Source organism: Hemibagrus wyckioides, linkage group LG16, assembly GCF_019097595.1.
Source record: "Hemibagrus wyckioides isolate EC202008001 linkage group LG16, SWU_Hwy_1.0, whole genome shotgun sequence".
Classification (NCBI taxonomy): Eukaryota; Metazoa; Chordata; class Actinopteri; order Siluriformes; family Bagridae; genus Hemibagrus; species Hemibagrus wyckioides.
Genome location: NC_080725.1, coordinates 4,946,662 through 5,068,557, shown reverse-complemented (window position 1 = coordinate 5,068,557; position 121,896 = coordinate 4,946,662). Strand labels below are relative to the sequence as shown.

General features: G+C 40.2%; 1 protein-coding gene across 2 annotated transcripts; it reads right to left on the bottom strand.

Moving 5' to 3' along the window:
* Nucleotides 1–695: 695 nt before the first annotated feature.
* Nucleotides 696–63,204, bottom strand: alcama (activated leukocyte cell adhesion molecule a). 2 transcript variants are annotated; one of them, XM_058412681.1, is made up of 16 exons: nucleotides 62,946–63,203; nucleotides 18,838–18,944; nucleotides 18,328–18,547; nucleotides 17,753–17,817; nucleotides 15,932–16,019; nucleotides 15,617–15,790; nucleotides 14,575–14,699; nucleotides 12,612–12,744; nucleotides 11,078–11,190; nucleotides 10,683–10,809; nucleotides 10,264–10,385; nucleotides 6,692–6,821; nucleotides 4,944–4,973; nucleotides 4,556–4,658; nucleotides 2,589–2,711; nucleotides 696–2,319 (listed from the first exon to the last, which is right to left on the bottom strand). In XM_058412681.1, the coding sequence occupies exons 1-15, from the start codon at nucleotides 62,998–63,000 to the stop codon at nucleotides 2,621–2,623; spliced, it is 1,683 nt and encodes a 560-aa protein (XP_058268664.1). In that variant the 5' UTR covers nucleotides 63,001–63,203; the 3' UTR covers nucleotides 696–2,319; nucleotides 2,589–2,620. The 2 variants fall into 2 exon arrangements, with proteins under 2 accessions (XP_058268664.1, XP_058268665.1); XM_058412682.1 differs by lacking the exon at nucleotides 4,944–4,973 and having other exon boundaries at nucleotides 62,946–63,204.
* Nucleotides 63,205–121,896: the final 58,692 nt, after the last annotated feature.

Genomic DNA, 121,896 nt, shown 5'->3' with positions numbered 1-121,896 from the left:
CAGTGCCTGACCTCACTAAGGCTTGTGTGGCTGAATGAGCACAAAACTACACAGTCATCAAGCACATGAAGGTGTTATAGTCTAGTGTCCACAGACTTTGTGTGTGTGTGTGTGTAAAAACTCACACCAACACAGTTCTGAAACTACAAATATATTTCACAGCCATTAATTTGTTCTCGGCTTACATCCGATAATCGAAAGAGGAAAATTTAACGATGGCGTTCTGACTGTAGTACAGGAGCGTCGCAGATATTTTGACCTGGGGAGTGATTAGGCTCATATCTCCTTTGCTATGGCATGTATCTATCCAAGTCTGATATTTATCTTGTGAGAAAAAACACACATTTATCTAGCAAGGTTTTAGTGTAAGGCAGATCTCCTGCTGTTAATAAGTGACCAGTCCACCATCCAGGGTTTAATTGTTAACTTGACCTGGCTTGACTTTTTCTCCAAAACTGGCAGTGATGTTGAGTTTGTAGTATTAGCAAAGTATACATTTTAACATTTTATTCAGAGACATCTGAGGACCAGAGATAGATCAACTGCACACAGATATCTAGATGGCATCTTGTGTGTGTGTGTGGTGGTAAAACCAGGACTGGACATAACAGCTACACCAATTTCACTGTTATTGATCATTAAGTCTATAGGAAAGTGAATAATGGAAGGAAAAAAAAAGAAACTAAACCACTAGCTTCAAAATGTACACTTTATTTTCAACAAAAGTACAAAACCAAAAGTTGGTATTTACAAACACTTTTATGGCCTTCTTCTCAGTTACCCTCTTTGGTTTCACTGCTGCCCTGATGGTTTGAAATAAAACACGTGCATGAGACAAAAAAAATTCCCAAATACATCCGAAGACACAAAACTAAACTAAATCTTAACATGTCTCCAAAGTGGTACATTCTGAACATAAATAAGTGTATGTGGATAGGAGGAGGAAGAGGAAGTGTTTCTAACTAACTAATGCCCAGGCAAAAGTGCAGCTGACCTTATACACAACATAAATAGCCAAAAATAAGCTAAGACACAAAGACTGGACATATTTACAACCTCTTCAGACCACAGTTAACGGAACAAAGCCTTAGGCTATCACAGGCTAAAAACTACAGTGTGGGACTCTAAATCAGTCATATTTTAGACTAATAAAAATCAAAATCAAATAAAAACAGCATACAGAATGATCAAGTACTGATGTGTCTGAACGAAAGTGCACTACCTTATAGACGACCTACATAAGCTGAGCGAAATCAAGGCAGGAGAACCTTCTCTAAAGAAACTAAACTTCATTTCTTTATTTTTAAAAAAATAAATAGTAGGCATTAAGGCTTTGTGCAAGGCTGAGGAATATGGTGCGAGTGTCGGTCTGGGTGGATTTTATGCTACTCTGCAGCTTGAGCTGGGTAGCCAAGCGTGTGGTGATTGATGATGATGATCTAAAATATGAGTTACGACTTTGGACTTAGTGTCTATCCCATAAAATCAGCCTGTTTAATGTATTTTTACCAGAAATCTGGATGGACTCTGAATGGCCTTCTGTCGGATTTTCAGTAACTTACAGTAAGACCAATGGAAGGGTTCATAAGGACACGCCTTATCAAATTTATAACTGAAACCCACAAAGTTGCAACCTTACTACTAATATTCTTATAACCGCCAATGTGTTCTAAACTTCTCGTCTGGAACCAATGGGAATCGGGTGGCGACTACCTAAACTGATCCCGATCAAAGTGGGGGAAAAAACAGCACAATAAATCTAAAACAGAGAACGTGAGTGTAACAGCAGTGAAGTTTTCATCTCTCCATAATCCTGCAGGCTACCTTAATCCTGCGTTACTTAAACCTGAATTATACAGCAATCTCAGCACTGACCAAAGAGAATGTGCTCACCAGTGACATATTTACAAAGGCCTGAAAAGTGTACAGTAATTTTTTTTTTTCTACTAAAAAGAGAGGGATAAAGTAGGATAGCTGAACCCATCACACCAGCAACGCGCATGGAGAAAAAATTAGGAGAGCATTCACAAGGAACACAAGGAAATCAAATCAAACAGAACGAAAAAGACACAGTTTTCAGTGCATACTAATTTTTTTTTTTTTTTTTTTTTTTAACAACACAGGTCTTTTTAACTCTTGCATGGTGCTGGGGTTTTGCTTAGAGGAACTGTTTGTCTTGGGTTAGGGCGGCTAGAAATATTCCAGGCGATTCAGTGATGTGCACGTATACGCAGCCTGACAGCCTATCAGGAGTCTCAGATCAGATGATGGATATGTTGTTGTGTTGTACAGCACATTCAGTGTGACAAGGCCTCTCTTCTGTCACAGAGAAAAAGAGAAAAAGCAAAATTTAGATATACAACCTCCGTAAATAAATAACACTGAGTCGTGATTGCACGTCTCCATCATGTTAGCAACCCTCAGTGAATTCTACACATGTTGATTATTATATGATGCTCCTCTAGTCAGGGTTTTCTCTTCATGCAGTGCTTCATATAATCCTGTCCTCTATTTCCATTCAATTTTCATGTAGATGTTCAGGAAGCGTATGCACAAATAAAGCATTTGAGAGCAGATCAGCAGCTGACCGTCTCTGTGTCTCGGTCCTGTGTTGGTCACTCTATGGCTCTTGTCTGTGGTTGTTCTCCTCCAGCTTCTTGCTCTCCTCTGAGGTGCCCGTCTCCTTCTCGCCAGTCTTCCAGCTGCCTTGTCTGAGAAATACATCACTGTGTTAGACTTCTGACAGATTCCTACCTTCTCCTGTGATGCACACAACACCGAGGCGCCTGTTTACTTAATGAATCGGTGCGCCTAATAAAACCGAACCCTTAGCGTTAATATCGACTAATCACAGCAGAGGGGTTTGTTTAGAGCCGGCAAAATATTCCCGTTTAAAATGGCATTTTTTCATTACTGTAACTTGTCATGAAGCAGCATTAGAGCTGCAGCTGTTTTGAAATAAACTGAATTTGATTAAGCTGAGTATTCATGCTTCATTTCATCTATATGGAGTTACTGCGTGGGCTAAAAGGCTGATTTTCCCCCTCGCACATTATTCGTATTTGTCAGTGTAGTCTTGTGCAGTTTCTGTTTTTTGGGGGAAGAAATGAGTCTGAACTTCATTCATCTTCAGTTTAAAAACGATAAGGAAATTAGTTTTTCGCTGGTCATTACACAACCATTTGAGTGGCTAATCGAACTGCTGCGATGTCCTGAACGTGTTAGGGCCTTGAGGACTTGCAGACACTGAGCTCTTAAAGAAGGACTTGCAGGGTTCGGTACTGTTTTCTCACTATATAGCCACTGTAACACTTTCTCAGATGTCATGCATATCAATCATCATTCTGATAATCCACAAGACCCTCTGTGCACAGCGTGTGTGTGTCTATATGACACTCAGTAAACGTCAATCAGAATATAATGGGAGCCGCAGATTTTAAGACGCACTTGATTTAATCCTGACACTTGGTTGTAAAGTCCCATTACTCCAGTCTGAAATGATCTTACTACCTTTCAGCTAAAATGTGTCTTAAGCATTATATATGCAATTTTCCTCACTACTGCATCGAATCTGCCAGATTTATCGACTTCGAGTTGATCCCCCTCTGACCCCACAGACCGACTGCTTCGCTAAAAATACTAAGCAGGGAAAAGCTAGCACCCTGGTATTATTTCACCTGCACCTAGAGCATCAACCAATCTGGTAGTTCTCCTTAGCACATGGATGGAGAATGTTCTTAACTACAGAAGGGTTCTTCTATCCATCCGTTTTCTGTACTGGGAACCTGAAGCCTATTCCACACGACTCAGAGGAACACCCTGCGCAATCTCATACACACTATTGAGAAATGCCAATTTACATATAACACGTCTTTGGCCCCAAAGCACAGGGAGAACTCCACACGTAGAGGACAAAAGCGAGAAACGAACCCTGCAAGTGTGAGGCAATGTGCCAACCTCTAAGCCACTGTGCCCCGCTGTCTACTTTCATATCCTAGAATATTGGTATTAATACACAGAATAGGTCATTTATTAGAAAATGAAATTGCTCTTCACAGACCCACAAAACTTCAGATGAGGCCCAGGAAGAATTAAAGCTTCAAAAATGTGCAGAGTGTAAAACTTTCCTCATCAAATACAGTGTAGTATCTACTTATAAGTGTAATGCTGGGAACTGTGTGTGTGTGTGCGCTTAATGCTGCTAAATTAGTTTATCTTTACACCTTAATAGAAGACAGCAAAAATAATCCTAGATTTTGATTTTCACAGTCGCAATGTTAACAAGGAAGAAGAAGAAGTACAAAGTGCTCGTAATGAACATCCTTTCAGCGCACTCTTTGCCTTTACTTTTCTCCACCTGTACATTTCCACGATAATGAGCCATAATCACACTTATAATCAGTGTCACCCAGAAGGAGAGGCATTCCCTTTAGAGCCTGATTCCTCTTTTCTTTCTCACATCATTTCAAGAATCTAAGTCTACATCCTGATTTCCATAAAGCTGACAGTATCTACTGCTAAAATCAGCTATTCTGTATGAAATTGACTTGAATACCTGTTCCTCATGTACAGCCAGTAGATGATGCCCACTAGTGCGGCCGCCACGATGAGACCCACCACCACGCCGACAATCACCTTGGCCTTGTCATCGTCATCGTCTGCGGAGACAAACAGCGGCACGGGAAAACGGTCAACGACAGAAAACGTATGCTGTTGCAACAAGGCTCTCGAATAGCATTTTAATGGATAGTTAACAGATGAGAGGATTAAAAAAATAAAAAAAAAACGAAACAAAAATATCTCGATGCCGGGATGCTTGACACCCCTTCCAGATCAACTGAGCTCCAGACACAGAGAGAAGGTTTTTTCAGCACACTATATGTTTAGAAACAAAAAAAAAATCTATTCTACTGAAAGACCAACGAAGCAAATCGATCTCTTACCTTTTCTGGAATCTTTTCTCTCTTCATTTACTGAAATCAGATATGAAATCAAATTAACTTTAATGGCAACAAAGAGGTTCTGATTGAGCCCACCACCAAACTGTGGTTTTAGAAAACAAGCAAAAGCAAATTGAACTCATAATTTGAATTAATACGTCATTTCTACGGTTCAGCTTTTAGTAAGGAAGGAGGCTACTAGCATGCTGAGATGGCCTGAGAGGCGAAAGATCAGAAAATCAGATCAGAAGGAAGAGTCAAGCACCCCAGCCCCGGCTAACAGAACCAGAAATCCAGAAAAGAGAAACAGAGAAAAGAGAAGAATCAGGATGATGTAGTATATGATAACTACGTGTTAGGGAAAGAGAAAAGTCATGAGCACAAAAACACACACACACACACATTCACCTTTTCATAATACATCCATTCATCCACATTATGCGGCGTGATCATACATTTCTGCAATCCTGATCTCTTTCAGGTGACCACATGAGCTTGGCTCAGTGCTCAGACTCGAGCCTGCGGGCTAAACACGGCTCTTCGCCTCGTTTCGTTTAGCCTGCGCAAACTTGCAAGAAATCACGCCTGAATAATACTGTGGTAATCTACTCAACATTTTCCACACGGTCTCATAGCATCGTGATTGTCCCGCAGATACAGGGCAGTTCCAATCAAACATCTGAATGAGCGAAACTGTGGCATCGACTGACTGGTCTGAGTAGTTCAGAAACTGCTGACCGGGGATTTTCATACATAACACTGTCTAGAGCTTAGCCAGAATGGTGGGAACAAAAACATCCAGTAAGCAGAAGTTCTTCAGGTGGAAACACCTCGTTGAGGAGAGAGGTCAGAACAGAACAGCCACGCAGGATCAAACTGACAGGAAAGCTTGAATAACCCCTCTTTACATCTGTGCTGAGCAGAAAAACAACTCACAACCACTTCTGCGTGCCAAGAACAGGAATCTGAGACTGCAGTGGACACTGAAAGGTTTTCCATTTGGTTTTTTTTTTCCTTCCTAAACTGCTTTCATCCTTCTGCCACTTCATCTTCTGTAGCACTTAATTACATTTGCAGCAGTTTATCTCTTACAATTAATTTACACTTACATTCATCTCATAAAACTGAGCAATTGAGGCGGTCCTGGGATTCAAACTTCCGATCAGTAGTCCAACACCTTAACCTACACAGGGTCATGGGGAGCCTGGAGAGTATTCCAGTGAACTCTGGGGGCATCTTGGACAGGCTGCCAACACACAATCGCGCATACACTCACACGCTGTGGACAATTCAGAGATGCTAATCAGCCTTTTCATGTCTTTGACCTGGGGAGAAAACCGGAGAACCCACAGGAAACCCCCGAAGCACAGGGAGAATATGCAAACTCTGCACACAAGAATCAAACCCTCAACCCTGGAAGTGTGAGGCAAGCAATAATCCACCGTGCCTCTCTTTCTACTTTCATATCTTAGGTTATTGGTCTTCATAAAATAGACAATATATAAGGAAATGAAGATTATTGCCCTTCACAGACCCACAAAATTGCTGGAAAAATTAGAGCTTCAGTCTTTGTGAACTGAAATCTCTCCTCGTCAGCTTTGATATCAGTGAAGTACTGTGTGTGTGTGTTTTTGTGTTAGTGTGTGTGTGTGCATGTGTAAAGCACTGACAAACAGTGAGTAGAGCGAACAAAGGAGCTAGTATGTTAGTATGCACCCAGTCCCCAGGCTTTAAAAGGCTTCGGTACTTACAGGATAGCACTTCGATGTCCTTGCTGGCCGTGCCTAGACTGTTAGAGACTCGGCAGGTGACGGTCAGGTTGGCGCTGGGTGTCACGACGAGTTTGTAAGTTATTACTCCGTTGCTGTATTGGCTCTTGCTCTGTCAGGGAACAAACGCATACATTCTGTTCTTTTCTAATTTTTTAGAGCAGGAAATAAGTCAACAAGGTTAAGCAAGTCTGAGCTACGGTGTTGTCAGGATATAAAGGCACTTTTCAAATCACGGAACGTCCATGTAAGAAAATGAGTGTCGATGAGCGAGACTATAAATAAATACTTCCATTATTTTTCATTGTATTGCTCCAGTATTTAAAGGTTTTTTTCTCCCCTCATGTCTGTCTAACACCTTTACTATTAGAGCACAGTGTTGAATTTGTCTTAATATAATAATGTACCTCATGCACATCTTTTGTTAAACGTTAGTTTTGAGTCATGGAATTTTTATGCTCCTTTCTCGACATGTCGGTTCTTGTCTGTGGTTATTATCTCACATAGACTACAGAGAGAGATTACATTAAATAAAGAAAAGAAAAGAAAAGAAAAGAAAAAAAGCTGGAGGAGTTTTTATTGATGGCCACTAGAGGGGGATATAACATTGCTGTTATCCTCTAGGCTGTGTCTGCTGCACAGAGTGGATGGAAATCAAACACACACACACACACACACACACACACATACACATATATACCCAAGGACAGAGAGACACCAACCCAGTGTGACTGAACTTCTAAGAGCCGATAATCAGCCTGCAATTAAACTGCACGCAGCACCGTGCTCTCCAATTACCAACCCCCTCCAGCATCAGAGCCATTACAGACATTTACCAAAACCTAACAGATCACAGCCTCTCGCAGCTCTCCTGCAGTCACTGTGCTGCTTCACAGACATCCTCCCTGCTCTGCTTTTCGAGGGGTAAAACTCGCACCTCCGTATCATACAAGCTCCCACCTACTCAAGACTGTAGAGTATGAACGCTTCACCGCTTTGAGCAATATATCTGTATTCGGTTTCTGTGCAGGGTTGAAGTTATGCACATCGCTCACTCTGGCGTATGCCTGTAGAAAATGAACACTTATGACACAAACTCAGCGTGGAATACCATCAGTTGTGTGTTCTGTGCTGTACCTGCGGCTCGACGGGCTCAGCGTGAGAATAAGCTCGGATATATGCAGTAGTTTATAGAAGGGTAGAAAGTGCAAAGTGCTACTTTCAGTGCATGCCAGTCTGATTTAAATGGCCTCTTTGAGTTACTGTGCTTTCCTCTAAACATCTGTGTCCGTGTGTGTGAGCGCGAAAGACAGGGAGAGAATGTTAAACAGCGGCAGCTTGGCTTTGACTTTGTGTTGAATGTGATAATGAGTGACAGAATGACAGGTTAGCTGATGTTGAGCACTGCTTAAAGCTCTCTCTCTCTCTCACACACACACACACACACACACACACACACACACATACAGCTCTCCAGCATATTATGCAGCTCAGGTTCCTTTAGACATACACACACTAAAGTCTTAATGCCTCCTCTCCATCCTAACATCAACTTCCATTTGATATTTCTCGGCTCATTATACAGCTGCGAAATCATAATGAGGCAGAGCAGGAAAAAGGAACACATCCTGTTTTTAAAACATCGATTTTAATGAAGCATTTTAATGAAGCTGTTGACTCCCCCATTTCTACACTAACATAAACATAACTACACATTACATAGTGCTATAGTTCTCCTTTCCACGAAGTAGTGAGTTAATGTTTACTTCTGTGTTAAACATGTACTTTTACCTGTGGAAGGGAACAGAGAGAGCCTTTAGCTCGTAATGAAACAGCACCAGTGAACCTGTGCACCCTGATGCATTAACATTGCTGCGGTTCTTCTGTAACTACAGCCTGCACACCCTACATTAAAGCAGATGGCTACTTCACTTGACTGTTGTAGCAGGAGACGTTTGCTCAGTAGAACATTAAGCCATGTCTGGACAGTTCCCTTAACTGTCTGATCTAAGCTCCACTTGGTGTTTCTGTTTCTGTCTTCATTCTCCGAATGCCTAAAATCATACTGAAGGTTTGTATCATACAAAACTATTCTTTAAAATGAATTTTACATAATGTCCTTATTACAAAACTACGATCCTTAGTCAGATATGTAAATTTGGAGATTTGGCCTCATTTAGCAAGCAGGATACGGATTTATTCAAGATTATTCAACACAAGAAATATGCTGTTCGTGAAATTCCTGTAATTTCCCGCTCGTGGAGATCCTGTAATCTGTACGGATTGCTCAACATTCATACGTGGAATATGCTGCCGAGTTCAAACTGCTTATGTATTGATGCTTAGCATAGCCATTTATCCCGAGCAACTTTGAGAAATGCTAAAGCACTTACACTGTCGTCTCTGGCAATGTTAAAATAGCAGTATCAGACCTTATTTCTCCTCCATTTTCACCACTGTCACACCGTTTTCCCCTTCACCTGATTTAATCCACATCTAACTGGAACTTTTCTCCTTTTCTGCTACATGTCTCTAAATTTGATGTGTTTATATAGGCACAGGCATAGATCTGAGTCTAAATGACTCCTGCACGCGAGAAAACGCATTTCTTTTCCATTTGTCATTTCAAATCACTGAGCTTTGCTATTTATGGATGTCTCTGGACGTCCCTGAATGTAAATCAGCTGTACGCTAGTTAATTTACCGGCGTTTGGCATTCACATACACACGTGAGTACAAAGAAAAACAACTTCTGGAACACGGGTGGAAAGTTCTCGTTAGGTTTATGCGCACATTTGCACACAACTTTAATAAATGGGACCCTTTGTTAAGTACAGCTAACATTATTAGACTGACAGTCTGAACCCTCTGATCTCTAGTGCATTATTAACCCCTGGCAAATATAACATAAGCGAGGCATTTTTTTTTTTTTGTCAAAACATTTCAGAGCGTGCGCTGTGTGCTTCGGCAGCATGACCGGTGCCTCCTAAATATAGCACGGATAATGAAAGCACTTCTTTCTGTCATTTGGAAGTGCAACATGAACAGCTGTAATATGAGGATCAGGTTGATAATCACTATTGATTAGGATTTCATCAGGAAATTTCTGCCTGATTATGACTGACAGGAAAATAACTTCACTCTGAAAAAGGCTTTCTGATAATTATGAAGCCACTCTTGGGCACGTACAGGATGTTCTATCTTTCACTTTCACATTCATATTCTGATTGGTCTATTTGTGTTTACTTTTGCCTTTCCATAGTAACAACCTTCACAGGCACGCATGCGATGGACGCGCCACAAAAATGGATTTTAAAATCGTGAGTAATTGTTGCTATGGTAACGTGAAGAGACTGGATATTTGGAAGGAATCAAAAAAAGATACCTTTTTTTTTTTGGAAGGAGTCTGCAATGTTAGGGTTCTGAAACGCTCAGGTAGCTTTAGATCCTCTGACATGGGAAATCTTTAAGCTTTGCATGTTGACATTAGCTATAATGAATAGCGAGAGAGAGAGAGAGAGAGAGAGAGAGAGAGAGAGGGAGATGTGACTCACGAGGGTTCCATTGACACTCCAGGACACTTCAGGTACAGGCGAACCCTCAGCCACACAGATCAGCACCTTTGCTTTGCCATCTGTGCTCCTCTCTTTTTTCAGACTCTTAATCACTGGGATGCCTGCAGGACAGAGAGAGAGAGAGAGAGAGAGAGACAGAGAGATACAGGGAGAAAGACAAAGAGACGAGAGGGACAAAAAAAGCGACAGTGATAATTATGCAATCATCATCGTTATACAATCTTTAAATGGCCATTCCGTCTCAGCACCAAAAACATGGCTTTTATTTATAGGCTTTTTGTTTTTAGCTCTGTGAAATCAACATGTGTCTGTTAAGTAATTTGTGGTTGCTTTCTTAGATGTGAGGTGATGCCTCTGGTGTGACTGTGAAAGGGTGAAGTGCGATGATCGTCTCTTACCTTCCACCTCCAGTTTGAAGGAGTCGCTGCGTTTGAGTCCGGGTACAGATGCCTCGCACACGTAGAAACCGGCGTGACTGTATGTTAGAGAGCTGAAGTCGGGGAGTTTGTCCAGCTTGCCGTTGTCCTGCAGGACAGAAGTCTATTTAGATCTTTAGGTTGCAACGTGTGGCATGCTTTAGCAACACGCACACTTTTTCCTGGCCATTTCACCAAGTGATCACATGACTGCAGCATACACACACATTAATTCTGATTCAGTCCAGGATATCATCAGCTCTGCTTGATGTTTCTCAAGCAGCACTGTAAGCTTATAAACCCCAGGCTTTAACCTGAGTGACAGCAGCAGAGGGAATATGTGTGAACTGGTGAACTGAAGCATGGTGCGCTCTCACCTTAGTCCAGACCACTGCGGCTTCACTCGAGGAATTCTTGTCTATCTTCACCTCCAAGGACTCCCCGATCTTTTTCAGGATGTTTCCTGAGGGGATGACATTCAGGTCCAGATCTGAAATAGCGAGAGATATGATTAGAGGATTGTAATTGTAGTTAAAGGTATTATATTTAGGGGGCGGGGCTAGTTTTATCGCCGCCATTTTATAGCTCGTTTTATGATTTGTAGTTGTAGTTTTGCGATACACAGTTTGTAATGTATCGCTGAAATGATACGATTATTATAGGTCTAGGGTTTAAACCACTGAACACTTCTTTTTCATTTTTACACACTTTGTTTAATTGTCTGTTTAATTACTGTAATATTCACACACACACACACACGCGCGCACACACACACACACACACACACACATTATAAGGCAGACTTTGGCAATGTAAACGCACCATTACTTGCTCTAGCAATAAAGCACACTGAGGGTGAAACAGAGAGAGACAGAGAACAGATGCCTCACACTGTATCTTCTCACTGCAGGTGTGATTCTCATGCTTATCAATCCAGTAAATCTCACCTTCTCCAAGCACACACACACACACACACACACAGTCGCACTAGTAATTCTATCAATTCTGAGGTTTTTCCATGGACTTGGGTTACTGTAGCTAAATAATTCTATTCCCGCCATTCTACCTAACCTAACCTTGACCTCAGAAACAAAAAGTAAATCCTTTGGCTATTTTTTTTTTTTTTTTAAAAGCTGACCAGCTAAACGTAATCACAAGGCCAAAAGGGTCATGACAAGTGAAGCACAACACAACACAGCTGGATGAAAGCACAATCTGCCCTCTTCCACATACATGAGCTCACTGTCACTCGCGACTTGTTGAACAAATATTGCTGTGGACAGGGAGTGTGCAACCTCTTTCACCCAGACAGTCAAGTTTAACTCTCTTAGGCTCCCAGTTTATGGTAGGCTGTGACATTATCATGATTCAAACTCGCGATTTTTTGACGACCGAGCAAATCACTTTGCTCTGTTGCACCACATGGGAGACACACGAGGAGAAAGAAAGCTTCCACTGTTTGGGCTTCTTATGCTGATGCTCTGTTTAGACATGAAGCGCTCGGTGGAGCCAGCATGACATAGAAGCAGGTTGCCTCAGAAACATCACAACATTTATAAGAAAACACACACATACACACACACAGGTATGCTTCTTAGATAAAGTTAAGAGTGCATTGCATGTAAAAAAACCCCCATAAAAAACGTAGGCTCTAAGTGTGACACAAACTCTAATTAGTCTAACCGCTTAGTGTGTCCCAGATCTTCCAGCACGCTGGAGATAAATTAGATTAGTTTGTCTCTGACTTGTTAATTTATATCTGCTAAAGAGTAAAAAAAACAAAAAAACTTCAGAACTCTTCACTGCTTCAGGCTTTCCCTCAAAGGCCAATCTGCAGATATCAACGAGTCTCTGTGAGCGAGATGAAAAGAGATGGCAAGGAGGAGAAGAACTGAAGAAATCAGTGCTTACAGGTGACAGTGATGTTCGTCGAATCCTGCATGTTTTCGTTGTCAATCAGAGAGCACTTGTATTCTCCAGAGTCAGCTCGGTTTATGCCAGGCAGAGTGTAGACGTCTGAGTCGGATACCAGGACCTTCTTACCCTGCACACAGGAGATATTTTATTTATATAGCACTTTTAAAAACAGAGCAATTGCAGCAAAAAGGAAAGGAGAAGGAAAGGAGAGAGAAACAAGCTTTAAAATATCCCACTCCACAATGGGGGTTAATATGAGTCTCGTATATAAAGGTGGACGCTCATTATTTTAACACTTGGTAGAGTATTTCTGTTTTTATCTAACCTACTAGGGGTGATATATTCAGAGAAGAGTTCCAAAACAAAGAAGTAAATGATGATATCAATCCCATTTCTGTTCTCTGAGATGCCCCAAAGTGCTTGTTCATAAACATCTACAATTTGAGGTGTTATCTTCATCCACTAAAATTCTCTCTTATCCAACACACTGAAAGTCATGACTCATTTTATATCATGATTCACAAAATGTTCTGATGAGTCGATTTCCATTCCACCAGCAAAATGCAACACCAGTGTACTGGGAAAAACGGTTAAAAAAATAATGTTCATGTTCCTCTTACAATGTAGTAAGTAGTCAACTATTCAACATTATGAGCAGTGAGAGGTGAAGTGAATAAGACTGATGATCTCCTCATCATGGCACCTGTTAGTGGGTGGGATATATTAGGCAGCAAGGGAACATTTTGTCCTCAAAGTCGATGTGTTAGAAGCAGGAAAAATGGACAAGGGAAAGGACTTGAGCGAGTTTGATGAAGGGCCAAATTGTGATGGCTAGACCACTGGATCAGAGCATCTCCAAAACTGCAGCTCTTGTGGGGTGTTCCCGGGCTGCAGTGGTCAGTATCTATTAAAAGTGGTCATTGATGTATGTAGGGAGTGAAGGCTGGCCCGTGTGATCCGATCCAACAGACGAGCTACTGTTGCTCAAATTGCTGAAGAAGTTAATGCTGGTTCTGATAGAAAGGTGTCAGAATACACGGTGCATGATGGGTCAGGGCTGTTTTGACAGCAAAAGGGTGACCAACAGAATATTAGCAAGGTGGTCATAAAGTTATGCCTGACTGGTGTATAAACAGATAATAAATCAGAAATCCTGATTACTTGTTTGAATTATTATCTAGACCTATTATTTAAGCAAATCAATAAATACAGCAAATTCAGCAAAAACAGCTAAATCTTCCAGGCACACTTTTTTTTTTTCTTTTTTTTTACAGTTCCTGGTAAAAATGTAAATGAGCTACTATATGCACAGTATTATTAAGTTATTCAGGTTCCACACACTAGAGACTGACCTCTCCATGATCTGATATACAGCCCTGGAAAAAAATAAGAGACCACTGCAAAATAATCAGTTCCTTATGTTTTTTTTTCTTCCAGGTTCATGTATTGGTCAGATGAACAGTTTTGTTTCATTTTTTGTAAACTGCTGACAATATTTCTCCTAAATGCAAAATATAGCTATTGTTATTTAGAGTGTATATTTACAGGAAATGACAACACATCAAAATAACCCAAGATCACGCAGCATTTGCAGAGCTTTAATAACTCAAATAAAACAAAATGCAAATAATTTGTAAACAAATTGTGTTAATGCTTTGGCTAAATAACATTAAGAAATCAGTATTTGGTGGAATAGCCCCGATTTGCGTGTGTTTTGGCTCCATGCTCTCCACCCGTTTTTCACATTGCTGTTGGGGAACTTTATACCACTCTTTTTGCAAAAGCTCAGCTTTGCTTGATGGTTTGTGACCATCCATCTTCCTCTTGATGACATTCCAGAGGTTTTCAATAGGGTTCAAATCTGGAGATTGGGCATCTCTTATTTTTTTCCCCAGCGCTGTAAAGGGTGGACAGTAGGACCCAGAGGAGCAGGTCTCTGCAGGAAATGCGTTCTCACCTTAATGTGGAAGTTGAAGCTGGTTGGCGGAGGGTTTCCGTCTGCTTGGCATTTCAGCGTCACGTTATCGCCTTCCTTAATGGAGCCCGGCGACAGAACCTGCAGGTTCACCTTCTCAGTGGGGTCTGAAAGAAGGATAAACATAGAGACAGACAGAGCATGAAGGCGAGAGGAAAAAAAAAAGTGTAAGAGGAAAAGGAAAAGGTGCAGCATCAGCTTGACACATTCGGCATCTGGGAGCTTTCTGCGGCGCTCGTCTTGTCCCTGTGGTCTCATCTTTCCGTCTTCCTGTCAAAAGCAGCTTTAAATTTAGTGAAACCTGCAGAATTAGTGCTCATTAGTGGTAATTTAGTGATACTCGTCATTTTCTCTCTATTTTTATGTGTCTGTGTCACATATGTCTTAGCTGTTGCTGATTTCATGCTGCTTTGACTCAGACTACTAAACATGGTCAACTGAAACACAGTAACCTTCAACACTGAAGCAAGGGCGTAGGAAGTAGGCTAGAGAAATAAACAAACAATGCCATGAAACACCAGATTCCAGTCTTCAGGAAAGAGGTTGCTGGACTTTACAACTGCTTTTCCAATTTCACTTTTTGTTTGTCTCCTTAACTTGAAAATGTAGATCCTGTCGAGGATATTCTCTACATAACGTGATCTAACACTTACCTGAAGTGTCCTTCTGTAATTGTGAAATAAATAACAACTACTTTTAATATTATGTATGACTGGAATCCACACATATTCTCTTTTAAAACATAATGAACAGAATTCCTGCTCAGCACTAAAGTTTCAGGATAGGGATTTTGGGCTAAAGAAAAGGTTTTTTGGATAAAATAGTCAACCTTGTTGATACAGTCTGGACTAGAAAGAAATCAGACCCAGCCTCAATTCTTTATACCAGTATTAAACTATATAGTTTTCTGATCACTGGAAATGCTGTTGTGCTTCTTCCACAAAATAACCCACATCAGGCTATTTTAACAAGCAAAATGATGTGGATGTAAAAAAACAGGGAAATGTTCCAATTAACGACTTACAGTGGATGCTGAAGGTTTCGGGCATTGACATCTGGTCAGGACCGGTCACATGTTTCACGACGCAAGCAAACTTGGATGTGGCGTCCTGTTTCCCAGCTGTGTACTGCAACTGAGAAGTTGTGGTGGACAAACCGGTGACTGGGTCCTTCTTTACAGAGGCACTGATAATGATCACTGTTCACACACACACACACACACAAACAAAGAGTTGACCCACATACCACAAACCAACACTGTTAGACTACATCTTTACACGTATGTATTTCCTCATACACCAGTTTCCTTCTACAGAGAATGACTGAATATCACACTCACGCTTGTTGTCTGCCACTAGAGTCTTGTTATTCTTCACCCAGATGATGTCTGCTGGGGGGTTTGCACCGGCAGCTACACATTCTCCCAGCTGAAATACACACACACACACACACACACACACACACACACACACACAGAGTTTATTTATCTTTAAGGCGTAACCAGTTCACCAAGCCAAAACCTCTCCCCCGCATCTACATTTGCTAATCTTTGATCCAGGAAGTATTTTCTGTCTCTTTGTACCAGCTAGCCTGTATGACACAGATACTATATTAGGAGTTTCAGTTACACATTCATGACCGGTGACGTGTTCTAAATTAAACTGTAACCTGATATATAAATCATTTCAGCCGCCTCCTCTGCCAGGGAATCTCTGGGACTTTCTGCAGCTCGGCTATGTATATGTGGTGGCTTTAGGTGAGTTTTCCTGCAGAGAGCTGATCGTCATAGACTGGGAAATTTCCCTCAAGTGACATCATCTGAACATGTGACTGAGGTGACTGATTGATGAGCTAAACATATCAGGAAGGGTGTGTGTGTGTGTGTGAGTGTGTGAGTGTGTGTGCTTTCCCTCTCTCTCTTTCTCTCGGTTTCACTTTGTCATAACGGGTGTGCTACTAAACATGGGCTGCTTTAAAATCATTACAATAAAGAACAAAGAGCAGGGAAGGAGATATATCGCTCCTCCTCAGGTGTAAAAACTCCATTACAGGAGAAGCAGGAGCTGCTTTTAATAAAACCGAAAAGATGAGAGGGCTTCTTAGCTATTATCGCTCCTCTGCACCTACACATAGACTCTTAAGAAAAAAAAAAGAGGAAAAAATGGACTAAATGCTTGTTACAGACACAGTAGCCTAAAGCGGACATCTTGTGTACCTTGAGGTTCTTAACTGTAGCTGAAATTTATCAAGGAACATCTGGACTGTTGATGTATTTTAGGGGCACAAAAAATGCGATGCAGTCACCAGCGTGCAACAGATCAAGGCCGTGATCATTTAACACACACACACACACACACACACACACACAGACTGAGATCAGAGCGTGGCATGGTCCGACTCAGTGTCCTTCTCGCTCTATACCCTTCCTCCTTTCTTCTCTCCTCCTTGGTCCTGTGTTAAGCCTCAGATCAGACAGGTGAAATGTTTTTAACATGAACTGACCCAAGGTTGAGCTCTTGCTCTTTTTGTGCCTTTGTCCACAAAGTGACCGTGCTTTAAACATGACAGACCTCAGTAGGTGGCTATCAAAAAAAAAAAAAAGTCGTCCTTGTCCTCTACTGTCCTCTTTCACATGAATTCTCATATTTCCCTGAACTTCCAGCTCACCTTAGACCTGAGCACAAACAATATTACAGCCCCCCAGCTGAACCCAGCCCAGATACAGCCTGTATAGGGTACTAATCCCCTTTTACTGCCCTCATAAAGTAATGTCATATTTTCTCCCCATTGTGTGGTTCAGTGGATCCCAAAGCTGCCGTTTTGTGCTGTTGCTTTGCCTTTTTGGTTTTCCGTAGAGGAACATCACTACAGCAGTAATGTTTCTATTAAGGGGCTCTCTGTTGTGTGTGTGTGTGTGTGTGTCTGTATTTGTATGCTGATCCGTCTAGCAGATTTACCCTGAGCTGCCAGGCAGGAAGATGCCACGCGGGTGTATTTTAACTTTAGGCAGCTTGATGGAAAAGGGGGATCTGAAGAAACAACAACGATCGCTTGCCAAGATTTAATGCAGGCTTTAATGCAATTGTTTAGTTGAGTATGCTGGAGCTTCGGAGTGCCGGCTAATGCAGGCATGTAAAGGGCACCGTTTGAAAGCACTTACTGGCGTCAGTTTGCCGTCGTCCAGCTGACTCGCCTTGTTCCTGAATTCAGGTGCTGATGGTTTCTCTGAGAATTATGAAAGAGGAATTATTATTATGTACTGACAATGGCAATACACACTTACAAATATTATATAGTAACGTATCTATCTACGATGTCCATTTTATCAGGGTAAGCCTAGCCATTTAGGTCACTTTGCAGCTATATAATCACTAAACTATAGTGTATCTGCTGCTGTACACATTTTGTCAGCTCTTCCTTAACCTGTCCATCAGCGCTACAGGACCAGCAGTGACATGGTGTTGTTAAGTTGGTGAATCAGACTCAACACGTTCTCAGTCAGTGACTCTGAAATGTAGGGTTTTATCTCTTAAAACTGAAAAAACTAAAAATTTTGTCACACTGACTAAACTGCTTGTTATAATCCAGTCATACGCTCTACACATCGTATAGTGCTATTTCTAAAAAAAATAAAATAAAATAAATATATTGATTTTGTTTCTGCCAGTGGGGGATTTATTATTACAGTAATTATAATCATTATTTACGCATGTACGTTCAGAAAGCTGTACTCACTGTGCACTTCCACTTCGACTGGGTATTCGTTGAGATTATTCATAGAGACCACCATGCATGTGAAGACTCGCTGGTCATCAAGGACTGCGTTTTTGATTAGCAGGCTGGAGTCAGGCCCGATGCTAGCGCGGTCCTTATAACCGTCGGTGGCTGTGATTTTTGCTTCTTCCTTGTTCTCCTGTTTCACCAAGATATCTCCCGATGTGCCGTTCTCCTTCGACTAAAAACAATGGCATTAAAGCACATAAGAACTATTATCCATCAAACATCGAGCTCCTTAACTGCCCCTGTCCTGAACCGTCCATCATACGCTGTCTAACGGACTAAATGCGGGGAAAAAAAATTGGGGGGCTCTTTTGTGAGTGTGACAGTAAAGATAGTAGGTCTGTGTAAAGCACTTATTCATCCCTTCGCACTTCACCAATGTGGCTGGTTTTCCTGACACATGACAGCAGGACACCAGTGATCCAGAACTGACAAATTCAGACAAGAAGAGCAGCAGAGACTCACATGTTTCCATTTGGTGAACATCAGCTCAGCTGGCTTGTTGTCGCCGTTGTTGCAAGGCACCTTCAGGGTCTCGCCGTACATGCCGATGACCTTCTGTATGCTGCTTGCTGAAATGTGACACACACAAAAAAGAAGAAGATTTTCAAGCTACTTTATCTGTATTCACACAGAGACAGAAAGGTTTCTGGTAAACATTAGAATAAGAGATTCTGTTCTCGCTCTGATCGTAATTAGACCCCGCTCACAGTATGTTGAAGCTGTCATGCTACTCCTTGCTCCTCTATGACTGAAGAAAGACTCTAATTCCACCATCAAGTATACCCATGACACAACCATAATAGGCCTAATCTCAAGCTATAATGAGACTTAAAGGCAGAAAGTCAGAGTGGTGTCAGGACAAGCGTTTTCCTCTCTATCTGGCTCTCAGCAAGAGTCAAGAGCTACTCAGTGATTTCATGTACCAGGAAGCAGACTACACATCCATTCGCATGTCAGAAGGGGATGCCCTGGTGATATTCGGCAGCTTCGCAGAGCTGACAGTCACCATCATTGATCAGTGCTCTCAAACGGACGGGACATTCGTCTCGGCTAAGTAATAAAACAAAAAAACACCTTGTGCATCCTCAATCCAAACTTCTGCAGTCTGTCCTTTAGTTACAACAAGCTGCAGCACACCCTCACACACCCAATGCTGTAAACTCAGAGCACTGCAGAGGAAAGTTAAAAGCATCACCACACCACAAGCTCCCAAACTACAGGATCGTTTCTACAAAAAAACGTGTCAGTAAAGCAACATGGCATTCTGCACACATACTGCTCTCTCTGCTCCTCTTTGGCAGAAGGCACGAAGCTATTAGATCTCAGAGGATGAGATCCACGGAGTCACCTGGTTGCTCAATAAGCAGTAATTCACACCTACACTCTATATTGTTACACCAAACAGATTGCACTGTTAACCTTAAAATCACCTCGCCAAATTTGCACCTCTTTAATACCCACTTTAATCTGTCGCAATGAACACAAACACAGTGCACTAAAGTTTCATCTGCTGCTCCATTACATCGTCGCCATTTACTAATGAACTTTTTTTTTATCAAGCTCATGAGGAAACAACACAACACACGTTTGTCTTTTCAAAGATTCCTTTCAAATAATGAGATCTGCAATACTAGCATGTAACGGCTTTAGTTTCTTCACTTCAGGCTTCTGCTTACATTTTTCCAGCCCAGAAATGAGCTCAGCCACCAGATACAGAGCTGCCAAGACTGCTAACAAGAAAGTCCTAGCAGGCAGAGAAAAAAAAAAAAAAAATCCCAACTAAATTTCAAGCACAAAACCCTAGTGAATGCTATTTTTTCTTCAGATGTGCACTAAGCAACAGTAGGAAAACGGTGAGGCAAAAATAAGCAGCTACACCATTTTTTTCATACCGACCAAAGAGACTACGGGTTCACTTTTTTTGTTCATGGCTCACTAGACCAAACCTTGTGAATTCTTAAGTTCACTGAGATAAAATCCTTGAGAAATGAAAGTTACGGCAACCAGAAACCGTCTTTCATGTCCTGATTTTTTTCCGGTTTAATCAGTTCGGGCCGAAAAACCATAAAAGCAACACTGTCTGAATTGTAAACGCTGGTGTCTCTGCTCAGCTCTGTCCCTTTTCCCGGAAAGTCAAATCGTGTACAGTATAGCCAACAGAGGACCCTGGTTCAGTTACAGGTTAAGTGATGCTTTAAAATAGCTTTAAAATGGCTCTCAAATTATGAACTGTCACTTTTAACTGAGTCAAGGATACAGTGTAAATGTAATTCAGAAGACTGATGAGGAACCGATCATCAGAGCCTGGGCGAAAAGTCTGCAATTTCATTTGGAGATTTATGAAAATTGGTAGCGGCGTTTAATAGAAACTCTCCCGATAAAGCCGAACGCTCCGAGGTTGTCATGGCGATGAGCCTCGGCGTTGAGCGGTGCGGTCATTCTCGGAAGAATGAATGAACATTTCGGAGGGTTATACGGGCTTTGTGCTTCAGCCACTTCCATCAGCTCTCGGGTGTCACTCAGAGAAAGCCACACAAAAAAGCGTGACCAAAACAGGGTTCGCATTCTGGCCACAGCAGAGCACTTTAGCATGCGCAAAAAAACACAAACCCTCTTCTGGAGTGTTCTTCGCAGAGCCTGTCATTATGGAAATGATTTTAATGCTAGCCGAGAGGCTGCATTACAGACTGAGGATCCTGACAGAACAGAAACGCGACTAGCCGACACAGTTCTCCTGCGGGGTTCGGGATCAAGCCGAGGCTCGCGCTAAAATCGATACGAATCTGAGAGAACCTTGACAGCTGTAGCCTTAAAGTGAGTCGGCAACGGGTGAACTAAATTAGAGCATACAGCTGCCTTTCTTTCAGCACCGTAAACCTGACGATTCATGTGCGGTTCAATTATGAACTGAAGGAGCCTCGAGTCTGCTCAGACAGAAGCTTTGCCAAAAGATGAAATTAGAGTGTGAGATTAAAGCATAAGGTTTAATAATAAAGCCGACTAGCAGAACGGAGGCCGGAGCAGACGGAGGCAGGTGCAGACGGTGCTGTGTACACTCCGGGCCCACCTGTGTCTACAGAACACTGTTTAAACAACAGACCGCCTCTACAGGTAAAATCTCCTTCCTGCCAGCTCACACACTAACACACGCATCCCTCACAGATGTGTGTGTGTGTGCAGGAGGTGCCTTGGAAAGAGCTCAACAGACATTACGGAGGCTAGCTCTCTGGGGAAGTATTAGATGAAGGCACCTTTGTTTTTCCATTTTGCGAGGGACCGAATGCAAACACTCTTTTCAGCTGCTGATGTTTGGAGAGTGTGTCGAGGCGTGAAGAGCAAAACTGCAGCACTCATCAGCCCCTTTGTAATCTGCCCCGGAACTGCAGCATCAAAGTTGCCGTGGGCAGGAAGGACCCTCTAATGGGCCACAGCCTGTATTTTGATCACACATTTCCAAAACACGGCCAATGTTTACTCCACCGTTCTGTCTGCGAAGTGACGCCTTTTTGTGTGTTAAGCCACAAATCTACTTCATGAGATGTTCATATTAAAGGCTTGCTAAGAGAGATCGACACACAACACACAGAGACTCGTCTTACAACTGGAAAACTAGGAGTTTAATGATGTTTGTGTTTACACAGATAAAATATATATTCGAATTCTCAATTTGTTCCTTCTCGCTAATCTTAACTCTGTATATTTATCCGTCATCTTTCTTCTTCAAAATTCTTTTCAGCTGCAACACGTCTTACCTTACCTCTGACCTGATTATACTGTAATTATTGTTTATTGTTTTGTAGATTCAGTTCCTTGTTACATGGTAGTGTAACGATTTCCTCGAACCTCACAAGCAGCTTCAATATACACATGTTCTTTGCATACTGAGCGCATGATGAAGAATATGACTTTGACGTAGTCAATAATAAGGCAGTCTTACAATATCTAAGAAAAATGGCATCATCGTCATCATCATCATCAAACCCCAAAATAAATCTATGCAATCATCATTTGTCTGGAAACAAGTACCAAGGCCTTTAAGATAGATAGATGGATAGATAGATAGATAGATAGATAGATAGATAGATAGATAGATAGATAGATAGATAGATAGATAGATAGATAGATAGATAGATAGATAGATAGATAGATAGATAGATAGCTTTTTTTTTAGCTTTTAACATTCTACACAAAAGGCAGACAAAAAAAATGTCATCATTAGCAGGGGATGGATTGGATACAGTGAGGCTTAATGGAAGTGTGTATTAAAACACTACTGAGATGAAAGACCCCTTAACTGTGGAGAGTGAAAGAGTGTGTGTGAGAACTGTTCACACACCCACCGCGTGACTGATTGCAATCTCCTTTCAATTTAGGAACCGGGTGCTGACCTTTTTAAAACGCTTCGATTCTGTCGCGGGATGTGTGTGTGTGTGTGTGTGTGTGTGAGAGAGTGAGAGAGAGAGAGTGTGTACGAGTGTGCGTTTGTGCGCCTGTGGGAATGTGTGTGGGTGGGCATGTGTTTGCTCACACAGTGTCAGAGAAAGACTGGCTTATCACTCTTGCGACACACCTGAGCACACAGGGCACAATGACCTGACGGAGAATGCTTTTCCGTTCTCAGCCTCATTCCTTCACAGCTCAGAGATTAAACCTCAACACTGTGGACCGTCACCGAGTTCTCTCAACCAAACGCTGATAATCAAGCTCAACTCTGCAGATTGAAAAGGAAAATCTTTATTTTGCCCAGTAGATTGCGTGTAGACTAATGAATTCTGAAGATTGTGATGCTCAAGGTATTGTTCCTGATTTCTTCAGTAAAGGAAAGGCAGACGGAGCTCAGACTTGGCAGTCCTGCGGCGTTTTGTATGGAGCAGTGGGAGGGCTTTAGGCAGCGCTATTCCCTCACACAATACGCCTCCAATAACGCTAATGTTCTCCCATTAGCGCTGTTAGCGGGTCGTGCTGCACTCACAACAATCTGAAATATGTACAGCCTACGGACTGCGGACCAAAATCTACGACAAGGAAAAGACACATGCATTTCAGGGAGGGTTAAATTATGATCGCATTAGCGCTTAGGCACCATGTGCCAGCTTACGGCTATAGGATTCATTAAAAAACACTGGAATACGATTGCAGTCAATGTCTTTCTTTCTAAAGGGGACGGCTGGTGTCATAGACGATGAATGATGCTACTCTTCGAATGAAGTTATGGGAGCATCAGCACAGAACAAATGAGACCACTGGTACGGAAAGAAAATAGCAACACTATAGGCATACTACATTCCCAAAACAGTGTGGCACGAGGCCAGTGGATAGAATATAGAGACGGTGTGGTGTCAGCACTTGGGAAATCAACCCTGCTCCCAAGCCTGGGACTCATCAAGCAGAGACTGCCACTGCTTTATCAAATCCTGAATTAATAGCTGAAATTAAAATACGATGGGAACGATGGAGTTATATACTGATGAGGTTTTGTGTTACTGTTAATTGCCAGTCTTCATCAAACAAAGAACCTCATTGCAGGATTTCTACAGTTACAATCAGCAACGTTGCCAAGAAAGTTTTCATTCATTCATCTACACTAGCAGATGTCATTCATCTACACTAAGGTTAGGGCTTGTGGTAGATCCTGAGATCATCAGCAACGATGTGAGAATATACACTCCAGCTTAAATGTCTTTACAGCATCCATCACCTAGTGGGAATTGAGCAAAGTCAATCCACATACTGGCATGTTTTTGGGAAGAAAACCCATATGGTCACACATGGAAAAACAACATTCCAAGCAGTTTGGTGAAATAACCTGCACACTGTGTCGATTAATACCCTCTGATTTGAGAACGCTGAACTTCTACGAGGTTCGTTCCAAAAAGTGCACTACTTCTAATGAATATGATTTTCTTGCACTTTTACCATTACTTGGTATCAGTTGTACTTGGAAGATAAGCTCATTTTTGTATTAAAACAGTACCATTGTTCATTCGAGTACTTATTATGTTTTGTATAGCGAAACCTCAGCACATCTGTAGAGGCACTTTTTTTTTGTAGAGGCAGCAGGATCTAATCTGTGTAAGACCTACAGAGAGGATGTAAACCGAGGGGTGGTGGCGGCGGCGGTGGTGGTGGTGGGGGCTGTTGGGGGTGGTGTTGGGGTTGTTTGGGGAATTAGTGTGCTTCGCTGCTAGTTTGGAACTTTACAGGGATCTTAATAAGATACAGCCTAAATCAATTAGAGAGAATGAAACACAGCCGGACACGAGGCTGGACAGAATTATTGAAGTTCTCACTGAAGGTGGCAGAGAGCTGAAATCTGATTAGGTGAGCATGTTCTCAAATATGTCCTCCCCCATGCAGAGAAGCAAAGAACACTCCAGCTTTTTATGCTGTTTCATCACAGGTATGTGTGTGTGTGGGTGTGTGTGTGTATACTACACATATTTTCTTATGCAGCTATGGTCCTGTATGGGGGTATGGTGTGAAGTATATGGTGCAAACTTTTGTGTGTGTGTGTGTGTGACTTCAGAAATGAAGCAGGGAGCAGGACAAAAAGCAGAAGTTCGGTAGGAAGAGAAATCGGAAAAGTTGCTTCGTTTCTGAAGTCATACACACACACACACACACACACACACACAACCTTAAAAAACCATTCACTCAGTTAATCAGATGCTTATAGGTGAGAATTCGACACAGTATGAGCTCAGAAACTGGCATGGTGTTTCTGCAATACCCAACATAATGGCAGTTTTTATCATAGCTAAAATAAGTCATCTGTGTGTATGGTGTGTGTGTGTGTTTATTTTAGCATGTGTCTGTGAATGTACAGATGGTAAGTAGAATTTAATGTTTTTATGCCCACTGTGAAGTGACTTTGAAAAGCCAGATAAATAAGCTTGAAAAATTAAAAGCGGTTATAGCTGCCGGCTGTTTATGAACACTGACTGGGTTCACAGAGTATAGGAGTATTTAAGAGTGTTTAAGATGCAAGTCTATCAGCATGGCAGTTTTTGCGAGTTGAGCCTATCCGTTGGCCTTACAATGTATAAGCTTATGTTTTTACATGGGAAAACAAACACAATAAGGAATTCATTTTCAACGTTTAATCTTGTGATATTTCATGGAAGCTAGCTAATGAATAAAGCTAACAACGAACTTAGCTAACACTGTGCAAAGAAATGCTTATGTAAACAAGACAAAACTGTCAGAAACATCAACATTTACCTCAGATATGTTAGCAAATATGTAGCTAACCAGCAGTAGCATGACTCTAAATACCTGCTGATTTATCTACGAAGCTACATCAGTTAACAGGCCCGATGAATAAACAATCAGGGGAATATGTAAGAAGGCTTTGGCATAGAATGAAAAATACGATATGTTCAATTATTAAATGGATAAACCGCGTGAGAAGAAATGGTGCTAGTCATCTGGGAAAACTAAAGGCCAGCCAGGAAGCTAGCTAATAAAGTAAGCTAGCACAGTGATTTTATACAGATAGATTTTTCTACAGATGTAGTGATAGTGGAAACATGACATATCTACCAGGAATATCAAAATTTCCTGCAGACGCATTAGTGAATTAGCAAGAATTCCGTGCCATTAGCAACATTACACTGTAGCTACACCATTAGCATTGGCCATAAACTAGTTATAGTTCACGCCATTGACATCAGAATGAGAGAAACAATGCTTTCACAAGTGTTACTGATGCACAGCAGTGTTCAGTGTGGCGAGATAAGTAAGGTGGAGCAATGTGACTATCTCTGAGAATTTTAGGGTTTTTTGTAAATGTTCAGTGAATTGATAAGGGTATTTAGGTTATAGTGCTTGGATGTAGGAACGGATTTGTGCCTTGGTCATTTGCCAGGCATCAAAAGCAAAAATGTTTCTAGACAGGTACCAGGCTGAAAGCAGACAGGATATTTGTGGTATTAAGCTTCAAATCTGAAGACATCCTAGCAGCTTAAAGGCTTGTGGGAAGCTTTATGACAATGGATAATGGTTAAATTGGTAATAGCTTGAAGCCTGGAGTGTACAAAGGAATAAAATTGGTTAAATTAGTCTTTCGGATGGCTCACAGAGCCATGATCATCATAATTTCCGTTTGCTGTAGTCTGAACATTCCAATTTAAAACTGCGAAGCATTCCGCTATTAAAATCGACTTTGAAGACGGCAAAAACCACAAGTTGTCAAGTGAACATAATCAGCATCAGCATGATCCTCAGAATCCAGTGCGAGAAAAGCCATATTACAATACCAAGAGAGAAGAAGAAGAAGAAGAAGAAGAGGAAGAGGAGGAAAAGAGGGGGATGGAAACTGCTAGTGTGTGTCAGCAGCAGTAATGAACACACAGTTATTGTTCATCCCTCATCAACTCTAATGCCGGAATGCCCTCCTCATCTTTTAGCATATTGAGTCTAGTTAAGCTTCAGGATTCAACACGGTATATAAGCCTCACACTGTGTAAGTTCTGCTTCATAACAGCACACATCCCTGTTCATTTACACATATCAGTCAGCTCTGAGGAAGAGCACACCACAGGAAAGGAACAAGGAGCCTCGGGTATAAAAAGCCATCATGACCAGCATACGAATTGTGGTGGTTTATATGTGGGCATAGTGTTCGGGTAAAAAGCAGCGTTACAACTTAGCTTTGTGATTTGATCCTCTCGACTCAACCTAATCCTTTATTTTCGTACTTGAATTTTTAAGCAGAATCTTGGCAGACGGGACTTCTCCTCGGAGAGGCAAGGTTAAGAGTTCCGGGCGCTCTGAACAAAATCACTTTGCTCTCTCTCCAGAGGGAGATGTATCCAGTATTGACTCTTTCAGAGGAGCAGTCGTACCATCTGTGGCATTCAGCACTCCCTCTTAAATAGGATACTTCACAAACTCCCAACAGAGGTACTCAGGGTCATCTGAATTGAGCGCAGGCTAGTTAATGGATTCTGTCTCTGGTTAAAATGCCAAAACAATGACTGCATGTGCATCAGTATCAGCCATCAGCATGTTTATGCCTCCATCTGTCCTGACTGTAAGTGGTAGTTTGTAAAGCTTAATTAAGGCTTGTAACCAGAAGCTATATCTTGTCTCAGCTGGGATCAACAACACATTTGTCAAATCAATCAGTTTAACCTGTGTGACTGGGCACTTATTTCAGCCATTACAAAATACAAAATGACAACTTTTTTTTTTGCCTGATGGCAAAGCCACCAGTTATTCCTTTACTCAGAGGGAGCGGCTGGTGAAGCTGCTGTCTGTGCAGCATTTACACCGAACCTCATAATCATCTCTGTGATGACGGGCAAGTGCAATCTCCGGGCTAAGCAAGCACACTGTAAAAAGAAGGCATTGTTCAACCCCACCTCAATCTTTCTCTTGCCTCATTTATCTCTCGTTCTCCTGTACTGATGGCCTGCCCTACCCCATGTGCAGGCCAAACAACAGAACGGCATTGACATGTTTCAACTGCAAAACCACCGAAAACACCTTCAGTGCAATGTGCGGTTAAAAGAAAAGAAATAGCTATTGCATCGTTGCTGCTAGGACACCAATGATCTGATCAGTGGATGGAGATGACATACTGTGTTCCTGGTGCTGTTTAACTTTCCGAGCTCCAAGAGAATTTATGACATTTACTCTTTCTCCCTTTCTGCTTGAAAAGAAAATGAGCAAATATTTGTGCAGTAGAACTGGACTTGGTATGACAGCAGACATTGTTTGATTTAGCTCCAATAAATGCATGAGTCTGAGAGAGCTAAAAATGATTGGCATCTCAACATGTGCTGTTTTTTTTTTTTTTTTAAAACCCATTTCTGGAATCCCAGACAAGCAAACCACAACTTCAACAACACAGCCCAGTCCATGCTATAAGCCTACCTGGAGTAACTGTATCTCTCCTTCCATTAATATATAGCCATCCTGACTTCAGAGCCACAATTCACGTCTCTGACAGGCAATAAATAATAATAGCTGCATCCCAAAGTCAGGGCTGCAGTCTAGCTAGCTTCTCGGAAGCACTCTTTTACAACGGCACATCCTTGCTGTTAAATCATGCAAAATAGGTATGTCAAAAAATAAATAAATAAAAAATCTTCAGCCCATAGTCAGCTTTAATAACATTTAACTACTGTAGGATAGGCTTATCTTACCAAAGATCATGCTAATCTTACTTTGACACCCTTAATTTCCATGTTTCTTTTTACATAATAAAGAGAATTACATTTTAATATAAATTACATTTTAGCACAAGTTCTGATGTGCATGTGCCTTCGCATTCCCGAATCGTTAAGAAAATTCCAAAGGCTATGAAAGTTGCAATCTTAACAAGGTTTTCTTCACTTTGTGGCTCTATCTTAAAGATCACTGAGAACGGAGCATCCTTTGCTGATGTATCTGTCAATAAATTCAGCCTACCTCAGCTGCAGCCTACATTTGCCACGTACCGAAAATGTGCATGGAGATGAGCTGTCTGGTGGAACCGTATGATCAAAATATAGCTTTCCAATGCTAATGTGCTCAGTCACCCTAAGTCACTTTCCTGCATTTCTCAGGAGAGTGCTAAAGTATAGCCTCATAGCAAAGGGTAAATGATTTATAACTGGTGGACCTAAGCCTCCTAGTAAGGCCTAAGATTTGTAGGAGGCGAGGCAGAAACGTCTGGTGGTCCAGATGAAAAACAGCTCTCAATATAAGAAACACTGTTTTTAGCTACTGTAGCAGGGGGTCTAATTATGGGCGGAGGTGTGTAATTAGAAGTGTGCTAAAGTGTGTAGATCAAAAGCAAGTGCATTCTGGCTATCGTTGTTAAAACAAGACCTCCCTTTTAAAATGCAAATAAACAGGATCAATACTTTAGATGTCTACACCTTAGCACTAATAAGAAGTAGCAGGTAATAGACTGGGACATCTCACACACACACACACACAGACAAACGTGCAGGAACATAAGCAGTGTCAGAGCTGGTTAAGGTCATCCCTTTGTTACCAAGGTCTTCATTAAACTTCAGGAAAGAGAGGAAAATCACATCTTTTTTTGCGTGTCTCACTCCAGTGCTGCTCAGTTGGAGCATGCAGGCTAATTGACCTGTCTATGCAGCGCACTGGAGGACCTGCAGTGCTGAAATAATTGACTTGATGAAATGAGGAGTAGCCTCTCAGCGGATGGCCAGGCCGTCCACACTCCCCCCGGCTGCCAGCTCTCAATCTCAACCGCTGTCAATATTTCTCACTTTTCCCCTTTTTCTTCCTCCATTTCCTTTTCTCTCTCCGTCTCTCTCTCTGTCTCTCTCTCTCTCTCTCTCTCTCTCTCTCTCTGGCCTAACCTACCGGACAATTTACAGTGATGGCCTGCAAATCTCGTCTTAACTCGGACTGCAAATCAGGAATTGCCGACCGGCTCGCTTTAGGGCTTTCGGGATCGTTCTCCACTGCATCTTTGGTAAAAAGTGAGAGCACACTGTGGAATCCAGAATAGAAACAGAGCTTCTGCTCTCTGCACTTAAATCACATTAGTTTTATTGGGACTAGAGCTAAGAAGTGAAGGAATATTTATGCTCATAAATATGACAATGATTTTGCCAGGTCTACTACACTGTTATATGCTACATGAGTTACTACGTGCACGCACCCCAGACGGTAATGTGGGAAAGGTGATAAGCCCTGTAATGACACGTTTCATTACTATGTGGCTTTTAAATGGCTGAAGGTTTAGCCGTTCCTTGCATTCCAGACATCGATGATCTGCCGTTAAAAAGCAAGCCACGACGGGCACTGAATCGTGACATGTTGACAGAGAGAGAGAGAGAGAGAGAGAGAGAGAGAATGAGGAGGAGAGAATGGTTAGAGATTCTTTCCATCTGTTATGAGACTAAAAGGAGCATTAGCTGCCACTGAAAGCAGCAGGCCCAGGCTCTGTGGCAGTGCAACATGGGAAAGGAATGGCACACACCAATTGTTATTGCCTTAACCATATTTAAAACTGCTCCTCTGTTTTAACCTTCCCAGAAGTGTGCTCCCAAAGCTCCTTTTAATGGAAATCTGCATTTTCCCATGCCAACATACCCAAATTAATACAAATGAATTTCAACAGGAACCGAAATATCTGCCAGTGTTTAAAAAAACACACAAACAAAATCAGTTCTTGTGTGATTCAGACTGATTTCCACAGTTCCACAGCAGAGTTCACTAACAGACCAGTTCTAGATTACCATAACATTTACTTTTTATTCACTTGGCAAACATGTTCATTTGAAATGACTTGCATCAGAGGCAAGATTACAGTCCAATCAGCTGAGGGTTATGGGTTGTCCTCAGTGACAGAACAGTGGGATTTGAATTGATCTTCTGCTCATAATCTCAAAGCCTTAACCACATACTCATCGCTTGCTAAATTAACTATAATGACTAGATATCTGCGTGTTCCAGTTTCACAGATGGGTTGATCATTATACATGTTAATGTTACAGAAGTCTATTAGGTCACCATTAAACTACAGCCTATTACCTCAAGGTCATGGGCACAGGCTACAAGCCACCTGTGATGCACATTTTAATCAGATTAGAGAGGCATAAAATGTGTCCAGAATCTACTTCATGTCATCTGTTAAACCATGAGAATCCCTTTTACAAGGAACAGGAAGTCAGGCTGCGTCCCACCACAGCATTTTCCAGCGATTACAATTAATTAATAAACAACATGTTATAGTTTGTAACTGTTCAATGTTATGGAATATCCGTTAGAGAGTTAGCTCCTGTTATCACTTACGCTATAGCCATTATAAACTTCATTCCTTCTCATCTTGGGCTTAACGTGTTACTGAGAGCCCTGAAGAATTTTAGTCCTAACGCTGGAGTTTCCTTAATCTCCTTAATGAAATAAATGTTGCCTTAGAGGCATATATCTATAATGTATGTGTGCATTAATCTGCTTTTTGACAAAGACCTGTTATCTGAAATACAGTCAGCACTAAAGATCTGCTGTTGCAGAAATTAAATATTATTATAACCAGTCCAATATAGTTAAGTTAAGCAGCCTTCATTTTTCATATATACATTACTGCACCCCATCCTTGGGGGTTGGGGTCAGAGCTCAGGGTCAGCCATGATGCAGCACCCTTGGAGCTGGGTGGGTTGGAGGCCTTGCTTGAGAGCCCAATGGTAGCAGCCTGGCAGTGCCGGAGCTTGAAGCCTGATCTTCCGATCAACATTAACTACTTGAGCTATCAACACCCCACCTTCCCTTAGCAGAATGGGGGTAAATCAGGAAGGTGCATAAATAATTAACATTCATTTGCACTGATGATCATCAGAGAAAAGCCAGTGCAGTTTGTTATTTTCGCTCTCATTTGCATGTATTTGGCTGCAGTAAACAGACCCACTGCCACGCTAAGACACGGCTAATACTATACAAACAGTCTCCAGTCACTCTAATTGGCACTGGAGCTGAAGGAGAGGGGCTAAGTCCCTGCTAAAGTCCCCACATGAGACCTATTATGCAAGTTGAGTGTGTCTAAGAGCGTCTAAGAGCAGGTAATAGTCAACTCCCATCTTCCTGTCTCTCTGCCCACACGTCATATTCTCCCCGTTCCTTCTGATGTGTTGTGTATTTCAGATCAATGCTGACACTCTCAGCTCTGCACCATACTGCCGTGTGCACTGAGAGATTTCTCTCAGAGGTAGAGCTTTGGTCATGAGCTGAGGTATGGCCCTGCATTACAAACCGAAGCCCCCTGGGCCACAAAGTCTCTCTCAAGGGGACTATTCATTCACCCTGCCTGTGCGAGCCAAATTCAATCCTTTTTCCTCTCAGTCAGACAAAGTCTTCAATTTGCACTTACTGTTCCTTTTTCGCTAAAGTCAAGCACCTCTGGGATCAGGGACAATATGAAATATTCTCCGCAACTGATGCAGCATGTAGATGTTGACCCTATAGGGCGTATAGAGGCTACAGAATAATCATTTTTAGATAATGCTCATGGCACTGCGCTCTGCATTTTTAACAGCGCAGGAAGCCTTGAGCAAGAGGTATTTGCTGTAAACAGGAGAGCTCTAGACTGCTTTGTATATCCAACAAGTGTCTCGCAACACAAGATGCACAGAGGGCCAGTTGGCACTTAGTCTCTTTCTGCTCTTCTACCTCTGAGCTACTGACCTATGCTCTTCACTTCTTCTCAACTGGAGGCGTCGTTTTCTGCTAACATCCACCAGTCTTTCTTATTCATTAAGGGAGGAACAATTTGTAGTCATGCCCTCATTGCTACAACAAAATCCAATTAGCCTTCAAACACAACAGCACATGCACCAAAAATGTTTCCACAGAGAAACTGGTGCAAATTAATATTATTATTTTTTAATTGGTTAGGTGTTTCTGCTTGGAAAAACCTACCCCCTTAACTCACCCCCCACCCCAGTTTTTATTGTGCTTGATTTATAATTGCAGGTGTAGCTCATTAGTTCCTCTCATCCTTTCTTCTCCGGGAAAGCAACCAACCTTCAACCGAGAATGCGTTTTCCAATAAATCAACATTCCTAATGGCTGAGCCGCTGATACGAAGTCAAACTATGGAATATAATATGAACATGAAAGCATCGAGACGCATGCTTTTATCTGTCTATGGGTCAATCCCATTTTTGTAAAAAAAAAAAAAAAAAAGAAGGACTTCCACTTTGCCTGGGGTTAATATTCTGCGGATATCAGCCAGGAGAGTGCTATGATCTACAAAAAAAATTCAAAGGCCCTTCAAAAGCTAGAACAGTGCTCTCAACATGAGACAAAATGGCCATTATGCTGCATCTTTTCCTTTTATCAGTCATCCCTACTCGGCCGTATATGACTGCCAGAGACACAGAGAAAAAGAAATGAGGAAACCTGGAGAAGGCAGCGAGAGAGAAAAAGCCAAAAAAGCAAATGTACAACAAAGGGAAATATGTGGACCCTATAAAAATCCTCTCCAGACATCAGTCATGTTGGTCAGGTAAGTGCACTTTGCAATCATGGCCCCTTAATGCGCTACATTATGAATGCTGAGTGCTGCCTTGATGGTGGCCTGGAGGAGAGAGAGAGAGCGCTTCCTGGAAGCCTTCATAGCCATCCAACCAGGAAATGCTTTGCCCATAACCTATAGTGTTTCCTGTAGTGGTTGACCTTTGTTCATAGGCTCTTACTGAGCAATTATTAAACTCTGAACATTAAAAAACAGCAAAATAAAAACCGACTCCCCATCGAAAACTGACTCTCCATCGAAAACTGACTCTCCATCGAAAACAGTGCCTCTGCCTTATGTCACGCTGATCCAGTAACATTCACCACAGCCTTCATTTCCTTGCATCTGTTCGGCCTGTTTGAGAGATTAGATCTCATCTGTAATCTGATATTGGGCATTAAAACAGAGCAGTAGACCAGCATTTCTAACATGTCTCCCATCAAAAATACCTCCAGCTGTCAAAGCCTTTGCAGCAAATGGCTCATCCAAGGTTGTTTGGCTCATTATAGTGATACAAGTACTGAACTCCGGGGTTTCAGTCTCAGTCTGTATTCTGATGAAGCAAAAATGGATGCAGAGTAAAATACAGGACGCCTATCCTTGTTTAAAGACCAGGGTGCCATCGTTCTACTCTTTTCTGCTCAGACTACAGTCTGTACTTGCAGGTCCAGCTAATTATTGCTAGAAAATCCTATCTGGTTGAAACACTGCTCTCATGTTTTGTTTTGCTTTGAGTTGATTCCATATGCTTCCTGTTTACACTTGCCATGTGCTTCTTCGTCTTCATCCCTGTCCCGTCACTGATCTGTTACCTAATGTGTGCACCTGTTCTGAGTTTATCGCTTGATTAGTTCTCCAAACACCCTCTCATCCTGTCTTCTGTCTCAATGCAAAGTTTAGTTCATGGTTAATCTGCATTTCGGGGCTTAAACAAAAACCTGATTACTGGAAGCTGTTCATGTATTACTTCCCTGTAATCTTGTATTTGGTTATGTTTTAACCCGGGTTCATGTTGTCTGGCTGTATTTTGAAGACCGCCACAGACTCAGAGTATGATAATTGGATTTGCCCTATTAAACAACATGCTGTGTTTACACACTTGCCTCCTGCCTTTCACTCACAAACAACAAACCAACAAAATAATAGACTTTGGAAAAATTTCTGATTCGTTTTCACAAGTAATAATAATTTGAAAATATATCAACTACTATAGTTTTCACAGGGGCTTTATAATAACTACTGTACTGTATGTTTATTACCTATTCAATCATGATTTTTGTGGCGTTTTATGCTCCTGAACTCAACAGGTTTTGCTAGTCATCCTAAAAATATGACAGAAATATAGTAGTAGATCGTAGTATAGTATGGCTACCAGGTTATGGGTTCTAGGTCCGGAAATTGGGAATACAAATTTTTACCACTGTTGCCGTCGCACATGTTCCTGTGGATACCTTCAGACTGCGTGGCTCAGTCCGAGATTACGAAGGGATTATATGCTTTATTTGGAGGAGAAATGTTTCTCAGAGGCAGGGACATGAATGAAGGCACAGCACTAATCCCAGTGCTGTTCACTGAGGCCCGAGCATTTATCAACCAATGAGTGCCTTTCCACACACACACACACACACAGACACAATTAATTAACCTGAAACGCACATCTATTTTCTAAAGTAATATAATGCATGCATACACCGATCTTCACAGGTAGACTAATAGATGCGCTCTCTGGTGCTGTCAAATGGTTTTAAAATTTCTATTACTATTTTAATTACTGTAAAATTTGAGTATTCAGATGAGCCTTCATTATTTTATAATTGTTTATAATTATTTTAGACAGTCACCGGCAAACACTATTCATTTGTATTGTATCAAATGCCAACAAAATTTTCATTATTAAGCAAAGAATTAATAGGAGGCTTTAAAAAAAAAATCTATTAATCAACTCATAGTTCTTTTTCTTTGCCATGTATTAGGTTGGATCCTTTTTGCATTCGAGGCCAAATCTCAAAAAGCTAGCCTGTGATTAGTCACTACAGAGTGCAGATCATACTAGTGATGAAGACTCTCCATAGTGGTGTACATCGATCAGACATAACATTATGACCACCTGCCTAATATTGTGTTGGTCCCCCCTTTTGCTGCCAAAACAGCCCTGACCCGTCACACACTGTGTATTCTGACCCCTTTTTATCAGAACCAGCATTAACTTCTTCAGCAATCTGAGCAACAGTAGCTCGTCTGTTGGATCGAATCACACGGGCCAGCCTTCACTCCCCACGTGCATCAATGAGACTTCACCACCCATGACCCTGTCTCCAGTTCACCACTGTTCCTTCCTTGGGCCACTTTTGATAGATACTGACCACTGCAGACCGGGAACACCCCACAAGAGCTGCAGTTTTGGAGATGCTCTGATCCAGTGGTCTAGCCATCACAATTTGGTCCCTCATCAAACTCGCTCAAATCCTTACACTTGTCCATTTTCCTGCTTCTAACATCAACTTTGAGGACAAAATGTTCCCTTGCTGCCTAATATATCCCACCCACTAACAGGTGCCATGATGAGGAGATCATCAGTCTTATTCACTTCACCTGTCAGTGATCAGAAGGTTATGCCTGATAGGTGTATATGGCCATGGAACCTCATTAAACATTCAATCATAGAGACAGAGTGACTCCAATAAGTAAATGACACACACACACACACACACACACACACTTCTCAACATGAGTCATACAGGAAAATGTCTTCCTTCTTCATCTTCCTGGAAAACTATGTGATCATAAGCCTGAATTGTTCAGGTACAACAATATCTCAGGTATCTGTTTTGTGTGTGTGTGTGTGTGTGTGAATTGTACGTGTCAGTATCTTAAATTCCTCCTGAAAATGCTCCTATTTGGTTTGAAGTTCCACGGTCTTGTCAGTGGCTATTTGTCCTTTCTCCTCTTTTTCCCCACACTGCTCTGGAGCATTTCCTCTATAACATACTTACTGTATAGATGTTCCTCTAAGAAATAAAGCATGCATACATGAGCACATACATGTATACACACACACACACACACACACCAAAACAGAAATCAGTGCTCAGTGCTTCATCCATACTGCGCTTTAGAAGAAACTCAAATATCCAATAAATATTTGAGGCTCCGTTTTTTTAAAGAGCTCTGTTTACCATCGTATTGTGGGATTTTCCATTTGAAAATGCTGACTGAGGAGAAAAGCCTTTGTGTAGCAAAATACTACACAAAAACACACTTATGCACAACTCCTTTAACTTCACACACACACACACACACACACACTGCAGGTCAGTCAGCTCTCTGCCCACAGCTGCACGTAGGAGGAAGTGAGGTGAGAGGCCAGTGCACAAGATGGGGTGTGGGATTTTAACTGCTCTCATTAGCACCCATTGGCACCTGCCATATTATGTGTGTGTGTGTGTGTGTGTGTGTGTGTGTGTGTGTGTGCGTTTCATACTGCTCCCACAATGTGAACACGCAGTATTAGCACTCCAAACACCCTTCTCTCACATTTCTCAGTTTCAGAGGCAGCACAGAGCGAGTCAAGGGTATAAGCTGCAACTGAACCACACTCCTGAACACACACCCAACACACACACACACTCCAGAACACTTACTCACCCAACACACACACACACTCCAGAACACTTACTCACCCAACACACACACACACTCCAGAACACTTACTCACCCAACACACACACACACTCCAGAACACTTACTCACCCAACACACACACACACACTCCTGAACACTTACTCACCCAACACACACACACACACTCCTGAACACTTATTCACCCAACACACACACACACACACACACACACACTCCTGAACACTTACTCACCCAACACACACACACACACACACACACTCCGGAACACTTACTCACCCAACACACACACACTCTCCTGAACACTCCCTCACCCAACACACACACACACACACTCACTCCTGAACACTCCCTCACTCACTCCTGAACACTCCCTCACTCACTCCTGAACACTCCCTCACTCACTCCTGAACACTCCCTCACCCAACACACACACACTCACTCCTGAACACTCCCTCACTCACTCCTGAACACTCCCTCACCCACTCCTGAACACTCCCTCACCCAACACACACACACTCACTCCTGAACACTCCCTCACTCACTCCTGAACACTCCCTCACTCACTCCTGAACACTCCCTCACCCAACACACACACACTCACTCCTGAACACTCCCTCACTCACTCCTGAACACTCCCTCACCCAACACACACACACACTCACTCCTGAACACTCCCTCACTCACTCCTGAACACTCACTCACCCAACTCACACACGCTCCTGAACACTCCCTCACCCAACACACACACACACACACTCCTGAACACTCACTCACCCAACTCACACACGCTCCTGAACACTCCCTCACCCAACACACACACACACACACACCATTCCACCATAACACATACAGACACACTGGGGAATTCAGCAAACAGCACTTCAAATCCCTTGATGAGCCGAACTGAACTTTTTTTTTCCCCTTGCACATTTCAAGGAACATTTAGCAGTTAAGCATGCGAGGTGGATGCCTTTCGAGAATGTGCAAGCTTTACAAAGAGCCACCTGCCAACTTGAGCTCAACTCCAATCCACCCGTGAAACAAAAGCGCAAAAATGCAAATGAAAAGATGTAATCGCATTTCGAGCGCAGAAAAAGCACTCTCTGAGGCCTAGGGCCAATTAAGCCTGCGCATTCTGTGGGGCTAGACAGATGGCTTGGTTTCTGTCTGAGCTCCACCTGGCTACCTCTCCCTCGGAGAACTAGCGTTCGCCGCACAGCTTTAATTACAGCCTCGTACAAATCCCCTACGCAAACACTGAATGCCAGCTGGGAGTCAAACAGCACGTCAAAGTCAAGCTTAGGCAAAATTACACCTGGAAGAGGTAGAAATTTCAAGTCCAATAAAGGCCTAATGCATTAGTAATGCATTAGCTCGCCTGGGCCGTAAGCCTGGGTCAATTGTGGAAGCTCCTGTGCTAATTGAGGCCAGGCGATGTGTGTGAACTGCAGGGCTGGCAGACTGACTGGCTGCGAGAAGGATGGATTGAGTCTTGGAGATGGATGATGGAGCCAAGGACCAGCTGGGGAGATGGAGCATCATCAATCACTCTTTGTGGAGTTCACTCTTAATGCGGCTTTCAGACTGGACGAGAAGTTCCGATCCTGCGGTGATCCAAATCAGACTGAACAAAAAAAAACAGGATCTATTGATCTATGAATTTGCAAAACCTTGAGAGACAGACTGATGGGCTGAGTTAAAACATCTTTTGGAGCACACTGTCATGGCACACTTCACTGTGCTCACTGTGCCAAATCTGTGTCCTACTTGCCTTCCTGTTCAGCTGCTGAGACCCTGAATGCAGCCACGTGCACATGATTGGGTGACTTATTTACAGTTCCAGGTTGTGATTCTTTCCCTATAGCTCTCAATCTTACAGCACATATAGAGGGATGGACATATCTGGTATTAGACCACAGTAATAGAGTTACACTCTAAGTCTCTCGTATGTGGGAAAGACAGTGAGGGTGGACTCATCAGAGAACATGATTGTCCACAGCCCGAGATTTCCGCTGCTGGCACCATTGAAGCTGACGTTTGATGCTGGATCGAGTGACCAGCTATAGAATTCCAACCTTGAATATTGACCCTGTGGAACTCCTCACAAACAGTTTTGGTGGAAACAGGAGAGTCGAGGTGCACATTTAATTCTGCCGTGATTTGAGCAGCTGTGGTTACTTTATGTTTTTGGATACAGTTTGGCTGATAGTGTCAACTATGTGGTCAGTGCTTTGTGGGGGAATGCCATTTAACCTGTATACCGTGGCTCTTGATACACCACAGAGTCTTGCTGTCCTGGTTCTCCAGGGAGATGCACACTAACAACTTGTCCTTTTTTGAACTCTCACATTTTGGTGTGTGGATTGCAATATTTTATGTACAGCTGTGCCATTGCTATGGAATGTGAAATCGGTGAAGATTGCTCACCAGGCCATGCATATACAGACATGAAGCCTTCATAACACTATACAGGCCACTGGTTCAATTTCATTGTCCAACCTCTGTACTTCTAGATGTGAGATATTGGTAGAAATTTGCAAACCGTTTGAAATTTTTAAATGACATTTGTAACATGGTTGAGCAAATGTCGATCCAATATCAGGCATCAACTTCAGCCAGCACAAAGGAAAGCACAGCACTCATGGATCTCTCAAAACAAACAGAATGAAAATAATGATATGGTTAGAAAAAGGGTCTTTCAGCAGCCGTTTTTGTTCGACCACCCAGTGGTGCTCTTTTCGCTCACTACCTAACTAACAGTCCATGTGTGAGGCATATGTATAATGGCTATACATAAAACCTGGAGCAGCAATTTAATACTTTCACTCCGTTAATTGGAGAAAATTACCCCATTTGCTAGGATTATTCCCCACTTCCTGAGCTGAGCTAGGATTAGCTTGTAGCTCATAACCGTAAGTTTAAGGTCAGACTTCCAGTTGATGAAATTTGTCTAAATGGTTAATTTTGCTGTAGCTGCTATAGTGATGGGAAACAATTAATAAATGTTCAATCTCTGGACTGTGGTTCAGCACATGTACTCATGCCTAGTCTAATCTGATTGCATTGAAATAGGTTTACATTGTATTGAGCAATACTTTCCAAATAATATGATTTGAATTCCATATTGCCTAGGGATCCTTAACAGGGATAAAAGCAAGCGAAGAATTGCTTGCAGAATGCTTTCGATTAACCTCATGCTCACAAAACCACAAAACGCAAGGGTGTGCAGGAAGCCAGATGAGAGCTAAAGGCGGCTTATTCTGGCCTTGACCCTCAGCTTTACAGTTGCAAAAAGAGCTGAAGGATTTGCAGGATTGGAGATGAGGGACAAAAAGAATTTCTTCTCTATCTCAGATTCAGGTTCTCTCGTTGCAGGGGCAGGGACAAAGTCTCCATCCGCATGCCACACAGGAGAAGCTAGAGTGCCCATTTTGGGGAAAACAAAAACAGCATGCTGTTTAGCCCTCCACTCTAAAGGCCTGGAACGTTCCTGGCCATATGTCTGTCTTCTTATCTGCTCCTGGTGGCATACTTTAGATGTCTGCTTTGACGCATTTGTCCCAGCCCTGGAGAAGTAACGACAACAAGCAGGCTGTTTTTTTTTTTTTAGAGAGAAGAATACGTGTGTAAGGAAAAAGAATAATGAACCCACATTTTAAGACTGGATTCTGAATACAAGTGCAAATACATGTTCATTTTCCCCCCCAACAAAACCCCTTTCCTTTCACACAAACAGCATTTGAGTGTCTTACTGTGGAGGATAAAGTTTCACAGAGAGTAATGCACTACTTCACACCGAATAAATGGAAAGAGAGAAAGCAGGCGTTTCTTCTGCCTCATCTGCAGGTTGAAGGTCATGGGATTAGGTACGCCAGCCTCCCAGCATGTTTGATGGCCTTGTTCCTCTCAACGTGGCAGGGTCACTTCAGGTGTCTCATCACGGCAGCTGCTTCAGTCATCACTGCTCTGCCTTGACAGCTCTTTCTTCTTAAAAACTGGATTAAAGGATTTCTTGATGCCTGCACTATGCCCACGATGCTCTCCGAGCCTGCAGCCTGTGGACTATGTTGTTGAGGTACACTCCAACCAGTCTAGTCCATCAACTATTTTTGCACTGTTCTCATCTGACAAAGAACAGGGGGTCATTCTTCAACATTTTTAGTTGTCCAGTAAATTTAGAAAAGTGTAATATCAGCAGTTCAAGGCAAGGCAAGTAGCTTTATGGTAGAAGCGTGAAAACAGCTAGAGGTGGGTCAGTGGGTCAGGAAAAAAAATTCCACAAAACACAAAACAAAAAAACAACCTCGTGCAATACAGTTTTTTTTCAAAGCAAAAATAGTTTCACCAATGAAACTCGTTGTTAAACTACCGAATTAACTTTCTTGGTTTCTTTAAACTCCTTCCATATTCCTCCATGTTCTCAAGATTCTGTAACCTATGTATGTCTTTCTTTCAAGATCATTGATCTGTCTAGTAAAAATAGGTACTACTGACAGCCAGATTATACCTTGGCAAAGGTGTTCACGGCAGCGAGAGGTGGAATTCAGAAAGAGTATCCACACAACCACAAATACAAAACTGGTAGCGCATTTCCATCTCTGTGTGTCCTTTTGACATTTCATAAAGATCCTGAAGAAATGCATTCTACACTGAAACTAAACTCGGGGCATTCAGATAACACAAAGTGCATACTAGGAACTCTACCTTTTTATCTGACTAATTGTCTAGACTATTAGGATGCAATTATACCCTTTAATAATACTCTTTCATGACAATTCCAGCAGTGCCTTGAGCAATGTTGCAAGTCAACGCAGTCTGGTGCAATAAAATAACAATATATTTAATTTATTCATGAGCAGGACTGCGGTATCTGTGTTCGGAATGGAAGGGATCTGTGTTGCATCCAGACGCACCTAAGAAACACGTCAGATTGGTGTCAGGTGGACGAGACCCTGGACAGCCTAATTATCTCGAGTTAGACAGGGCTAATGTGAGACTGATTAGTTGACTCGTCATTTAGCAAACCCAGCAAGTATTCTATTTTAAACCCACTCCTGCAACATTCCTTCAGACTACTCCCTGACTGTGTTTGATCCACACTGACATTATTGCTTTCATGGGATGAAATGTGAATTCTATTTAACCAGTTATTCATTTCCACTTTAGAAAATAAAGCAATCCCCAAAAGACAATGTAACAGATAATTCATAACACATGATACTCCCGGCCAGCGCAGCCAGGACGTTGTTGCCAAGGGTATCGATTTGCAACCACAGCTACAGTGTTGCCATACAGCTAAAAACAAAGCAGCCCCGAGCTTCTTAAGAAATGTACGATCCATCTATATTACAACAGCATCTGGTGCGATACGACTGATTGTTCCCTTAATCACTTTACTAATGTTTTTCCCCATAGTGTCTGTGTGCAGTTTGTACTCGGAGTAGTAACAATCAGAGTGCAGGAACAAAGTACAGAGTGCACTTCACCAGTTCCTATGTACGCATGCTGTTAGCCTGAATGACATCCATAAAACTCTGTATTTTACGGCATGTTGTCATACACATTCAGCTCCACTTCTTTTCAAACCCATGCACGAGCGCATATGAAGCACTCCTCTACCATGCGCTTGATTTCCTTACACGTGATGTTCAAAAAGGCATGTGAAACAATCATGCACCTTTAATGCATGAAAGCCTTAACAGTGGAGAGCGTAATTGAGAAAGCTGATAAAACAAGCCATCTTAAATATTTAGGCACCACAGTGTCTGGCCTTTGATTCCTGTTGTAGCAAAGGACTCAGCAAACACATAAATCTGAGGAGCCTCCTGTCCTCTTTAATTACAGCCAAGAGAGAAGAGGCCTCTAATTCCTTTACTGCGTTTGAAATTACTGCAGTTGAGAGCAATGTACTTCTCATTTGATCCTATATGTTTCCACATTTCTTCCCGGCTATGGCAACCGAGTTCATTCATTGGTGGGACGACCGCGAAGGCAGCATTTAGCAAATGCAGATGTTTTATTGGGTTTTAGTTCAGGGCTGGTATTGGATTGTATCTTCTGAATCCTTGTCCACTGTTCATGATATATATATATACATACATATATATATATATATATATATATATATATATATATACACACATACATACATACATACATACATACATACATATATATATATATATATATATATATATATATATATATATATATATATAGATATAGATATATATACTCAGAGCAATGCCTGCTACAGCTATGGTCTTGGCCCCTTCCATTATCCAACCTCAGAGATTCTGTATCCATGTGGACATGGAAAAAAAATCAATCTCTATGGTCGCTCCTAATTATCTGTAAAGCACTATCTGTCTTTCCGTTGTCACTCACCAGCAGGAGAAGACCACTTACCTACTCTCTGAGCTGTTCCCCTGGACACAGTCAGCTTGGCGGGGCCCCCAGGGGGGAATTGTGGGAAAGGGAGATTCTTTTGCTCTGTCTCCATTTGTCTGAAAGGTTAATGGGTGTTGCATGCAGAGTGAAGCTATGCAATGCAAGTTGAGAAAGCATTTCCTCCATGATATTATTGTGAAGTTCATTGTTAACGGACCAACAGACATTGTGTGTGTGTGTGTGTGCGCAAGCAGGTTGTGTCGAATCCCTCTAAGCAAGCTAAGGCTCATGCTCAAGCTCAGCTGTCCTTACACTGGTCATTAGAAGCAGATCTGCAGATACTGTTAGGTTCTTTCAGCTAGAAGCAAAGCCCTGCTTCTCTTTAGAAAACCCATCTCACTCGACCCGAACCAGATAACAAACCCGGGAGGAAAAGCAACTGGGCACAGATACTCATTAGTCTTCTCCAACTCACTGAACATGGAAGGTCACCCTGCGAATCCAGCGACTCCCACTTCTAGAAAAAACATAGATAAACTTGCTGAAATCTGAGGGTTGTTTTTTTTTTTTTTGCTAGCATGAATTTCCGTACTGTTCACTCATCTTGTGCTAGATTATCATTTCATAACAACAAGCATAAGTAGTCCTCCAATATTTCATGTGCTGGCAAGAAGTGCGACTGGGTTTCCATGGTTAACTATTCAACGGCCTTGAATAGCTGGCCAGCGGTAAAGGTCATCACAACAGACTCCTCATTGTTAAACATGCAAGTCACTTCAGCACCATCACAACCATCGATTTAATGGTCCGATCCGAGTAGATAGACAGGAACGTACTACATAGCACACCGGTCCTCTATACTGCCCAATAAACTCCTTAACACAGCACATTGTTCAAGCCTGTTGACTGTTGATTTAATCAATGCCCAGTGAAGACTGGAAGCATGTCTGTGGCAAAGCCAGCACCCTCCAGGGGCAGAAGCTTGTGCTCTGAGGATGACTGGCCATAGTGAAGGACATAAATCCCAGCTACAGGCTCACAGAGGGCCTTTTGAGGGTCGTGAAAGCCTCATTGAGCCTAAGAGGAGCGTTTAGGCAAGCGGTGGGAGGGCTACATCCCTGGGTTGACTGGCAGGAGTAGGGAGATGAGTGGGACGAGGTCACGTTGATAACGGCTGGCAGCATGCCGGTAGAGAGAGATGAGCAGTGGTGAGGGAGATATGGAAGGAAGAACAGGGCAGGTGTGAGTGATGACGGCCACAGAGGACATTGGGATTCCTATTAGGGAGATGTGGGGGAAGTGTAGACGGAAGGTAAGTCTTTCCATCAGGGTGTCAGATAAAACCCATTGGAGGGGGTCTAGGCTCCAGTCCAAGCTGGCTGATGCCTTATCACAGTATAGAGGTCTGCTCAAATTGCTCTAGTCTCTAATCGCTGATCTGCTCTCTCAGGTTCTGATAAACTCTGTGGAATTGTGGGAAATAGTTGCTTAGAAAAGGGTGCAGGTAGCAACATGTTCGGAAGATACTGATAATTTCCAGAAAGTCAACTCCTACATTTAATTCAATGCTAAAAAACTGTCCACTATATCCCAGTGGTGTAAAGACAAAAAGATCTGAATGGGAAAATCTGACCAATGGTTTACAATACAGCCACATTAAATTACCAGCCAAGATCCAGTTCAAACCGGAAAGGAAAACAGTTATAAATTGATACTGCTGTTGATAATAGATATGTAATCTCCCTTTGTGCATACTTAACACATTACCCAAAACCTTTTAACTTAGATGTCTCATATTGGATCAGTCGTGAATTAAATCCTATCAGTGCTGAACCGTATTGAATGAGATCAAATGGATGGAACCATCATTTCTTTAACTGTACCGTTTTTGTATATAAGACAATCATATACGGCATATCAAGAGATCTATGTATCATCTGAAAACGTTCCACACCCCTAATTTATCAAGTTGCTGCTCCTGACTCAGACTCAAGCTAACAAAAGCACAGAGGACATGCAATTTCGAGCAAATCTGTACCTCTTCAGGTAACTTCATAATGAGGAAAAAAAACGAGTGTCACCATGTGTCTGAGTGAACATATGTCACCCTAAGACAAGGAAGTCTATCTTTTTAGGTCGGTGGTTGCACTCTAGGGCTGCAATGAGGTGGATCTGAAAATAATTAAAATATGCTAATGCGATTTACACATCTGTGTTAAACAAGCTTCAGCCAATTAAAGGAGTGAATGTTCTCATCAACCACCAACCCAGTCTGATAACTCACAAGCCAAGTGCCTCAGGTCTGGTGAAATAAATCAACCGGTCTATTCTGTCCCTTGTTGCCTTTAAAGACACTTTATTCAGCTCTGGTGCTGGAAGAAAAACTTTTCCTAAAGCTTTTATCACTAGAAAAATATCAGAAACTCAAACACAACTTGTTATTAACCATTTAATGAAAGCGGGAGAGATCTAATTAAGAAAATGGAACGAGCAAAGAAAAATAGATATATAATATTTGAGAAAACCTATCATGTGTCTCTTCCTTTTCTGTGACACATCCAGTACAAACCTGCGACCCAGGAATGATTATGACCTGAGAATTAGCGAGAACACTGTCAAATAATGCCTTGAATTCACATCAAATTATGTCAGCATGCGAATTAACGCTGAATATATCATTACATGGAGGTGGTTTAAATGATTTGTTGCGGATAAATGAATCGCACGTCACACTTTTCACCTATCCGTGCGTTCTTGCCGTAGTAGAGCTTACGGTGATTGCTAGACTCCACGTGAAACACATTTCACTTTTAGTTTCCAGCCCCCCCTCAAAGCACATGCACTATCTATATTGGCTGTCCCATAAATAAAAACATCTAAAGCACTCAAAATGAGTAATGATGTAAGAACTGGTAAGAAAGCAGAAGGAGAAAATGGTCAGCCAAAACATAAAACACTTCTCCAACACTGTCCAGCGTTACAGGGTGACTGATAAGCGTAGGGCTGCATTTCATCATGCATACTTTGAAGCCTTTCACCTTCTAACCTTCTAAAGTAGCCCTATCTGTGTGCCTTTGACCTCGAGTGGAGGGGGTCGGAGTCTGGCTGAGGCCGGCCAGGCTTAGCCAGATGATAGAGGTGCGGCAACAACAACACTAATTCTCTGCAGTCTGTGATAAGGAGGGTTTTTTTCCTGCGTCTTTTTATGTGGCCTGTGTGATGGCTTGGTCAGCTATCAATAGTGAAGGCTGTATTTTTCCTTCAAAGTGATGCATTCTGGGTGGAGGCCACTAAAAATGGCCATACACGTCTAGCAGTGGACTGTATTCATATGTTAGGAAGAGGTGGTGTTTATATTTCTACACACAGTCCACTTTATTAGGTACGTCTGCATATTCATGCAGTTATCTAAGCAGCCAATTATTGTGGCAGCTGTGCAACTGTTTTAGCTCATCCGCCTCAAGGTTATACATCGACATTGTGCATTCTGAAATGCTTCCCAGTTATTTGTTACGTCTTCTTGTCAGCTCGAACCTGCAAGGAAATTCTTGTCTGACCTCTCTCATCCGACCCAGCAGAGCTGCAACTCACTGGATGGGTTTTTTTTTTTCCACACCTTTTTTTGTAAACTATAAAGACTGTTTGTGTGTCCAAAATATTCAAACCAGCCCATTTGATACCAATATCCATAAGGTAGGTCACTGAGATCTTCTCTCATTATTGATGCGAACATTAACACATGATTTTTAGTCATCGTCCTGCTGCTAGATGATTGGCTGACTGGATTATTGCATGAATTGTTCCTAATAAAGTGCCCATTGCATGGATATACCTAATTCGCAAACATGCTAATTGTAAAAGATAGTCTTTGGTTGTAGTTTTACTGTGACAATTAAAAGATCCAATCAGCAAGAACAAGTGCAAGTTCACAGAAGACGCCATAGAAACCACACGCGCACACACACACACACGCACAAACACACACACACACACACGACTGTGTGTCTGACTCTCCTTGTCAGGTTGTTAACGCATAAATAATGCAGCTAATTAATAATATTCCTATACCCAGATTTAACCCTAACCATAACCTCATTAACCAATAAATCATCCATGCTTTATTACAATGTTTTAATAAAAGCAATAGGTTTTTTTTTTCATCACAAGGTCAAAACTGTCAGATATTCTTTTCTATGTGAAGGCAACTGGTCCCTACCAAGATTGAAAAAAAAAAACACACACACACACACATGAAATAAGACCTAAACACTATGATGTATCACCAGGTCCATATCTGATGACACTGCCCTGAGACAGAGCCTGCTACTGCTTTACTCTTCATAACTCAGACATGTCAAGGTGTATTTCCGACACAATCATACTCATCCCTGAGAGAGACGTATCTCCACATTCTCTACTGGTGTTACTGGGAATCTCTATACATCTCCCAGCACTAAATAGGACTGCATCTGTCTGCATAACTAACACTGTCATGTTTCATAGAACCAAAAAAAAAAAAAGACTGCATGACATTCATTAACCGATTTAATCAATACGATTTGCTCTGAATTAAAGCATGATATCAACCAAGGGGACGTCTTCAATTGAATGCAGACTGGCTGGATTTTTGGCATTGTGGTGAAAGGAAGTGAGTCACACACCCACACACACACCCACACACCCACACACAGACACACAGACACACAGACACACACAGACACACACAGACACACACAGACACACCCACACACACCCAGTCTGATAAGTCTGAGCTGCAGGAAAGGCCATGGTTCCCAAGTGGCCCACAAAACATTCTCATATTATAAGCAGTTCAACAGAATTAGTTCATTACATACACTGCAACCTGTACAGGTCATTGCCAACACTATTGTACTGTATTTCCATAAAACAGGAACATGCTGTATCTTTTATGGGATGGCTGTAAATATTGAGAAGTATTCTGTTTTTCAGGATGTTTGTCAGTAATACAGTAGAGACACTGCATTCTGGGATTGATTTTTTTTTAATTCACTGTCATTTCACATTCTATCTATCTATCTATCTATCTATCTATCTATCTATCTATCTATCTATCTATCTATCTATCTATCTATCTAGCTACTGATTCTAATAAGCTGATTTGATTTGTAAACAGTGTTGGAATCCCCTTCCCTTAAACTCCCTTTAAAAACCCCTTTAAGTTTGCTGAAAGAGTTATAAGAAAGTTTTGTGGTAAGACAGCGCCATGACACTCCACGGGCTCTTCTGATAGCTGATTCCTGGAAATGTTTCTTCATTGACCAGAAACAGTACCAGACTTTAGCAACACCCAATGTCAGTGTGATTAACACATGGTGCAGTCATTAAGGGCAGCTAGGTACTTTCTAACCACCAGCTGATGACACAGTAACACGAGGTTATACAGAGTCCCTGAATTCCCTTTTGCTGTTTAAGCTCAGTAGAGGTTGCTTGCACCAGAAGTACCACCCACTCTCTGTGACTGACAGGCATCCTCTTTGGCAATGAATATGCAATCGCAACTCGGGCAGAGCCCAAGCGTGACAGTGAGGAAGTGCAATCACAAATGGAGGCATTGCTATTACGTTTTTCAATCTGGACAAAAAAAATAAATAAATCGAAAATTACCTGTAAAGACACCGAAAATGACTTGTCACGAGGATGTTTAAAACTGCATGGTTTATACCGTACATTGATTCAAACGGAAATGCAAGTGCGTTTGAATGCTTCCTCGACTTATGCGCGCTGGCATGGAAAATACAATTGCAAATACATGATTGAATTAGCATTTTCTAATTAGCAATAGGATTTGAATAAAGTCGGGATTATGCTACCGTAAAAGCAGCCGTACAGAGCAAATGACAAGGATTCAATGAATCAGACACATAGTTTATTATTGATATGTTCGTCGCCGCCTGTGGCAACTGGGGAGCCAAAATCCACATGATTTCTTAATGGCTTTGACACATCCATTATTCAATATGAAATACCCTGCAAGTTTATTTTACTCTCCGCTCCTTCTCATATTGCGCTGCCATTTCAGATGCGGCTAAATTTATTCAATACTGTTGTGTGAGAGAGAAATGTTCCTATCAATTTATCATGTGGCCAGCTGTAGACTTGAGTAATGGCGAGGGGATTCTGGGAGAAAACCGCACACACACACACACACACACACACACGTTTGTGCCCGGATAGACATATTTGTGTGCATGTAAATATGGCCTGGTGTAAATGATTTGTGTGATGAGCTAGCAACAGATAGCAGACAATACGCCGTCTAATGGCCGCCATGATTGAGAGATATGCGGGAAGCTCTTTCATATTTCATTCTTGGTTCTCTGCCAGTCGATACACGATCTGTTGTTCTGTCTACGTTACTAACATACATGGAGATGGCAACAGATAAAGATCATAAAAGAATAAAAAAAAAAAAAAAAAAAAGACATCATGCAATTTCCGAGTTACTCCTCATCATGCTTGAGGGCTGAAAACAGACACCTAATTACTAGAAGCACTGGGTGGAAACGGGGAGGTAACTGATGACTAAGAGGTTGTGCTTGTACTAGATGCTGGAATGTGAACATTCAGGTCAGTCTGATGAAACATGACACAGCAACGTGAGACAGACGAAAGAGAATAAAGATAGCGAAACGTGCGCTTGGTAAGAATGTAAGCAGAGACGATGAGGGGCTATGGTACCAATCTTGTGCTGGCACCGCAGACGACTCTGTGAAACCTGTTAGACATCCTCCAGTGCGGCATTTGCCGGAGGCGAGAGTATAATCAGAGCAGGGGGTGAATATGGATTCGGCTAGACTGGGTATAAAAGGCAGATGAGCTTCAGACTGTGATTTAAGACCACAGTGATTACACGACTGCGTTGCTGTGCCAGTTCCAGTCTTTTTCCGCAAATTCCGATCTGAATCAGTTCAGGATGGTATCGGTTGTGTCCACGGACGAAAGTGTCTAGCAGACCAAACAACGGGTCTCTACGGGTCAAATTAAAATGTGGATCCTTACTGCGGCACATCATCTTCAGAATTGTTTGACCATTAGAGCAGCCGTTTCACATGCGGCAGGTTTGGGGGGGTAGAGTCGCTGCATAATTCATGTCACCTGCTCTTCCTGTCTGAAGGTGTTAGAATCACAGATCCATGAGTACTTTCATTTTAATAACTTTAGAGGAGTGTGGAATACATTAACACGCGGCTCTGCCTCCGAGAATCCCGTAGCCAGTTTTCAAAATTTGTTCATGCTTTCTCCTGACATACCTCTGTGTTGTTTTATCTCAGCCATGACAGAAAGTAAATGGGTTCACTGTGGCAGATCAGATGGTTTAACACCACTGTGTTTGAAGAAGGCTTAGAGTCAACATAAATATGAACGAAAGAATTTCATTCTGAAACCATCTTCCATGCGGGAGTGTGAGCAAGAATTAAAGAAAGCGTCTAATCATTTATTTATTTATTTTTTTCCGTAGCTGTGCTGACTAACAGGAAATAGTTTTGGAAATAGGAACAGGAAACTGGTTTGTATGGCTGCTCTGTTTTGATAGGAAACTTTTTGTAGTGTCTCTGGCATCTAAAAGCCTCTGTTAAGGCCTGGCAGCTCCTGAAATGAGGGATTTAACACATTCACTGTACGTGTGGCTCAGGAAGACCTCTGAAGAACAACAGGCACAGTCTTTCATTTTCTCTACACAGAGTTATGGCGAATGCCTTTTCATAAAAGTATATCATAGATGTGCAGATATAGGTGTCTCACTCGTATTTCATATATGAACAAGAACAACAAGAAAATATATCTAGTAAATTCAATCCCCCACGTATACATATCCGGGAAAAACTCTAGAATTTCAGCTTAAGGCCACCCAGCCCTTGTAATGATCTCCCTTTCTAACGCGCTTTGATTTAAGACGCGCCTTCTTCAAAGGAACACAAAAGCAGGGGCTCAGATTGGGATCTGACACAGAACCCGATTCTTCATAACCGTAGATCCTCTTTGATTCCCTTTACGGCTCCTACCGCCTGACAGGCGTCCGTGTTCGTCTGCACCTCCAGCGAGAAGATAGCGTTCATCAGGGAGAAATCTCTGGAATGAAAACACGACCTTCACGTTATATCGTGTTGAGAATATCGAGCCGTGTCACGTACGCTTCTCTGCGTTTCCCTTCCGCTTTATTTTTCTCCATTATGCCACAGTGAGAGCTCAAGTGCCATCGTGCATCTGTTTGTAGTTAAGAGCTGCTGGAGGGAAAATAAGCAACCTTTATAAGTGCCATATGTTTTAACTCTGTTACTTATAAAACCATTCACCTGAGTGAAACTCCACAGTGTGCAGAGCGGAGATGACTCAGACACCCGACACTCTGCATGTGTAAATGATAATGAAGAGCGTGGAATTTTGTCCAGTGCGTCTTCATTACACACTACAAGTCTCGACATGACACGTAGTCCAACAGTAAGTCACTTTGTCCTGCGTTTAATAATGTAGTGAGACTTCCTCTACAGCAGTGGCATTCGACTACGCCTCAACTACGCAGCATTCCTTGCTTAAGGATCCCGACATTCACCTTTTAATGCTGAATTAATTGTTTGTTGATAAATACGAGTGGTTTTGTTTCATAGCGGTGCTTCATGTTACCAGCAGACAATTTCATTTTGAATGTGTTGTGGGAAAAATAAACACTTCACAAGTAGCGTTTTTAGTATCGATTGAAAAAGAAGCCATGTAGGCAGTTCTCAACTCCGACAAGACCCGGGAAAATAAAATGAAAAATCTATGAATGTCTGTGAAAAATCTTCAATTTTCTGAGCAGAAGTGTCTAGCCCTAAGCTAGTCTCTAGACCACTGAGCTCCCCTTAGGTAAATAATTTACATAAATGCATGTGATTGGATTTGCTACAGAGGCTGGTTCATGTTCATGAGTCACTGCCAGCTACTGCAGTTTTTCCTACACTGCTATGGAATTTTATTCCAATACTATACAAATTATTTTAAGAAATGCTTTTCTAGGTGATCATCCGGAGTCTGGACCGCGGGATGCTGACCGCATGCTCTACCCGATGAATATAAATGTAAAGTCAGTCTTTTGGCATGCTTCAGGTTTTTCTTTTTCTGAGAAGATTTTTGGCTTGTTATCACGTGCATTTCACTTGTCAGCATTGATTATCTAAAAGGAAAGAAAGTGTTTTGACAAGTGTCATAGGAATTTCAAAACCCGGCTCAAAGCACACAATGAATCTAATCCTAGAATAAGCACCAAGACAAGATCTGCCCCAATGCCTGAAATCTGAGCGCTTAGACATTGTGCACTTTCCACAACTCGCGTAAAAGCAACAACAACAACAACAACAACAACAAAAGACTGTGTACAATATTCAAAACACCCTGCAACATTTTAACCCTTGTGCTTTCATGCCAAAGACACCCTTTCAGGCAGCAAGTTGAGATGCACAGTGTGAAAAAATACCAGGCGGTGCATGCTGCCTACAGGCTGCAATACCTGCTGTTTCATGAGCATTTGAAATTTCATTTAAAAGGAGAGAAACCAAGCCGAAGAATCTTCTGAACCGTAAGAGGAGATAAATCCGGCTTTGCTTTGTTGTTTTAATCATGTGAGGCGAAGCGGTGCAGACGCTGGCATGAGAAAGAGCAAGAAAAAGAAACAGAAAGGGAGGGAGGAAAAAAAGAAAGAAAAACAATACCCCTTACCACCCAAACAGAAAGGCTCCCTGGATTGGGTTACAATAAAAGCATACACTTAAAATATGATTTCTGTTTCATGTCCAGGAACACAAACGAGGACCACATTTTTCAATAAAAGGCAAACACCTGAAGGACATTTAGTCCATAAAACCAACAGCACATTCAATAAGGAGCACTCTGATTCAGGGATTTCTTTACGAGCACAAAGAAAGTGGCAACACAGGAACACTGCTGTCAGCCACGTAAGAGTCTAAACTTCCAGTTGCGTCAGTGGTCAGCATCACAGGCGATCTTCAGAGCTGAGTGGCTAACACACCCGACATTCAGAAGGTCCCTATGAGACAGCGTCACCCAGATGGCACATCAGGCACACAGCCTCCAGGGGTCAGAGTGCTTGTTTCAGCTGTTGGGTGAAACATTCCAGGAAAGAAACAATACTGCCACTGCCCCGAATGACAGCTGTTCTCCCTGGAGCGGCAAAATTTGATGGCGTGAAGGAAAGAAAAAAAAAAACACTCGGGTCACTCGGGGTCAGTCTGAAGAAGATGAATAACGAAAGGGCGTCTGAGGTTTACACCCAATCCAGAGAGAGGAAAAATCAAAAATAAGAGCCTGACAGAACAGACTACATCAAATAGATCCGTGTCCCGAGAGTCAAAATGGTGAAGAAGAGCAGAACGGAAGAAAGAGATCAGGGTTAAAGCACTATGTCTTGATTCTGTTCATCAAAAGTTCCACAGTGACATCTGGACCCTACGCCAACTCAATGTGGAATGATGCAGAAGTGTACTGAATCCTAAATAAGCAACTAAAGCTCAGAAAGGAGTGAACAGTTGATGCTAGTTTTACAACATGAAATCGGAGCTAGCATAGTTCTTAGCGTGGTCACCAAGTCACCAAGCAATGCTGCTATGTCTAAATCACTAGAAAATCCTAGCATGCAAAAATAAAAGCATCTTAGCTTGGTTATTTTGGCTTTTCAGAAGCAACAGTAAGAAAAACAGTAGAGCAAAAGAATGGTATAATACTTTTTTATCAGTCAAAGACATCACAGCATCTTTTTTTTTGCTCCTGGCACAAATGTCCGAACACAGGTCAAAGGTCACCTAGGTAAAGTAGGCTCTTTACCCTTTGCTTCCATGTGATTTTATTCACAATCAGTTGAGGAAAAAACTGGTAAAGATTTCACCACGGCTACACCACGGATCTTGGAACCCGTGTGCTACGTTAAAAATAAACACTCGGTCATTTAGATGTTTGTATCTTTACTAATTTAAGATCTTCATCAAACAGAGCTTTTATTCACATGGGCAATTTCATTAACTTTGCTAACAAACTGTAGTCATGAGACCAGTTTGTGGCCCAAATCACATGCATATTTCCTCTTTTGTCTCCTGTCCAGAATGCGGGAATGATTAATGCGGCACTTAGAGGAAGAAAAAAAAAATACACCGCTTCTTATCTTTCCAAAACACCCTGCAAAATCTTCTGGACATCTCCAAAAGTGAATTCAGAGAAAAGAGAGACAGAGATCGAGTCAGAGAGAGAGAGAGAGAGAGAGAGAAAGAGAGAGAGAGAGAGAGAGGGAGGCAATCTTAAGCTCCCCACCTGCAAATACAGCCTCTAAGCACATAAGACGCTGCTACGCCGCAGGAACGGGCTTTGAGTTAAACTACTAAAATATGGGATACAGAGAAGAGAGAAGAGAGTTCTCACAAGCTGGTTTTATCAAGTTTGACTACAGGTGCTTCCTTTTAAGGTTACAAGCTAGCAGCTGGGGGAAAAAAAAGTGCCCCACCCTTTGGAACTTAATTTGAGTCCAAATAGAGTGCTGCATCACAAAACATTTGGCACAAGAGTTCATTATCATCTGCCAAAAGAGGTGTGAGGAGGACTGAGAAAACCCTTATATAAATCTTGTCCACATGACGTAAGGATAAGCAATAATGGGTGTTATAACCATTTACTAATTCACTAATAAGTCTTATTTGACATGGATCAGCTGTAATGATATGTAATCAAAAGCTGTGGAGATCGGGTAGCATGGTCTCAGTGTTACTGGTCTTAGTACTTTAGGTTGTGGATGAAGCTGTCTGTTCACTATTCGGTATACACTGCTATCCTCAGCTGTGGTCACAAGCTGTGGGAAGCAACTAAAAGAATAAGACTGAAAGTATAGGAGATAGAAAATCGGTTCCTCCAAACAATGAGGGAGCCTCTGAGTACAGACGCAGCTCCTCAGAACTGACCGTGGTGGTTTTGGCACCTGGTCAGCTACTGCTGGACTATTGGGAAAGAGCCAGAAGATGATACATCTTAAAGTTGGCTTGGGAACATCTGGAGAGCCCTCAGAAGGAGCTGGAATCTGTGGCTGGAAGAAGTGTGGGCAGCCCGTTGGCACTGCAACCTCCACCAGGGGAAGCTGCAGGAAATGAGCAAGCAAGCGAACGAACAAACAAATTCTGTCAAACTATAAAAAGTTCAAATTATGCCAGATGTGATTATCCGATCGGTGTGGAACCTTTCACAGGAGCTTTCTGAGGTCAGAGAGAACTGCTGAAAAGCTTTACTAGCCGGGGCTGAATGAAAGTCCATTCTTACCTTGTTATTCCTCTTCTAGTGCTAGGGAAATGGTTTAAAAAAGACCTGGCATTATAGGTGCTTTTAGAGTACAATGCCATGGACTAGACCTCACCTGTAATGGCTACAGAGGTTGTAATAGGTCAAGAAGAGTTACTGCAAGTTATTCTACCTAACTAATGTGTTCGTTTTGGTTTGCTATTCATTCATTCACACCAAAAGAAGTAGGAGTCTAAAGAGAGACAAAGCAAGAAAGAGAGAACAAGAGAAAATGAGAGAACCACCCATTGGCAGGTCTAATCCAGAACCAGATTAAACTTAAGCTCCCCTTCTGAAGTAAAATCGTAAAGAACAGTCAGTAAAGCCTGCCACTTCATCCCTACCCTTAGGTGTTCTCAAATGTTCTCTTTAGATTTTATAATTCAGAACTATCAAATTCTGCCACATGTGCCACTTTAGGAAGACAAAAATCAGCTCTGAGAAGTCTGTGTACAGTTAAAATTCAGGCAGTTGTTTGGCAAAGGGGCAGAACGCTACGTGCTGATGAAACGCAGCCTGAGGCTACGAGGCGGCATTTGCTGGAACATGCCACGCTCCAACGTCCAAATTTGAAGACAACTTGAATGGATTTCATCCTGTGTAAGAAAATTCCAGCTAAAAATGCTGGTGCTCGTTAGACTTCTTGCGATTTTTTTCCCCTGTGAGCTCGGGTCAATGAACCACACCTGCTTTACTCTTTAACTTTCTCTACTCTTAAACTTTCTGCGGCACAACACCGCTTGAACGGTATGCAGGGGCTGCGACTAATTTATCGCATGAAAGGATGCATCTCTCTCTCGGCCTTGTGGGAGTCGCGAGCTCGGCGGCTGGCTGCCATAATCATTCTCTCTGTGACTACAGAATGCATTACCGGTAAAAATCTGGCAATGGCACATTACCGCATGCGCGAGATCATGCAATGTTCTTTTCAGACCAATTTCAAATAAAAAAAACAAAAACGACAACAACAACTAAGGCGGCCTATAGCTGTAATGTGCAAGAGTATTTATGTGCGATCTTTAATTAAAGCCCATTTCATTTAATTGAAGGAGAATGTTAAGTACAGAAAGCATAATAATTCCTTCCTGCAGCTTTATTATTGGGCTTGCCCTCGCAATTCGAGCCTTAATTAAGTCTGCTTACACAGGCTTCGTACGAAACCCGTAGCTGAACTCGCCCTCCCTCTCCCACTCAGAGATAAAGCTGTCAGATTGTCTAATCTTGGTGAATCTGGATGTTTTTTTTTTTTTATCATAAGCATCTGTTAAATCACGCCACTTGTCTTATATATAACACGATATAGCAAAGACAACAGTTCAACTTTCAAAAGACTCATTTAGAGAGTGGTAATAAAACACGAGTACAAAGACGGGGGCGGACGGCTCGGAGCGGCTGGGGGATACCGTTTGACCCTGTTTCATTAGTGTTATGTAGTGTGATAAGCCACACGGGGGAGATAAATGGCATCGACCCATCCTTCCACACAGGACAGACGTAATAGACTGGGCTTCCAGACACAATGCAATTTGGTCCAAGACTACACTTCTCCTGTCAATAATAATATTCAGACAAACATCCCTCTTTTTTTAATAGCTGCTCCTCGGAAAACCTTTACAAAGGGATTGAGCAAGTACGTTTTTCTTTGCTTTCTTCAAATGTGAAGGAAGGCAGATTTTACGTTTCACTGAAACAAAATGGCAGACTAGAATTCACAGGAAAACTACCAGTACCAGTAAACCTAGACATGCCGTCTTTTTTCCCCAACTCAGCCCACACAGCTACGTCACGAAGACGTCATGTAGGGAAATTTATGCTTGGACTTCTTTAGTTTTTTGTGGCTAAGAGGAACTGATAGATTTGTTCCTCAATTTGGGCTGAAAGGCAAATGCACTGAACTGAATGTGGAAGGCACAGTTCAAGTTAAAAATATTATCATATGATTTACCATGAAGATCACAACTTCTCTCTCTCTCTCTCTCTCTCTCTCTCTCCCACACACACACACACACACACACACACACACAAAAGTGCTTATTTAAACAATCTAAATATAGAGATGGGTCCACTTAAATGGGCTGTCCTTAATTTATCCTCATTTATGAAAGTCCTTTTAAAGGACGTTAAAAAATGACAATAGGAAATTACTGTATTATAACACCTTATAAGGCAGGGAAAAACCAGAGCATTGATGGGATTAACCTCAAAACATCACGGTACCTGCGCACACTTGCACTTCATTTACATGTTCACCACTTGGATACGAGGAAGAAAAAAATCTAAGAGCAGGAAGGAAGATTAGAGGTTTCGAGGTGGCCGCAGGGTGAGAGAAGGAAGTGAGAAGGGGGAGAAAAAAAAAACTTAATCATGCCATTTTGAGTTCAAAGTGTCACTTAAGGAAAGAGAGTGGCAGGTAAAGCATGGAGAAATGCAATATGCACATCACACACACCATCAAAGCAACAGCCTGGAAAAGCCAGTTATCCAGTTATCTTACATCTCCATGGCTGCCTAAAAAGGTTGGCCCACTTTGAATGTCAACCTGAATTGATATGCTCAAAGCTTCGGATGGATATTTGACAGGATTTGATTTAAAAGGTGGGAAGGAGGGGGGGGGGATCTCCTGTTGTGATATATGACCTTTTCCGGAGAAGTGAAAATACTAGGATAAACATTAAACATTAATAAGAACCAATAGGACAACTTTGAAATCAGTGAAGGAGCTGTTAACAAGAAAATCCGTGTAGCTTACATCAAGCGTCGATGGAAATCCGAGGCCCCGTGTGGCACGACACTGAAAATGGTGTGCGCAATTAGCAGTATTATCTTCCAGACAATCAATGAAGTGATTTATAACCCAATCCCCGTAAACAAGCTAATAAATGAAACTCCACCAACCACATAATAGCTGCTAAACATGAGCTAAGACCAGGCGGGCCGCACACGTACAAGTACCACGGCCATGAGTTACTGCCGAGGAGAGCATGCTGCAGAAACATGTTTGTGAGCTTAATTGGACAATCAATGCTTATCCCTTGACCTGACCATCGACTTCTACATCAATACCTGTATATTAACAATCCGTAAACGAGCAAAGGCAGCCCAAAAGAGCCTAGTTATAGCTCCTTAAACACTGCTCCGTCAGGCGCGAGGTGAAATGACATTTCATTAAAGACCTGAAAGTGGAAAGATTTCGCCGCCTGCGACTGATTACATGCACATAGCTCCTCCTGGCAGATTTTACGACGCTCTTGGTATATATTCTTCTCAGTTAATTATATCACACAGGCTCAACTGTATCTAATTAATTCCTCACGTTTTTGCAGAGGCGCGTGGAGATGGTGGCTGTTGACTGGCATGTGCGAGCAGATGAATCACTATGCTCTCACAAGCTGGAGGTTTTTTAAACTCGCTAACTAGCTGAAGTGTGGAAGTCTTGGTATGTGAAGATTTGTCATGATGGCTATTAACTTTTTTTTTTTTAAAGCGCGTCCTGACATCCAGCAAACAGGTCGACCCCGAAGGAACTTTGTGACATTTGGAATTATCTGTAGCTTCTTCATTCTATTGAAACAGCGCATTTCCAACCAATCTGACAGGTTGGGAAAGGTGGGGATTTCCTCTTCATCAGCAAGTCCAGAAACTCTGCCTCGCATCATAACCCAGCCCATGTGAATAAACATATAAAAAAACAAAGCAATATACAGCCCATGGTGCATCTGCTGACTGACAAAGAGAAATTTTTTCCCCATTCAGGAGCAAACACAGTCATCTATCAGCCTGCAAACCTGACAATAAAGTTGTCTCTACTGTGTGGTATATATATATATATATATATATATATATATATATATATATATATATATATATATATATATATATAAATATATATATATGCAGCAGCCTAGCTTACAGCACTGTGATATTACAGGCATGATGAAAGCGTGTTGGAGAGTGTCATTAGAGAGGTACGGATGAAGAGAATGAAAGAGAAGAAGCACCGGAATGGATAAGATCATTTGGGTTTAAATAAATGAATGTTTCAAGGAAGCTCAGGCGGCAGGTCCTCCATCTCCAGGGCTTCAATTAATCCATTAGCAGATGACTGAAGAACAAGTTCACAGCACAGACAACAACACCCTGTATGTGGAACAGTGTGGTGTAGAGTGTGTGTGTGTGTGTGTGTGTGGAAGAGGGTGAGTAGATCTGGAGAAAAGCAGATGCCTCATTTATCCAATGGACAGAAGAAATTACTGTAAAAGCCATCTCTGACGCTGTGGCATTAAGGGTGCTGAGGTCTGCCTGCTGACGCATGAATAAGTAATGCAATAATGGATGCCTTACTTAGAGGAAATGTGGATGGATGGCCTAAATGCATGAAGCCCAAACAACACATTGCAAAAAAAAAAAAAAAGTGACTGAGTGATGTCCACACATATTTCATGAAATCGTCCAGTTTTAAACAATTATCATCATTATGCTAAAAAAGCACAGCGCACAAAGAGCTCCGAGCAGCGAGGCTTTATCTCCATCATGCCCACAAACCACTCCTACTGATACCACCTCGGCTCAAAGGAATGAAGAAACAGGCAAATATTAAGGAATTCGTTCATATCTGTCATATCTGTCTAAGCACGGAGGAATTAATGTTTTATTTTAAAATTCTTTCTGTCTGTCTCTCTGTCCTAACCAGAAACTTAACAAGTTTGAACCTTACAACTGGAAGAAGAAAGAAATATCCTGAGACATTATTCATCAATGAGAAGATTTCCTTAAAAAAAAAAAAAACAATAACTCTTGAATCAAAGCCACTTCCATACAACACACTAAATTTGGCACTGAATCGTGTATCCTTTCACACTGAACGCCAAATTTGGCCTCGACCCATGAATCATAATTGTCCTGACTAAGTGCCTTCTCGGTGTAAAAACGGTGGAAGATGTTGCACAAATAGCACCCCATTTAACATGCAGATTAGTCATGCTGTTTACAATTGAGTAAATTAAAGTGTGCCCCAAACCCTGACAGCTTTTTTCAATCCAACAGCAGTAAAAAGGAAGGAAAGGAACGGGGGTGGGGGGGTGGGGCTCCTGTGTGAAGCAAATTAATTGACTACTCATGCTTTGGAGTTTCAAGGGTGGTAGTGCACCTTTAATCCTGATACGCCGGAACCAAAAATAATGTCTCCCTGCATAAAAGGGAAGATTGATCTTTTTCTTCTGACAGCACTTCAGAAACCATGGCCTTTAAACAAACAGAGCTCAGGCAAAGCAAGGGTAAAGCGAAATAAACCTGAGGCCAGTGGGAGATGCAAGCTTTTTTTTTTTCCCCCCAAAGTGTCTGCTTGACCCAGTCAAGTTACTTTTTTCCTCATGATAAAACAAGGCTGACTGGTCATGCTTTCCGTCACTCAACAAGACACTTTGAAGAGAATGCTAGTCTAACCCGTCCACTGCAGGTAGACACGTGCTAAAGCAAATGAAAGAGGACCACGCCCTTTCATTTGCCTGGCAAACAACTATTAAAGCTTAATTTCTCAACCCAGTCTTAAAACAACTGCTGATATTTTCTAACAGGATTTCACGAGGACCTCATCTCCCTGCCATGTGATTTACTCTGCCCAATTTCCTCATATCACATTTACAGTGATTAAACTGGGGCGGGGGGCTTTCTGGTGAAGTGCTTTAGTAAGTGATAGAACTGTGAAAAACAACAGTCACAAGGCACAGTCACATAAAGGTAATTCAATACCGGTGCTAGGAGAAAAAAATTATATGCAAATAGTAACGAGAGAGAGAGAGAGAGAGAGAGAGAGCACTTTTAATCATGCGGGCTTTCCTGTGTAGTTTCTCACAGAACAATAACCAGAAGGAGTTCATATCTGTCAGCACACAATGATAAATGATTCAGCGTGTGTATTATGCAAAAGATGGAAAACATGGGGCTTTTCGGCTCAGCCCCCCCCATCAGACCTGGGCTTTCCATGGGCAGAGTAATGTCTAGGGATTTAATGACATTTCAAATCCCTCCCCTAAACACACAGCTCGCACTCTGTCTTTTAATTTTCAGTTCCTCTTTATCACGGTCCCCAATCAAATGTCAGTCATAATGACATCACCTGAGTGAAAACCTGCTTACGTAAATCGAGAAAAAGGAAACTGGGGCATCATGAGACATATTTTAGCCTCTTTAAAATGCGTATAGTTTTCATACCCAAGTCTGGCTTTTAATTATACATCACTAAAAGGCTGTTTCTGGGTGTAACAGGTCATTTTGGCCCACATGTAGCACATTATATTATTCTAAGAGGTTGCATTCATCTCAAAACAAAAGGAGCTTCCTGAACATGTGAATAAAGGAAAGACAGATAAGGTCGATCAGAGAGCCTCTGTCTTTCTCAATCTGTTTATCATGAGATAAGATTGAACAACATGCGAGGAGTGCAGCAGCCACCACCCAAAATTCCCTTAAACCTTTCAGCCGTATAAAGATACTGAAGAGTTCCACATATGGCAGAAGATCGCTGAAAAGAAGTTTTTCTTTGTGTTTTGATCAAACAACAAAAACACACCTTGACTCATACATTTCTAAGCACATACAACCTCTCTCTCTCTCATACACACACACACACACACACACAGCACGCGCGCGAGACTCAGCGTTTTTTTTTTTTTTTTTTCGACGACGCGGAAACAGCGAAAGAGAAACTAATGACATAAGTCGCACAACTAAAGTGGATACACAACATTGTCTTACAGATTACACTCGGACAAACAGAAGAACACACCTAACACACACATACTTTCCGTCGTCAGCCACTGCACCCTGTTAATAATTACACTGTTTCTTTCATTCCGACTTTGTCTCCGATGATATTCCCCCGAATATTCTCATGACTACTCGCCCCATTGGAATAGAAGGCATTATTTATTACATACTATGTAATTAGTAAAAACAGACTCGTTCAGATGCACCCCATGTGTGTCTGCTTTTTAAGTAAAAATAAAATAAGATAAAAATAATCAAACCTATACTAATTAAGTTAAAAGGTTAAGTCGGAAAAAAAAAGCCCGTGTCTGAACTGATTAGGACGAGAGAGAGAGCCTGGCGAACTCACCACTTGTTGATGTTTCCCATGTTACGATGAATTAATTAAACGTATTAAATGAAGACATAAAGCTCTAGAGGTATAAATCATCACGAAGCCTACCTCGAGGAAACATCGCAACAGTGAAGAAGGCACCGAGTAAGAAAACTGAACGCATCCTTCCAAAGCCGGGGCTCCCGTCCACAAACACTCGCTGGTGACAAGGCTGATGTCCGAGCACTTTCTCAAAGAAAAGCCGTAGATGGACGACAAGCTTCTGTTACCCTACAGGACACTGAAGTTGTTGAGTAGCGTGGCGTGTGGAGGATACTGACAGCGCGCGTGCTAGAACACTGTATGTCTATGTGAGTGCGCCGGGAGCGGACTGGACTTTGAGGGAGATTCGAGCTGTGGCCCCGCCCACGTCCCCGCCCACCCCCGGCGTAGTCATGGATACCTAAAGGCGGGACAAGCAATGAGAATCGGAATGAGCAATAAAGACACATCACACACATTTAAACCACACACACACACACGCACTTTTTTGTTTCTAGAAGTTGGTGAGAACCACACACACACACACACACACACACACATATATATATATATACACACACAGCTCTGGAAAATAATCAGTTCCTTATGTTTTTTTCTTATTCATGTATTATTATCCAGGTTCATGTATTGGTCAGATGAACTGTTTTGTTTCATTTTTTATAAACTGCTGACAATATTTCTCCTAAATTCGAAATATAGCTATTGTTATTTAGAGTGTATATTTACAGGAAATGACAACACATCAAAAATAACCCAAGATCATGCAGTATTTGCAGAACTTTAATAACTCAAATAAAACAAAATGCAAATAATTTGTGAACAAATTGTGTTAATGCTTTGGCTAAATAACATTAAGAAATCAGTATTTGGTGGAATAACCCTGATTTCCACGCGTTTTGGCTCCATGCTCTCCACCAGTTTTTCACATTGCTGTTGGGGAACTTTATACCACTCTTTTTGCAAAAAAAAAAGCAAACAGCTCAGCTTTGCTTGATGGTTTGTGACCATCCATCTTCCTCTTGATGACATTCCAGAGGTTTTCAATAGGATTCACATCTGGAGAGTGGTCTCTTATTTTTTTTCCAGAACTGTGTATGTATATATATATATATATATATATATATATATATATATATATATATACATATACATATATATATATATATATATATATATATATATATATATATATACTTTATAAATCCCCAAGGAAATTATTTGCCAGAGATTGCTTCAGATTACAAGAGAAAATATAAAAATATAACAAATTTATACAAAAGTCCAAAAAAATGTGCCACGCAACTAAGACCATATTGAACATAATATGATATTACACATGCTATTATATTATACTATGAAACTGGGATAGTGCTTACAATAGCACAGTGATTATATATAATTATTATATATATATAAATATATATATATATATATATATATATATATATATATATATATATATATATATACCAATTAGGCATAAGATTATGACCACCTGCCTAATATTGTGTTGGTCCCCCTTGACCCATCATGCACTGTGTATTCGGACACCTTTCTATCACAACCAGCATTAACTTCTTCAGCAATTTGAGCAACAGTAGCTCGTCTGTTAGATTGGATCATGCGGGCCAGACTTCACTCCCCATGTGTATCAATGAGCCTTGGCCACCAAATGTTCCTTCCTTGGACCACTTTTGATATCACAATTTGGCCCTTGTCAAACTCGCTCAAATCCTTACACTTGTCCATTTTCCCTGCTTCTAACACATTGACATTGAGGACAAAATATTCACTTGCTGCATAATATATCCCATCCACTAACAGGTGCCATGATGAGGAGATCATCAGTCTTATTCACTCACTGTTCACTGCTCAGAATGTTATACCTGATCAGTATATACATATATCACTGTGCTATTATATACACTATCATAATATCTTATTTGAAGAGCATTATTACTGATGTTTTTAAAACCTGTGTCAATGTGAACCATCATGGCCCGGGATTGTACATTCCTGCAGCATATCAGTGACAGTCATGTCAGGTGATTACGCTGCATGACACACCTCAAATGTATCTTAGTGTGCTTTGACTCTGTAATAAACTGTGCCAACTGTAATAAACGCGAAGTGTATTATTTACTCTGTCATCCTTTGTCCGCTAATAAGTGTTTGTAGAAGAAACTACAAGTTGGTAGATTTAGCACACATTTTCTAATCAAATTACAAATCACATGAAAGGACAGGCGCCAATACCCTATTTAAAAGAACTTACTTATTAATTATTTGAGCACAATTTGTTTATAGCTGCATAGAAAATAAAACTAGAACACCAAAGGGTTTAAACCCTCAGGGGAAACCCATAAAGGTTTTATGCAGAAGTGATTTATTAAGTGTTTCATTATCAAAGTGTTTTATTATCAGAGCTTTCCGAATGGTCGTCCTTACTATTAATTATCTAAGAAATAAAAACCAAAGGAACCCATTCTCTTAATAGTGTAGATGAAACTAAATATTTCAACCAACCAACCAACCAATCATTAATTCATTTATTCATTCATTTACTTTACCCTGATCAGTGGATCTGTGGATCTATAACAGGAAAATGGGTGTAAGGCAGGTATATAGTGTAGGTCTGGATGGACCCACTAGATGAGAGAGAGAGAGAGAGAGAGAGAACCGCCAACATATTATTATTTGCTCCATAAGTGAGAGGAGCTTTAATTATTTATAATATCCAGAATGTATACTGGTCTGTGCTATTTTGTGTATGTGTCCTGTAGTGTTTTATATTGTTTGTTGCACTGTGTTTTAGTCTTGCACCGTTTGCCCTAGTTTGCCCATGATCCAACAGACGAGCTACTGTCCTAGACACACTATACTGTATGTGTCTAGGACAACTTACTTTCAGTCCTTAGCTCTGTGTTGTTAGGTAGCACCAGGGTTAGTGGGTGGGATATATTAAGCAGCAAGTGAACATTTTGTCCTCAAAGTTGATGTGTTAGAAGCAGGAAAAATGGACAAACGTACGGATTTGAGTGAGTTTGATGAAGGGCCAAATTGTGATGGCTAGACCACTGGATCAGAGCATCTCCAAAACTGCAGCTCTTGTGGAGGTGTTCCCGGTCTGCAGTGGTCAGTGTCTATTAAAAGTGGTCTAAGGAAGGAACAGCGGTGAACCGGCGACAGAGTCACGGGCGGCCAAGGCCCACTGATGCACGTGGGGAGAAAAGGCTGACCCGTGTGATCCGATCCAACAGACGAGCTACTGTTGCTCAAATTGCTGAAGAAGTTAATGCTGCTGATAGAAAGGTGTCAGAATACACAGTGCATGATGGGCTTTGGCAGCAAAAGGGGGACCAGCACAACTTTAGGTGGGTGGTCATAATGTTGTGCCTGAGTGTATGGTTGAAATGACAATAAAAACTTCTTGACTTGACTCGTCTTGTTATTAGAGTTTCCAACAAACAAGAAAAGCAATTTAAAGCCTGGGAAATAAACTGGATTTTGCAACATGTAAATATTTGTTAGATGCCTTTATAAAAATTGAGCAGTTAACAGTTCTGGGTTATGCTCCCGGGCCCAACAGTGACTTTCTTACAGTGTTAAGATTTGAATATTACTTCTGGTCATTAGCTCAGAAATCTAAACTTAGAGCACTACAACTAAAGACAAGAAACAAATGACAAGAAATTGCCCTTCACATTAGGTGTAGAGATAAACTGTCTGATTATATTAACCAATCCTAACCCATATTCACCTTAGACTGGAGTTTTTCTTAGAAACTGACTGTAAGTGATTCATAAAGTTTATTTGCAATAAATACACGTGCACAAACACTGACATACTGCTACACTTTGTGCTTTTTCTTAGCAATCCAGTGTAGCGCTACAAACCGGCACTACTCTCTAAAGCGGTTCTGTGTAAAGGTGTGCATTTCTCAGACACTCTTAACAAATTGAGCCCACTCCCTCGAGAAGTGTGACCAATCCCTCCTACTCCTGAAGAAAGTGTGACCATTCCCGTCTACTCCCTCAGAAAGTTTCATCAGTCCCGCCCACTCCTGGAGAGAGACTGATCAATCTTGCCCACTTCTGCGGTTATTTTTGTTTGTACCTGCTCGTGATATGTTTTCTAATGCACTTAGATGGTTCCGTTTCCTGTGCTAAGAAATTTTGACAGTATTTTAAGAAAACAAATAAGCTACATAAATACATGCCTATACACGCAATTCCACTTCCAATGGATATCAGTTCAACTCAGTTTTATTTGTATATTGCTTTTAACAGGTAAAACATTATGACCACCATGCCTAAGATTGTGTTGGTCCCCATTTTGCTGCCAAAACAGCCCTGACCCGTTCTGACACCTTTCTAGCAGAACCAGCATTAACTTCTTCAGCAATTTGAGCAACAGTAGCTCGTCTGTTGGATCGGATCACACGGGCCAGCCTTCACTCCCCACGTGCATCAATAAGCCTTGACCCTGTCTCCGGTTCACCACTGTTCCTTCCTTGGACCACTTTTGATAGATACTGACCACTGCAGACACCCCACAACAGCTGCAGGTTTGGAGATGCTCTGATCCAGTGGTCTAGCCATCACAATTTGGCCCTTCATCAAACTCGCTCAAATCCTTACACTTGTCCATTTTTCCTGCTTCTAACATCAACTTTGAGGACAAAATGTTCCCTTGCTGCCTAATATATCCCACCCACTAACAGGTGCCATGATGAGGAGATCATCAGTCTTATTCACTTCACCTCTCACTGCTCATAATGTTATGCCTGATCGTGTGTATAAAACAGAAGGTTAAACTGTACTATTTACTTTATTTGATCAATTCCATGGGTTGTTGGGAAATGACGGACAGAAATTGACACTTAAAGTTGAAATGACTTATTTAAACCACCTAGCCAGAATAAAAAAATACTAATAATGAATGAATGAACACAGTCAACACTTCATGCAGCACAGCGGGAGCACCCAGTGTGCTCCCATATTAATGAACATAGCCTCTCATTGTTCCTCAAGCTTTGTATCTGACCGCTCTTTTCCTCTTGCCTGAGAGTAAAAAACACCCACTCCTGCATCTTTTTGTTTCTTTTTTTTGGGTCAGATCTCACATCTCTATTTCTGTGTTCATCTGTGTGCAAAACTTTTCTGTGTCTCTCGCTGTGTAACAGTGAACACTCTTTCACACATTTACAGTTTGCTTCAGAATTCCTAATAATGCTTTTTCCTGTGCATTCCGTTGTACCATACCGCTCATTTCCTTGTCTGGCTGTGAATGGCATTAGTGTTAATTAATTCCATCATTAGACACGCACTATTAGGCAGAGAGACACATCAAGTCACAGTTTGCATGTCAGCCAAACAAATCACTCTAATAAGACATGGTTTTTGTGACCTTTCACAAACACAAACTGCATTTATTTACCTGATTTCTTAAAAAAAAAAAAAAAAAAAACTCTGCCAGCAGTAGGTTTGACTGTAAAATGTTCCAAATGCCAGCGAGTTATTTTTGTCCACACACACATTTGTGAAATCTTCTGGAAGGCACCTGGCTGCACTCTTGATGTTTAGCTATCAAGATTTACTACAACCATATTTTACGTGACACCAAATATATCAACGTTCATGAGATATACATGGAAAATCGCATCAAAGGGCTGTTAAGCTAAAGCCACGTCGCTAATAGTGCTCTTCTTTTCTAAATGTTCCTTCTTTTCCGCCCATCGTGTACTTACAGTGCAAGGTATACAGACTGAGGAAGACACGGAAATGGTTTTCTGAAGAATGATGCCACAGCGCCAGTGGAAAATGATTCATTTCATAAGAGTGTTCATGAATCATTGTTTTAGTCATGTGCACTGTATGAAACAATGGATGTGAATTGTTTTGAATGCATGTTGTTGAATGGATTGAATGGGGAAACTTTGCACGTGTACAAATGACTGCAGAGAAGGTTTTTGGTTAAACTGCTGTCTGGAGATAATATATCTCATCAGAATACAATACTTTCTTTAGTTTCTTTGTTAAAGTTTTTTTTTTTGTTCAATAGGCAGCTAGTCTTCCTCTAGTTACTACAAGTCACTACTATCCCTAGAGTCACTAGTACACTATATGGTTTGATTATGATAAAGAAAGCAAGACAATGGTGTTCAGTCCTGTCCTGGTGTTAAGCGTAAATTCCCGAGCACGGTTTTTGTAATATGTTTGTTATGCTGCAAAGCAGGAAGCATGTTGTTTTTAACATCCAGGTGTGTAATAATGATGACTTGCGAGACGAATTTCTATTTACTTCTACCTACAGAGCTGCTAGATGAATAACTGAGTTGCATTTTTCTTCAGTTTACTCTATTATTTACCCCTGTTGCTTTCGGGGAATTGTATTCAGACTGTACTGACACATTATTAGGTTACACGTGTAGTCGTTCTGGTTGCTTGTATTGGTGATGCAGCTTGGAGATCAAGGCTTTCATCACAGCAGGACAGTAAGAGTTGAACTAACCGATCTCTGTTTTTTGAGAAAAAAAAAATGTTAAGGCGTTGTTTAAGCGTTGCAATAAACGACGCAATAAAAAAAAAAAATTCACTCAGTGTGTGCTGCCCAAATCTTATGCATTTTACTGCTACACTTTCAATACGAATAGCTTTACATTCACAGGGAGAATTCACAAGGAACATTATTTTGGATATTAAAACAAATTACCTGTGATGAAAGTTTCACAAGCTTTGTTTTGCCATTGTGCTTGTACTGAAAGGAGGCCTTATGAAAGCCACGCAGCTGTGACCCCCTGATTCAGGCATCCGACTAGAGACGCCATTTCACTTTTTTCAAATTTATATTCCACAGATTTATTCACTTTAGCAAGACTGTTTCCATGCAAGACTACGCAAGCTGTACAGCAGAACAGACAGATGAACATATTTTTGTACAGAATAACAGAATATTAATAGCTTGATAATAATGCTTGGCACATGCTGATGCTGCAAGGCTTGAATCAGTAAAGCAGATGATCTACTAGTTGGTATTAAAGTGGGAGTCCAAAATTAGATGTGAAACATGCAGAAATTTTGTCGAACAGCTTGAAAAATAGTCTGACAGGGTTTTTTTTTTTTTTTTGTGTGAACGTTTTTTCAAAATGCTTGTGTTTGATAATGTGAGGTACTCACTTCTGAGGACATGCATTTCTCTACAGAAGCCTTGAGTTCACAAATGTTGCATGACAATGCTACACAAACTGCACAGAGACACAAAGGTATTCTTAAACCCAATGACAGAATGTTAATTGAATGTTAATGACGCTTGGCAAGATTTTATACTATGTGCCTTTCTCTGTAGGGACACAGTCTCAGTGCGAATTGTCATTATTCAGAGACACTGAACCTACCGTTTGAAGGAAAGAAATTGTGGAATGAATCCAAGATAAACGGCTCTCTAATTACTCTTAAGAATCTACCCATTTACTCTAAATGGGTATTATCATGAGTGGCATAGTGGTGCTGTGGGTAGGGTTGCTGCCTCACTGTTTTAGGGTTCCTGGAGATTGTGTTTTTTGTTTCTTGGGCTATTTTTCTCCATGGTAGGTGGATTTGCTATGCTAAATTGCCCATCGGTGTGAATGGGTGTGTGTGTGTGTGTGTGTGTGCATGGTGCCTTGCGATAGACTTGTATGTTATTCAGGGTGCATTCCCATGTTGTGGAATAAACGGAAGACGACTGGCTGACTGACGGAAAAACGAGGGAAAGAATAAGTGAATGAATGAATACAATATGGAAATAGATCATTTTTAAGCTTTTCGTAATGCAAGCTAAATATCAAGATAGTAAATGTATAAGCTCTTTGTAGCAAAACACATTTTCACCTGTCCTAGTTTCACAAATGTAGCATTTATAGCAAAACAAATTCACACCTGTAGCCATTTTGCAAATGCAGCATTTGTAGCAAAAGCACATTCCCATTTGTCCCGATTTCACAAATTTGGCATGTGAACAGGAGGCTTTCAGCAAGTCCATATATAATAACGCAGTTATACTGACGCGTGTTGCCTAATTATTCGTTTATGGCCTGTGTTTTGATCAATTTGCGAACTCTTCAGGCTTATAATGATATCAGTGTAATGATATTCACTGTAGTAAGCCATGTTCCACCTTTTGGTCATAATACCACCATTGAACTGTTGTTATTTTTGACATGTAAAAAGCTGACATGAATCATATATAAATCCATAATCACGTTTTTAAATATCAGTGGGATTGGAGAAGGCATGAATCTATATAATCTTCTTTTCAAATTATATGAGCCACTGGAAAGCCACCGAAAATGTCAAGCAATAGAGGTCCACTTTTTACTGTGAGATCTGCTTAGACAGAAGTGTTATTTTGTGTGATTTAGAATGTACAAGCAAGTGCCACTTTTCTTTTTAACTGTCACTCCAATAAGCCATGCAATCTATTTGTCAACTGCTGTGCAAGTAGATTTGTTCGAAATACCAGAGCAGTCCGCTGCTGATGAGAAGAATGACGCCCCCTACAGAATCACAGGGCTCATGGAAAGCATATTAATCCTTCCTTGCTCGCTCCGATCAATACAAACGTACAGAATATACAAACTGGGTTGCATTCATCATGCATTAGAGTCAGAGAGAAGCTTTGTCTTTCACAATCAGATAAAAAAATGAGTATAGAATTTAGTTGTTGGATATCTTTGGCTAGCCTAATATTTTAAACAATATTTTATTTATCATGCTATCTACAACAGAGGTTCCCAATGACATATATTCCAATGGGTCTTCGAGTTTGTTAAGGTGGTGGAAATCACAACCTACGACAACTAAAGTTATCAGCACTTTAATGAAGGAACACCTGTACACCTACACATTCATGCAATTATAATCAGACAGTTGTGTGGCGGCAGTGCACTGCATAACATCATCCAGATGTTCACATCAAAAGAAAAATGTCATCTCAGTGTTTTCGACTGTAGAATGATTGCTAATGCCAAATGAGCAATAGTTTGACTGCTGATTCTCTGGGACTTTCACACACAACGGTCTTTAGAGAGGTACTCAGAATGGTGCAATAAAGAAAAAATATCCAGCAGTTCTGCAGAGGGAAATGCCTTGTTGATGAGCGAGGTCAGTGAAGAATGGCCTGACTGGTTCAAGTGGACAGAAAAGCTACAGTAACTACAGTAACAGTGACTCAAGCTCAGATGGTACAATTGTAGTGAGCAGAAAAGTATATCACAATGCAAAATATGTCTACCCTTAGGGTAGATGGGCTACAGCAACAAGAAGAATACATTGTCCAATTCTGCCAGCCAAGAACAGAAAGCTGAGGATGCATTGGGCAGAAGATCATGACAGCTAAAGACTTGAAAATGTAACCTGCTCTGATGAGCCTGAGGCACACAAATAGTAGGGTCAGAATTTGGCACCAACAGCATGAATCCACGGATCCAACATATCTTGAATCAACAGTCCAGGCTGGTGCAGGTGGTGTATTCATTTGGGGAATGTTTTCTTGGCACACTTTGGGCCAATCAATCATCACTTATACCACAATACCACAGACTATCTGAGTATTGTTACTGATCATGTGCATCCCTTCATGACCACAATTTACCATCTTCTAATGGCTGCTTCCAGCATGATAACACACTCATACCTTTCCCAGTCTCTGGATCTGAATCAACACTTTTGCGATGTGGTAGAATGGGAGATTCATCACATGAAAAAATCTGTAAGAATTGCGTGATGCCATCATGTGAACACGGACCAGAATCTTCAAGAAATCTTTTCAGCATTTGAAAAATTTCAGCTTTTTTGACAGCACAGTGAAGCTCTACTTACTTTCCGTATAGTGTTCCTAATAAACTGTCCAGTGAGTGTGTAATATAATATTTTTTGAGCTATTACCCTGTTTGACCGGTCTTTTGTACAGAACGGGGTTTAATCCGAACCTCGATAACTCAAAAAATGTAAATAATGTCATACACATCGATAAAGGATATAAATAATGTCATTGACAAGAGGCCATTTTAATAAAAATGTGTACTGTGAGTGAAACTTTCAGGAATAAAGGCTGCAAGGATATTATTGGACACATGTGAATAATGAGCTTAATATTCGAACGCTATAGAACAGCGCATATTATACTATATATAGTTTATGAAATAAATCTGTACTTAGATTAGATCTGTGGAATTTATTTCACAGTTTTTACAGGATCCCTGGTTGCAAAACCTTTACAAACCCCTGTTCTACAAGGGGGTGTCTTTTTTGTCTAAGAAATCTCATGTCACTTTTCATTTGCGTCATGTAGCCGCAGTGTATATCTCAGCACAAGAGCATGCTGTTTCTGTGTGCAGCCAATGATGCATGTTTGCTGTGTTTATAAATGTCTTTCAGTTCATCTGCTGTGTCATTATCTACCACAACACAGACGCTATAACCGCAGCCCTGACTCCTGACGATTTTTTGTGTGTCACTTCAAGCAGAGTTTAATCTTTGCCAAGACAATGAAGCTCCTTATCTGTCCTCTAAGCATAATGAATGTAAGACTAATTTTCAGCCTGGCCTTTAGATAGTGAGTCTCATTTTCAAGCTGGTACAAGGATGATATATAATTCAAATTCGGAATGTTTCATAGTTTTTTTCTGTTTTCTCTACGCCTTAGCAGCACGTTCTCCAAATTACAAGAGCCTATAATGATTAAAGAAAAAAGTTCCAACAAAAGAGGCTTAGATAATGGACACACTGTCCAGTTGTAGATGAGATTTGTGTTGAATGAATCACAATGCTATACAGTGGAATGTTGAGATTTTGCCAACTTTCCACACTGCAAATACTGTCACTGTCTACACCATTTAAATACAACATACAGGGTTAGCATTTACATTTATTTACGGGGCTGATTTTTTCTCAAAAACGTGCCATTTTCCCTCTAACCTTTCAATGAATTATACACCCCTGCAGATGCACCTGTAGAATAAATCTTATTGACTGATGTTATTTTCTGTTTGGAAGTGATTACTGCCTTCAGGCAAGGACGAGTCCTGCACTGGCCTCAGAGAAGCACCATGTTTTCCCCCCTCTCTCCTGGTAACTGAAGACATGGATGTGAAGTCTTTCCTGAATGCCAGTTAAAGGCAATATGATTGTTCTTGCTAATCCAGGGGAGCACACAAAGTGGCACAGGAGGCTAAGTGATTATATTCAAATGGTTTGTGGAATTCACAGCATGTGGTGTTGATAAAGACAGATGCTAAAGAAAGATACTGTGTGTTTATATCAAGGTGAGGGCCTAATTTTCCCTTTCCTTTTCGCTCGAGGGGGAAACTTGTCCTTATAAAAATATTGTTTCTTTTTTTGGTTGTATTAAATGTAATTATTTATATCATGTCAGTGAAAGGTCCTCATTAGAATAGTGAGGCAAATGTGTATGTGTGTGTGTGTGTGTGTGTGTGTGTGGGTGTGAAGTCTTTCCTTCCTGTCTACAAATGAATGCCAGTTAAAGGCAATATGATTGTGCTTGCTAATCCAGAGGAGCACACAAGTGGCACAGCAGGCTAAGTGATTATATTCAAATGGTCTGTGTAATTCACAGCATGTGGCCATGATAAAGACAGATACTATGCCAGAGCAGTGAGTTTATGTATGCTGATTAATCCTCATGATTAATCTTCCTTTTTCAGGACGAGTTTGAATGTCATCCAGGTGTGTGTGTGTGTGTGTGTGTGTGTGTGTTTATTTATATTTAAGTGAGGGCCAAATTTCCCAATAAGTATAGAAACATTTTAACCTTGTGGGGGCAAACTGGTCCAAAAAATGTTTGTTTGTTGTTTGTATTAAATCTAATAATAATAATAATAATAATAATAATAATAATAACAACACTACTTCAACTACTACTACTAATAATAATGCAACTGGAAGGTCTTCACATGTTTAGTAAGGCAAATGTGTGCATGCATGTGTGTGTGTGTGTGTGTGTGTTTATGTCTAGGAGAGGGCCAAATTTCCCTATAAGTATAGAAACATGTGACATTTTTGCAATGTGGAGGAAACTGGTCCAAAAAATGTTTGTTTGTTGGTTGTATTAAATATAATAATAATAATAATAATAATAATAATAATAATAATAATAATAATAATAATAATAATAATAATAAAAATGCAAATGGAATGTCTTCATATGTGTGTGTGTGTGTGTACTTCCTGTCAAAACTATTAAATGTTTAATACTCTTTTTTGTAGAAGGCTCTGTATTGTAAAAGACTCCCTAATGATTGTAAATTTATTAATTTCTGCCCTACAAAGGCTCTTAAAAGCCCTTCAAAAAGCCATTCCCTGCCAATATACTCATCAGCTTTAATGACCGTTGTGGTCGAATTAAAGCAGCATCAACGTAGAAGTCAACTAAGAACAACTCAAATATAGTTGGGAATGAAAAAATGTTCTGTTTTCTCTGCTGAATGTGAGGTGAGGGGTACTGCTTATGCAGCTTGTGTGTGATCTCACAGATCATGGAGAGATTTTCTTGTGTATTTGATGCAAGTGCCCCTTTTATACACTGAACATCTCATTATCCAACACTGTGAGAGTATCGCTGCTGGCTCTTTCCCTGCTGCATGATTGTGTGCTAGAACTGAAGATGTAAGGTCAAGGATTGCCTCCAGAGTGTCCATAATAGAGCTTCTAGATTATTTTTTATTAAGATATATATATAAAAAAAAATCTCAGACTTGTTTCATGGTCATAGTCTGTATGGTACACATGGTACACAGAGCTTTTCCAGTGGCATAAAAAGAAAATGATTTCCTTTGAGATTTCAGATAAATGATCTGTTTCTTTAAGCTAACATTTCCCCCCTACTCTATAACAGCCTTCCTCCAACTTCTGATGTTATTCACAATGTCAATGTAAAAATCTTAGGCTCTGTAAAACTATTACTGGTGCGTTAATAATACTTCTCAAAAGCTACGGTATTAAACAAAATAAACGCAACGGAGACGCATCGTTTTTCATGAATCCCACAAATCGTCTTTAAATTGTAGTTTGTAGAATAGAGTCCAGTAAAGAAACAAGCTGTGCTCTGGAAAGGAATGGTAATGTGGTTATTTTGAGGCTTTTGCAAGCCTGAATGCCTCCAATTGTCAGACACATGTTGCTCCCTTCTAGGGATGAAGATCACTGTGATTGCATAATTAAACACAGAACTATTGAATGACTTGTGCGATAACTACGGAGTTACTGAATATGAAACATACTGTACCTCTTGGATTCTTTTCTAGACAAATGATGTTATTTGTTATTCTTGATACATCGTGCGTACAGTGATCAAACAGTGGATATAGAAACGTCTACACATGCCCTTAAAATGCAAAAAAAAAAGGAAATCAAGATAAATCATCTCAGATTTTTTTCAGCTTTAATGTAATATATGAGGTAGGAAAGATGAGTGAACGTTGACGGTCTGTGGATATGACCTTACCCAGAGACTGGGAAAAGAGGAAGAACTAAAGAGGCTGGAACACTGAGCCTTGTGGGACACCAGTAGAGAATCTGCATGCAGCAGATATGGATCCCCTCCATGTCACTTGGTATGACTATCCATCACAGTAGGAAGATCCAGTGGCATGGAAAGGCTCAGTAATGGCTGAGAAAACAATTTATGTGGAATGTGTGGCTTTGAAGCCAGACTATTTAGGATCTTGGAGGTTGTCCTTTGTGAGATAGAAAGACAGTTGAGCATTCAGGATTTTAGAAAAAAGAGAGAAGTGATACTGACTGGTAGTTGCTGGTGTCTGAAGGACACGGAGTGGGTTTCTTTAGCGTGTGAAGAACACTCAAATGCAGTTGGTGCATTACCAGATGTTATGGAGTCACAAATGATAGTAGCAATGAAGGGGAGGAGGTTTTGTGAGATGGTCTAGAGCATTGTGGAAGGGATGGGATCCAACAGGCAGATTGCAGGACAAGAGGACTTGCAGGATTTCTTCATTTAAGAGAAAGAGAAGAAGGAGAAGGCTTCTGACTAAGTAGGGGTCAAACAAAACAAGTCAGGAAGGATGGTGAAGAAGCAGCTAGTTGGTTAAGAAGTGAAGAAAAGATGTTGTTTAGCTTGCAAGCATCTTGTGCAGAAGCTTCCAGGATTTCTTGTATAAGATCATCTTTGAGAATTTGAATAGGAGACTGTGGTACAATGTGAGATCCGTATCGAGTTTTGGCTTCCTCCACTTGATTTCTCTCTGCTTAACAAGTCTTAACACATCCGATAGCCAAGGAATAGGGTGAGAACGTTTCCTGGATTTAGAATTTTGAGAATTTATGAGGAGTGAAGAGAGGAAAGGTTTGGAATGATCATGTGCAGGAAGATAGGAAGGGAAAGAAGATTGACTGCAAGTTTGTAGGAGTAGGTGAAAGATATTGATAGCTGATGTTACACATCCTAAAGGCAAAATTCAGCTTGAAGACTGTAGCAAAGTTAGGCAAATAATGTCATGTTGTAATGACGTATTGAATAAAATTAACTAGAGAGGGTAAGAAGGAAAAAGCTGAATTTTGGTGAAGCATCAGCTATTAGTTGAATGTAAGTGATGTCAAGCGCTACCTTTTTTGCTGACTTTTCACTACATTACATACATGTAAATATAAATGGATGTACAGCATATGATGTGAGTATGACAGGTTGTTCTTAAAGAAATTAAATTGTCCAATCATTAGCTGTTGTGGTTTAAGCCTAATATTGTCTTGGTTCCCCTTTTGCTGCCAAAGCAGCCCTGACTCTGGATGGCATGGACTCCACCAGATCCCTGAAGGTGTGCTGTGGTGTCTGGCACCAAGATGTTAGCAACAGATCCTGCTGTCCTGTAAGTCCTGTAAGTTGCAAGGTGAGACCTCCATGTTCGGACTTGTTTGTCCAGCACATCCCACAGATGCTGGATTGGATTGAGATCTGGGGAATTTGGAGGCCATGTCAACACCTCAAACTTGTTGTTGTGCTCATCTAATCATTCCTGAACCATTTTTGCTTTGTGGCACGGTGCATTATCCTGCTGAATACTGTTTCCATGAAAGGGTGTACATGGTCTGCAACAATGCTTAAGTAGGTGATACGTTTCAAAGTTACATCCACATGGATGGCAGGTCCCAAGGTTTCCCAGAACCAGCATTAACTTCCTCAGCAATTTGAGCAACAGTAGCTTGTCTGTTGGATCGGATCAAACGGGCCAGCCTTCGCTCCCCACATGCATCAATGAGCCTTGGCCGCCCATGACCCTGTCACCGGTCCACCACTGTTCCTTCCTTGGACCACTTTTGATAGATACTGACCACTGCAGACCGGGAACACCCCACAAGAGCTGCAGTTTTGGAGATGCTCTGATCCAGTGGTCTAGCCATCACAATTTGTCCTTTGTCAAACTCACTCAAATCCTTATGCTTGTCCATTTTTCCTACTTCTAACACATCAACTTTGAGGACAAAATGTTCACTTGCTGCCTAATATATCCCACCCACTAACAGGTGCCATGATGAGGAGATCATCAGTCTTATTCATTTTACCTCTCAGTGCTCATAATGTCATGCCTGCTCGATGTATATTCCACTGTAATAAGTGGAAAACTTTGCAGTGGCTAACAGCTTGCACTAGCCTGCTATTGATTATTTTCCTATCGCAGCATGCTCCTTAGTGCTTATGAAACAGTTATCAGGTTACACTTATCAGATTCACCTGGAAAGTGAAGTTTCTGGGAAGCCATTGGCTCTGAAAAGAGGTTACAGGTAATATCAGCTATTGTCAGTAATTACACCCTCTTAACATGGAGCCACCTCAGCGCTGAATGTGTGTTCCTATTCAAAAAGAAATTGCATATTTTAATTACAGTATTATTCTTGTTTTCTTATCCTAATCTTATCTGGCCACGCATATGAAGCACTGTTCCAAATAGCACACTGGCTTAATACAGCAAACCTACTCACTGCTTTTAAATGGAACACACTTACTGTCATAAGCACTTTGCCAGATAACGTTTTCTTTGCGAATCAAGTCAAGAGGATAATTACCGAAATGTCACGAGTCACTTGCTGCAGTGCTTACAATTTTCCTGCCCTGGCTTTAAAAAACAAATGGGCAGAGAGAAAGAGAGAGCCTGAGGCTTTTAGTAGCACCTGCTTTCGGCTTGACTCCAGATGTGCAGGTTACTGTGGCAAACACCTGGCAATACAGCAGAAATATAACATAAATACATTTTTTGGAGGGGAAACGAAAGGGAAAAAAAAACATTATAAACAGCAATTTATTAACAACTGTGTGGAATAATTTTCACCGAAATTTGTTTAAAGCTACTTTGTGACAATGTTTATTGTTAAAAGCGCTATACAAATTTGAACAGAATATTTTACTCTCCCTTTTGAGACCAAGTCAGCAGCGTCTGTATTAGCATACATTAAATGCTGCATTCCTATTGACATTCATTCATTTTCAGGAGCTGTCAGAGATCACCAGATGCTCGGATTGAGTACGCTCTGAATGCGACGCAAATCCATCATCAGTAGATCCACTGGCATGATCTTGGAGCAAACCAGAATTCCCAGTGAAAACACATGCTGGGAAAGTCAAATGGGAAAAAGACCACACCTTTGGCTCATCTCTTTCATGTTCTACTACTAGGGACCTCACTGTTCTTTCCCGACTCTATTTAATTTATTATTTATTAAGTTATTAGCTGTATTCCATAGTCTGGTTCAATTTCTGTGCATCGCTGATCTGTATAATGACTTAAAACAGTCAATACATATACTGTATAGCTTGTTAAGTAGCTTTCAGTCATAAAAAGTTCAGACAGGCTCAAACTCACAGACAGTTCATTTTGAGAAGTTAAGTTATGAGTAAGTGGCATCAAAAGAGCTTCCCCAAAACTGTTCACAGAGCTGGAGGAAAGTATAAACAGATATCAAAGTGTTAAGAGAACCATAACCAGCAGTGAAAAGTGTAATTTTGAAATGAAAGAAGCACAGGCACAAAGACACAAACAAATAGTTGAAGAAACATACCAGAAAATAGTGGTGAAGTGCGGGGAAATGCAAATTTGCAAATACCCAAAACAGCAGGAGTCCACATGAAAGTTTTTAGAAGCAAGCGGAATAAAACTCTCAGAAATTTGATTATAAATATCATACTATAACAAATATATATTAACATACACCGATCAGGCATAACATTACGAGCAGTGCTAGGTGAAGTGAATAAGACTGATGATCTCCTCATCATGGCACCTGTTAGTGGGTGGGATATATTAGGCAGCAAGTGAACATTTTGTCCTCGAAGTTGATGTTAGAAGCAGGAAAAATGGACAAGCGTAAGGATTTGAGCGAGTTTGACAAAGACCAAATTGTGATGGCTAGACCACTGGATCAGAGCATCTCCAAAACTGCAGCTCTTGTGGGGTGTTCCCGGTCTGCAGTGGTCAGTATCTATCAAAAATGGTCCAAGGAAGGAGCAGTGGTAAACCGGTGACAGGGTCATGGACGGTCAAGGCTCATTGATGCACGTGAGGAGCGAAGGCTGACCTGTGTGATCCGATCCAACAGACGAGCTACTGTTGCTCAAATTGCTGAAGAAGTTAATGCTGGTTCTGATAGAAAGGTGTCAGAATACACAGTGCATGACGGGTCAGGGCTGTTTTCGCAGCAAAAGGGAGACCAACTCATTTTGGTATTTCTTATAATGCGGAAACATTTATAAAATCCAAGAAAGTAATTTGCACGTTATAGCTGATAACTTTTTTTGGGGGTGGGTGGGTGATTGGGTGGGGAGGTGGGTGCGGGGTAATAGGGGGTTATTTAGCCTAGTAGACCATTCCTCTAAATTCCCAGTTTATTACTGTTCAAAAAATCGCCTAATCCATAAACCAGTTCATCAACATGCCAACCAATTTTCATTTTTAATACGGAACAAATTTAAACAAGGTCTAGTGGTGTGTCCCTGTGGACTGGATTAAGAACTTCTGAAGAAGAAGAAGAAGAAGAAGCTGCCTTTAATTATGTCACATATACATTAGAGCACACTGAATTTCTTTCTTCTTTAGAAGTTGGGGTCAGTGTGCATCAGCCATTTTGTTCTTATTTGGACACAGATTGCTGAATACAGAGCAAAATAAAGGTCTAGTGGTGTGTCACTGTGGATTGGATTAAGAACCTCATACTGAAAGCACAATGAACTTCTACACATACAGAACACTTGTTATCTTCTCAGAGTGGTCAAGTTTATGTAAAGGACATTCTCAAGTCAGCAAAGATGCTTTCTGCCTTTGTATATGAAACCTGAAAATATGAAGACTCCTGAGAACCAACTCCTGAGCAGCTGAACTTCCTGAATTCCACCTCCTTGTAGATTCAGCGTTTGATCTTGTTAGTATTATGCATGGAGGACTTGCTGGTTGGATGCAGACATCTTTTGAGGTGCATGTAGGCGTAGATTGGCAGTAATAAGGACTGTTTGTCACCTCTGGGGACTCCAGCTTTCAAACACATTTCATTTTTTCTTTATCTTCAAAAGAAGAGCTGTGATGACTCCATTTTACTGTTTTTTTTTTTTTTTTTAAGAACGTGTGGTGTAGCGAGGCTATGGTCCACGTAACACACAACACACTAAATGTCAGAATCATAACTCAGACTCTGAAAAATGATTCGTCTTGTTGATCCATTTTATGGATACAGGCCGTTGCCTGTAGCTGGAGAAGCGAACTGACTCCATTTTCTCCCACATGCCGACTTTGTTTGTGTGCTGTTTATGAACCGAGAGCTGTAAACAGAAAGATCTCATCGCCTGCTCAGGTGTTTATTATGAGTTTCAGTTGCTTGGAGGATGCCTCTGAATCTCATTCGTTCCCTTGTGGTTCTGAAGTTATTACTATACTCTGCCTGAATTTTCCTTTGTGTTACACAATGTAATGAACCCTACATCCAACGATTCTTCCACTTATGTACTTTCAGATTTCAATATAGGAAGTGTAATGAATGTGCTGTCTGCCTGCTACAAGTCTGCTCTTATCTCAGGTCTGGCTTTTGTGCTTTTTGTTTGGATTCATGGCATTAATAATATTTTTTTAACATTAAAAAATGGCTCCAGAAAAATTGCAGTTTAGGCTGTTTGGCCAGAACCACACACACACACACACACACACACACATACACACACACACACACACACACACACACACACTGCTTTAAACATGGGTATTGTGGATAAACTGGACTGATGAGTCATTGTAATGTCAGCGCTTCTGCTGTCACTGTGGCTGATCCTTTCAATAAGCTCTTTGTAAACAAAGCCAAATCTCTGTTCAGTTGTATGGCATCCATTATACACGGCACTGGACGTCTGTAATAAACTTTACACACAGCATATTCATATTAGGGAATTTAAGGCTGTGTGTAGAGGGTGTGTATTAGGATTCGATTTTGGCTCTGTTTTACTCAACCCACCTCATTGGTTTTACTAACTGTACCTATTTACATTCAAGGATTACATACAAGTATTATACTTAGAAATGTTTTTGTTACGCATGATAGATACAGTTCCAGTATATCCAGGCTCTCCAGTTTGACGCAGAGCTTGGGTTTGTGTGGATTTTCACATGTTCACCCCATGCCTGTGTTTTTCCTCTCACTTCCTACAAAACATGCTGGTAAGTGGACTGCCAATTCCATATTATCCCTATAGGTGTGAATGTGTGGATTCAGGCTGCCCTGCAATTGACTGGCATCCCACGAAGTGTGTATTCTTGCCTTGCACCTGGTTGTTCACAGGATTGGCTCTGGAAACACAGCAAGACTAGAGCTAGCTGGCTAACTTGTACTGTGTGTGTGTGTGTGTGTGTGTGGTGGCTTTGTAAAGAACAAAAATGACAAGTCCTCATAATTATTTTGTAGTGTCAATGGTCCTCACAATAACTAAACACAATAAAAACACCAAAATTTCAGTGTTACTGAAAGAGGTTACTTTTGGTTACTAGTCTTTTGGTTACTACTTTTGGTTACTAAGTCTAGGGTTAGGTGCAGACAATAAGTCCATCAATTAGATACAGTGATAATTATGTCAAATTATGGCCTCACAAAGAGAGAACAATCAGCTAAATTTGTGAAGTGTGTTCCAGTATGTCTGTGTGTGTGTGTACCGAGGGACTTTTTTAGTGCGTTTCAAACAATAGCAAATAAAACCTCACATCCTCATTCGTAATTCAGAAAGAAAGCATCTTTCAGCAGCTGCTCCTTTGTCAAGAAGCATGCCTCTATTCATCTCTAGACTTTTGACAGATATGGCCGTGTGAGATTCTTGGCTGAAGGGGAAAAAAAAGGTTTTCTCCTGATTTCCTGTCAGCAAGCACATCCATTTCTAACTTATTGATTGGTGTTTATAGATGGTTTGTGGAGCAGAGAAGGTATAGTAGAATTCTAGTAAAATATCTGTCAAAAGAACCTGAAGTACCTTTATACAACAGTTAGTCCTGGTCCACTAATTTGACTGGTTGAGCATTGTACCAAGAATGCTTATATTTCCCGTAACTCAGATGTCTCGGCATGTGTATCACTCTGCTCCTCTTCACCGTCTTCACCATGTAAAATACCACATACTATTTCGAAACACCTGCTAAAGTAGAGTTAGCGACATCGTCGGCAGACAGGGCAAATTATAATTTTTTATATAACATTTTGACTTAAAATATTAAAGCTCATCACTAGATGAAAAGGAAAAAGGGAAACCAGTTTAACTAGAAGAAGCAGTAACAGGAATACCTAAATTAATATGAACTAGCAAGCCAACATGAGTAATCGAAGAGTAATAGATCTATGGGGATCTGATACCTCTAGTGGATCGAATATGAACATATTCTTAATATATTTGGCCAGATTGTGTCAGTCACCTACTCAATATTAATGTCTTGGTTATAGAACTGTTGAATAAAAGCAATATATTGCTTAAATCTATACTTAAGTCAATAGTGATGTAATATCCAGAGGTGAGAGTCTCTATACTTTACCTCTTCAAAACCCAATACAATTTCAAATTCTGATCGGTCATTCTACAGTCTATATATAATATTTAGAAGCCATCAGCAACTCTAATGGATTTGATATTTACAACTGGGCAGTTAATGATGCACAAGGTGTTGGAATCATTTCTTTGAGATTGTGGTCTATGTCAATGGGATTTAGCTGCACTCTTTGTTACCTCACTGCATAGGTGTCTGAGGAAGCAACTGAAGTTCATTGAACTCATTGGCATGTTCATGGAACCAGTTTGAGGTGACTGTGATGTGTCAAATGGCACATTATGCCATTATGTCACCTCACACTGATTGCATGGAACCAGTTTGAGGTGATATAATGACATAATGTGCCATGTGACATTCATAAACAACTCAAACTGGTAACACTGAAAATACGTTCAGTGAACTAAGTGAGGTTTCAGTTTCAGAAGTAGTCACAGGTAAATTTTGTAAAGACTAGGCTGTGGCATTCAAATGATACTCGACTGGCAATAACAGGATGTGTTCATGGATTCATACATTTTCTTCCCCAAATTCTAACCCTACTATTTTCCCAATCCTGAACTGCCAAGTTTCAGTGAACCGTGGCCTCCTGTAGAGTCCTGTTCTTGTCTGACTTGTGTTGTGTGTTCTGAGACGCTTTTCTGTTCAACACAGTTGTCAAGAGTTCTTGATTTGTGTTACCATAGACTTCCTGTCAGACTTCCTGACTTCTCTCATCAACAAGCTATTACCACCTGAAGAACTGAGAAGTTCCAACTGTTCACTGGAGCACCTCATCTAAAATTATACAGTTGTACTTAATACACACGCATGTTTTATGAATACAGATGGAAATTATATGAAACTCTAAACATTTTTAGAGACACAAACTATGGAGTCCATGCACTGGATTTATATTTACATTTATATTTTTTTTTCCATAATACTTTCATAAGGCATGTCTAAACTGATACAAAGTGAAACCTAGTATAACTGCCAAGGCTGCAATGACAAAAAAAAGAGATTCAACCATGACTAATCTGATATATAGCCAAATGCATAACATACTGAGCATACTGTTAGAGTGCTATGAATGCTCTAGGCTTCTCTTATGACTGTTTCAGTGACTCACATTTTATACACAGGGGCCTTTCATTAGAGAAGATAGGTTTCTATTCAGGCATGTTGTGCTTTTTAAAGAGCATGTTTAATTTGTTTGGCTGAGTTCTTCTATCGCTCTTCCTTAACCCTCCCAAATCATGCCCTTAATATGGAGTTCTCATCATATTTCCACTTGAGGATTTACATTTTCAGCAACGACTAAATCTTATGAGCCGATGCTCCCAGGATTCACTGGCATTTCATCATTGTATTTGTCACTAGTAGCTCGAAAGATGAAGCTAATTGGGAAAAATTGGAGCAGAAATTAGGCCTTTCATAAGTGGGGATGAAACACTATTTTGGTCTTACATCACTGCAAAGCTGTTTCAAGTTTCTGCTCCAATGCCGGCTGTATCGCTTGAAATATGTTAATTTTGTCCAATATGCAGTATCCAAGTTCTGAGTAACCGGTCTCTGGAGCGCTACCTTCGTAAAGAATTCAGTTCCACATCTGACACTTTCCAGATACTGGTGTTCAGTAGGAGAATTCATTACACGAGTAGCAATTATTTGGAAATTGTGAAAGAATGTGTCAAATATGTAAAATAATGCACATAAATACTCAGCAGCAAAGGAAGTGACTTGAAGAGGAGGCAAGAAGTTTTTGGGATATCTTAAGGAGAAAAACATATTCCTCATGGTCCCTATGGTTTCCTATCTTAAACATCACCTAAGCCTGGCAGAAAGCACAGGGATGACAAGCATAATGTAGAGAGCGTTATGTTTTATTTAGCAGCACAATTATTTTAAGCTTAATCCAACATGCTGCTCTTAGTTATTTCTCAGTGTAGGTTTTGATGTTTGGCACATCTGGGACAAATTCAATTAACGTGAATTCTTTGCAACCTGAATTCTCAGGACTTACCAGGGATAGGGACAATGAACCGAGCTACACAATGAGCTACACAAAGCAACAAAAATAGAACTCAGTATGTGAGCTAGGCTTTAAGCTACAGTGTCGCTGCTAGTAATTGCAAGGAAGAAGTAAAGAATTGCTAAAGAAACAGGACGCCTTCTGCCAAGTTAGAGTTTTTGAAGTTGTAGGAGGTGAATCTGCCCTTTTCGACTCGCTTTCTGCATTCACAACGTGATCTAAAATGTAACTGTAACACACTGTGTAAAGCAAACAACACTTGATATATAAGACTGCTTTTTAATCACACTAATGCGCTTTTTTGACCCCGCTCTTGTCTTCTTTTTTGCTACTTTGCTCTGACCTTTTTGCTAGTTTTTTTTGAAACTGCCTTTGTCTTACATTTTACATTTGTTTGCTCCACCGATTTCAGATAATGCACTGTGCCTGCATCTGCTGCCTGACACCAGGCTGAGATGAGGAAAATGATAACCGATAGCCGTGCAAAACTAATAGATTCATGATTTATTAGCCAATCGTTGTTGATTACTGTATCAGAATCAGAATCAGGTTTATTGGCCAAGCACTTCTTTTTTTTTACACACAAGGAATGGCTGTTGGTGAGCCTCAAAAGTTGAAAATGAAATAAAGACCACAATATGGAGCGAATGAGACAGATTAGCAACGTAGATAAAGTGTCATAGTGTATAGCAGTATGAAATAACAGTAGTGTACGGTGACTGTACAATACACAATATACACTACAAAATGTGTGGGCAGTGCAAACAGCTATAGTGTACAACATATGGGGATGAAGTGATGAGTAACTGTTCTTACAGTTCTGTATTTTTCGATATAAAATGGAGTGCAATGTTGCATATAATTGTATAGAGACCAAATTTAATTTTTGCTTCTGCAGGATTTGGGACTTGGCTATATTGCAGGCAAAAAAAACAAAAAGTCAGTAAGCCAAATCACTCACAACAGAGGAGAGGAAAGCCCACAAGGATTTCTCTTAAATCTCTTAATGTCCAATCTGGGGCAGGTCCCACAGGAACCTAGTCCTGATGCACACCTCTAATATATGTTTTAGCCCCCCCCCCCCCATACAGTTTTATCAACAGTTATTTTATGAGGAAATCTGAATGGTTATTTCAATTCAAGGAGCAGAATTACATTTTAAATAACCTGTGTGAAAAGATCTGTTGTTCTTGTCTCTTTTATTTATTAACCTGATTTTCATACCGCATACTGACAAGGGCTAACATTTCCTATAAGACACAATTGAGTTGAGTTGTGTTAACCCGCTCTTGGTTTGCTAGCAGGCTAACTGTTACCATGTGCAAAAACTCTTCCTTCTTCATTCCTTAATAGTTTATGCATAAACTGCACAGATTTACAAAAAAATATAAATACAAAACAAAAACATTGCACTATATATATTCCTTCATGTAATTTCACTCTGATAGGGAAATTGATTTTAAGTAATAACTTGAATAGCTAGCTAAGATGTATGCATAATCAGAAAGCTAATATCGTCTTTTTTATTTGCTTCAACTTTTCTGCTAAATCAGCTTGACACCTTGCAATTGAACTTCTGCTCTCTCCTTTATTTCTTGCCATTTTTCATGGCTAAACTTGCTGACTCATGAATAGGCATTGTAAGATTTAAATCGAATTATAATGGCCCACGTAAATTTGTTGGAGGGAGGACAGGGATAGGAAAGTTGAAATTTTCTTTCAGTAATATAGCGCCATTCGGTTCTAAAACAAAAAATCATATTGTATTGTTTATTAGCTATAGCATACATCAGCCCCCAGGAACCATTATCACCGTTCACCTCTATAGTGACATAGTCCTGATTATTTCCATCTGTTTATTCCACTGTTGTGCAATGCTGGTTTCACCGATTTATTGATTGATTCATTCTTTCATTCTTCTTCATTAAACGCTTTATCTTAATCTAGGTTGTGCTGGATACAAAGCCCACTCCAGGAACACTAGGTGTCGGGCTGAAATACACCCTGGATGGGATTCCAGTCAATCGCACGACCCCATGCACACACATTCTCACCTAGAGGCAATTTAGAGTAATCAATCCACCTAGTGCCATGAATTTAGTAGAAACTCCACAGAGGCAGTAACCTGAGCTCAGTATCGAATCCTGCAGCTGTGAGACGGTAACACCCCTCAGTGTGCCACCATGTTGCCTACAATGACATCAGCAAGAGAACAATTTTTAAAATAATGTTATTTAATTAAATAGTGAAAAAAAGTGAAAAAAAAAAAATAGTATTAGTGATAAAAAAATATCATATAAATAATAATAAATATTAGTGATAAAACAATATTAGATGCACCAGGTGACTGAAGATGTACAAATTCAGGATATTTTGTTTTGTGCATTATCTTTGTGAATGGGATGAAACCCGTGGTAAGTATGCCTGGTCTTTAAGTGATTTACAAGTTGTTGTTGTCCTTCAACTGTTCCCTGTTCAGGGTTGCCAAAGTGGATCATCTAATCCACATATTTTGGTTTTGGCACAGATTTTACCCCAAATGCCCTTCCTGATGCAACCCTCCCATTTCATCCAGGCTTGGGGACAGGCGCTGAGAGTTAACCCTTCAGTGGCTGGGTTGGTTCCCTGCCCTTGCCTGTGAGAGCAGAGGATCCTACCACGAGGCCAACCAGGGACCCATTTAAGTGATTTCCAAGTCTTCTCAACAAAATGAAAGAAACTCCTTTTTTTTTTTTTACAGTAGTGATAATTATTTTGTTGAACCAGCAGCAGGACTTTCTCAGAAATTTCGAAGGTGGAACATGCCTGTCATTATGCTGTTGTTGTCTTTATACTATTTCTTTTCTGAAGGTCTTTATTGATGTAGCAAACTACATCATTAGTGCGTGCTGAATTGGATTTCTAAAGGTCATGATCCATTTCAGCAGTATGTTCTAACCTTTTCCCCCCCATGAGCTGCAGATTGAAACCTAGCCTTCACACTGAAGCGGATTAATCCTGCTATGATCCAGAACACTGATTCTCTGTTGGCATTATTTTTCTCTACTGTAACACAAGAGGCACATGAAACATGCTTTAGAATACACTGCCCTTGCCCTCTGACAAACTTTTCCCTTTTTTTAAAAGTTTTAACGCCGTTCGCATACTGTATATCGTGGTGCTGTGTTGTTCTGCAACAGGAGGTCTCTTAGAAGTTAGCCAATCAATAATTAATTAAAGGCTAGTGGACTGAAGAGGAGGCCAAGATTGTAAGTGAAGCTGTACTCGGAGTTTCTTTATGTTGCTTGCAGGAAGCTCTACTGAGGATTCTGTTGTAGCTGTACCACTCTCTGGGCTCTCTCAGGCTCTGGTTGTCAGCAAACTCTTTTCTTTAGAGCCATCAGACACAGACTTATGATCAGTCTTGACTTTTATGTCTCAGTGAATAAATCATAAAGGCATGGGACAATTGATTCTTGTCTATCATTTGTATCACTGATCTTTCATGCTTATGAGCCACTAAAGCAGCATGACAAGGAGAATGCCAAATCAGCACTGAGCCAAAATATTTAGTTCTACTATAAAATAGGAATTCTATTTATGGTGTCTATGCCTTCACATTATTTTTTTAGGACTGCCATTAATCTTGAACCTAGCGGTGTAAATTCAGAAACTATTATAGGGCAAAAAGATATACATCACTTTTCTATGCAGGGTGTGTTTTTTTCCCTTTCTTTTAAATAAATGCTGCTTGAACCATTTTACAGCTGCAGGCAGCAGCACACCCTGTTGGGAGTCATTTAAAGCCAGTACGTTTGAAGTCACAGTTAATCACAGCTCTGTGATGGCTTTAATCGTTCAGTGTGAAGGTAAACACACCTATTGTACCTCATTACCTGTATAATTGTCCTCTGTTTCACTTTTTGGCCAGACTCTGGATGCAACCATGGTGTTACAATGAGATTTGTTTGCATGTTAAATGAGTTTATTCCCAGTCATACACTAAACCTTTAATGGTATGTGTTATGTAGTTGCTACATTATATGGCCAAAAGTTTTGAATTCCCTTAGTTCCAGTGAAAGGATCTCTTAATGCTTCAGCATACCAAGACATTTTGGACAATTTCATGCTCCTAGTTAGTGGGAACAGTTTGGGAATGGCCAGGTCCATGAAGACATGGATGAGTGTGTTTGGTGTGGAGGAACTTGACTGGCCTGCACCTCAACCTGATAGAACACCTTTGGAATGAATTAGAGCGGAGACTACGAGCCAGACCTTCTCGTCCAACATCAGTGCCTGACCTCACAAATGTGCTTCTAGAGGAATGGTCAAAAATTCCCATAAACACACTCCTAAACCTTGTGGAAAGCCTTCCCAGAAAAGTTGAAGCTGTTATAGCTGCAAAGGACGGACCAACTCCATATTACATTCATGTGCCTGTAAAGGCAGACGTCCCAGTTTTGGCCTGGCTCACAGTCTCCGCTCTAATTCATCTCAAAGGTGTTCTGTCAGGTTGAGGTCAGGACTCTGTGCAGGCCAGTCAAGTTCCTCCACACCAAACTCACTCATCCATGTCTTTATGGACCTTACTTTGTGCACTGGTGTGCAGTCATGTTGGAACAGGAAGGGGTCATCCCCAAACTGTTCCCACAAAGTTGGGAGCATGAAATTTTCAAAAATGTCTTAGTATGCTGAAGCAGTTCCTTTCACTGGAGCTAAGGGGGCCGAGCCCAACCCCTGAAAAACAACACCTGAATTCTACGATTTGGAGGGGTGTCCCAAAACATTTGGCAATATAGTGTACGTTGGGAGTAAAGATCAATCCTACAGTACGCATGCTGAATATGAATTTCAGTTGGGGTATTCAGTGTTTTTGTGATGCTGAGCGATAAGCATTTCAATCATTCAGTGGCGTTCCACATGGGACCATTTTCATTGCACAAATGGAGTTCTTTGCTATTTTCAGTGCATTTATAATATAACACACATACAGATATTTCACTATGTCAACTCTTCTAGCCATTATTCAATTTTGCTTTTGTGATCATTTTTTTCTTTGGAATCCTAACATTTTGACAAAGTAGGTTTATCTGTTTGCTTTCATATTGGGTATTTTAACATTTTATAAACTTCTGAAACATTTTGGCTATATCCAAAGTTGTAACAAATGGTTCCACAATTTCTTGCTCTGTCAAAGACAACATATTGCTGAGAACATTTCTCTTCACTGTGTACAGAATCCCTGTTTCATTCACACTAGGGATGGAACCAAATACAAGAGCATAATTTGGATTGAACAGATAATGTACTCTAAATGGGTACAAAAACAGATATGAATAGGATGTGCACTATTTGTTTTTTGTTTTTCGTTTGTTTGTATGTTGTCTGGTGGCTGATTTGAGATTTGAGCTTTAATCTTCCATGAGTGATGCAGGTCCGCATGTCCTGCTGGTCAGAGATTCAGCGCAGCAATTTGTCTGTTGTTTTTATCACTGATGGGAAGTTCGCACTGTTTGCTCTCACTGTTTTGATCGGACTCAGGGCTGCTTGACCCTCTGTGTCACAGTGTGCCTGTTCTTGCTTTGTGTTTAACATTTTCTTTTTAAAACTGCCACATCCCTGCAGAGCTGCAGTTTCGTATAGCCCACATAGACCACACGGTGTACAAAGGACTTCTTGAGATATATGGAGCACTGTACAAATACAGACAGTTGCATTTTGTTACACTCATAATGCACACATTTATATTTTTACTATATCTATGTGAATTTTCTTCTCTGGTACTCTGGTTTTCTACACCAGTCCAATGCCATGAGTTGTAGGGGATGTGATAGCTTAGTGGTTAAGGTGTTGGGCTAGTCAAAGGGTTGCTAGTTTGTATCCCAGGTTCACCAAGCTGCCACTGCTGGGCTTTTAACCCTCAAGTTGCTCTGGATAAGGGCTTTTGCCAAAATGCCAGGAATGTAAATGATTGGCATCTCTAAATTGTCCATAGTGTGTGTCCTGCTTTGAGTTGGTAGCCCAGCCTCCCCGTGACCCTGTGCAGGATAGGTTGTACAGAAAATAGATGGATGGAGCTGAAAACTTTTCCCCAAGGCTGTTGTGGAGAACCACCATGGCAGGACTAACAGGGGTATTATGTTACACCCTACACACACTCTGCCTGTCTACTGTTCCATATTGTCTTACCACCTTCCATCATTTAGACAAAGTCAAGCCTGCACACAGCCTGGTGTATGTACTGATAACTTCAGTTTAGTCAGACCAAACAACAACAACAACAACAAAGAGCACGTTTCTACTTCCTCTGGCATTCTCTGAGTTAGGTAGATCAGGAAGATAGGCAGGTGGAAACCTGACCTGAAATCAAAGACAAATAACAGGTCCAACCTTTGTGGCTGACTCAGGTTACACAGACATGGGTGAATTCACAGAGTGCACATTTAGGTGATAAAAGGTGCTGTCTCGAAGTCCAAAACAAATAAACAAACAGTGACTTTAACGGAAAGGTATGAGAGATTTCCTACTTCCAAATTCAATAACAGATAACTAACACGTGTTGAGTCTATAATATATGTTGTTTACTATTTTTGTCTATTTGAAGAATGAAGATCGATTTTATTCTCTGCTAGGATTTTTTTTTCCCATATCCATATCCAAATACCTAAGGGGCAGTGAAACATGGCTAAATGGTCCATGTTTTTGTTACCAATGACTCTGACGACTAGCTTCCTTGCAATTCCTCATTCGTATGTTTCTTAGATAAAAGCAGTCGCTAAATGAATAAATGTAAATGTAATAATTTGAGAAAATAAAAAAAGAAGGTTTAATTAAATATTATTGTACACTTGTTCAGTATTTAAACTGTTGGAAAATATCTGTAAAATAAAAAAATAAAAAAAGTTAAAAGAGCCCCTGGCTGCAAAAAGTTTGAAAACTGGTGCTATAAAGCATCCAAGACCTCGACACGTTGTTGTTTTGGTGTGCCACATCTGACTTGTTTTGAATAAGGTTCAGTGTGTGTTCTGTAGGCTATGGCATGACAAGTGTATGTGTGTGTGTGTGTTTTTTTCCACTAGCGACTCCATTATTTCTACCCAAATAAATGCATCTGTGGAAGTGCCATACAGGTCATGTTACATATACTGCAGTAGTAAGGCACATGGCTCTGCATTATAATCAAAGATTCTACCACAAAGTCTACTTCACTCGATTTACTACTGCTGGAAATATGGGAGAAGCATTTTTCTTCCTTGTTTTAATAAATGAGGTGGAGCTTATTACTTTAAATCATCTATAGCTTCAGGTCAAGATTAGAGCTAATAACTAAAAAATGTAGTTCACAAATTATGAAAATAATGTAGTTCGCTCATTAAAATGTCCAAGCACTTAATGCCCTAGACATAATTTTCTTCATATACCCTGTGGTTTAATGTAATATTTGAGAGCACAGGCTGGGTTATGGAGCAATAATTATAAGAGGAGAGGCAGGATTTTGGCAGCTGTGGACCTCTAAACACACTGGGAAAGTTGAACACTGCTGAGTGCTTAAGTCATGCTTAGCGTGTTTGTAGTGCACGACTCGTTGTAGACACTAAACGTAATTGAGTGTGATAAAAAGCAGCCAGCATCAGCAGTTCATGACCAGCATTTGACTTAGGATGGGGCTGAAAGACCGTTCTAGAATATCCTCTACCCCTGTATTTAAAGGAGGCTCTGCTTGCGGATGCGTTTCCTTGTCCGTTCCTCAGCTGAGTTCCTTTCACAGCATGTGTCACTGTCTTATTCTCCACAGGGGCTAAGGCCTTGAATTATTAAAGTGGCAGTTGTTTTTTTTTTTCCTTCTCGTTAACATAATTTGACAATCCATTGAGTGACCTTACATTCCATTCAATGCATTTTTAATCTCCCCATATTTCCCACTGCATGACTCTGTTACCAGTGTTGCCACGTTCTAATATTAAACCCCTCATTTTCATTTTTCAGGGGTGTGAATGTTTAACATTTGGCGCACTAATGAATTCTAACTTGCATCCAGATTTTCTTCAAAGCCTGGAAATAAGATGCGTAGTCAAAACTTGAGAATATGATGACTGTCAAACAAACAAAGGGATGAACGGCTGAACGGTCGGACTGCATTTTTGGAGGGATGAAGCGGCCATGCACAAGCTGCCAGCTTCAACTTTCAGAGAAAAGCAATTAAATCAAGTTTGATCCTAGAAAGGCTCTGGATGCTCGCCCTAAGCCCCGCATTACACTAATCCCACCCAGGAAACTCAATACGGAGTGAAGAAACCCATATGACACTCAGCAAACTTCCCTCTCTCTCTCTTTCCCTCTCTCTCTCTTTAATTTACCGATCACACAAGAAAAATGAATGCCTATAGATTTATCGCTTTCTTTCAAAATGTGTCTACAGTCTTGTTTGTAGGTAGGTTTTTGCCTATTCATGTGTGTATATATGTGTGTGGCCTTTTTCAGGGTTTTTATTTTTTAATTGTTTGAGCATCTAGGAGATTTCTGAGAGCCTAGATGATGATCCTTTAATCAATCCATTGTTATGCGGCTGAAACACAAAAAACATAAAACAATTATTCTGATCATAAATCAAGAAATTCTTGCTCATGGTCAGACCTGAAAAAAACTTCATTTGTACTGCCAGTGCTTGTGATTCTTGCTCATGATATACTTGTTTGTTAATAATCAAAGCTCACTTACGGGTCAGCAAAGCCCTGCCTCTTATCTGTTAAGGAAAAGCAAGAATATTAAAATAGTCTCAGCTCTTATTATATCGAAAAGATAGAACATATTTGTCTGGCAGTCTCCAAAGCACGCAAGCTATGTGAAGTATCAGGCAAGGCACAATTAATATAGTCATCTGGTTATTAAAGTTATTTTTCTTAGCATGCATCATTACAGTATCACAGTCGGGGCTTAACCATCAGTGAGAAAAATAGGTCTCATCTAGTCATAAATGACTCATTTTCAAGCATTTTGCTTTGTTTCATAGGCTTTACACCTGGATTGTTTGGGCTGACAGTATTGTCATGACAAAGTAGAGCTATAAATAGCAGCATGACATTTAGGTATTCTTTCTTTGTGTTTATCTAACACTCTGTGGCTGAGCAGGCAGCGATAAATTTAGTTACAGAGTGCTACATTGTGCTTTAATGCCAGCAATCTCATCTCATCATCTCATTGCTCTCTATTAACTACTTATGCACTACGTGAAGAATCTACACAGAGCAGCACATAATACTGAGGGAGGTTAGACTTGGGCCAATACAGTTTGCAAAGTAATTTACAAATAAAGCCCCTTGTTATTAATTTATTATATTAGTTCTGGAGCAACCAGCTTCCATATACAGTATATACACTCATAAGCCATAACATTATCTGCCTAATATTGTGTTGATCCTCCATTTGCTGCCAAAACAACCCTGACCTGTCGAAGCATGGACTCCACTAGATCCCTGAAGGTGTGCTGTGGTATCTGGCACCAAGATGTTAGCAGCAGATCCTTTAAGTCCTGTAAATTGTGAGGTGGAGCCTCCATGGATGGGACTTGTTTGTCCAGCACATCCCAGAGATGCTGGATTGGATTGAGATCTGGGGAATTTGGAGGCAAAACTCGTTGTTGTGTTCATCTAATCATTCCTGAACCATTTTTGCTTTGTGGCACAGCGCATTGTCCTGCTGAAAGAGGCCACAGCCATCAGGGAATACCGTTTCCATGAAAGGGTGTACATGGTCGGCAACAATGCTTAGGTAGGTGGTACATGTCAAAAGTAACATCCACATGGATGGCAGGACCCAAGGTTTCCCAGTAGAACACTGCCCAAAGCATGACACTGCCCCCGCCAGCTTGCCCATAGTGCATCCTCGTGCCATGTGTTCCCCAGGTAGGCGACGCACATGCACCTGGCCATTCACACAATGTAATAGAATACATGATTCATCAGACCAGGCCACGTTCTTTCTATTGCTATGAGGTCCAGGCACGTTTGCCTCACACCTCCAGGGTTAGGGATTCAAATCCCACCACTCCTCACCACTGCCGAGGGTGTGTGGAGTTTGTGTGTTTTCTTCATGCTTCAGGGGGTCCCTCTGGGTGCCCTGGTTTCCTTCCCCTAGTCCAGAGACATGCTTTGTAGGCTGATTACTATCTCTAAATTTTCTGTAGTGTGTAAACTGGCATCCTGTCCAGGGTGTACCCTGCCTTGTGCCTTGAGTCTTGTGGGCTCCAGGCTCTCTGTGACCCAGTAGGATAAGTGGTGTACAGAATGCATGGATGGGTGCATGGATGGATGCAATGGATGGATGGATTTAATGATTGCTTTGCACCATACTTTTAGAACTTTGTCCCAGATTTGTATAACGCCCTGGTTTTCATGGTTTGTTTAACTATGTTCTCTGGAGCCTTCTACAGACAAACCTTTTAATTAATGCTAAATAAGCAAGAAGAATCCTGCAGTGTTCAAACAGGTCTTTCCAGGAAACCAACCCAATACATATTATTAAAAAAAAAAAACCCTTTTATGTGTAATGTCTGATGATGATGTTACTAAAAGCCAATATGATATGTGAGCATATGGAGTTTCTTTTCCCACTTGGCAATGCAGTACATTCATCTACCTCAGGCTGATACACATAAATGATTCAGATTGAATAATGAATAATGCAAGAAAGCTGAAAAGGCTTGATTATATTCAGTTAATATTCACTACTTGTGTAAACAGTATCGTGATATGATGAAGTAATGTTCACGTATCATGGATTAGTTTTTCTGCATGCGACAATGTTTAATACACTGTACCATATCTTTTATATGCTCATACACCAAGCCGAAATTTGATTGGAATACGTTTGATATGCTGTGAAAGTAAAAAAATTGTTTAAAGAACATCTTTCTTTCTTTCTTTCTTTCTTTCTTTCTTTCTTTCTTTCTTTCTTTCTTCTTCTTCTTGTTCTTTTTTTTTGTTTTTTTACAAATCTATATTCTTTGGTGTTTCAAATGAAAATGTCTACTATACCAAAAAATAAAGCTTTGTCATTCTTATTCTTTGTTGCGAAAAGAAAAATGTTAGAGTGCGTATTATTATCTAAGAAAACAGTCCCTTTCATTCCCAGATTTGCAGCTCTTAAATTTTGAACTTTTTTTCAATTTCCTTTTTGCTGCCTTGAATTGATATTTTTTCCAGTTCCCAAAACATCCTCTAATAGAGGAGGATAACAGAATAATACTGTATTATCATTCGTAGAAAGAGAAAACAACTTACTACTGTACCTATACCTATATTATTAATTCATTTTGGATTGGTTTTCACAAATGCCTTAGACCGACTCACCCAACTCACCTGACACGCAGAGCAGAGCTCGAATCTCCAAATGAACTCAAATCCAGAGCCATGACCTGAGATCACAAAACAGCAAACCATCCTGACCTGAGGCCCTGTATCTCTGCTCATGTTTAAAGTTTAAGGTAAAAGCCATCTCTGCATGTAGTTTTCTAAATCCATAGAATGTATTCATTTGGCAGACATTTTCAAACAAATATGAGATGCAAATGCAGTAAGTCCCTCAGTAGTTACGGGTCTTGCTCTACTTTATATGATCCAACACAGCTACTAACTACTAACCCCCTTAAACTCTCATCTTATAAATAAATGACTCATTTTGAAGGATATGATTCAGAAAGGTATGACTGGCTGAGATATATGACAGTATTAGTAATGACCCTGACAATATAAATGTAGTGTCAAGTAGTATTGTCACAATAAATACAAAAAGAATGGCAGCAGCATGATATTTAAGAATAGGCATTTGAGAAAAATGTGCAAGATATAAATGGACTCATGCAGTGTATCAAAAGATACAAAAATTGAAAATGACTGACATGCAGCATGATATATATGAAACATCAATAGTACAAGAAGACAACCTAAATTATTCTGTAATTCCAGGGACATATGTATCATTATAAGAGGATTCGAATGTGTGACTGGATTTTAAGAGGTTAACTTTGTAGCTACAATTTCTCCCATATAAATAGCATTGTACTACTTTAATTTCATATGTATATTAAATGACATTTAATATGGATCCATTGTCACAGATTTTATATGTGCAATAATCATTACACAGTTGCTTGGCAAAATGAAATCCATACACTCCAATTTTATGGTGTGTTCAAGTGGAAAAGTGCTTGATAATTTATGCAGCTCTCAACATAGGAAGCAGATTTGGAGCAATTAACAATGTTGTATTATACATTTCAGCCCAGTGGATTTTTATCCCAGTGGATTCCCAGGTTTTGACTTTCTAGATTTAAGGAATGTCTTTTTAGAATAGAGGTGTATTTATGGTGTAATGTTCAGCCAAATGCAAAAAGAAAATCAACTGCCCATCTATTGCCCTGCAAAGATTATTTTGTACACTGCTATAGCTCCTGAAGGTGCTAGATAACTGAATCAATTGTATTAGGATTGGAATTGAACAACTCCAGGACTATATTTGACCATTAATAGCTTAAAAGTCTATCATGAGAAACTGATAGACATTTTTTTTTAATCAGCAAAACTAAACACATTGTCCATAACTAAACATTGCCTATAATGTGGACGATAGTAAACATCTACTAAACTTCTTAATAACAGATGGTAAACCTTGACCATTGGAAACAATGGACTGTAATCCTTATTACACAAGTGAATCTTCTTTAAATCATCAACGATGCATGAGAAACTCATGAGTAAAACGTACTAAACTGTAGACACAGCCTTCTTAGAACACTTAAACTGACAGTCAAAGTCCATTCAATTAGAAGAGAGCAAACACTGGCATTCACTGAGTGCTTTTTCATCTCCATTACTTCTCTACTTTCGTTTCAACTTTTCCTCACAGCAGATTTGTCAGTGGATGCCTTTAAACCGGTGGTTAGATTGTTCGAAAGACATCTTTAAAATCATGTAAAAATGGACATTTATAATATACGTACTGTAGTTCCATATATACTGTATAATATGCTCCAATCAGCTATAATATTAAAACCACTGACAGGTGACATGAATAACATTGATTATCTTGTTACAGTGCCACCTGTCAAGAGATGGGATAATTTAAGCAGCAAGTGAACACTCAGTTCTTGAAGTTGATGTGTTGGAACCAGGAGACATGGACAAGTGGCATTGGCATTTAAGTATCAGGACAGGACCATGGAGCAAAAAGATAAAAAATAAAAAAAGGTGGCCTGCTCTGATTAATTGTGCGTACAACCAGGACTTGGAAAGGTTTCAGGGCAGGCTTGCCTTCCACGCCTATGCTTGAAAGTATCTTCAGGCTGGATGACAGGTTTTGTTCAGGCAAGCTTGTTAAAGCTATTAAGATTACCTCTATTATTACCTCTACAATCAAGGACATGGTACTACAAAGCAGGAGATGAGTGATGGAGATTTCTCACTGATAAATTGTACACCTTGCATGCTGGCAGTGCGTAATAATCAAGAAGATCTTCTCGCCTAAGGCAAATTCAAGTACAGTTCGCTGCTATGTCTTTCAGGGAATAGACACTCAAATGAAATAGATGAACAGCCTGATGCCTCTCTCCAACAAAATGCACTTGAGAATCACATTGGATCAAGATCAGCTTGATTTCTCCAACTAGCAATTCACCCACATCCTTTCCTCTCCTGACTACAAACAGTCATATTACGTATTTTGTGCCTTTCCTAGTTATGCCAGTAGCAGACGTTGTATTGTTAGATGCGAAATCAAACAGAGGACATGCCATTTTAATGTGTGATTGTAGTCATTGCAATAAAATTCAGTCCCCTTCTCAACCCGCATCAGAGGAGGAAATATGTTGCCAGAAGCTAAATAAGCCTGGAAAATTTGCAGCTATGCTTTTATGTGCAATTTGTGAGCACACTGTTTGAAATATGTATGGTTGCTTTCAAATCTTAATGTCCACAAATATATGAGAGGTTCAGAGTTAATGATGAGAGCAGGCAGGTGAAAACAGCTAATGGGGTTTTGGCTTGAACGCATGCCCTGGAAAGGTGTGAGCTCTGAATAGTGCCGGATAAATTTCATGATTAATTCAGTTAATTCGAATGAATGTTTTAACGCGATTTTCAGAATGTTCCAATCGAGATTGCACATGCTTTTATATTTTATGTATATATAATTAAAGTCATCCATCAACGCTATTTAAATGCTTAAACCAATACAAAGGGAAAACACAGCCTCCTTAACTTCATAAACACGTCCTACAGCCTGCTCTTCTCTCAAACACTGTGTGCTTAGATTACAAAATTCAGGTGATACTGGATACTGGAGTACTCTAAGGACTGGGTTTATAGCAAAGGAAGGTTTAAATATCACTCCAGAGTTTTGGAATTGGTGAAAGTTTGAAAAGTCAGATGAACAAGTTTATGTAAACTATAATGCTGCATTACATTCTAAGTGGCAATTCAGCAGTCAGCCGACGACCTCGGCAAGTTTGACAGACAAAGTGGGAAAACCTCCAAGTTCCTGTTTTGTCAGCAGCAAGCTAGGCAGCTAATTAAGTTAGTCAGAGTTTCCGGATTAACAAACGGAAATGTTTGTATGATGATGAATCTGAAGCTTTTGTATATAGCTCATTTTAAGATAAAGAGTACTATTTGTTCCCGACACTCTGCTCAGACATGATGATTTGATGTCATTCTGTAGATGAAGAATTAATTCAGATTTGAAGTTAACTTAACAATGGCATCTATAGCAAATAGTGCAATGTTTTTTTTTCTCCCTAAAATATCCTTTCATTAATTATTTAAAAGAGCTATTGTTTTCAATGTTTGCTATATAGTCTATAACCTATAATTTATCACAGACATAATATTAATGTCCATGCAACACTGCTGGGTTTTCTATTTTGTCTATTTCTATCTTAAATGCTTTGTACAGCACCTCAAGACAGCTTCTCACTGCCTGGGCTAATTTCAGGAGGTTTATCGTCAGCATCGTCTGCACTTATTAAGCACTTTCACCAAAAGTGTTACCAAATGGTTAAAGTAACATTAAGTCAAATGATTCCCTCTAAGATCATGACCCAGACAAGGGGATATACTCGGCTGACACACATGAGCTGTTGAATACAGTTTAAGTTCTTAAAAAGTATGTACTTCTACTACAGTTTTCCACAAAGCTACTGATATTTTAAGATCCTAAATGATCTCCAGCTATGGCATGTGACCCACCTCTCAGAATATTATACTACTGTGCTCAATTTCCTTATGATCCCTTATCAACCAACTGCTTCCTGTCCAAAAGCTTTAATATCTTGTTCCTTGCACAAAAAGCACTAGTAGTATGTGATCAATATCTGATCCGTGGGACATCACCCAGAGTTTGATAAGCCGCAAGCGCCTGATGTTTTTTTTCCCCCCTCATCCCAATGGCTTTACCACCTCAAATGAATTTTTAATAGAGTATCAAGGCCAAAGATGATCCTTCAGTCTGAAATAATTCAGTCTCTTCCATTATATCAGTTTTTATTACACAAGATAGAATTTGCCATCTTGCTTCTTGACAGCTTCTTGAAACACTTACAAATAAATTGGTAAGGGTTTCTTTTAAGTGTAGATTTTGGTCTTTTTTTCCAGGGTCATTTAAGCCTAAATATAAAGGCAGTGGATCAACATAGCTAAAGCATTTTTTGAACACAGCGGTTATCAGCGGCTGATCTGTTTATTAAAGCCTATTACAATCCTTGAAAAGTTCCTTGCAAACTTTTTTTTTTAATCATGTCACTGTCATTTCAAGTAGTGTAAACCTAGCAAATACATGGGACCGTTCAAGGTCATGAATTATTTGGGATTCTTCAATAACTGTCTGTATTACTGATGCAGGAAGCAGCAGTTTCAAATAATTCTCAAAAAAGAGATCATCATCCACCCAAATGAGGATGAGGTTCCCTTTTGAGTCTGGAGTTTGAGGGAGTTTTTCCTTGCCTGTATTTCTAATGTTCTGTAAAGCTGCTTTGAGACAATGTCCTTTGCTAAAAGTGCTATACAAATAAAATTGAACTGAATTGAATTGAATAAAGCCCATGTGAGACCTCATCTAACTCTTTGGGTTCATTCTCAGTTGACGGTGTGTCAAGACTCTGAGAAGCCCTATTATTTCCAGCACGGCTTCATGCAACTGCTCAAGTGAGCTTTTCTTCTGTGTGCTCTTGATATATGAGAGGCAAATGTGGACTTTACAGTAACTGTTTTATTACACCCTCTTGAAAGGACAACCTATTTTTCTGCCCTATTGTAAATTGCCTTTTAAGTGACAAATGAATTCTTTCAAATGCTCACATTCAAACTCACAAGCACCTTAATTCTGAATTCTTTTTATACTTATTCTTTTCTAAATGCTTATTACTCAGAAGTACAAAAAATGACAATTTATACTAGCAAACCTCGACTGCCCTGGCTGACAGGCTCTTCCTTCTATACTCCAGTGTATAGAAACTATTCTATACTCCTTGAATTGATCAAGAAGAACATTGTTGATATGAAGAACATCATTGATATGGATTTTGAGAGACAAATGTTCTTCACCAGAGTCTCAACAAGCTCTACACACAGTGTTCTGCTTTGTGATCGCCCAGGAAGCCCCGAAGCACTGCAACAAAGCAGTTCCGAGCCTCTTTCTCCTTCCTAGTGTGCATCTTTCTTGCACTCCATGATCTTTATCTGTGGCCCATCAAAGACACTGGCTTTTACTTTTGCTCAGAGAAGAAGTCTTGAAGGTACTTGGAGACTCCTTATCTAGATCTGTGACAAATTGTTTCATAAGGCCAAACTTGATGTTGTTCCTATTCACAGTGAACTTGGTCTGCTGTGGCCAGTCCCATATTTGGTCAAGTACCTTAGTTTCTACTTGTGTATTGGATTGTTCAGTATTTCTTTATTGATCCCTGTTCTTTATAATTTGGCCAGTTATGAGCTCTACCTAACTGTGACACTCAATAAATGGCCTGCATTTGCATCCTACCTCTAAGTGTTTGTGACAGGTGACCCTTAAATGGGAGCAACTGAAAAATCTTTTAACCTATAACAATAAATAATAATAAGGAAATTGAAATAGTGCAAAGAAAATAATCGATAAATCGATGGCATTTAAAATGTTTTATAATTGTTAATAAAATAAAATTATCCACAGTCATAAGTGTTATGACTGATAATGATAATAGTGACACATGTGTTACAACATGATGATAAATTATCCAGATAATTAAACATTAACTCTATACACTTGTAGTTCATGGTGTGTTCAGCTGGAAAAATGGTTGCACAATTTTAAACAGATAAAGGACAATTAAACAATTAGCAATGTTACATTAAACCTCAGTAGTGCAAGAGCTTGGACAGATTTTGAATGGTATTGAGGTTAAAATAAAAGGTTGTGTATGCTGAGAACTTCTGAAGCATGTGAAAACTCCAGAGTGGCCTTAATGACCTCATTGAGATGTGGATACTCTACCTGTGTGTTTAGTGTGAGTGTGTGAGCAGGACGGCAGTCATGCATATAGTTCTGATCAGCTTCTCATATACCTAATGATGTGTTAGGGAGGAGACACGCTCATCAGCCGGCTTGCCCTCCATTCTCAAACAGAATAACAATCAGGTATGATAATTAATATTGCTTTTCCATGACTGCGGATGGTTATCAGCTTCAAGCACATCATTTTTCAGGTGAATGATTTCATCTTATTTTTTTTTTTCCCTCCCATCCTTGTTTGGTTCTGCGTTAATGACAGCCTTCAAGCAACACAGCAGCGTTGCTGGAGGATGATGAGTTGCCTATGTACTATGATGAAAGAATAGATAATAGATAAAGAGGTGCTTAGATGCCCTCTCCAGTGACTTCTCTCATCCTCACTGAGCCAGGTTATGCACTGAAGGTCTGTTTTGTTGTAGTGTTCGTGCTTGACTATAAAGGACAAAACTATGCCTCTAATAACCTTATAAAGGGTGTGCAGGAGTTTGAACTTATTGGTGAAGTAGTAAGGTCATTTAGCAGGATTTCTGTTTGTCTGTATCGTCCAAGAAAGAGTTCATTCCTAGGTCTGTTTGTTGATTTATTTTTCATTGGGATTTACTCTAAGGCCTTTTATATCAATTGCTTAAAGTTTTAGCTCATACCTTAACAGATCCCAGAGAAGCAGAGCTAATCATGGACTAAATGATCTGTTTACAGTCATTCTAAATAATATCAACAAGGGGAACCATTCTGAGAGGATTTATTTTTAGTGCAGTGCTTGTAGGAAAGGTACTTCTGTTTAAGTCAACCAGACAGATGTATAGTTTATTTCAAGGAAATTGTCAACTTTTTGCTGTCAAATCAAACACTTACTTGAAACTTTAACAGGAACACCTGTTCATTTGTGTAATTGTCTAATCAGGCAATCATGTGGCAGAAGCACTATGTGTAAAAAATCATGCAGCTATAGGTCATGAGCTTCAGGCAGCCAGCAAAGGGGAAAAACTGAGATATTCCTGACTTTGACCGTAGTCCATGCTTGTTGTTGCCAGAGGTTGGGTGATTTGTGTTTTGCAAAATCTGCTGATCTTTTGGGAGTTTCACACAACAGTCTCTCTAGAGTCCACACACACACACACACACACACTCACAAACATCCAGCAAGTATCAATTCTACATGTGTAAATGTCGGTGACAAAGGTCAGAAGAAAACAACTGATTCAAGACCGGATGGAGTTTAAAGGAAGGGCTGCGGGATAAGAAACAACGGCTCTTTTCACCCATAATTCGCAGACAAACATGTCAGAAAACACAACTCACTGATCCATTGAAGCGAATAAGTTAAAGTGCCGAAGATCACATTGAGATCTTAGACAAGACACTGATTTGAACATTAACTGAAGATATGTATCTGCATGATTTTATGCATTGAGCTACAACATGAATGGCTGATGAGATCTTTCTAGTAAAATGCTGGTGTATATTTATATATGTAGAAAGAAATCTATACAGGATGCAATGTTATTACTCATAAATAGAGTGTTTTAGAGAATATTTACTATGTTGGAGGAAAGATTCAAGTAAACCTAGTGAATGTTTGGGTTAAAATTCAGCGCGTTTGACTGAATCTATTAATCAGGATGAGAAAATTAATTATTCAGCAGTGAGTCTACAGAAATGTTAAAATCTTCAAGGGCAAGAAGATATTCTGATGTCTGATGCAACCCTAGAAAAATCTTGGCTGATGTTATGTGGTGGGACTACACGCGTAGAAACTGGACGGAGGAATGCTATTGTGTCTGTCTTTCATCTGTCATCTGATTTAAAGGCTTATTGCTTGCTAAATGGTTCGTTTTATCGAGAAAGTTGTTCTGTCCGGTTTCACTAAGGCACGATGCTATACTTGAGACAATTATCCCTACCTCTGTACAGACGGATTTTATATGTCTTTGTATTTTGTCATCACGATTTTACACGTTTATTTGGAGCTCTTGCTACAGCAACAACTGCGATTTTCCTGCCAGTCTCTAAGAATGCCTCAGTCCACAATTTGCACGGTATTCGGAACAGGACCCTTTATGTAACCTCTGCAACCCCAACAGACAATGAGAGGACCAACACAATGCTAACAGACACATACGTTTACACTCTAATGTGCCCTGCAGTGTGTTGGTTAAATCGGTGCATTTTTATCTATAAGGCATTCACTGAAACGAAGGTGAATAGTGCTGAATATAGTTGCACTGCAAAGCCTCTGCTTGAAAATAATTATTTCAGTCATCATTAGTGCGCTTATCCACTGCTGTGTGCCACAGAAAGTCAGTGTTTCATTTCTCTGATATATATTTTTTTTTTCCTGGGTGAATCAGAGGATGTAGTGTATGGCTCTGTGTGTGTGTACCTGTGTGCTTTCCTGCCGAAAGGAGTTGTGTTATTTTGCTGTGTGTAGGTGGGTAGCAGAACTATACATCCACAACACTCCCTCTGAACATCTAATTGACTGTAGAGTATTTTTAAACTTATTGAACTTTAATTGTACCAAAAAGTGAATGCATCTCTGAGGGAATGCAGCATGAGCTTTTAACACTGGAGCTCATTTGTAAGTGAGTACAAAGCTGCAATGGGTGTGAGCTCTATAACGAGCTATGTTTGACTGATATGCCCAGGGCTTAGGAAGAGCTCTTTCTTTCCTGTGAGAGCATGAACTCTCCAAAACTACAAAATGAACCACTTGATATCGTGAAACAAAAAAAAAAAAAAAAAAATGTGCATATTGTCTTAAGAGGGCTTGAATGATTGTAGACTTCCTACATCCCTTTACCTCAGTGCTGCTGAATTCTCAAATCTGATTGGTTAGAAGGTGTTCTATTACCACACGGTTTGGATAGTAGTGATGCCTGTAATTCAAATCCCATAATTACTATGGTATCCTTTCCACTCATTCACAGGGACTTGTATTTAACAAAGAAAAGCACATCGCTGTTGTGAAAGATTTCTGTAAAGAGGTGTTTATTTAATATTCCTGGAAGAGCTCTTGGGTATCAGTGCTTTGAAAACACAAGAGAATCTTAAAGACAGGTGATTTTGTGAATTCGAGTTTATTGCTAGCATGACAATCTAGGTTTTATTCATTTTAAGAGAGAGAGAGAGAGAGAGAGAGAGAGAGAGAGAGAAATAAATTACATTAATGATAATAGAATTTGACTTGTTCACTGATGTACCACAGCATTTAATTCAATCAAAAAGGATAAAGGTATGTCATGTTCATTACTAAATTATTAAATTGAACTGCTGTGGCAAGAGTAATAAAATACCTTGGTATCTACAGTTATATGAAAATATTCAAACTCAGGGTGGAAACAGTAACTTCTGTTCATATTGTGCTCCATAACACCACCCTAGTGTTGAATTATTTTTCTATAAGAGCATACCTGGTAGTGTTTAAATTCCCCATGATCTCATTCCGTGCCTTCTTTTTGCTTTAAGTAGCAGCTGAATTATTTACTAACTAGTGATACTCATAGATTTGTACTTTCAAAAGTGAGTAATGGACACACATGGGTTCGAGGTGTTTAAGGGTTTAATCAGAGAACAAGGAATTATTTTGCAGCCTCTTTTCTTGATTCCTGGGGTAGGCTTCATGTAAAATATACACAGCCTTCTTCAGCACTCACAGAGTCTCATGACAGGGAATTATACTAATTCTGACAAGCTGTTGTAGCTATATTAGCCATTTCAGTGGATAACATTCTCTGAGCAAACTTCAAAGAACATCAAAACACTGCTAAAACACCAGGCTGTGCCTGTCTGTCTAACCATCTGCCTGTCTATCTAGCTGTCTATTTGCCTGCCTGTCTGTTTGTCTGTCTGCCTGTTACTGTACCTACCTGTCTTTCTACCCCTATTTCATTCAATTTGTCTTCCTCCTTTGTGACTTCCTCCTGTCATTCTGCATTTCTTTCGCTTAATTTGTTTGCAGGTATTGGAAGTACTTGATCTTACTTGGCTGTCTGACTCTCCACCTGTCTTTCTACCTGTTTGTCTTCAGGACTAAGGGGAGACATTCTCCGGCCTGTCTATCTGTTGGTCTTGCTGACATATAGAGTTTTTTCCAAACATTCTATCTTCAGGACAAAGTCCTTACTTGTATGTCTCTCTTTTCTGTCCTTTAGGACTAGAAAAAGCTCAGAATGTGCACCTGCCTTTCTTTATCATTGGGTCTAGGGGAGAACTTGCCCTTACCTGACTGTCTCCCTGTCTTTCTGCCTGTCTTTCATTCACTATTTTTCAGGCCTGTAGGAGGACTTCTGTCTGTCTGACCTTCAACTTGTCTATCCTTCAGTTTGTCTTAGAGACTAAAGAAGGACATGCTCTTACCTGTCTGACTGGCTGTCTACCTGTCTTTCTAGTAATCTTTCATTCATGCTGTCTTCAGGACTTAAGGAGGACATGTTCCTACTGGTCTCTCTACCTGTTGTCATTCTGTTTGTCTTCAGGACTCGGAAAGGACATTCTCTGACCCGTCTGACTGGCTGTCTACATGTCTTTCAGTCTGGTCCATTGAGTTTGTCCGGACCCTGTCTTTCTGTCATTCTGTTGGTCTTTCAGGACTTGTCTTTCCATATTGTTCATTCAGTTTGTCTTGAGTACTAGGAGAGTACTTGCCCTGACTCTGACCTGTCTGGGATTCGCTTTGTCTTGGGGACTAGGGTAGCACTTGCTCTTACCTGTCAGTCCAAGCATCTACTAATCTGTCATTCAGTTTGTCTTTAGAGGATGGAATACTCTTTCCTGTCTCTCTGACTGTCTATATGTCTTTTTGCCTGTCTTACATCCAGTTTATCTTCTGGCATAAAGGAGGATTTGTTCTTACCTGTCTGTCTCTTGCTACATCTTCCTGTCTTTTGTCATGGACTGGGAATTGGCTGATTGACATGGGAATGTCAGATCAATGTATATTTATGGGTCTCTGTGTAGGTGCACACCAGGAAAGCAAGTGCTGACCTATCTGAAGTAATTATTCAACCCTTTCATTCACCTCCTTCTTACAATTCCATCTATCTTGGTCTCAGTCTTGTCTTTCTCTTCCTCACATAAGCTTCTGTGTCTCACTCGCTTATTCCTGCTCTGATAAGACTTCATCTTGAAGAAGCATTTTTAAAGTTACATGTACATTACAGTACATTCTTTACACACCCCAGCCTGGCGTCAGTGCACAGGGTCAGCAAAGATACAGCATCCCTGGAGCAGAGATGGTTAAGGGCTCCAGTCATGAGCCCAACAGTGGCAGCTTGGCAGTGCTGGGATTTGAACCTCTGACTTTCTAAACAACAACCAGGAGGCTTCATCACAGCCCTTGGAAATAAAAAAAAAAAAAACAATGCTGTCTTTCACTATTAGAGCTTATGCAGTTAAGATATATATCATATACATCATGTTCTCTGTCAGTTTAGATGCTGAGATGTGGAAACTCTTTACTCTTCAAAGGACAACAGCAGCAGCAGAAACAATGACACGCAAAATCATAACAGACAAAAAACTGGAGGCTGTTGAACATGACAGCACACTGACTAAATTAAACATGCTAAAATCTTGTTTGCAAGCCCAGACTTACATTCCTTGTTCTTTGCTATTTCCGTCAACTTCCCTGTTGGTGTTGCTCTAGTTACTGAAATATTCAGAGATGAATAATTATCTACTCCAATTGGACATTAAGGGGTTAATGATATGAGTGGCTGATGGGTAATAGAAGCAGAGTTGATATGGAAAAAGGAATAGACATGCAGTCTGACAATATGATGGATGTATATACAGGAAAGATAGGAGATGCAGTGACTCAAGGGTGGATGCAATGAGAGGAACTGAATCTGTGCAGTGCGGGTGTGTGTACTGAAATATGCATGAATACATATATATATATATATATATACGGTAAAGGGTTTAAAGTGAATATGATCTGACATGAGGGAAGCTGAGGAATGTAATATTCCATATAATATTCTGTTAAATGTTTTAATAGTTGGAAATGACAAGTCATAATGGGAAGTCATATTTGGATATTATTCTATATGGTGTTTATATTTACTAAATTACTGAATAAACACAAAATTAATTTCTTTAATGTTCATTTCATAATGAAAATTACATAAAAATAGCAATTTCCAATGCTATACTTCTGACTTCTGACTATTCTTTAAACTCTCAGTACAATGCTCTTAAAATAGTAGGACATATTTTTACAACTTTTCTTAAATGCGTTAATAGCTTTATTATGCGAACAGACAGCCAGGAAAAAGACAGATCCTTATGAGCAAATGCTTGCTAGCAGAAACCATGGAGAAAATCCATTTCTTAGTTCTTTTGGTGTAATTTTGGACAAAATGTTCGTTGACAATGCTGTGAATGGCAGCTTGGCACAAAATCAATTGCACAATAGCTTTCTTTCTTTTTGGGACTGGTGCATCAAAATGTCCTCCTTCATCAGTTGCCCACTTGAGATGTTAATTTTGGGATTGCCCGTGAAGACGACTTCCATGCTGCCTCCCAATTTACAAGCAATCTAACAATTAGGTATGATTTGTGAAAACAGCCTACTTGTCCATATTTGAAAGCCCCTCTACGATCTTGACCTTCATTTGCTGATTTTGTACAAGATTCAGACGGAGCTTTTTCCTCCCTGAAATAACAGCATCCAGTATGTAGGTATGTATAAATTGGTTTCATTTGGCGTTGAGGGCTTGCATTTGAGCAATATTTTATTTCAAGTGATGTAGACTTGCCTATACAATACGAATGTAATAATATGTTGATTCACCATGATTTCCCAATGATCTTTGAACTTGCTGTCATCTCCCTTCTCCAGTGTAAGCTATATGAATCAAACCATAACCTGGATGAGTTTTAATACACCTTGGACATGACATTCAATGAACATTTGAATATGTGCCCTTTAACATCTGAAACATTGCCTGCTACATGCAGCCCTTTGTACCTGATGAGCTATACAGAGAAAGTACATCACTAAATCAGTCCTTAAGCTTCTGAAATGTTTCAGTGAACCCACAGCCTGTCGGCGTCTCTTAGGAGATTGCTAGCACAATGGTTAGGATGTTGAAGTGCTGATTGGATTGTTCTGTGTTCAAATCCCATCACTGCCATGCTGCAACCCCTGGGCCCTTGAGCATGGCCCTTAATTCTCAACAGTTCAGCTGTGTAAACAAGTTTTACGTAATTCACTCTGGATAAGAAATCTGCCAAATGCTGTAAACATAAGTCTCTGAGGTTACTTACTGATATACAAGCTTTTTCTTGTCGCTTATCTTCTGTACCTTTAGTATGTATATTTCACGTGGAAATGTCGATCCAGTGTACTTACAAAACCTAAATATAACTGGACCATGATTACTTTTCAGAGTAAATATGTAAGTCTTTTACTTAAAAAAAAAAGTACTGAAGGTCTATTCTTAAAGGCAGCACCACAGCTAATGGACATATTTCTGAAACTGTGATGTAAGGAAGAACGGCCTAATTAGAAGTTCATACAAAGAGAACAAAATAATTGCAGATTACAGAGCACCATTTAAGCACATTTATTATTAATGACCCCGAGTCTTGTTGCGGTCTTCATCAGCACATTATATCCTCGTTGTCAATAATAACTTACTCTCCAGCATCAAGTAACTTCTTTTTCTTTTCCCTCTCGTTCTTAAGACCCCCAGCTGACATTATGAACAATACTGGCTCATTAGCAGCGATTAGACTAAAATGCAGAAATAAAGAGCAGCCAACAAATTGGTTAGAGAGAGATTTTCTATTACACAGCGCATACATTAATATATAGAGTGTAAGTAAACACATTCACACTATAGTATATATATATATATATATATTCTGTACATCTACAGGAGACCAGCTTGGAGTTTGCTGCATATAGTGGTAATAGAAATCCTGCTCTCTGAGCATTAAACAGTTCCTGAGATCAGGTTAGGCTGAGAATAGTGTTGTGTTCCTCACATATAGGAGACAGGTGAGAGACAAGCGGGAGATCAGGGGAGGGAGACGTGTGGTTGGAGATGGTGTGATATTTTACATTTGCAAAAGAAGAAAACAAGCAGCACTCTCAAGTCTCAAAGACTGCTCCTGATACCCAGATTATTAATGTCATCTCATCTACGTAGCTAGGTAACATAAATGCATCAGTGCATGTGCATCACTAGAGTGTGTCTGTCGGATCTATGATTAGATTTATGATCCTGATGCCTTGTGGAACAATATAACTAACATGTGTATGACGGTTCTCTTATCACAGGCTGTGTTCAATATTGAAACTGTCCAAACAACTGTTTACTTCCTGTTATCACTTTCATTATAACAGCTGTCTGAATAGTTGTTTCTTCATCAGTTCTTGGGTTTTTTTTTCTCTTGACACTAATAAGAAAAACCTCAGCTACTTCAAAATGCAGAAACTTTTGTTCTGTGCTTTCTGGTACAAAGCGCTGACACTAGAGATTCCTTTCATAAATGTTGCATAAACATCTCCAGGCTTGAGCATATCAGTGATTTAATGTTCATATTTGTTAAATAAAAGCAACTATTTATTTATTAAATCAAGCATCTACTTTACAGTTATAGAAACAACATCAATCTATTCGAATGAGCTCATTATTATAAACCTGGATGTCGGAAAATTCAACTTTCTGACCAAATTGAGAATTGCTTTGGATATTTGAATATTTTGTACTGAACAGAGCTTCAGCAAGGTTTAACAATTCCTCATGGTTCTTCTATTTACATCCACATTTTCCTCTTGATTGTCCATTAAGCTTTAATGGTGTTTTTTCCAGGTTTAATGCAACATCGGTTCATTAGTGTAGATATTTTGACATGCCCTTCACTCAGGGACATTTTGATGCTGTTGATGGAGTTGAAAGCAGATGCTTATGGTTAGAGGCCCACATGGAGTACAGCCTGACTCTACTCTTGAAATGTACTGCATGTAAACAGGCGTAGAGGGACTGAAATCATCCACAGGAATCGTGGGTTTAAAGCAATGACAATGTTTTTAATTCCCTTGTGCATAGAGAACAGATTAATGGGGAGGTTTTGTGTGTGTGTGTGTGTGTGTGTGTGTGTGTGCAAGCACTAGACTTTTAACCTCCACATCCTTCTACGCTATGTTCAATTATAAATGTAAATTGAAATTCATCTTCTTAATGATGCACAGTCACAGCAGGTACAATAACATTATGATTACTGTATTAATCATCTGACATCTGTAGTGGCATGCTGATTTGACAATTATTTGAATAGGGTTCTTAAAGTGCAATATTTTCTTAATTAGAAGGCGCTGCAAGATTTCATGAAACAATATCAGTCATCGCTATAGGTCAGTAAGCCCAATCACTGGTCATATGACAAATATTGGTCAGTTTAGATGAAAAAAAATGGCAGTGAGTTGTACTGGAGTTGAAAGAGTCTGATATGAGAGAGCTGAACAAATGATCTGACTCACTGAAAATAGACAAAATTCCAGTTTCTAGTCTCCAATTGCTATCTGTTGGGAGTCACTTATTTCCTTTAGCTGCCACATCCAATATTGCTCCTTGTATTTCCAAGGGCACTTGACACAGCATCACTGAAACATCTCAAAAAACACATTTAAAGACAAGTACCCCATGGAGAGCTGATGGTTTCTGCTGAGGAACAATAGTAAGGTGCTGGTAATGGTATGGTGCCATCAGATATAGGACAGTGTTGCCCAAGGAGTGCTCAGAGGCACCTGAAGTCTTAATTCCGCTCTCGGTCCAAGCTTATCTTAATATTACAGCACATGCCTGTGGAAAAATAGAACCAGGTCCTGTAGCAATTTCCTCTTTCTTATAAAATAAACTGTTCCCAGCTATCAGCATCACTGTTGTCTGTGGGAAGCCTATAGGGCTTTATTCAAATAGAGGCTTCCTGAGCAGCTAGTAAAATTGCCTGCACTCATTTTTATTGACTTCATCAACTGCACCCACTATTTTCTTTCCATAGTCACTACAAATTGGGGAATTTTATTAAGTTTTTAAAAAACTGTTTCCAGGTCACTAGCTGTGTCCAAATTCGTTGAGGCTTTTTTATGAAAAAGAGATGCATCGGGGTCTGACTATATGCCCATTTTAAATGGCAGCCCAGGGAGTTTAGTGTTGATTTAGCTAAAGCTACTGAAGCACAGTGTCCTCAGTTGCACTACAGAACCTCCTATTTTTCCACTTGCATTATTTTATTCTGTGAAACAGACACTATATATCTGCTATAAACCAGTCGGCCAGAGCTCTGCCGCTTCCATGCATGAGAGTGATTCCATTTGTGTTCCACAGATATTACATTTAAAAATATGTATGCAATATGCTAAGATGTTGAAAAGGCTTTTTGATTATAGATAAAGTGTTCCTTTGCAGCAACCTTCGGGCATATTTCAGCATAAACAAACAAAGCAAAAAATAAATAAATAAATGCAAATGATATAACAAAATGGTGTGGAAAGTGTAAAAAAATATGTGACAATGAAGCAAATTACAGTTTCAGAAAACAAAGAAATAGCTGTAGTTATTACCAATAAAATTGTGCACATCGTGCCTTTGATCAAATTCTGTTAATTCTGGGCACTAATGCGTCTGTCAAATTATTAGGGGTAATATTTATGCACCGCACAAAATTCCCTCCTGTTCCTATAAAAGGTTGGAAAATAAAAAATAAAAAATAAGAACCTGATTATATAAAATATGGCTTTGCTTGCATAGAAGAAAAGCATGGTGTGTTTTTTCTACTTTTTTTTGGCTAACTCAATATCAGCAAAAAGCAGGAAACCATTTATATTCTAAAAATATTTAGAGACAAAACATGTACGCCATAAAAACAAGACAGTTCAGTTTTTCAAAGGAAAGCAGCTGGATGTGGACACATCTCAAAAATGATCAAATACATGTGCACTTTTCTGAAGCAAGCATGCGTCGTACAAACCCGCTCATGACATTGCACAATGCAGAAAGGCTCACGTAGTTACAGAGTACAAAGAATCACAAGAAAAACACACATTAAGACAGCTTACTTATTAAGCACTCCAGCTAGACGACTCAACAGATCCTGATTTTTAGACACTAATCAAATTGAAATCATTCCCTCAGGTTTCCCCATTGATTTGCCATGATTTGCCACAGGTCATGATTTCAGCTCTTTTCTTGTTGCATCTCATTGTTATGTTTTTTTCCAATTGCACAGTCTTTTGCGATTAGATTTTTGTTTTTTTGCTATTCATATTTTGAGTTTAAAATTGAATTACACACCGAGTGTACAAATTGTAATTCAGTATTCGGCTCAACGTTTGTTTGACTCTCAGAAATTCTATTTCTGCATTTATATAGTGGCTCGTTTTCATATTAATGCCATGTAAACGATTCATTTTGCACCTGAGAAGCATATACGTCGCATTTTATGAACTGATATTTGTCACAACCTTTACATATAAGATTTTTTTCCTGTTCTCTCAGGTAGTAAATGATTGTTATCAGGCGTATGCACTGCATAATTATTAGTAGTATTCATCATATTAATAGTTTACTTTCATATCATAAAGCTCTTTAGTGTAGTATAATATTTGAGTCATGTCACGTCACAGCAATCCAGGAACGCCACTTCCCAGCAGACACCACAGGCATCCTACAAACTCAGGATTATGCTCTCCATAACACACACACACACACACACACACACACTACCCTGCTCCCAGTCACCCAGCTACTGATTGAACACACCTGTGTTCAACACACTGCACAGTTGAAAAGGACTTTCATTCATTCAGGTCACTGTGAAGCATGTGCTCAGTTCACACTCAGTTCCTCATTACCAAGCCTTTCTTTCCAGTTCATGCTCTCTTGATTTGACCCTTTTTCTCGGCTTTTCTACATATCACTGTTTCTGCCTGACCCACATTGTGTTATTTACTGAACGTCTGTCCTGTTCATGTTTAATGACTCTGATGCTGCTACTGATTTGGGTTGTTTATCTTTATATCATTAAAATTTCCTCGTCTGCACCTTGCATCTGTCTCAGCAAACTTAACCTGACAGCTTGAGCGAAACCAGTTGAGAAGTAGTGATCTACAGCACTTTAGAGCAGGGATCTACAGCAAGGAAAAAACTTTTGTTTTGCCTTGTCCCAGGCAAACATACCTTAACTTTTTTCCTTAAAATACAATGCTTAAAATACATCTCATTCTTTTGCATTCATGTGTATGAATGAAAAACAGTTTGAACAGTTCTTTGAACAGTTCCTGCCTGAAACTGAAAGGTTAATTTTATCATCCCACAGCATTCATTTAATCTTCGCCTTTAAAGTATTTCTAATTCTTGGAAGATTGTACAAAAAAAAAAAACAAAACAACAAGTTTTCTCATTCTAATACTTTGAAAGTACAACCCTGCTACTCAAATTGTAGATGGAAGTAATGTATTATTATTAAATTATACGATTATATATTATTTATAACAGATTAATATGAATTATACGTATACTGTATATTCATTAGAATTTCCTGAATGAACACGGATACCAATTAATCATATTTATATATTCACTAAATCCATGATCACTCAAATCTGTTACTTTTCATCATATCACTGCAAAATGTAGCCACTGTATATAAAAAAAAATATGTTGCTTTTTGAGAAGGATTAACACAAACTATTAAAATTTACAGGTATATTCTCTTATACATTATCACACTGTAACACACTGCACTGTTATACATTATCACACTGTAACACACACACTGCACTGTTATACATTATCACACTGTAACACACACACTGCACTGTTATACATTATCACACTGTAACACACACACTGCACTGTTATACATTATCACACTGTAACACACACACTGCACTGTTATACATTATCACACTGTAACACACACTGCACTGTTATACATTATCACACTGTAACACACACTGTACTGTTATACATTATCACACTGTAACACACACACACACTGCACTGTTATACATTATCACACTGTAACACACACACACTGCACTGTTATACATTATCACACTGTAACACACTGCACTGTTATACATTATCACACTGTAACACACTGCACTGTTATACATTATCACACTGTAACACACACTGCACTGTTATACATTATCACACTGTAACACACACACACACTGCACTGTTATACATTATCACACTGTAACACACACACTGCACTGTTATACATTATCACACTAACACACACACTGCACTGTTATACATTATCACACTGTAACACACACTGCACTGTTATACATTATCACACTGTAACACACACTGCACTGTTATACATTATCACACTGTAACACACACACACACACTGCACTGTTATACATTATCACACTGTAACACACACTGCACTGTTATACATTATCACACTGTAACACACACACACACTGCACTGTTATACATTATCACACTGTAACACACACACTGCACTGTTATACATTATCACACTGTAACACACACACTGCACTGTTATACATTATCACACTGTAACACACACACACTGCACTGTTATACATTATCACACTGTAACACACACACTGCACTGTTATACATTATCACACTGTAACACACACACTGCACTGTTATACATTATCACACTGTAACACACACGCACTGCACTGTTATACATTATCACACTGTAACACACACACTGCACTGTTATACATTATCACACTGTAACACACACGCACTGCACTGTTATACATTATCACACTGTAACACACACACTGCACTGTTATACATTATCACACTGTAACACACTGCACTGTTATACATTATCACACTGTAACACACTGCACTGTTATACATTATCACACTGTAACACACACACTGCACTGTTATACATTATCACACTGTAACACACACGCACTGCACTGTTATACATTATCACACTGTAACACACACACTGCACTGTTATACATTATCACACTGTAACACACTGCACTGTTATACATTATCACACTGTAACACACTGCACTGTTATACATTATCACACTGTAACACACACACACACTGCACTGTTATACATTATCACACTGTAACACACACACTGCACTGTTATACATTATCACACTAACACACACACTGCACTGTTATACATTATCACACTGTAACACACACACACACTGCACTGTTATACATTATCACACTGTAACACACACACACACTGCACTGTTATACTTTATCACACTGTAACACACACACACTGCACTGTTATACATTATCACACTGTAACACACACACACTGCACTGTTATACATTATCACACTGTAACACACACACACACACTGCACTGTTATACATTATCACACTGTAACACACACACACTGCACTGTTATACATTATCACACTGTAACACACACTGCACTGTTATACATTATCACACTGTAACACACACACACTGCACTGTTATACATTATCACACTGTAACACACACACACACTGCACTGTTATACATTATCACACTGTAACACACACACACTGCACTGTTATACATTATCACACTGTAACACACACTGCACTGTTATACATTATCACACTGTAACACACACACACTGCACTGTTATACATTATCACACTGTAACACACACACTGCACTGTTATACATTATCACACTGTAACACACACACACACTGCACTGTTATACATTATCACACTGTAACACACACACACACTGCACTGTTATACATTATCACACTGTAACACACTGCACTGTTATACATTATCACACTGTAACACACACACACACTGCACTGTTATACATTATCACACTGTAACACACACACACACTGCACTGTTATACATTATCACACTGTAACACACACACACACTGCACTGTTATACATTATCACACTGTAACACACACACACACTGCACTGTTATACATTATCACACTGTAACACACACACACACTGCACTGTTATACATTATCACACTGTAACACACTGCACTGTTATACATTATCACACTGTAACACACACACACACTGCACTGTTATACATTATCACACTGTAACACACACACACACTGCACTGTTATACATTATCACACTGTAACACACACACACACTGCACTGTTATACATTATCACACTGTAACACACACACACACTGCACTGTTATACATTATCACACTGTAACACACACACACACTGCACTGTTATACATTATCACACTGTAACACACACACACACTGCACTGTTATACATTATCACACTGTAACACACACACACTGCACTGTTATACATTATCACACTGTAACACACACACTGCACTGTTATACATTATCACACTGTAACACACACACACTGCACTGTTATACATTATCACACTGTAACACACACACACACTGCACTGTTATACATTATCACACTGTAACACACACACACACTGCACTGTTATACATTATCACACTGTAACACACACACTGCACTGTTATACATTATCACACTGTAACACACACACACTGCACTGTTATACATTATCACACTGTAACACACACACACACTGCACTGTTATACATTATCACACTGTAACACACACACTGCACTGTTATACATTATCACACTGTAACACACACACACTGCACTGTTATACATTATCACACTGTAACACACACACACACTGCACTGTTATACTTTATCACACTGTAACACACACACACTGCACTGTTATACTTTATCACACTGTAACACACACACACACTGCACTGTTATACTTTATCACACTGTAACACACACACACTGCACTGTTATACTTTATCACACTCGCTTAGTTGCTTAAAAATAAAGTTTTAAGAGTTGCGAAGTGTAAATGGCAGCACAAACATCCAGGAAAACAAAACGGAGCGCATTTTCCACGTCCTCTTTCATGACCATGCTATACCTCTCACTGATGAATCCATGCACTGTGGATTGAACTTGCAAATATGAAATTTATCATCACAATCAGTCTCAGTTAGTCAGGATTAGTAGGATTAATGAGTCTTTGTTAATAAGTTTCAGTAGGCTGTGTAATTACCTTTGACAGGAAAAAAAGGCTTCTACTTGGAAAGCAATTAGAAGTGTAATATTGGCGCATTTATGAAATCTAGGCAGTAGCATAGAAATGAAATTCTTTTCTCTTTATTTAGAGCATTTTTTCCCCGAGTCAACACGGGTAGGGAGGCAAAATTAGGACTAAAAAAAATCCTAGTTATACAAAAGCTAAGAACTAGAACTAAAATTGCAGTATGTAAGCTAGAATGAATAAGCACACACTACTTTAACCGGGGAAAAAAACCCCACTGGAATAAATATAAGTATGAATTAAGTGCAGGTGCAGCAGACAAATGAATAGACAGTTCCAGGGACAAAGTCAGAGGAGTGTTGTGGAACCGTCTAGCCTGAAGAGCCTATTTCATACCTGGCCTCCTTTTACTCACTCCCTCTTTTCACTGCAGCTGTATCTTCAAATAACATCCTCCCTCTGAAAGTGCATACCACCTGCAGCTAAAAAGTGAATATCTGGTAATTCATCTTTTCTCTTTTTTTATTGGATCAGAGATCACATAGTCCGCTTCTTCCAGACCCTGCAGGAGTTCTAACTTTGTGACATTTGAGAGCTGGCTGTAATCCAGCTCTTTGAAGCTCACAGCAAATATCCTTGTGAAGCTGTCATCTCAGACACATATAAGCTAGGTAATGTGGCTGTCTGCGTTGAACAAGTTCACATAAATGAAGGTGCTAGGACAGCGGCTAGAGTTTCGGGTCGTTAGCCAGAAGGCTGCTATTTTGAGTCCAGGGCTGCGCCGATAGGAGAGAGTGAGCAGTCGAGGAGGCGTAAAGGTCCCAGCCCTGTTCAGATCGCTTCTATTGTCCTGACACTGACACTGATTTTACCTCACTGTATTTACGCTTTATCATTTTTGGGCTGAGCTGAAAGCTAGGTAATACATTTCCATTTCCAAGAACTGTTCTATTCTTAAAAAGTGACTTTCAAATCAGTGTCATCTGAGGTCAATCTAAATTGTTCTTAAGAGCGAGCTGTGAAGAGCTTATGAAAGGTTAAGTGTTAACTTTTATTTCATCGTGTGAAAAATCACCACATTTATTGTACATCCATGGCTGCAGCCTTGAAAGTGAAATTGAGATGAAAATGGCTCTTATTTGATTTGATTTATGCTGGTGTCTTACCCAATGTCAGCAGAAAGAAAATGAGAAAATTCATTTCTGTCATCTGGCTTAGTTCACAGCAAGCAAAGGCTAACACCAATGAGGGATGTTTTGCTGTGTTGAGAAATTTGGCAGAAGCTGAGTAGGGAGAAAATGCTGCGCAATTTACCTGTGTTAGCTTCGTCTTCTTGAGTTCGAGAAATTCTGCATTCCATTAGCTGCGTATGCTGAGCTAAGACTGAATTGACCTGAAATCACCTGGTATAGAAGAAAGGTTTGCTCAAAGTATTGAAATCGACTTTCAATGGTTCGATATCAGTGTTCTCACTAATAAAAATTCAGCAGATTCATATGAAATGATTTTGATATGGCCAAGGGTGGAAAAAGTACTAAGGCGTTATGCTTGAGTATAGATTAAGTGTCAAAATCTTATTCAATTAAGGCTGCATCCAGCCAAATATGCACTCAAGCAAAAGGGAAAATGTTGCTACACTTAAAAGTACTCGGGTATGAAAAACTGAAATGTAAATGACTAATGCTACATTCATTGCGGAAAAATTAATCCGAAGTTGTATGTTATGTAAAACCAATAAATGCTATTAGCTAGAATTTGACCTACATTTGAACAGAACCTGGCATTAGCAAAGGAATACAGCTAGTGTAGTTAATTATAGCCAGCTATCTTTAGTTCAGATGTGCTTTTTCAAATTAGATGTAGTTCATAGAGAGGCATTGCATATTATACTGTATATCTTTACTTACCTGAGTCTGAGTGAATATTTTATTGAGGCAGGGGTGGACTTAACTAATAAGCGAAGTAAACAGCCGCTTAGGGCCCAGGGGAATTAGGGGGCCCTGACCAATCCCAAGAAGCCTAAATAAATCATATAGTACTTATTACTTTTCTATCATATATTGTTTGATCTGTCTATAACCATTAAGATTTTAACGTCATTATTACATCTTTTCAAATGCAGGGCCCTCCATGATCCATGAATAGTGGAACGTTCCTATAAAACTGCACATGCGCGAGATTACCATACCTGGAATCGCTTAGGGCCCACAAATCACTAAGTCTGCCCCTGTATTGAGGTAGTGTAATGTGCCACACTGCAGTCCAGAGGCTGATCTATTTCCAAACACTTGTGTATAGATACAGCACTAACAACATTATATAGCATGAGAAGGTCAGTGCAGATGATGAAT

Excerpts from the sequence above, each read along its gene's own strand:
- alcama (XM_058412681.1), bottom strand. The coding sequence starts at position 63,000 with ATGCGTTCAGTTTTCTTACTCGGTGCCTTCTTCACTGTTGCGATGTTT. Across the intron at positions 18,548-18,837 it reads TGTTCACCAAATGGAAACAT|TCGAAGGAGAACGGCACATC; the intron begins GTGAGTCTCTGC and ends CATTGTTTTTAG. Across the intron at positions 6,822-10,263 it reads GGAGTGTCAATGGAACCCTC|AGCAAGAGCCAATACAGCAA; the intron begins GTGAGTCACATC and ends GTTCCCTGACAG.